The following is a 144,179-nucleotide window of genomic DNA, read 5'->3' as shown; positions in this document are numbered from 1 at the left end:
TTCAAATTAGTACTGTATGTTATTAACAAATTATATGCAAATCACATGGGCCAAAACTCAGGATGCATAGGCTTCATGAATTTGAAGTACATATTTATTTGTTGATGTCGATGTTAAAATATGTTTAAAAAAGGTATACCCCGGTAGTAATTTCTTGTGCAATGGCATACACCAGATCACATTTAAACATAAATTTTATACCACACAAACGTCAGGCTGAAACCGCAGGGTTCTATCATTTTTAGCTCCGCTGTCGACTTTGTCGAGCGGAGCTTATCATGAGTGATTGTCGTTCGTGTCAATGTTTTACTTTTTTGACTTCGTCTTGAAAACTACAAGCCTGAATGCTTTGATACTTGGTGTATATGTACCTTGGGTAGCCCTCTCTCAGATTTGTTCATTTTGTAATGATATCTTTAATTCTCTAATTTTGGTGAATATTTTTGTAATTTTTGGTAAAAAGTGATATTTTCGACTTCTTGTTAAAAACCGCAAGTCCAATTGCTTTGATACTATACATTTTGTTCATTTTCTAATGATATCTTCTGTTCTTTAATTGAAATGTGCATTGCTAACAGCGGAGCTATCTCAAAAAAATTAAAATTGTTTACAGCCGTTGTAAATAAAATGAAATCACTGTCTAATATTTTCTATATATATTTTTTCCATCCCTATGTACATACAAATACCTTTAATTTTCTTTACATCTATATGTTCCCTCAAACAATGATCACCAGTCAATGTACAGTAAGTCACTCTATATTCAGCATTTGCATCATCAACTGTGTATTCCAGCTGATCAACAGTGTTTGGTTCACAGTCTTTTATTACACTCCAACTGTTATCTTGATTCATTTTCTCTATCTTCACACATTTATAACTAGTATTTTCATGCTGTGTCCATGTAATTTTACCAGTCTCTAGATTGTATTCAACTGTTGGTTTACCTATGATGGTTTTAGAAAAAGTAAAATATGCACAGTTGTAATTAAATAACTTGATAACCCTTATATAACCAGACCCCAGTACGATTTACCGTACTTCCCCGAGTATAAGCCCAGGGGCCTGAATATGTAAAATCGAAAAAAATAAGGGGTGGGCTTATACTCGAGGACCCCCCTCAGAAAAAATAATTTTTTGGTGTGTTTAAAACTGTAACCATCTTCCCAGTCTCAAAACATTATCCAAAATATAGCTGCATATAACAGCGATGACGGGATTCGAGCCTGCATGGCTCATGGCAAATTGCACTTGCTTGATGTGATTGTTTGACCAACGTTTCAAGTCTAGAATGCAAGTTGGCAGACAAACTACACAATATATGGATTTGATTTCACAGGAATATGATAAACTTAATGCAAGGATTCCACATACCGAATTTTGTATCAGTCAGGCAAATAGTTCATGAGTTATATAACTTTTTCTCTTTTACTAAATCTAACATGGCTGCCAATGGAAGCCATTTTTCAATAATCTGCTTCAGTAACTTTGTAGAGCTATCAACATAGGTGCCATATTCTAAACTGCTAGTCAAACAAGCGGGACAGTTTTTAAGAAGATAGTTTTTTTGATAAATTCAATATGGCCGCCAAAACCACTTGAATCATGGGAAATATTTTCACATAATCATTTTATTGAAGGGATGTTGTATGCCAAATATGGTTTAAATCTGGCAAATTGTTCATGAGTTATAGCGTAATTTAACTTTTTAGCTCCGCTGTCGACTTTGTCGAGCGGAGCTTATCATATGAGTGATTGTCCGTCGTCGTCCGTGTCAATGTTTTACTTTTTCGACTTCTTCTTAAAAACTAAAAGCCTGAATGCTTTGATACTTGGTGTATATGTACCTTGGGTAGACCTCTCTTAGGTTTGTTCATTTCATGTTGATATCTTCAATTCTCTATTTTTGGTGAATATTTTTGTCATTTTTGGTAAAAAGTGATATTTTCGACTTCTTGTTAAAAACCGCAAGTCCGATTGCTTTGATATTACATATATAGGTACTACATGTGGACCTCTCTCAGATTTGTTCATTTTGTGATGATATCTTCAATTCTCTAATTTTGGTGAATATTTTTGTAATTTTTGGTAAAAAGTGATATTTTCGACTTTGTGTTAAAAACCGCAAGTCCAATTGCTTTGATACTACATATATAGGTACTACATGTGGACCTCTCTCAGATTTGTTCATTTTGTGATGATATCTTCAATTCTCTAATTTTGGTGAATATTTTTGTAATTTTTGGTAAAAAGTGATATTTTCGACTTCTTGTTAAAAACCACAAGTCCAATTGCTTTGATACTACATATATAGGTACTACATGTGGACCTCTCTCAGATTTGTTCATTTTGTGGTGATATCTTCAATTCTCTAATTTTGGTGAATATTTTTGTAATTTTTGGTAAAAAGTGATATTTTAGACTTCTTGTTGAAAACTGTAAGTCCGATTGCTTTGATATTACATATATAGGTACTACATGTGGATCTCTCTCAGATTTGTTCGTTTTGTGATGATATCTTCAATTCTCCAATTAATTTATTTTGGTGAATATTTTTGTAATTTTTGGTAAAAAGTGATATTTTCGACTTCTTGTTAAAAACTGTAAGTCCGATTGCTTTGATACTATTTATATTGTTCATTTTCTAATGATGTCTTCAGTTCTTTAATTGAAATGTGCATTGCTAACAGCGGAGCTATCTCAGCCGATAGGCTGCTTGTTACTAATCCAAGATGATTTTTCAAAAATCTGCTTCAGTAACTTTGTAGTACTATCAACAGAGATAATACCATATGCTAAATTGATTGTCAAACAAGCAAGCAGTTTTGTAGAAGATAATTTTTTTAGATTTTTTGCATTTTTTTGATAAATTCAAGATGGCCGCCAAAACCACTTGAATCATGGGAAATATTTTCATGAACTCATAATCATCTTATTGAACGGATGTTGTATGCCAAGTTTGGTTTAAATCTGGCAAATTGTTCATGTGTTATAGCGCAATTTCACTTTTTACTAAATCCAAGATGGTTGCCAAATGAAGCCATTTTTCAAAAATCTGCTTCAGTTACTTTGTAGAGCTATCAGCAAGGATACTATATGCTAAATTGCTTTTCAAACAAGCAAGCAGTTTTTAAGAAGATAATTTTTTGAGGTTTTTTGCATTTTTGTGATAAATTCAACATGGCCGCCAAAACCACTTGAATCATGGGAAATATTTTCATGAACACATAATCATCTTATTGAACGGATGTTGTATGCCAACTTTGGTTTCAATCTGGCAAACTGTTCATTAGTTATAACATACTTTCACTTTTTACTAAATCCAAGATGGCTGCCAAAGGAGACCATTTTTTTTCAAAAATCTGCTTCAGTAACTTTGTAGAGCTATGGACATAGGTGCTGCAAAGCAAATTTCTAATCACATGAATGAGCCATATTTAAGAAGAAGATTTTTAAAGTTTTTTGTCATTTTCAAAAAATCCTATATGGCGGACAAGGTCATATGACCTCTAAAAATTTTATTGCTGATATTTGCTAGACATGAGCCAATGATGCCACACAAAAAAACCTAAAGTTTCTAGACCCTCAGAAAGTGGTGCAATTGACCACTTCCGGTTTGTGTTCTACCTAAGATGGCGGCCAGGTCATGTGACCTACCTAAGATGGCGGCCAGGTCATGTGACCTACATAGCTGGTTTTGGGGTATGCATCACAACTCATGGCCTTTTATCAGCATGCAAAATAATAAATCAATCGCAATATTTTTCAAGTTACAGCGCTTACAAAAAACGGCGGAATAATAATAAGAATAAACATAGCAATTACAATAGGGTTTCGCCCTTTAGGGCTCGAAACCCTAATAATAATAAGAATACCGTAAAATCTGTATTAGAAGCCGCATCTCTAATGAAAGTCGTACCCATTCTATATGAATAATTGAGAATCAAAAATTCATCATTTCTCATAAGTGTAGATGCTCTAATAGAAGCCGCCTCCCTTCTGTTGCATTGTACTATTTTAATAGAAGCCGCAGCTTCTAATACAGATTTTACAGTAATAAGCAAAGCAATTACAAAAGGGTTTCACCTAAATATAAAGGTGCATGCATTATTCCAGAGCATTAATGTAAAAAATTTCATTGAACTCTGTTAAATGGTACTCGAAAAACAAGTGAAAATGCTTAAAATTGGCTAACTGATATGCAAATTAAGTGATTAATATGCATAAATATCAACCAAAATTAATAAGGTCTGCACATTAACCCAGACAAACTTTGTATTAAGTTTCATTGATACCTGTTGAATAGTGCTTGCGAAACAAGCAGCCTGTCAGCTGAAATAGCTCTGCTGTTAGAAATGCACATTTCAATTAAGGAATTGAAAATATCATCACGAAATGAACAAATTTGGGATCAGTCCACCTGAGGTACCTATACATGTATCTATAATAACAAGCCATGTATGGCACAGTCCCCGTTAGTTATAATTTAAGATATATAGTTTTGTTTATAGTAATATAGTTGGAATATGATTATGATTGTTTAACATAAAAATGATTGACATTTGTATCTGATCATGAAACAAGTACTATATAATGTCCAATGTATATACCAAGTTTGAACAAAATCCATCTGTAAACAGCCAAGAAATGCTTGATTTTGATGAGTTTTTAGCACAAAAATGGCCACCATTCGACCATCTTGAATCAGATCGTGAAACAAATTGATGTTCATATGTATAATATCATGTATGATGTGTGTGCGAAGTTTGATTGTGATTGGTCCAGGCATAAGATACAGGTCCGAACGGACGCACACACACAGACACACAGAGGTCAAAACATAAGTCCCCGACTATCAAAGTAATCAAACTTGCAGTTTTCACTTTTCACTTTTTACTAAAAATTACAAAAATATTCATGAAAATTAGAGAATTGAAAATTTCATCACAAAATGAACAAAACTGAGGAAGATTTTTTTACCCAAAATATTTTCTAAAAACAGAAAATTAAAGATATCGACTTGACATAACAAATCTGACAGAGGTGCAACCAAGCCATTGAGATGGTAGTTTTCAAGAAGAAGCCAAATATAGTAGCATTTTTGACCAAAAAATGTAAAAATATTCATATTAAAGATGTCACAAAATGTAAACATTTTACAGAGGTCCACCCAAGGTATCTATATACTAGTTTCAAATCAATAAACTACTCTACTACAATCGAGTGCCTACTACATATTAGTGTTACACAGAAAAAAGGTATTCAAACAACAAGATAACTTACCATATGTCTTAAAACTGTAAGTGTTTGATGGATCTCCATTGCCAAAGCTGTTTGAAGCATGTGCTCTGAATTCATATGTAGTTCTAACATTTAAACCTGTTATTGTCAATATTTCATTCACACTACCACCACCATCTTCTGGCCATGGTTTAAAAGTCATATTATTCTCAAGACTATATTGCAGATAATAAACAATGTTGTCTGGTTCACCACCATCAAATCCTGGTATTATTTCTACAGTAAGTTGTTCATAACCAGTCTCCACAATAACAATGTTCTTTGGTGGTTCAGGAGGTCCTGTCAACAATGATAATTAATATAAGCAAGTTTCATGAATTTATACAAAAAAAATCGTAGAAAGAACTGAGGGTATAGTTATATTTACAAATACAGATAAAATATATTTTTTTTTTGTATGACAGTGGAAGAGCTGAAAATAAGTTAAATATTATCCACGTAAGGCAATATAAACCAACTCCAAATGTATCTATGGCTTTAATTTTCTCTGTTGTTAAATTTGGCCAAGAATTCTTATGCAAATTAGGTAAATACCAGTAAACATGATTTTAAATGGGTATCACTCAATTCCTGGGACTGCATCAAGTTCTCATGTTTAAATTTTGATCCCATAACTCTGTAAACTAATGCTTAGATTTCTTTATATCATCCATTCAAAGACACAACCAAGTGCTGGAGATTTTCTATAGTTATCTAAGATTTTTTTTGTATGGTTGAAAACCAAGTTTGGTTCTTGACAAAAGTTTCTACAACTCCTTGTAAAAGATCAAACTATTCAAGACAATAAAAACATTAATTTGTTTTCAGAATGCACAAAGCATATCCACAGATAGCTGTGTACTGGTGACATTCACCAAACTTTTACCAACCAATCTATATTAGCTTGTACTTATAACTTTTGCATGACAATTTAAGTTGTGGAGAATTATAATTTCTCAATTTTTTTAAAACAATTTCAAGTGAATAATTAACAATATTGTAATATCAATAAAATCCAGCTTTTTACTAATTCAAGCAGAATTATAAGATGCTCATTCATGCAAGACACTAGTTTGTGTTTGTTGGACATCTTACATGTACTGTTGGTACCAGTGTCGGAGATATATGTTCTGAATATTGGACTAAATTTGTACATATTTTCCTGTTGATATTGCATCAATCAAACATAGTTGAACCTTGCCCTTTGTTATATTATATTATTTTCCTTATAGTTTGTTTCAATAAGAATATGCATTGTCATAATTAATTTTGATTGATTGATTGATTGAAACAGCAGGGAGAAAGCAATCTACCAAATGTTTTTGATTTATGTAAATATCTCACAAAATTGGTGCCTAATTTGTTTAATTATGTTAAGGGACATAATTTCTGGCTTTATTCAAAGTAATTCAGATATTTTATTACAAAAACCAATGTCTCATCTCAGAAAAAAGTGCTGCATTTAGACATGCAAGATAACAGAAAATCTTAGCTGGTCTTTGCCCAAGTAATTTGTACAGGTATCTGTTAATGATTTACTGAGACAAATATGAACTGTCTTGTTATATTTATTGTGAGACTCGTGTATTATTAAAAAAGTAAAAAAAACGCCCTCTAGGAATAAAAATCATGTTGCAAGCTGCTTTGTATGCAAATCAACTCAAATCAATAGTAGATAACAATTACAGTACTGTTGCCTCCTGAGAATCTACATCTTCAACCACTGCAATCTTCGTTTTTAAAGTGAGTCTTTAAATTAGTATTATAGAAGCTCTATCATTCTGTTCTAATAGCTAAAACAAATTCCTGTGGATTTTGATTTTCATTTGTTAAGTGAACGGTTTGTCAAATACAGAATACATATTTTTTAGTACAATTTTCTTTTTAAAATGTGGATGCAACGTTTTGCTTTTTATGTATTTTTTATGTATTGTTTTTGGTTTGATAACTTTGGACTAAACAGATTTTCTATTGGCTTCAAATCTTGATCAAAAGTTGGCACCCAATTTTTCTGTAATGATTTTATTGGTAGGTTTGCAAATGTGTATCAGACTGTGCAACAACTCTCTCCATGAGTTGGCATTGAAACCCAGTCTAGTATTTTAAAGGATTTGGGAGATACATTACCAATAATATTATTACAAGTTAAATGATTTCTTTTATTGAACACACCAAGTTTGAAAAAATTTGGAACATAATTACCGTAAAAACTCAAATATTCGCTGTAGTAAAATTAATTATTTTCTCAAGTGCGCGAATTAATAGCGTAAAAACGGAAATTATTGGATTTTGGTGCGCGAATTAAAAGAGTACTTTTAGATCGATTAAAAAAGGAGCTGTTTTCATAAATGTATTAGTGATTTGTTTTGTTTTCCAATGAACACAATTACAGGACGTTGTTTTAGTGCCTCTGAAACTCGTGGCTAGTGGCATTCATGGCGTATAGTCGGGCAGAGAACACACACTGCGTCAAGGACCACGCACCATGTTACACTTGAAATGGAACATTGAAATGGCAAAGGTCACTCTGTACACAAACAAACAATGAACACATGGCTACAAAGTATTATTAGTTGTTCGACAGGTAGCGGCAGTGAAGTCTGATGTACCGGATTCTGTCGTAAATTCGCCCAGGGTTGTTAAACGACAGTTCGGGTTTAAAAAAAAATAATATGGGACTTAGAAATCTGTCCACAAATTTTGTCGTAGTTATTGACGCCTATTCAAGAGTATTTATGTTTATAGCAACTAGCATGAATGGGTAAGCTTTGTTTCGACAATGAGCTGTTATCGCTGTAAACAATGTTAAATTATTCTTCAAATGCTCAGTTTCTCTATTGAAAACAAGTAATTTTTTCTTTTAAAAAAAATATCATGCCGTTTTCAGATCTAAATCCAAGCCCAAAAGAACGTACTACAATCTCGGCAAATCTCTTCCGTGTTGCGTTCAATAACATTAACATATTTAAATGAGGTATGGTAATTTGAACACGTTGGCATCATCCATCGTTTTCATTGGTTAATTATCGATTTGACCTGTCAGGTCAAAGAACACAGTCTCAGGTCAAACATGGCGGATAATTATTTCTACAGCATCAAGTGTTGCAAATGTGATTGGAGTCATTCGCTTACGATGAAACTAAGTTGACAATTTCATAACAATTCAATGAATTTTTTTTTTGCACGTTATTATAATAATTACTAGGTAATAATCAACAATTGTGAAACGCAGCATGACCAGAACTTTTGCTACTAAGCGACTTGAATGCAGTTGGGTTCGTTTTTATTTGAAACTTCTTTTAGAATATATATATACTTTCGTCACTAATAAAATGAAACCAAATAATTGTATTTGGCGCACAAGATTCGTTTATGTGATTTTTTTTGGGAGAAAGATGTGTGGTCTACTTTTCAATAAAGCAAGAAAAAAATGTATAAAATTTTAGATTAGCTTCTGCAATAGTTTCTTTCGTTTTGGGTGGTCCAACTGCCGTAGTTGAAAATAGGCGTAGGTGATTTTTTCAATGAAAATATAAGCCCCCTAAAAATATTTGATCATTTTTTGAAAATTTGAACCCCAAATACAGGCCCATCAGCCATGAAACCACCCAGGGCGATTTTTCGGATGGGCAAATTTACGACAGAATCCGGTACTGCCTAAGAAATAAAAACAGCCCAAGATAACGGGCTACTTTGTAGCCATTGTTTATATGATTGTTTTTTTTTCGTCAAGCACTTTCATCTATAATAAAAATGTGACAGATCAATCGCCCTACCAATCAAAAACGTCAATTTACGTATAGGGCGGTTCATTAAAATTATGTCATAGAGTAAAATCACTTTCCAAAATGGCGGACACATGGTCGATGCAACCCTGTGGACCAAGGACGAATAGCCCTGTACTAAGCTTTCCATCACGGAAATTCGTAATCTATGTGCTAACCGATGAATATTTATAAATTGCCAAACATCTGTAGTGTCGTGGGGGAACGATTGTTTTCAGGTAAAATCTTGACCGAACCTAAACTGTTTGCTAACTGAAAGGCTGTGTTTACGGAGATCGTCTGCGATTGTGGCTACACCAAGTACTGATAATATAAAAACAATATGTATATTTTTAATGTCTTCATGCAATATATTCTGAGTTATCCACTTTATTCTGGCCCGCGAATTAATAGGATACAATTTTAAATACGATTTTGAACGCCGCGAATTAAAAGAATACATTTAAAAATTAGTGTTCGAAAATAAAATGGGTGCGTGAATTAATAGAGACCGCAAATTAATTGAGTTATTGCACACAATAACAATTATTAACAATGACACAACAACAACGACAACAGACATTTTTCCCTTAATATACCTTTTCCTTTCATCTTTGATGATACGGGCAAGGTAAAAATACTTGCTCAACACTACTCTCAATAGAAATTGTAAATCCGAAAAACATTACCTGTTGGCACCAACTGAATCTGAATGATGACTTCTCCAACACTATTTGACGCTGTAATATTGTAGAATCCAAAATAATCTTCAGTTACCTCATCAATATAGACCACACTGCTTGATGATGAATCAGTTTTATTGCCTAATGTTACATTTCCATTCTTCCATTCACTGAAGGTGGTGAGAGAAGGATTTGCATCTACAGTTAAGTTCATTACAACTGGTTCACCAATTTCACCAGCAAAAGCGTTTTCACTAATAACAGTAGGCAAATCTATGAATGAAATGAAAAAAAATAAAAAATGAGACAAACAAACAATGCTTAGAAAATACTTCTGCATGCTCATAGCTATACTACCTTAAAGAACATGAGCCACCGTAATATACAGATAGAATATTTAGTTTATCATAATTTATTTTTGCATCTAATTATTTGATGCATATTGAAATATCAGAAAACAATGTCATTTTTACACCATTTTTTTACCAAAAATTACCCTGCAATAACCATACCATGGCCAAAAAAACTGAAAGTGCATATATCACCATAAGATGCCAGTAGAACATGTATACTAGTATTAATTTCTACAAATTTTGAACAAAATTACTCAATGAATACCTAAATACCAGAGAAAACTACATTTTTTAATTCTCATTTTTGACCAAAACACTGTCTAAAAATACATGGATTACCATAAAATTTCACCTCATTGTGTAATCAATTATAATTTGTTGTATACTTGCACCCATTTTAACCTATATGTAAAACCCATACCCAACATGTCCAAAAACAAAATTCATGTGTATCTGTGCAATTTAGTTATATACCGATCTGTAGTGAATTTCATGAAAATCCATCAATTTGAAAGTGTTTTAAGAGTTAGTAGTGAGACACACATTTTTAGTTTTTTTTTACCAAAATGACTTAACATGCTGAAATCCAAAAACAAAATTGAATGTTTATGCAAGGGTATATTTATTTGCAGTATACTCACATTGTACATCAATGATTGTGAATGACTTCACTTCAGTTACACCAGTATACAAAGTGTTGGTAGCTATACATGTATATTTATCAGCTTCAGCTCTGTGGATTTTAGTATATTCCAATAAATTATCATATTTAATCTTCACACCATTAGAATCCTCCCATGTTACTGTAGCCTCAGGATTTGAGCTGACATGACAGGTTACTGTCAAACTCTCACCTTCAATTATTGTTATTTTATCAGTTAATGTAATAGTTGGTGCATCTACAATACAAATGAGATAAATTATATGTATGAATATAGACAATGCTGTTTTAACCTTAATGTTATCTTTGGGGTGGTTAAGATGGTATGTACATTTGGTTGCTTGCACTTCAAGCAGGAGATACTTGTAAACAGTCAATAAAATATTGTAGAACTGTAAATGCTCAACATGTGAGAAGAGATATTCTCCTTTGAATTACTTAATATACTTGACAGTTTCTGTGTTCATAGTGGAAGTGGTAATGATAATAAAACAAATCCTTTTTTATCTTTGAATATTTAAATGCTTGTGAGAATGATGATACATATGTACATAATATTAATACTAATTATTAAATAAAATTTGATCAAAAGTACATGACAATGTTTAATGAAAAAATCACATAAGAAAGAGTAGTGATGAATACATGTTCATAACAAAGAAGAAAATGCATAATTCATACTTTGATAATTTTCTTTAAAAAACATGTTTTAATATGAGTTTAAAATTCATTAATATTAGTACACTGTTTAATTTCAATGGTAGAGCATTTCATAACAATGGTACAACCACAGCATAAGCTCTTTCACCGCAGGTCATCAACCTTGACTGTGGTACCACCAGAAATGAGACAGAGGCCGATCTCAAGACAAAATATAATTGCACATATGGAGTCACCATATTCCACAGATGTATGTTGGTGTTTTATATTCATGTGCCTTAAATACAAGCAACAAAACTGACATTGTTATCCATTTTTAAATTTATCAAAAATTACGTCTGAACACTGACTGACACAAAAGTACAATCAACCTCAACCGAGCTCAGATTGACTTTGTAAAGTGACATGGCTTACCAACTAACACACTATCTGTTTATACAGAATGCACTTAATAAATTCAACCACCTAAACAAGACAACATTTCAACACCTTAGGATGAAGAGGATCCAACTCGCATGGTAAGGTGATGAAATAATCAATTTTTCAACATGACTGTAGCGTAAATGTGGCATACAAAATGTCAATAGAAAAATCAAGAGCTTGTGTAGCATGACAATGAAGGCGCCTATGATGATGAACGTCCACAAAGGATGCAAGACATGGCTTGTAGTGTTAACGCAGGTGTGTCAATATAGACCTGATATGCTCCGACATCTTCCTTTAGCCTTAATCAACCAGTCTGGCAGGTTTGTTTCTACTGTGATTGCCGCTGCCCCTCTTCTGAAGCTGTGGGTTGTGTATACGTGGATGTTGATTCCGGCTCTGGTCAACAGCTCATGCAGGTGAGTAGTTAAGTTTTTACATGTGAGCCAGTTTTCTTCATTTAACTGGAAAGTTTGTGTTTGGGTTGATGAAACTTGTAGCTCGATTACACATGTTATGCCGGGGTGACATTGTGTTGAATTTGCCAACCATAGCATAAGTTTGTAGAATGTTAATAGTGATAGGTGGTCAGGGTTTCCTTAGCAACCTTTTGCTGCCAAGTAGTATAGGTTACAACTGCCTGTGGTCGGCGATGTTTGGTTAGCCAGAGTCGGTGTGTACCGGTATACAACTTTAACGGTTTGTATGTTAGGCCACTCTGAGCCAGGTACGTGACAAATAGAATGGTCAATTTTGAAAGAGTTCCCTTTTACAGCGACAATGGATATTGTCTGGACAAGGTGTGTGATATTTGGACTTCATGTTGTACCTTTCTTCCAGATGTAGACAACACCTTTATTATCACAGTGAAACAATATATGATGACTATGCTAGGAATTTCTCCTAAATGAACAAGCGATGAAAATAGGATAAATTTGTTTCCACTTGATGGTGGTTTGGAAAAGTTGCTGGCCATGATATGGTGAACCAATGGTCAATGTAGAATCCTGCACAACCCATGGAGGCTGATGCATCTGTTAAAAGTTCAAGCTTCAGAGCAGATGACCAGTGTGATTCTAAGAATGATGCAGAATCATTCTAAGATGGTGGAAAATTGCACCACCACTGAACATCTAGTTGAAACTTTCAGTCAATGCTGCCATACCATTAATGTTGGCAATGTATGTGATGAGGTTAATCAAGCAGCAAAAGAAAATGCATCCAAGCAAAGCTCAAGGTGTCAATCAGCGACAGGAGCTCTCGTTTCATGCTGGAGGTTTTATGGAGTCAAGTGGGAAGTACTTTTAGTAGGTCATGTAACTTGTCGTCTGGTAGCCTGATGACCATTTTTACTATATCAAGTTCAATCTTGAGGAATATGAACATAGATAAGAGGCCTTTGACCCTGCTCCCTCTGAGATGTTGCAGTAAACTCTTTGTCTGGGTGGTCATGTAAGGATAATGCTAAGGTGTGTAGTTTGAGTGGTGGTTGATATTGGGTTAGCTCCACCACTGCGAATTAATTAACTATGGTCGGTGGCAGAGGCATTTGTTAATGCTTCCAGTTTGATAGGGACTGCTGCATGTACCATTGTTGAATCTTCAACAGATCTGAACTGATATTGCTGACGATGTACGGTGTTACACGGTAGTATGGGTTTGTGCTGATTTGCTGGTTAATGATGCACTCCATGTCCTTTCCTGCATCATAAAGACATGTCGGAATGATGAGTTGTGGGTATTGTTGAAAATAAACAAAGTCTATTTAAGGATTGGGGATCTTCCAGTTGATTGATGGATATCATGCTGCTTTCATGTGAGCGATTTATCATAGGCAAGCCAATCTTCAGGTTGATTAATTTCGGCCTTTGATGCGATAAAACGAGAGTAATTAGTAAGTGGATGGATTCTGACGGAAAGTAGAATGGTCTTTAGGCATGGAAAACAAAGAAGCGCTGAGACCAAGATGCATAGCTGGATCATAAATGATGCAATTCCATGTATGTCTGGTTAATGTTTCTTTTCAAAGTCTGAGTGTGTCGAGATATAGATCACTAGGTACAATGAAATTGTTTGTGTTTCTACACATCTGTATTGCAATTTATGCGAAATCCTAATAGGGATTCAAACGCAATAAAGATTAGTATTGTTATGAAGATTTGTAGGGAGAATGGCAGCTGATGGTCCTGCTGGCATAGAAAGCCGAATGGCCCTGTGGTAAGGGCCCTGTTTGTTTACATATCTGTGGTTAAATGTTGCATTACAGCTCATGTGCAGCAAAGTACAAATGTAGGTAAATTGCCAAATCAATTATCAGTAGAAGACAAACACTTGAATGACGAGTTGGAGATTGCATGGTAGCAAGTTGTGCTGTGACACTGATTTTCCAAACTGATTAAAGTTTGAAATTAAGTGATGTCGTTCACAGGCTGGAATAAAGCAAGTGCTGTAGTGATTCAGGCTTTAATGAGATCATTGATATTACTGGCGTGTTCTAAAATTTTCTTATTGGATGGACGATTTAGCATTGACCCTAGTTGCATTGTGCATCATAGTAGAATCAATGAGGTGGACTGGTCTCCATGTAGCACAAGTTAACTTAGCTTTTGCTATGTTGAATGTCAGTGTTTTGGGGTATAATTATCAGTAAATGATCAGACTCACTGACGGCAGATGAATACTGTGGAAAATGTGTTCAGGTCGGTTGCTGAAATAGGAATGACTATACTAAGTTAAAGCAAGATACCAATTTTCCAGTCCCACAAATCAAGTGAAGATCATAATAAAATGAGGTGACGTCAGGGCGATATTCATGATGAATGCCATAGTGACCTTTAACATTTTGTCCCTAAAAATTGTTATGCCATGTGAATTACCAATATGCCAAATTTTAAGATTCTATAGCTATTCCTCCTTGTAGCTCAATACTGAACATGCATCAATACATAATGTGTCCTGAAAATGCACTCATATTGTGCGTGTCACAAATGGAATGCAGCTGCCAAATCTGAAGATCCTTGCTACCGCACGAACACATGCATGCATGTACGCGTACACAAACACATTCACGTCTGTCTCCATCCTGTAATGCACTCTTAGCAATACATGTATATACTCCAGATTCATCTCCCTGAATATTATAAGGTTATTACGAAGATACCTCAAAGTATGCACGAAGACAGTACAGGGGGAGGATCGACTGACGCACAGCAGAGGTTGATGAGGCGGCATACTGACTGAGTGTATACTTTGAGATATCTTCGTATTATTATACATATTTTCCTTCCAAGGATACATCATAGGAATGTCGAAATCCGAAAAGTTTAGAATAGAATCAGCAAACTTCTTTCTGTGGAGTCCGTTCAAACTCTGGTGGCAGCCATGTTTGTTTTTATTATTAGAGTAAGCTTATGCGCGTAATCATTTCATATTTGGAATTCACATTTCCAAATATCGTAGGATGAAAATACTGCAAAATAACAGCACGCTGTAACATATGGCTTTACGGTGACAGATGTGTAATTATTAATTGTGATATACTTACATTGTACATCTATACTAATTGTAGTTGATGCACTTCTATCTCCATCATGTAATGCACTCTTAGCAATACATGTACATGTATATACTCCATATTTATCTCTCTGAATATTATTAATTGTGATATACTTACATTGTACATCTTTACTAATTGTAGTTGATCCACTTCTATCTCCATCATGTAATGCACTCTTAGCAATACATGTATATACTCCATATTTATCTCTCTGAATATTATTAATTGTGATATACTTACATTGTACATCTTTACTAATTGTAGTTGATCCACTTCTATCTCCATCATGTAATGCACTCTTAGCAATACATGTATATACTCCAGATTTATATCTCTGAATATTATTAATTGTGATATACTTACATTGTACATCTATACTAATTGTAGTTGATACACTTTTGTCTCCATCGTGTAATGCACTCTTAGCAATACATGTATATACTCCAGATTTATCTCTCTGAATATTATTAATTGTGATATATTTACATTGTACATCTATACTAATTGTAGTTGATGCACTTCTGTCTCCATCATGTAATGCACTCTTAGCAGTACATGTATATACTCCAGATTTATCTCTCTGAATATTATTAATTGTGATATACTTACATTGTACATCTATACTAATTGTAGTTGATGCACTTCTGTCTCCATTATGTAATGCACTCTTAGTAATACATGTATATACTCCAGATTTATCTCTCTGAATATTATTAATTGTGATATACTTACATTGTACATCTATACTAATTGTAGTTGATACACTTCTGTCTCCATCATGTAATGCACTCTTAGCAATACATGTATATACTCCAGATTTATCTCTCTGAATATTATTAATTGTGATATACTTACATTGTACATCTATACTAATTGTAGTTGATGCACTTCTGTCTCCATCATGTAATGCACTCTTAGCAATACATGTATATACTCCAGATTTATCTCTCTGAATATTATTAACTGTTAATTGTGATGATGTAGTTATCTGATCATTTGTTGGTGATTTCCATGTATATGTAGATGCTGGATTACTATCAGCTGTACAGGTTGCTGTCAATGTATTGCCTTCAATCACTGTACCATTGTTGCTTTGGCTTATTGATAATGACTCAGGAGGATCTGTGCATCAAAACAACAAATTTTAAAATATGTTAAAATTGTGATCAACATGCAGTAGATTTATAAATACAATTACTTTTGAATGTGCGCTAATGATGACTCAATGTACTAATAATTCTGCTAGTCCAATATTTCAGTGTCAACAATTACAACACATTTACAGTAGTCAAAGTTACACATGTAGTGAAATATATCTCAGTAAACTTAATTTTGAGAAAGGGAATACAATTTAAATAACTCTACTTTGCAATTAAACAATTATATGACAAGATAATATTTTAGCTTGATATAAGAACATGTATACAGTACTAGAGGAAATTAAAATGAATAGCAATAGGCAGATTAATGCAAAACAAAACAAGCTTTAGATCTTTATACTAAAATATTTTAATCCTGGTGGAAAGTTTAAGCAGAGATAGCAAGATAGTATGGAGAGTAAATGATAATGCCGTAAATCAAAAGATATAAAATATAAGTTTTGAAAAGAGTATAATGCCATTCTGCTACACAAGAGGTACACAGGTACAGTAATCTGTCATTGTCAAGAAATATCAAAATGTCAGAGTCATTGAAAACTAGGTTATAATAATCGCATATTCCCAATATGGATAAGATTCCATATTTTTTGTGGTCAGATAGAGTACAACCCAGAGACTGTAGAAAATGCTATTCACTTACACTGTACATCCACTGTAGTTGTTCCTGTCTCAGTTTGTGTACCAGTAAATAATTGGTTAGTAGCCTTGCAGATATAACTACCACGCTCATCTTTACCTATGTTGGATATTCTCAGTTGATAACTAGAAGATATCTCTGTATTACCTTTCCACCATGTTATACTAGAAGTGGATGGATTGGAATCTACTGCACAGTCTATGGATAGTGTTTCACCTTCTGTCACATGCTTTAATGAAGGAACAGTTACTTCAGGTGCATCTGTAAATAGGACAAACAGAAATAATAAATGATAGGTTTCTTATAGAAAATTAATTAAATACAAGTCATTGTCGATGACATAGCCCAAGATGGATTTAGGGAAAATTTTATTCATGCCAAAAATAAAGCATTATGGACCAAAAGCATAGTTAGTAATTGAGAGTGAACAATACATGAATGTCACAGTCCCCGTTATTTAATTATAAAATACTCATGTTAAAATAATACATGGAACAGATGAATTAATATGTACTCTATGTGGGTACAACTCATCATAAAGTGATTTTCCTTAATCTAGTATTGTACTGATAATTGAAAACTTCCATTGACCCATGACCAAAATCTCATACATGTATACATGCTCAAGAAACTGAATAAATAAATCTGAGTAAACCTTGATGTACCTTTAATAACAACTTGACTTCTTTGTTAATTTAGGTTATTGGATATTACCAGGACCTGGGTTTGTTTTAGTATCACCACTATAATGCCCATCAAAATGTAGCCCTGACCCCCTTCCAGTTTCCACTGATATTCGTAATGGTACGACCCATTTATCCAGAAGCCTGACAACTGAGCTATATTTAGACAACATTTGTCAATGTGCCTGGCCAAGATTTATAAACAGTAACTGTAAAGTGTTTTCACTGATCTTCAACTTTGTGACCCGGTATTTCAGTGATGGCTCTTTATAATGGAATGCAATTTTTACAGTTTACATTTCTGACCACTTTTTTTTCAAAATTTCAATTTAAGTATTCATAAAAGCAAACAAAAATAAAAAAAAGCTTAGAAAAAACTCCTGTGTGCTGAGAGTATTGGAGACACATAAATTAATTAATTACTTGTACTCTACTTGAAATATTGATGGAAAAGCTGAAAACTAATCATGCAAATCAGGAATTTATTCTGAACATATTTAAGTGTAAAACTAATAAGGTCTGTGCAATGTAACAGACCATCTATGTACCAAGTTTCATTGAAAATTATGAATTATTATGCTAATTAAGAAATTAATATGAACAGATTTTAACCTAAAACTAATCAGGTCTTTGTATTGTCCTAGAGCATGTACCAAGTTTCATTGAAATGTGATGATTAGTAGTTGAGATATCAGTGTGAAAGTTTAAAATTGGTCAATTAAGCAAATAAGGTAATTAATATGCACAATTATTCACCCCAAAACTAATCATGTCTCGGCATAGTCCTAGAGGATATATGTCCTTTCATTGAAATGTGATGACTACCCCGGTAGTACTTTAGATATCAGTGGAAAAGCTGAAAATTAACTAATTATGCAATTTAGATGATTAATATGCACAAATATTTATCTCAAAACTAATCAGGTATCTGCATGTCCTAGAGGATCTATGTACCAAGTTTCATAGAACTGTGATAGTTAGTACTTGAGATATCAAAAGCTGAAAATTAGGTAATTAATATGTACTGATATTACTATAAATACTGTCAGGTCAGTTTCATTGAAATGTGATGATTAGTACTTGAGATGTCAGTAGAAAAGCTGAAAATTGACTAATCATTATGCAAATTAGGTAATTAATAATCACGAATTTTCACCCAAAATATCTGTGCATCTATGTGCCAAGTTTCATCAAAATCCAATGAATGGTTCTTTAGAAATCGGTGGAACATTCATGACTAAAAATTAGCTCATTATCATGCAAATTAGGTAACTAACAAGACATGACATGTCATGTCATGTCATAGCCTCCGCTCAGAAAAAAATTTAAAAACTTATATTGAACTTAGTTTGTGTCAGAGTGAATTAATTCATTATGAGCTGTATTCAAATTCTGTTATTAAATGTTCAGAATTGATGTGTTACAATTTTAGGGGGTGGGGTAAAAATATATTCATTTGGCTTTTCTGAGACAATTTATAACTTGTTAAACATATAATGCGATGTGCACTTGTAAACAATTATTACCTGTCCCTGTACCAACTTTGAACAAAACTGGATGACACATATCTGAGAAAAAGCTGTTAACAGCTAGAAAAAGCTTGTTTTTTTTAGATTTTTGAGGGAAAAATGGCCTCCAAGTCGTAAAACTTTATCCAATCAAACAGGTCATGAATGACAATCCTTGGTGTACATTACCTGTGTCAACAACTTTACTTCCCATGTACTTCATGTACAGATCTACATGTAGTTTGTGGCCCTGAATTAGTTTCAATATCTCTAAATAAGGACAAGAGTACTTCTCATATGACAATGATACAAATAAAGTGCAAGAATCCAGAAGAATATTATCAAGTTTTTATTATCATACATTAATATTAACCAATCGTGTGAAATTGAACTTTTATGTACAGAGAAAGACATATTTATGCTTTGGTTGACAGCACTTCTTAAAAAAAAAAGAGGACCTGCAAAACTTTATACAATTGTCAGACATGCAACGAATAGAATGCTTTTGTAATATATGCAGTTTCAGTGGCTTTGCTTTTCGAGAAAAAAATTCTGGCTCTGCACCTGAAAAAAACAAAAAAACATTTAGTCAAAAGTAAGCAGAGGTTGTAGCATATATGCTCCCATTAGCTGTTAAATTTAATTAAAAAAGATATTTGTGTACTGTCTTTTCAGTACGAAAACATTTTACTTAATATATTTATACCAGCCAGAAAGAAATTGCAAGTTTTCACTGAGCAATTAAGAATTTACATGGACAACAATTGATGCATGCATGTGTAGCAATATACTGTTTGAAAGGCTGCAAGATGTAATGAAGTAGCAAACCAATCACTACTCGAGTCTGACTGGCTGGGAAACTGCACAATACATACAAAAATGTATGCAGATGATATATGAGCAGCTCCACCAAATATAAAAATATTCTTTCCATAGTTACGACTCTAATGTGATCGTACAAGTTTATTGTGATTCTATATGTGTTTGTAATATTATTTAGTTTTATTTAGCATTCTGTTTAGTTGGTTAACTTTACTGTATCTTAATGTAGTTTATTTTATTTTTATACGACCATAGAACAACTCACTGTAGTTTGTTTTAATGTTGAATACAAATTAAATCAGTCACTGTATAGTGGTGATGTATTGCGCGAAATTGTTGCAAGGACAATACTTTTCTCGATTTGCGTGTCGTCGTGCGTCGATAAAAAATGCATGGAATGGTCGGCAGTATCGATCAAGTTTGTCTAGTGTGACATTCGTGGCTGGCGACAAGATGCTGTATAATCGTTTAAATAGACGTCAAGGAGGAGTGAAAGGCCATAATTTGGTGCTACAATAGACGTCATGAAATGTTGGAAAATTACAGTCAATCAAAAAAACTGTTCACATGACAACAAAAAATATTCACTATATTTATTATGCATTATTTTTTTGTTGGTAGCAAATGATCACGGTACGGTAGCTTACTCGTTTTCGAAGTGTTGTAATTGTTGATTAGTACTCAGTAGTGATTATATTAACGTACAAAAAATAAATTCGTTGAATTGTTATGAAATGCAAGTAAAATTCAACTTAGTTTTATCGTAAGCAAATGTTTTCGGTTACATGTTAACGCTCCATGAGACAATATCCGCCATGTTATCCATGCCCACGACGCGTGTTTATTGACCAGATAGGTCAAGTCGCTAATCAACCAATCAAAATGCTGGATGGTGTCCATGTGCTCAAATTACCATAAAGCATTTAAATATGACAGTTCAGCGACTTCATGGTGAAAGCAACACGAAAGACCAGATTTACCGATGTTTTAGTGCGATCTTTTGGCTTCGTTTCTCATGGGGAAAAAGGCATGATTTTTTTAATCGGATTTAGAAAAATAAATAAATGTACCGTCCCAAATAAAAATGTGCCGGGTGGAATTTTTCTGTGGAAAAAATAAACGTACCGGTACGTTTATATTGGGACATTTAGCGTTGTGGGCAAGCTCTCCTGAGTAGCGACATATTTTTAACTTCGCCTATTGCGTGATCAGTGGATTACGTAAATAAACCAACACTTTCAATGAGTACATGCCGACCCAACTAAACTTGTTTATGGCTGTTTATGAACAGCGAGGACGCATCTCATAGAACAATAGCTGTGGAAATCATAAACAAATGTAAATGTTGCGGAAATCAAGCATGGTGATAATGATTTTGAGCGAGGCAGAGTCTGGCAAGCGTCTCAGAGCAGCATTGCGCCGACACCACCACGACGTTTGAATCCCGGTGAGAGCACTGCAAACTTCTTAAGTCACGAGGTAAACTTTCAATTTACACAATACATAATCAGTTCCTACAACCATAATAAAAAGGCAGTTTTTCTGGCGAAACTCTCGCCAGGTTAGCAATAGTTTCTCACGATCACCAAACCCGAGACACAAACGATAATACAAAGTGTATAAATACCATAACAAGCACAGTTTCCTACCTTTGAAATTGACGAGACACAATTTTGTCCATAGAAGCGTTGCGCAAATAAAGATACAATTCCGGGATACAATATCCTCACAAAATTGACTGATTTCCACCGAGATGAGAACTGCGTAAGCGTCATCAAAACTCTGATTAAACTCGGGTAATTTCGGGAAAAGTCGGATTTTGAAGGAAAAATGTTAAAAATCAAGGAAAACACAGTGAAACTTTGAAGAATCGAAAAAATAACTTGATGTGCACAATAGCACCATCAATTTCTGTCTCTGTACCAACTCTGAACTGAATTGGATCACACATGTGTGAGAAAAAGCTGGTAACATGAAAATGTGCACACACATTGCACAGACACGACCCAAATTAATACCCCCCGCCCGGATCGCAGATCCGGCGGGGGCTAATAAGCATGGATGTTTACCAAAACCTAATCAAATCTGCACATTGGCCCATGCACTAAGTTTCATCAAAAATCAATATATGGTTCTTGAGATACAGTGGAACAGACATACATACATACACACACACGCACACATACATACACACAGACAAATTAACTGCAAAGACCCCCTTTGTGTGCTTCCCACACGAGAGTCAACCAGACTGTGGTCCATTACTGTCACCAATGCAGATCAAGGTCATTTCATCACTGAAAACCCTAGCATTACCATCTAACCTAATTATTTATTCTGAGCATGCTCAGTTGTTCTCTCAGTGTTGTTGGGAGAGGTAATTTTGGATATTTCTATTATCGATTAATTTAGGATCAAATACATTAGGTAAAACTTGTGAATCTGGAATCAATAAATTTATGAATCTGAATCTAACCAAATCAATTTATTCTGAGCATGCTCAGTTGTAAAACTTGTAAATCTGGAATCAATAAATTTATGAATCTGAATCTAACCGAATCAATTTATTCTGAGCATGCTCAATTGTTCTGTCAATGTTGCTGGGAGAGGTAATTTTTGATGAAAATCTAGACTTGCTTACAGTCTGTTGCAATTCCGATGAAAAATTCTTGAAAATTAAACATAAATTGCGTAGATGAGGGGGTGAACATGAAAGTCATGTAACCGCGAAATCCCAACAGACTTGCCATCAGTGTAAGCACCCTCACATTACCTGCCAGATTCGGGCTTGTAATGATTGACATGTCTAATATGAATAAACAAGCGATGAAAATAGAATAAATTTCTTTCCACTTGATGGTGGTTTGGAAAAGTTGCTGGCCATGATATGGTGAACCAATGGTCAATGTAGAATCCTGCACAACCCATGGAGGCTGATGCATCTGTTAAAAGTTCAAGCTTCAGAGCAGATGACCAGTGTGATTCTAAGAATGATGCAGAATCATTCCAAGATGGTGGGAAATTGCACCACCACTGAACATCTAGTTGAAACTTTCAGTCCATGCTGCCATACCATTATTGTTGGCAATGTATGTGATGAGGTTAATCAAGCAGCAAAAGAAAATGCATCCAAGCAAAGCTCAAGGTGTCAATCATCGACAAGAGCTCTCGTTTCATGCTGGAGGTTTTATGGAGCCAAGTGGAAAGTACTTTTAGTAGGTCATGTAACTTGTCGTTTGGTACCCTAATGACCATTTTTACTATATCAAGTTCAATCTTGAGGAATGTGAACATAGATAAGAGGCCTTTGACCTTGCTCCCTCTGAGATGTTGCAGTAAACTCTTTGTCTGGGTGGTCATGTAAGGATAATGCTAAGGTGTGTAGTTTGAGTGGTGGTTGCTGTTGGGTTAGCTCCACCACTGCGAATTAATTAACTGTGGTCGGTGGCAGAGGCATTTGTTAATGCTTCCAGCTTGATAGGGACTGCTGCATGTACCATTGTTGAATCTTCAACAGATCTGAACTGATATTGCAGACGATATGTACAGTGTTACACGGTAGTATGGGTTTGTGATGACTGCTGGTTAATGATGCACTCCATGTCCTTTCCTGCCTCATAAAGACATGTCGGAATGATGAGTTGTGGGTATTGTTGAAAATAAACAAAGTCTATTTAAGGATTGGGGATCTTCCAATTGATTGATGGATATCATGCTGCTTTCATGTGAGCGATTTATCATAGGCAAGCCAAGCTTCAGGTTGATTAATTTCGGCCTTTGATGCGATAAAACGAGAGTAATTAGTAAGTGGATGGATTCTGACGGAAAGTAGAATGGTCTTTAGGCATGGAAAACAGAGAAGCGCTGAGACCAAGATGCATAGCTGGATCATAAATGATGCAATTTAATGTATGTCTGATTAATGTTTCTTTTCAAAGTCTGAGTGTGTCGAGATATAGATCACTAGGTACAATGAAATTGTTTGTGTTTCTACACATCTGTATTGCAATTTATTCAAAATCCTAATAGGGATTCAAACGCAATAAAGATTAGTATTGTTATGAAGATTTGTAGGGAGAATGGCAGCTGATGGTCCTGCTGGCATAGAAAGCCGAATGGCCCTGTTTGTTTACATATCTGTGGTTAAATGTTGGATTACAGCTCATGTGCAACAAAGTACAAATGTAGTTCAATTGCTAAATCAATTATCAGTAGAAGACAACACTTGAATGGCGAGTTGGAGATTGCATGTTAGCGAGTGGTGCTGTGACACTGATTTTCCAAACTGATTGAAGTTTGAGATTAAGTGATGTCGTTTACAGGCTGAAATGAAGCAAGTGCTGTAGTGATTCAGGCTTTAATGAGATCATTGATATTACTGGCGTGTTCTAAAATTTTCTTATTGGATGGACGATTTAGCATTGACCCTAGTTGCATAGTGCATCATAGTAGAATCAATGAGGTGGACTGGTCTCCATGTAGCACAAGTTAACTTAGCTTTTGCTATGTTGAATGTCAGTGTTTTGGGGTAAAATTATCAGTAAATGATCAGATTCACTGACGGCAGATGAATACTGTGGAAAATGTGTTCAGGTCGGTTGCTGAAATAGGAATGACTATACTAAGTTAAAGCAAGATACCAATTTTCCAGTCCCACAAATCAAGTGAAGATCATAATAAAATGAGGTGACGTCAGGACGATATTCATGATGAATGCCATAGTGACCTTTAACATTTTGTCCCTAAAAATTGTTATGCCATGTGAATTACCAATATGCCAAATTTTAAGATTCTATAGCTATTCCTCCTTGTAGCTCAATACTGAACATGCATCAATACATAATGTGTCGTGAAAATGCACTCATATTGTGCGTGTCACAAATGGAATGCAGCTGCCAAATCTAAAGACCTTTGCTACCGCACGCACACATGCATGCATGCACGCGTACACAAACACATTCACGTCTGTCTCCATCCTGTAATGCACTCTTAGCAATACATGTATATACTCCAGATTCATTTCCCTGAATATTATAAGGTTATTACGAAGATACCTCAAAGCATGCACGAAGACAGTACAGGAGTATCGACTGACATACAGCAGAGGTTGATGCGCGGCATACTTTGAGGTATCTTTGTAATTATTATACAATAATATAATTGTGATATACATACATTGTACATCTATACTAATTGTAGTTGATGCACTTCTGTCTCCATCATGTAATGCACTCTTAGCAATACATGTATATACTCCAGATCTATCTCTCTAAATATTTTTAATTGTGATATACTTACATTGTACATCTATACTAATCGCAGTTGCTCACTTCTGTCTCCATCATGTAATGTACTCTTAGCAATACATGAATATACTCCAGATTTATCTCTCTGAATATTATTAATTGTGATATACTTACATTGTACATCTATACTAATTGTAGTTGATGCACTTCTGTCTCCATCGTGTAATACACTCTTAGCAATACATGTCTATACTCCAGATTTATCTATCTGAATATTATTAATTGTGATATACTTACATTGTACATCTATACTAATTGTAGTTGATGCACTTCTGTCTCCATCATGTAATGCACTCTTAGCAATACATGTATATACTCCAGATTTATCTCTCTGACTATTATTAATTGTGATATACTTACATTGTACATCTATACTAATTGTAGTTGATGCACTTCTGTCTCCATCGTGTAATACACTCTTAGCAATACATGTATATACTCCAAATTTATCTCTCTGAATATTATTAATTGTGATATACTTACATTGTACATCTATACTAATTGTAGTTGATGCACTTCTGTCTCCATCGTGTAATACACTCTTAGCAATACATGTATATACTCCAAATTTATCTCTCTGAATATTATTAATTGTGATATACTTACATTGTACATCTATACTAATTGTAGTTGATGCACTTCTGTCTCCATCGTGTAATACACTCTTAGCAATACATGTATATACTCCAAATTTATCTCTCTGAATATTATTAATTGTGATATACTTACATTGTACATCTATACTAATTGTAGTTGATGCACTTCTGTCTCCATCGTGTAATACACTCTTAGCAATACATGTATATACTCCAAATTTATCTCTCTGAATATTATTAATTGTGATATACTTACATTGTACATCTATACTAATTGTAGTTGATGCACTTCTGTCTCCATCGTGTAATACACTCTTAGCAATACATGTATATACTCCAAATTCATCTCTCTGATTATTATTAATTGTGATATACTTACATTGTACATCTATACTAATTGTAGTTGATGCACTTCTGTCTCCATCGTGTAATACACTCTTAGCAATACATGTATATACTCCAGATTTATCTCTCTGAATATTATTAATTGTGATATACTTACATTGTACATCTATACTAATTGTAGTTGATGCACTTCTGTCTCCATCGTGTAATACACTCTTAGCAATACATGTATATACTCCAGATTTATCTCTCTGAATATTATTAATTGTGATATACTTACATTGTACATCTATACTAATTGTAGTTGATGCACTTCTGTCTCCATCGTGTAATACACTCTTAGCAATACATGTATATACTCCAGATTTATCTCTCTGAATATTATTAATTGTGATATACTTACATTGTACATCTATACTAATTGTAGTTGATGCACTTCTGTCTCCATCGTGTAATACACTCTTAGCAATACATGTATATACTCCAGATTTATCTCTCTGAATATTATTAATTGTGATATACTTACATTGTACATCTATACTAATTGTAGATGATGCACTTCTGTCTCCATCATGTAATGCACTCTTAACAATACATGTACATACTCCAGATTTATCTCTCTGATTATTATTAATTGTGATATACTTACATTGTACATCTATACTAATTGTAGTTGATGCACTTCTGTCTCCATCGTGTAATACACTCTTAGCAATACATGTATATACTCCAGATTTATCTCTCTGAATATTATTAATTGTGATATACTTACATTGTACATCTATACTAATTGTAGTTGATGCACTTCTGTTTCCATCGTGTAATACACTCTTAGCAATACATGTATATACTCCAGATTTATCTCTCTGAATATTATTAATTGTGATATACTTACATTGTACATCTATACTAATTGTAGTTGATGCACTTCTGTCTCCATCATGTAATGCACTCTTAGTAATACATGTATATACTCCAGATTTATCTCTCTGAATATTATTAATTGTGGTATACTTACATTGTACATCTATACTAATTGTAGTTGATGCACTTCTGTCTCCATCATGTAATGCACTCTTAGCAATACATGTATGTACTCCAGATTCATCTCTCTGAATATTATTAATTGTGATATACTTACATTGTACATCTATACTAATTGTAGTTGATGCACTTCTATCTCCATCATATAATGCACTCTTAGCAATACATGTACATACTCCAGATTTATCTCTCTGAATATTATTAATTGTGATATACTTACATTGTACATCTATACTAATTGTAGTTGATACACTTCTGTCTCCATTATGTAATGCACTCTTAGCAATACATGTATATACTCCAGATTTATCTCTCTGAATATTATTAATTGTGATATACTTACATTGTACATCTATACTAATTGTAGTTGATGCACTTCTGTCTCCATCATGTAATGCACTCTTAGCAATACATGTATATACTCCAGATTTATCTCTCTGAATATTATTAATTGTGATATACTTACATTGTACATCTATACTAATTGTAGTTGATGCACTTCTGTCTCCATCCTGTAATGCACTCTTAGCAATACATGTATATACTCCAGATTTATCTCTCTGAATATTATTAACTGTTAATTGTGATGATGTAGTTATCTGATCATTTGTTGGTGATTTCCATGTATATGTAGATGCTGGATTACTATCAGCTGTACAGGTTGCTGTCAATGTATTGCCTTCAATCACTTTACCATTGTTGTTTTGGCTTATTGATAATGACTCAGGAGGATCTGTGCATCAAAACAACAAATTTTAAAATATGTTAAAATTGTGATCAACATGCAGTAGATTTATAAATACAATTACTTTTGAATGTGCACTAATGATGACTCAATGTACTAATAATTCTGCTAGTCCAATATTTCAATGTCAACAATTACAACACATTTACAGTAGTCAAAGTTACACATGTAATGAGATATATCTCAGCACACTTAATTGTGAGAAAGGGAATACAATTTAAATAACTCTACTTTGCATTTAAACGATTATATGACAAGATAATATTTTAGCTAGATATAAGAACATGTATACAGTACTAGAGGGAATTAAAATGAATAGCAATAGGCAGATTAATGCAAAGAAAAACAAGCTCTAGATCTTTATACTAAAATATTTTAATCCTGGTGGAAAGTTGAAGCTGCGATAGCAAGAGTATGGAGAGTAAATGATAATGTTGTAAATCAAGAGATATAAAATATAAGTTTTGAAAAGAGTAGAATGCCATTCTGCTACACAAGAGGTACACAGGTAGGTACTGTAATCTGTCATTGTCAAGAAATATCAAAATGTTATAGTCATTGAAAACTAGGTTATAATAATCCCATATTCCCAATATGGATAAGATTCCATATTTTTTGTGGTCAGATAGAGTACAACCCAGAGACTGTAGAAAATGCTATTCACTTACACTGTACTTCCACTGTAGTTGTTCTTGTCTCAGTTTGTGTACCAGTAAATAATTGGTTAGTAGCCTTGCAGATATAACTACCACTCTCATCTTTACCTATGTTGTATATTCTCAGTTGATAACTAGAATATATCTCTGTATTACCTTTCCACCATGTTATACTAGAAGTGACTGGATTGGAATCTACTGCACAGTCTATGGATAGTGTTTCACCTTCTGTCACATGCTTTAATGAAGGAATAGTTATTTCAGGAGCATCTGTAAATAGGACAAACAGAAATAATAAATGATAGGTTTCTTATTGAAAATTAATTAAATACAAGTCATTGTCAATGACATAGCCCAAGTTGGACTTAGGGGAAATTTTATTCATGCCAAAAATAAAGCATTATGGACCAAAAGCATAGTTAGTAATTGAGAGTGAACAAGACATGAATGTCACAGTCCCCGTCATTTAATTATAAAATACTCATGTTAAAATAATACATGGAACAGATGAATTAATATGTACTCTATGTGGGTACAACTCATCATAAAGTGATTTCCCTTAATCTAGTATTGTACTGATAATTAAAAACTTGTATTGACCAATGTCCAAAATCTCAGAGTACACAAGTGCAACCAAACTATGTCTCATACATGTATACATGCTCAAGAAATTGGATAAATAAATCTGAGTAAACCTTGATGTACCTTTAATAACAACTTGACTTCTTTGTTAATTTAGGTTATTGGATATTACCAGGACCTGGCGTTGTTTCAGTATCACCACTATAATTCCCATCAAAATGTAGTCCTGACCCCCCTCTAGTTTCCACTGAGATTTGTAATGGTACGACCTATTGATCCACTAGCCTGACAACTGAGCTATCTTTAGACCACATGCGGCAATGTGCCTGGCCAAGATTTATAAACAGTAACTGCAAAGTGTTTTCACTGATCTTCAACTTTGTGACCCGGTATTTCAGTGATGGCTCTTTATAATGGAATGCAATTTTTACAGTTTGAAGATATAATATACAATAACATTTTTGACCACTTTTTTCAAAATTTCAATTTAAGTATTAATAAATAAAGCAAACAAAAATCAAAGAAAGCTTAGAAAAAACTCCTGTGCGCTGAGAGTATTGGAGACACATTAAAACATAATTCTTAATTACTTGTACTCTACTTGAAATATTGATTGAAAAGCTGAAAACTAATTATGCAAATCAGGAATTCTGTCAATGATGGAGAGATATAATCTAGGTCAGGAGAAGCCCCATGTCCCCAAGGTTCTTTTCCCTTCCGTCACGAACCACGTGACCGAGCCCATATGGCGGTGCCATTAGGGCTGGATATCCACTCTGGTTCTTTTCTCTCCGCATCGAGGACTTAGACCAACGCTACGGAAAGAGTGGGGTGGTTGGAGGGGGGGGAGTCTATGGTGGGTATGAACTATGTGAATAGGCGGGTTCGGAGAACCCTCTGCCTAAATTCACTACGTTCAATTAGTCTTTTCCCAATCCGGGATGAAACACTCTACAATAATCACTCAACACCTTAGTTAAAGGGTGGTGTCTTACCTTGCCAGTGCTGTCCCCGGAGCAAGAAGCTAAATGGCTGCTGCGGTGACAGGGTTCGGTGTGCCTGAGAAAGCTAGACCCCAACCCAATACCTGGGGTAGTAAGCTTTCGAAGTAAAGACCGAAACAGTTCTGCATGAGGGCATAGGCTGCAAAGCGGGACCTGGGAGCTTCCAGGGGGCGCTGATGGTAAAGAAATCTGTCCACAAAAATGCCGTGACTGACTTATCACCTATGTGCAGGGACCGCCCAAGGTACCGGCTGTATCCAACGCGAGCGAACTGTCCCCTTTCCACTTAAATATGGGAGAGAGAGAGCGTGTTCGACTGTGCGTCTCATGACAGGGTCGGTTCCGTCTTGGGGCGCCCATGGGTAGGTAAGAAGGGAGTCAAAACCCACGGCGGAGTCCGGACACAAGGGTAAATTCATTACTGTTGTACCATTTTCGCGTGTTGAACCCTGGTAGGCTGAAAGTAGGGGGGAGGTGCAACTTGTGTCCTGACCGAAAGCCCTGCCCCGAAATCGGAGGCTTGGCTGCCAGCATCCCATTTGGCATTCAGTGCCTGAGGCCCCAGACGAGACCCGGTGCAACTAGCCTGAGCCTAGGCCTCACCCAAATCAGCGGGAGAGCCGAGGCTGGGAACGGGGGGGTTCCCCGGAGGAGACGTGTTTGAATGCAAACGATGCTTTTATGTCTCTTCCTGCTTGCTCACCGGGGGGCTGCAGTGGAGACAGCTCGCTCCGACTGCGTCTGATCTACCCGGCCTGCCAGGGACGCAATTGCCCCGACAGTCCTTTGACTAAAGCCCTAAATTCGGAGGTGAACCCTACGCCGTGCGAGGAAGGGTCCACAAAGGGACCTGCAACATGCCCCATAGGAGGAAAGCCTCCAGGGGCACAGCCTCGCTGTAGCCAGTAAAATCGAGTAAACCACCGCCTGAAAAAACAGACTGTGAGGATGCCCTCCGATCGGCGGGGGGAGGCCGGGAAAAAATATAGGTTCCTCCACCATCGGGCCTCCTACTCGACGTCTTGGTACACAAAGCACCGGTAGCCGAACGTGAGGACTTTCCACTCATGCCAAACACGCAACTCACTTTAACCGATTTTTTTACTGGACGCGCGACCTTGCTGTGAAAATACGAGCGACGCGGTCAGTCTCAGTGATTTTGATGGCTCTGAAAAAAAATCTCAGGCCTCAGAACTTCAGTGAAAGACACACGCCTTCAAGGCAAAAACCCCGAACCCCGCACGCAGCTAGGGCAAAAGTATTTCGGATGCGGGTTCTATTCTGGTAAATTCTGAATATAACCAAAAAAACAGCAGCGAGCCCTGCTGCTGCCATTACATCTATTCATTTCTAAATACATAGATCAAGCATAAGATGAAGACGACATGCATAAGGGAAGCAAATTACAGTAGGAAAAAGAGACGTAACGAAACCAACAAGTGATTAAGCTACGACGCCCGGGTTTTATTTCTTTGTTGTGAAAAATCCTACACACAAAGGGGAAAACGACACGAGGGTGAAAATGACAAGGAAAACTTATCCTACCAGCTACAATGTTGGATGCCGCATAGCGGCAACAACCCAAGCAGAAACCCGGACAGGAAAAAAGCAGGCGATCCAGGCAGAGATGCTAGACTTGATCTCCACTGAATGCGGAGAAAAAGCAGAGTGGATATCCAGCCCTGATGGCGCCGCCATATGGGCTCGGTCACGTGGTTCATAACAGAAGGGAAAAGAATCTTGGGGTCATGGGGCTTCCCCTGACCTAGATTCTATCTCTCCGTCATTGGCAGAACGCTGATTAATGCCTACAGTTCAAAATAGTCATTTTGACTGACCGGAGTCTATGGTGGGTATTTGAACGTAGTAAATTGTAGTTAATGCACTTCTGTCTCCATCATGTAATGCACTATTAGCAATACATATTGTATATACTCCAGATTTATCTTTCTGTATATTAATTAATAGTCATATACTTACATTGTACATCTATACTAATTGTAGTTGATGTACTTCTATCTCCATCATGTAATGCACTCTTGGCAATACATGTATATACTCCAGATTTATCTCTGAATATTATTAATTGTGATATACATACATTGTACATCTATACTAATTGTAGTTGATGTACTTCTATCTCCATCATGTAATGCACTCTTGGCAATACATGTATATACTCCAGATTTATCTCTGAATATTATTAATTGTGATATACTTACATTGTACATCTATACTAATTGTAGTTGATGCACTTCTGTCTCCATCATGTGATGCACTCTTAGCAATACATGTATATACTCCAGATTTATCTCTCTGAATATTATTAATTGTGATATACTTACATTGTACATCTATACTAATTGTAGTTGATGCACTTCTGTCTCCATCATGTGATGCACTCTTAGCAATACATGTATATACTCCAGATTCATCTCTCTGAATATAATTAATTGTGATATACTTACATTGTACATCTATACTAATTGTAGTTGATGCACTTCTGTCTCCATCATGTAATGCACTCTTAGCAATACATGTATATACTCCAGATTTATCTCTCTGTATATTATTAATTGTGATATACTTACATTGTACATCTATACTAATTGTAGTTGATGCACTTCTGTCTCCATCATGTAATGCACTCTTAGCAATACATGTATATACTCCAGATTTATCTCTCTGAATATTATTAATTGTGATATACTTACATTGTACATCTATACTAATTGTAGTTGATTCACTTCTATCTCCATCATATAATGCACTCTTAGCAATACATGTATATACTCCAGATTTATCTCTCTGGATATTATTAATTGTGATATACTTACATTGTACATCTATACTAATTGTAGTTGATGCACTTCTGTCTCCATCATGTAATGCACTCTTAGCAATACATGTATATACTCCAGATTTATCTCTCTGAATATTATTAATTGTGATATACTTACATTGTACATCTATACTAATTGTAGTTGATACACTTCTGTCTCCATCATGTAATGTACTCTTAGCAATACATGTATATACTCCAGATTTATCTCTCTGAAAATTATTAATTGTGATATACTTACATTGTACATCTATACTAATTGTAGTTGATGCACTTCTGTCTCCATCATGTAATGCACTCGTAGCAATACATGTATATACTCCAGATTTATCTCTCTGAATATTATTAATTGTGATATACTTACATTGTACATCTATACTAATTGTAGTTGATGCACTTCTATCTCCATCATGTAATGCACTCTTAGCAATACATGTATATACTCCAGATTTATCTCTCTGAATATTATTAACTGTTAATTGTGATGATGTCGTTATCTCATCATCTGTTGGTGATTTCCATGTATATGTAGATGCAGGATTACTATCAGCTGTACAGGTTGCTGTCAATGTATTGCCTTCAATAACTTTACCATTGTTGCTTTGGGTTATTGATAATGACTCAGGAGGATCTGTGTAACAAAGAACAATACATAATTCTGTAAATGCACACCAGATGTAGAAGTGGAAATAACAATTTACAGCAACACAAAATTGAATAAGAAGCAGTAAAGACTATCTATGAAATAAACAGACTGCCGAAAGATACTAAAGTCACACAGTACCACAAACGTACAAGGTCAGATATTTACTACAAGAGCCCAAATTGAAGGAGTGAACATGAAAATGGCCACCACACTCTGAAATAGGGGGAGGGGCTAGATGAAGTCCTTAGTTGTACAACACAGGTTAAGGTGGGTAAAGGTATCTGCCACTGGTGAAATATTACACATCGTATTAACAGCCTGAGGAATGTCTCGACTGCATGGTCCAGGTGAAACACTCACATGATAAAGGATGTAGGGGTCTATAAACAGTATTCCCTACATACATGCGCAATGTATATGGTAATGAATTAGACTCAGAAATATGATCGTAGAAAAAATGCACCACCAAATATGGTACCATTCTCGTCCAATTTAATTACCCACCCCTACTTTTGGGACATTTTTATTTTCATGTTCACATTAGGCTAAGCACCCATCTCTTCAAAAATATTCCAATTTTACTGTCTAATCATAAAACACATGGAAATCGACCACTGTAATTATGTTGTGAATGTGAAGACCATGGTAACCGTTCATAAAGCACACTTCAACAGTGAAAAGGCGATGAATATTTCTATATTTAATTTACCTTTCAAAAATTGCTAATTACTGAAATCAATTCCAACAGAATGTAAATTGACATGCTGTATGCTGGTTCTTAGTTTTAAAAAGAGTAACCAGGTATATCAATCAATAATTGCTGCTTAATTATTCTTCATAGTATATGCTACTAATACTAGACATATTTAGAAAGATTATGCAGCTTACTTTAGGAATATGATGGTTTTGAAAGCAAGCTAAACTAGCTTAAATATAGCTAAACTTCATGCTCAGACTTCACTGAAATAACATTCACATGTATGATAGCAATTAATGAATGTTGCCGTAATCTGGCGAGTGCATAAAACATAGCACTGAAAACATCACTGTTGACTAGTATTCTCTCTGGCACTAGAAACATCAGATATGGCTTCATTGTTTTGCAGATGGGGAGGAATTGGTAAAGTGTAGATTCTGGATGTGACTAGATGTGTTTAGGAAACATTAAAAACGTATGATACCTTATGTTACTATTTTGATATGGATTGACACACAATGTCTCCTGCCACCACAATGAAATTTACATCACAGACACAGGCATTGTAAACATGTAAATTCACTTCTTCAATGACAGCAGAGCTAATTAACCATCACATTGGCTATTCTCTATAAGATCATATCAAAATAAAAGAATACTACAGTGCATTGTGAAGAAAAGATAATATGAGAGACTATGCAAAGTTACGGACTTATCACACATACAAAGAAAATCTCAACATGGTACACTACATTTACACTTATAAATAGTCGAAATCATATAAGAGAATTAGCCAAATTTAGAATAAGTAATCACAAATTAGAAATAGAAACAGGTCGCTATACAAGACCCAAGACACCAATGGACGAGAGACTATGCACACATTGTAACCAAATAGAAGATGAAATATACCACATAATTGATTGTAATTTATACACAAAATAGAAACACTTTGTACTATGCCATAGAGTTAATCAACAAAGACTTCAGAAACAAAAACAAAAGAGAAAAACTTGACTATATAATGCAATCAAGAGATAAGACAATTATATGCTCTGACTATTTGTTTCAATGTAAAAAAACTAACACTGACTAACAATGATAATAATTATTATGAAAGTATGTGTGAAAGGACTAATTTCACAATTAAAATACTAGTAGCATAGTCTAATATTGCAATTTTTTTAGTCCCTGTTCAGACGCAGTCCGAAAACAAGGACTTATGTTTTGACCTCTGTGCGTCCGTGCGTCCAGACATGCATCTTAGAAATTCCCGGACCAATCACATTTGAACTTCACACATACATCATACATGGTATTATACATATGCACATCAATTTGTTTCACGATCTGATTCAAGATGGCCGAATGGCGGCCATTTTTGTACTGAAAAATCATCAAAATCAAAGAAAGCTTAGAAAGAACTCCCTTGTGCTGAGAGTATTGGAGACACATTAAATATAATTCGAAATTACTTGTACTTGAGATATTGATGGAAAAGCTGAAAACTAATTATGCAAATCAGAAAATTAATATGAACAGATTTGAGTGTAAAACTAATGAGGTCTGCGCAATGTAATATAAAATCTATGTACTAAGTTTTATTGAAATGTGATTAGAACCAAAAAATTATGAATTACTATGCTAATTAGGGAATTAATATGAACAGATTTTCACCCCAAACTAATTAGGTTTGTACATTGTCCTAGAGCATCTTTGTAATGGAATAATTAGTACTTTAGATATCAGTGTGAAAGCTTAAAAATGGTTAATTATGCAAATTAGGAAATTAGTATGCACGGATTTTCACCAAAAACTTATCAATACCTAGCATTAGTTCAGAGCATCTATGTACCAAGTTTCATCAAAATCCAATGAGTGGTTCTTTAGATATCAGTGGAACAGTCAGCTAAAAATTAGCTAATTATCATGCAAATTAAGTAATTAATGAGCATGGATTTTTACCAAAACCTAATCAAATCTGCGCATTGGCCCAGAGCATCTATGCGCCAAGTTTTATCAAAAACCGATGTATGGTTCTTGAGATAGCAGTGGAAAAGTCAGACACACATACACACATACACACACACACATACATACAGACACACTAACTGCATAGACTCCCATTATGTGCTTCGCACACAGGAGTCAATTAAGCATTTCTCGGCTGTTTGCAGATGGATTTTGTTCAAACTAGGTATATACATTGGACATTATAGGACCTTGATGCACATCATTTTATTTTTCAGATAAGATTCAAAATGGCCGACTTGCGGCCATTTTGTTTTAATGAATGTGGTTCTATAGTACCATATCTCTGACTTGCTTTGACTGATTATGTTCACATTTTAAATATTCATTATACAGAATGTCATAGATATATTGGTTTGACGACCCTATTAAAAATGGCCGAATGGTGGCCATTTTTGTGCTAAAAAATCATCAAATATCAAGCATTTCTGGCATTTATGGCATCTATTAGTCATTACGGGTTCCTGATGAAGGTCATTTCATTTTTTCAGATTGGATTCAAAATGGCTGACTGGCGGCCATTTTGTTTTAATGAATGAGCTTCTAGAGCCATATCACTGACATGCGTTGACTGAATTTGTTCAAATTTTATATTTTCATTGTACATCATGTTATAGACATGTACTCAAAATGGCTGATTTTGTTTTAATTAATGCTTTTTCAGAGCAATATCTCTCAATATGGACAAGTACTCGTTTGCCGATCAGATACAATGTCAATCATTTTAATGTTAAACAATCATCATAATCAAATTCCTACATGGTTATATTCCAGCTATATAAACAAAACTATATATCTTAAATTCTATAACTAACAGGGACTGTGTCATGCATGGCTTGTTATTATATAATTTTTACTTAATACACTATGTTTTCAATTTTTCAACTTCATTGATGTAATATTTTCTTTATGGTGTCAATAAAGCACTATTCTATTCTATTGCATTGTATACTTACATTGCACATCAAATACAATATCATTGCCACATGTTGGTGACTGCGTCAGTGTATCATGGCTGTATCTACAATTATATCTGTTATTTGCATTAGATCTGGTTACCAGTTTATTCCATTGCAGTGGTCTATTACCCTTCATATTGGTGTCAACACCATTTATCATCCATACTAGTTCACCAGGGGGCGCTGCTTTGTTTAAATTGCAGGTCAGTGTAACTGTAGTCCCATCAATTACTTTATTGTTGCCATCATTGGTAGAACATACTGGGTCCTGATCTGATAAATTGAGAAATAAACATTATTTGTTATTCAAACAAACGACCTGACAGTCAAAATAGCTCTGCTGTCTTCATTATCATGGAACAAGAATCAGTAAAGTGGCATTGTGGTTGTAATATTCATAGTCAGTCATTTAGAGAACATTGCACTTCTATAGTGTTTATAAGGATAGTGCATTTCATTGGACAAATATCATTGAGGCTAAACTTAAGAAATCGTGGGTGTGCAAGAAATAGTTGAGAAAAAAAAATATGTTTTTGTTTGAAAATTGTGGTCATGTTTTTAAAATGTTATCCTTCCTAATAACATTATACATATACGTAATACATAAAAATATTCACTAAAAATCCAAATTTGCATATACCCCAAGTACCACTGCTGCAAATATGAAAGCAATTGGACTTACAGTTTAGGACAAATTATCGAAAATAACATTTTTACCAAAAATGACAAAAATATTTATTAAAAATCTAAATTTGCATATTTTGACACAAATTTAACAAATCTGACAGAGGACCACCCCAAGTACCTTTGGTACAAATATGAAAGTAATTGGTCAAGTACTTTTGAAGAAGAAGTCGTTAAAAGGAAAACTTCACAAGGTCGCGACACATTTTTTTTTACCAAAAATGACAAAAATAGTCACTAAAACTCCAAATTTGCAAATTTTGACACAAATTTAACAAATTTGCCAGAGGACCACTCCACGTATTATTACTGCAAATATGAAATCAATTGGACTTGCGGTTTAGGACTAGTTGTCGAAAATAACATTTTTTTACCAAAAATGACAAAAAATATTCATTAAAGATCTAAATTTGCATATTTTGACACAAATTTAACAAATCTGACAGAGGACCACCCCAAGTACCACTGGTACAAATATGATAGTAATTGGTCAAGTATTTTTGAAGAAGAAGTCGTTTAAAGGAAAACTTCATGCGGGCACGTCACATTTTTGTTACCAAAAATGACAAAAATATTCACTAAAAATCCAAATTTGCATATTTTGACACAAATTTAACAAATCTGCCAGAGGACCACCCCACGTATCATTGCTGCAAATATGAAAGCAATTGGACTTACAGTTTAGGACTAGTTGTCGAAAATAACATTTTTACCAAAAATGACAAAAATATTCACTAATCAAAGAAAGCTTAGAAAGAACTCCCGTGTGCTGAGAGTATTGAAGACACATTAAAAATTAATTCAAAATTACTTGTACATGAGATATTGATGGAAAAGCTGAAAACTAATTATGTAAATCAGATAACTAATATGAACAGAACAGAACAAAAAATTATGAATTATTATGCTAATTAGAGAATTAATATGAACAAATTTTAACCCAAAATTAATCAGGCCTGTCTATTGTCCTAGAGCATTTATGTACCAAATTTTATTCAAATGTGATGATCAGTAATTGAAATATCAGTGTTAATTAATTATATTAGATCTGGATATTCCCATCTAAGAAATATTAATCGTATTCGTAAATCATTATCCCAATCTGATACTGAAAAGTTGGTACATGCTTTCATATCTTCTCGCTTAGACAGCTGTAATTCATTATTGTCTGGTCTCCCTGTAACTAAGATAAAACCTCTTATTCGTGTACAAAATGCAGCAGCCCGCCTTGTCACTCGTGCTCGAAAATATGACATTACAGACATTTTTATTAAACTTCATTGGTTACCAGTTGTACAAAGAATCAATTTCAAATTACTTTTACTAGTGTATAAATCTTTGTATGGTTTTGCCCCAAATTATCTATGTGAATTAATCGAATTTTATGTACCGAGTCGTAGTTTAAGATCTGAATCGAAGTTTCTTATTAAAACTCGTCAGATGTGTAGTAAAAAGTCCAAGGTGTTATACAAAGACCGTGCTTTTGAAAATTTAGGTCCTAAACTTTTTAATGAATTACCTCTGTCTGTTCGTTCTAGTCCTTCAGTAGACATTTTTAAATCCAGACTGAAAACGCACTTATTTAAATGTGCTTTTAATATTTGACTGATTGTTTATTGTATCAGCGCCTTTGATCTTCATATGTTGGAATTGTTGCGCTTAATTAAATAGAGTTATTATTATTATTATTATTATTATTATATTAATTAGGTGATTAATAAGCATAAATATTTACCAAAAACTAATTGGGTTTCTTCATAGTTCTCTTTAAAAGTTTCATTAAAATCCAATTTGTGGTTCTTTACATATCAGTGGAACATTATGCAAATTAGGTAATTAATATCCAATTAAAACTAATCAGGTCTCTGCATAATCCTAGAAGATCTATGTAGCAAGTCTCATTGAAATATGATGATTACTACTTGATATATCAAAAGTTGAAAATTAATTAATTATGCAAATTAGGTAATTAATATGTACTCATATTACCCTAAAAACTATCAGGTCTGTGCAGTGTCCTATGACACCTATGTACCAAGTGTCATTGAAATGTGATGATTACTACTTGAAATATCAAAAGCTGAAAATTAATTAATTATGCAAATTAGCTAATTAATATATACTGATATTACCATAAAAACTATCAGGTCTGTGCAGTGTCCTATGACATCTATGTACCAAATTTCATTGAAATGTGATGATTACTACTTGAAATATCAAAAGCTGAAAATTAATTAATTATGCAAATTAGGTAATTAATATGTACTCATATTACCCTAAAAACTATCAGGTCTGTGCAGTGTCCTATGACATCTATGCACCAAGTGTCATTGAAATGTGATGATTACTACTTGAAATATCAAAAGCTGAAAATTAATTAATTATGCAAATTAGCTAATTAATATATACTGATATTACCCTAAAAACTATAAGGTCTGTGCAGTGTCCTATGACATCTATGTACCAAATTTCATTGAAATGTGATGATTACTACTTGAAATATCAAAAGCTGAAAATTAATTAATTATGCAAATTAGGTAATTAATATGTACTCATATTACCCTAAAAACTATCAGGTCTGTGCAGTGTCCTATGACATCTATGTACCAAGTTTCATTGAAATGTGACAATTACTACTTGAAATATCAAAAGCTGAAAATTAATTAATTATGCTAATTAGGTAATTAATATCTACTGATATTACCCTAAAAACTATAAGGTTTGTGCAGTGTCCTATGACATATATGTACCAAGTTTTATTGAAATGTGATGATTAGTACTTGAGATATCAGTGGAAAAGCCGAAAATTGATTAATCATTATGCAAATTAGGCAATTAATATTGGACAGATTTTTACCCAAAACTAATCAAATCTGCGCATTAGTTTGGAGCATCTGTGTGCCAAGTTTCATCAAAATCCAATGAGTGGTTCTTTAGATATCAGTGGAACAGTCATGGAACAGCTAAAAATCAGCTAATGATCATGCAAATTAGGTAATTAATATGCATGGATTTTTACCAAAACCTAATCAAATCTGCGCATTGGCCCAGAGCATCTATACACCAAGTTTCATCACAAACTGATGTATGGTTCTTGAGATATCAGTGGAACAGGCAGACACACACACACACACACACGCATACACACATACACACACACATACATACAGACACACTAACTGCAAAGACTCCCTTTTTGTGCTTCGCACACGAGAGTCAAAAATTCAAATTTGCATATTTTGATACAAATTTAACAAATCTGACAGAGGACCACCCCACGTATCATTGCTGCAAATATGAAAGCAATTGGACTTACGGTTTAGAACAAGTTGTCGAAAATAACATTTTTACCAAAAATTACAAAAATATTCACTAAAAATCCAAATTTGCATAATTTTGACATAAATTTAACAAATCTGACAGAGGACCACCCCAAGTACCTTTGGTACAAATATGAATGTAATTGGTCAAGTACTTTTGAAGAAGAAGTTGTTTAAAGGAAAACTTCACACTCGACGCCAAGAAGTAAAAAATATCACTTTTTACCAAAAATGACAAAAATATTCATCAAAATTAGTCAATTAAAGATATCATCATGAAATGAACAAATCTAGGTGAGGTCTACCTCTAATACAAGGTAGTTCTCAAGAAGAAGTCAAAACAGTACAAAGTTGATGTCGACGGCGACGTCGGACAATTACATCACTCATAAGCTTCTCTTGACAAAGTTAACAGCAGAGCTAACAAAAAGTTTTACCAACTGTATGATATTGCTCAAAATATTAATACTCTTGTATGGTTTTACAGGCATTAAACTTAATGCATGAATGAATAGTTGGCACGATAAATAAAACCCCAATAGTTCCTGTTTTTGAACTTTACAAAATGGAGATCAGATACAATTACTACAAAAGGTAAAGATTTCTTTTTTACTTAATTTGTAAATTAAATTAAACAAGCCATGCATGGCACAGTCCCCATTAGTTATCAAATTTGAGATATATAGTTTTGTTTATAGTAATATAGTTGGAACATAAACATGTCAGAAGTATGGATCCAGAAGATGATGCTTGATTATGATGATTTTTTAACATTAAAATGATTGACATCTTGTATTTGATTGTCAAACGAGTACTTGTCCATACTGAGAAATTTTGCTCTGGAACATCATTAATTAAAACAAAATGGCCATGGGTCAGCCATTTTGAAGACATCTATAACATGATGTATAACGAATATATAAAATTTGAACATAATCAGTAAAAGCATGTCAGAGATATGGCCTGAAAAGCACATTCATTAAAACAAAATAGTAACTAGTCAGCCATTTTGAATCCGATCTGCAAAATAACATAGTTGAACTCTGGTGACCTTGCCCTTTGTTATATAATATAATTCCCTTTATCATAGTTTGTTTCAATATAAATATACATTGTCATAATTAATTTTGAATACAAACAAGTTTTGGGGTTGAACCAACAGTGGGGAATCAGTCTACCGAATGACCTTAAAAGATGTAAATATCTTACAAAAACATTGGTGCCTTATTTGTTTAATTATTTTAAGGAACATAATTTCCAGCTTTATTGAAAGTAATTTGAGATATATTAGAATAAAAACAAATGTCTCATTGCAAAAAAAGTGCTGCATTTAGATGTGAATAGATTCATAAAGCATGCAAGATAACAGAAAAATTTAGCTGGCTTTAGTTCAAGTATTTTGTACAGGTGTCTGTCAAAAATGAATGATTCACTGAGACAAATATGAACTGCCTCATTGTGTGACTACTGTATTATATGAAAAGTAAAAAAAAAAAACACCCTTTATGAATAGCTATCATGTTGCAAGCTCTGCTTTTTATGCAAATCAACTTAAATAGTTGGTGTCCAGTGGAGGGAGAAGTCAACAGTACTGTTGCCTCCTGAGAAACTACATCTTCAAACACTGCAATCTCTGAAGTGCGTTTTTAAACTAGTATTATAAAAACTCTATCATTCTGTTCTAATAGCTGAAACATATTCCTGTGAGTTTTCATTTGTCGAATGAACTGTTTGTCAAATACAGAATACATATATTTTAGAATAATTTTCTTTTTAAAATGTGGATGAAATGTTTTGCTTTTAATGTATTATTTATGTATTGTTTTTGATTTGATAACTTTGAACTAAACAGATTTTCTATTAGCTTCAGATCTTGATCAAAGTTAGGCACCCAGTTCATAGGAGTGCTTATATTGATTTTCTGACATCTTGTTTTCTGTAAAGATTTTATTGGTAGGTTTGCAAATGTGTATCAGACTGTGCAATCTCTCCACGAGTTGGTTTTGAAACCTAGTATGGGATTCTGAGATACATTACCAAGGATATTATTACAAGATAAAGAATTTGCTTCATTGAACACATACAACAATGCATATTTCCACTGAGATCATTGACCTTTGATGTGTATCACCAGTGATCAGTCAAGTAGAAACAGTCAAAATATTTTATCAGATTTTCTCAATTTTTGCATGATATTTTCATACAGGACAGCTGTTGTTCAAACTCAGGGAAGACTTTATACTGATGAATAAGGTGACCAAGTTTGATAAAGTTTGGAATAGAATTAGTAAAGTTATTATGCACACATAACAATAACAATTATTAACGACGACGACAACAACAACGACGATGACAACGTCGGACAAAATTTGTCCCTTAATATACCTTTCCCTTCCATCTTTGATGGTACGGGCAAGGTAAAAATGACGTTCATCAGGAACCCATAATGTCTAACGTATGTACCAAGTTTGAACAAAATCCATCCATAAATGCTTGATTTTGCTGTTTTTTGTGACAAAAATAGCCATCATTCGGTCATCTTGAATCAGGTTGTGAAAGAAATTGATGTGCATATGTATAATATTATGTATGATGTATGTGTGAAGTTTGAATGTGATTGGTACAGGCATGTCTAAGATACGGGGACTAATAAGACAATAGGAGAAAGGCTCACACTCAAGCCCACAGGAATAACACACAGGATGTAGGTCATCATTACACAGATCGACATGAAATCCTCAGTTATTTCACTGGAGCTTTTCAACTTTTCTCCAGCCAACACAGGTTTGTCAACCATCTTGAAATTGACAACTGATAGATGTAAGCAGGTAAGACACTTTGGCACAACTCCCTAACAGCTAAATTAATGGCACAGGTTAATTAAACTGTCTAGCAGCTACCAAATTTCCAACTTGCATCTTCTGGTGGAAAAGTGGAGGTAATACCCATACTTTGTGAGTGACACCAATATTTTTCATTTCTGGGTGTCATCTGCCTAGCAGTAAGACGCACTTTGTCTAACTTAAACAAATAGTGGTAGTAATTGGTGTAACGCCATAAACTATGTTTGGAAACAAAAAACAACATGAACAGTAAGTCAGAAAACTGAGTATGGAACAACATTGACCACTGAACCATTTTGAGTACATTCAGTAAAATAAAATAAATACATACAAGTTTTAAAAAGTTTAAAAGTGTCACATGAAGTGCAATGTTGTTGTAAAATGTGATTGTAATCAGTCAAAAAATGTCAGAGACATGTCGAAAGAACAGTTTTCATTGTGAAATGGAATAGAAGAAATTTGGCGATTTTGAATCTGATCGTCAAACTAATACCTGTGCATATGTGCGACATGATCAGTCAAAGTCAGATATTGGTCTGAATTCAAAAAAAAAACAAAATGATCGCAAGTTGCCCATTTTCGATGTGATCTGAAAAACAAATTGATCCAGGCACGTCTAAGATACAAGTCAGAATGCACGCACGAACACACAGATGCATGGACACACGGAGGACAATCCATCAGCCCCTGTTTTCGGACCACCAGTAGGCCATTTTGAATACATCTATATATCCATCACATGATGTAAAACAAATATATAAAATTTGAACATAATCAGTAAAAGCATATCAGAGATATGGCTCTAGAAACACATTCATTTAAACAAAATAGCCGTCAGTCAGCCATTTTTAATCCGATCTGAAAAATAAAATGATGTGCATCAGAAACCCAAATTCTCTAATGTATGTACCAAGTTTGAACAAAATCCATCCATTAATGCCAAGATCCAGTTCTGGAATGCCAGAAATGCTTAATTTTTTTAGCACAAAAATGGCTGCCATTCGGCCATTTTGAATCAGACAGCTAACCCAATATATTTATTTCATGATGTATAATGAATATATAAAATTTGAACATAATCAGTCACAGCATGGCCGAGATATGGCACTAGAACTGCATTCATTAAAACAAAATGGCTGCCAGTCGGCCATTTTTAATCTTATCTGAAAAACAAAATGATGTGTATCAAGGTCCTATAATGTCTACTGTATATTCCAATTTTGAACAAAATCCATCTGTAAACAGCTGAAAAATGCTTGATTTTAAAGGTTTTTAGCACAAAAATGACCACCATTCGTGTACGTGTGAAGTTTGATTGTAATTGGTCCAGATACAGGTCCGGACGCATGCACACACCTACACATGGAGGTCAAAACAAATAAAATATCATACCTAATACAGTCAATGTAGCTGACTTGGTACTAGGAGTCGGACCGAATGCTACACATTCCCACAACCCTTTATCTGTGTTCACATTCACAGGGTTTATTGTCAGATAGAATTCACCATTACCATGATTACCACTTAGACTACACTTAGAAATACTACATTCATCAGTGTTAATATTAGCACCACGCGATACGATCCTCGGTTGTAATAGTGGATCACGTATTTGGTGCCACTGTGGATATGAACTAGGCTGTGGACCATCAAATGCACATCTCAGTGTAACAGCTGTATTGTCTACTGCTACTGTATTTACAGGGTCTTCAGTCCATGACAACGCTGAGGCACCTAACAAAAGACAAATTAAGGTTAGTTATTTTTACTTAAAATAACAAAAATATTCAGTAATCAAAGAAAGCTTATAAAAAAACTCGATGAGAACTGGAGCACATGCAGTAAAAATATGGCATATTCAAAATTAATTCAAAATTTAAGAAGCCTGAAAACTAATTCAAGTCTGCTACTTGAGATGCACAATGTGATCCACAGTATTTTAGTTTATACAATGTATTATAAACAGAAAATTGAAATTAAAACAAAAACAAAAAGAATACATTTGATTGTACATCTCAAACTGGTTTGCAGTCTGATTTATTCCAGTGCACCTGTGCAACAAGTTTAATTTAAAATTTGATTTTTTGATTCTATCAGCGGAAAAGAAACAGCTTGCTGCATCTCCTGTCTGAAGCAAAGACAATCAAAAGTAATGTCTTTCTTGATCAATCAGCAATGGTGCAGCATGTTGCAGCTCGTATGAGTGATATACACATAATGTAGGTCATCATTACACAGATCTTTGACATTCCTAACATTGTTTGATGTATTTGATGATCTTGCTGATTTCTCTGATTTTTCTGTGTAATGTAAAGTTTGATTACGATCAGTCAATGTATGTCAGAGACACAGCTCTAGAAGAGAAGTTGCATTCAACCATTTTGAAATTGATCTGCAACATAATCATGGACCTTTTATATATATGTTCATTGTATGTATTAAGATGTATAACTGAGTAAACCATTTTGATGTATGAACCAAGCTTAAACAAAATCCATTCGTCAAACAAATGTGAACTTGATTGGTCAAGCATTTCAGAAATTTTCAAAAATGGCTGCCACTCGGTTATTTTCAACTCGACTGAGATAGCTCCGCTGTTAGCAATGTACAAATCTGAGAGAGGTCTACATGTACAAGAACCTATATGTATAATATTAAAGCAATAGGACTTGTGGTTTTTAACAAGAAGTCGAAAATATCACTTTTTACCAAATATATTCATCAAAATTAGAGAATTATTTATCTAGGTAAGAGGCCAGGGTCCTGAGCATGGAAAATTGCCTAAAAATAGGAGTGGGCTTATGTCTGGACATCCCCTGCGAAAAAAACGAAAATTCATGAAAATTGACAACACGCAGATCGAACTGCGATGGGGGATGGAATGCTGAATAAAAACGCACAACACAAATACATATGAACAATATGCAGCATTAGAAGTAAAAAAAATAATGTATTGCTTATAATGTAACAACTAAACCAGAATAAATAAAAAATCGCCACCGACAAACACGTCTAATATGCGTGAACTCAAAATGAAATAAAATGTCAGGGGTTAAACTACGTAAACTTTTTTCCGGTTTTGACAAATACCGGATCAACAGTCATACTACATGTAGAACAATAATAATTTAAGAATTTACACAGTAAAAATTACAAAAGTTCATGGGAAAATGTCATCACCATCTTCGTCACTGTCGCCGTCGAACAAAGCCCTCCAGCTTTGTCCTAAAGTTCGCTGATGACAAATTGGACTTATACTCCATGAATTTCGTCTGTCAGCTTGACACTTTTAATTCATGTCTAATCACAATAAAGAGACAAGAAAAATCGGGTTGCAGCAAACGACTCTGCTACAATGGCACACGATGCCTTTGTTTACAGTCTGTCAATAATCTTTGACCTTTAAGCATCTGCTTTACTGATTGGCTAAGAATGACATCACTACTAGTAAACTAGTACAATGAGATATAAGCTATTTTCCATAGTAGTTTTTGCCATGGCAATTAAAAAATAGAATCATCGTCTGTCTACAACACTGACAGAGGTCCATATATGGCTCAGAATTATGGGCCCTACACATGCAGGACGTTCAGGACAATGCTAAATAGGACAAAACATCAATTGCAAAAATCAATACTAAATTACATATATACGGTAATCAATATATAATTTTTGCAAATGTTCTAAGTTTACTATTATCTTTTGAGATTTGTGACTTTCACTGGTTTACATATTTTTGTTTTATATTTGCTTTAATGTTGTTTTCAATCTTATAAATGTTTCTTTTTGGATTACCTGTTGTAAAATTTAGTAATGATGTGTAATAATTATCTTTTAATATTTTATTTACTGATGATAACCATGTATGTTGCTGTGATTTTTGTTGTTCATAGTATGCTTGTTTTGTAAGGTTATCCTCTGGCAAATCTTTTAGTTTTAACCAGTATTTTATTAGCATTAATTTAATTGCTATTAATAGTGCTAATTTGCCTATTTCGCTCCTACATGCTACTTTTATAGAAAGTCAATGCTGAGGAAATATCTTCTTGTAATTAGGTGTAATATGCCTAAGATTATATGCCTAAGATGAATTAATGTGGCCAAAAAGTAAGATGGCTGCAGGTCTGTCATCTTTTATCTGATCACAAATTAATATGTTATGAATATGTATCGCATATGTAATATGATATGCAAATCACTGGTCATGTGACCAGAACTTGCAGTGTATGGTCAGTAATTATTATTTTGATTTTTTGACTGATTTGTAATACATTTGAAAGATATTCCTATTAATAAACATAAGTGAGTATTATAAAGTATGTGACAAAAATATGACTATAAATAATACATTTTCAGAAATAAGATGGCTGCAAGTTGGTCATCTTTGATCCAATCGGGAAACATCCTGTGTACTGTTCACTATATATGTACAATGCTACTCGACACCACATTATATCAGTCAAAATACTAATATTACCTTTATTAATCACTGCATAAATAAATGTATATATAACAGGTAGTAACAACCTCATCTTCTAATGCATAACATGTATAACACTTATGGCATGCACCTACAAAAATAAAAATAATCATAGTAAATGAAATGGTCCCTGTCAATAATTTAATTTAAAAGTTCCATAATGGGGTAGTGACTATAAACAAACAATTATTGAAATATTGGGAATTAACATGATTATTTGAAAGGATTACAGAGGTACTAATGGCTATACACAAGCTATATTTTGAATATTTCCAACTTATCTTATCCTATAGTGAAGTGTTCAGTTCTTGCTAGCAATGTACCATAATGGACAAAGAATATGTGTTCCAGTCAGCCAATTTTGTATGAATCTTGAATAAAATAAGCATGCACCTCTAACTCAATATGCATAATATGATACAAAGTTTGAGTGAAGAGAGAAAGAATGTTTCAGATACCACATGACCTACCAAATTGACATTCCAATGAAAAATATGTCATCTCAAAAGCATATTACACATGCACAATTTTGGATCAATGCACAATTTTAGTTTACTAACTAACCGACAAAATGCGACACAAATGTCACAGTCGCCGTTATTAATCATAAAATACGGTACCGGTACTCATGTTAAAATAATACATGGAACATCTGCAAACAATTTAATTAATATGTACTCTATGTGGGTACAACTCATCATAAAGTGATTTCCCTTAATCTGATGACTGAAAACTTTCATTGACCCTGGTTCAAAATATCAGAGTACACAGAGTACGCAACCAAACATACTCAAGAAACTGCATGCATAAATCTGATGCACCTTGACTTCTTTTTTAATTCAGGTCTTTGTATATTACCCGGACTATAATTCCCATCAAAATGTAGGCCTGACACCCCTCTATGGTTTCCACTTAGCATTACAAGCTAAGCTAATTATTTATTCTGAGCATGCTCAGTTGTTCTCTCAACGGTGTTGGGAGAGGTAGTTTTGGATGAAAATCATGAAAAAGACCCACTTAGGATTTTCAGATCTGGAAAAAAATTACAGCCATATTCAGTTGAAGCACTCTTGAGAAACAAATGCCGTAAATTGATCACAATTTTTGGTGAAATGGTATTTGTAAGAAGCTGTGGCTATACATATTATATTTGAAAAATATGAAGTTGATTTGTTGGGGCATTCGAGAGAAACAAATGCCGAAACATTTGGTTATCTTTGTCAACAATCAAAGGTGGCAGCCAAATCATGTGACTGATCAAAATTATAATTTTCTTGTAAAAAGCTTTGGCCATACATGTTATATACAAAATATACAATGATTGGTTGAAGCACCAATGAGAAACAAATGCCCAAACGTTTGGTCATTTTCACCTACAATCCAATTTGTAAAAACACTGCAAACAGGTTAAATATTGCAATGACATTTATTAAACAAGCAGCCTATCGGCTGAGATAGCTCAGCTATTAGCAATGCACATTTCAATTAAAGAACTGAAGACATCATTACAAAATGAACAATATGTATAGTAATATCAAAGCAATCGGACTTACAGTTTTTTACAAGAAGTCGAAAATATCACTTTCTACCAAAAATGACAAAAATATTCACCAAAATTAGAGAATTGAAGATATCATCACAAAATGAACAAATCTGAGAGATGTCAACATGTAGTATTATTATATATGTAATATCAAAGCAATCGGACTTACGCACTGACGCACGGATGCACAGGCGCACGGACACACACAGGGCAAAACATAAGTCCTCGTTTTCGGACTACGTCCGAACGGGGACTAATTACAAAGCTATAAACTAATACTCACAAAAATCAGAGATAAATAAATTGGGCGAGGGGGCATGACACAAGCGAGTCAGATCATCCTAGGCAAAGGGTGACCTAAGCCGAAAAGGGGATCTCAGGTAGCCATCAAGAAACCAAGAGATCAGAGGAATCGAGAGGCCAAAAAATGGCTATCAGACCCTGAAATGGGTGAAACAAGTGACGCTATGTGTCGTGTTTACATGAACTTGGCCCTGATTGGCTAAAGAGGGAAATCTTAATTGTAAAATGCTGTGAAATTTCTTTTGTAAATAAAAATATACTAGCAATTTTCTATTAATGGTTTATTCAAGTGGGCAAAATATAATGTACAGAAAGATTGCCCGTATACACTGAAAAGTAAGCAACCGACAGCATGTATAAAAGGGGGAGGGCTGTGATTGGTTGTTACTTTAATAGGCGAGATTTGAACGGGACTTACATAGGCGTCAGATCAGATGTAGGTAGGAAGGAATTAATAAAAATAAAAATCAAAGTAAAATAATAAAATAAAAAGGCATTAATAACAAATATAATAAAAATTAAAATAAGTTTATAGCCAAAATAGTTAAAGGCCGTACACTACATCAGATTTTAATCAGATTGTAAAATAATGTGCATCAAGGTCCTATAATGTCTAATGTATATACCAATTTTGAACAAAATCCAGCCGAAAAATTTCCAGCTGGGAAAAAACTGGCTGATTAAATAAACAAAAAACAATGAATGGATGCCTGAAGTGATTGTCACAAGCAATGCGTTAAGCAATGGGATAGTCAAAACAAGTTTTCTCATCATTATGGATGTCACAGTCAGGGGTTCTCCCCAGAAAAAATGCATAGCGCCGGGGCTAATTTGCATAATAATTTGCATATCATTTACATATCTTTCCTTCATTGATTAACAGAACTTATTTACAATTATGAATATTAGTGAGCTCAGTCACAGGGCAAATATTTTTTTTAATGGAATCAACACATTATGTTTCACAATTTAGAAGAGTTTTAAACATTCTCGAAATACAAATGCTGCAGACTAAAAACACAAATAAATTATTATTGCAATTTAATTGTTTTGTAAAACGTTGAAGGAAACGCATTCAAAACGTTAAGCCAGATTTATGTTCACGAATCTCATAATTTTATTCACTCCAAAAACATTCTCCTTCAAAAAATCGATCACGTAATTAATTGACGTATTGTTGTAATTTATTATTCGTACCATCAACTTCTAAAACGTTTACAATTACAGTAATGAGCGAACAAATAAAGCTTCAAAACGATCATCAAAGTTACGACGTGACATAACTTACTTGGCCATGTTATACACCAGTTATAGCAATAATTCCTCAACAAATTTAACTTTTTTTTTTTTTGATATGAAATGTAAGTAAAATCCGACTTATTTTTATCGGGAGCGATTATTTTTGATCACTTGATCGCTTCGGTAAAAAAAAAAACAGACCCGCCATGATGTTTGTGAAACATTAGCATGTGTCCTTTGTCCCGATGGGTCAAGAATGCCATTAACCAATCAAAATGCCGCATGGTAATGCCGGTAGAACCCGAAGTTTTCCGAATGGTAGTGATCATAAAGATTACATTGCGGAAGTAAAGCGATGACGGAGCACGATGTGTTGGCATCGATTTCAATTGACAACTGCATGATAGCTTTCGAAATAGGTGATTTGCAATTTTTAAAAGGTAAATTAGGTCTTGAAAGAAGAGTTTTTACATGATTCGCAATGATAACAGTTCAAATGTATTATACCAAATCACGCAATAAACACGCTGTTTTTTTCTTGAGTAGCGTGAACTGATCGTGAACTCCGATTTGACCATGTTATATCGAGGTGGAATTGATTTTGAAATAATTTTAGCTTTCAATCTAAAGACTGTGTCTATCGCAGAAAGTATTTACTTACAAACAAAGAGGTGCTAATTCCACAAATTTGACTAGCCGCTACGTATCGTGCGACTAGGTCGATTGTTTATAAATTATAATCCACGACTGACAGGATGCGACAATAGTCCTCGTCGGAAGCATTTCCGTGGTGGTCACTAATTTTGAGTGACGGTCAGGGCCGACCGACGTGGCGAACAAAGATTTTTCACATCTGATATTGGCATGTCAAATATGAAATCAAGCGCCGAGGTGGGAACACATAGCGCCGAGGTCCCAAGTGAAGCGCCGAGATTCACAGGTATAGCGCCGCGGACCTCGGCGCTAAAAAGCCCTGGGGAGAACTTAGTAAAATATCTGATTTGACCTTTGTCCTCAGTACCCATAATGCAATCAGCATAATGATTAATTTATTTACAGTCAATTGATTCGATTTTTTCTTTTTCTATTAAATGGTAAATTTGTTATGTGAAAATATTCTTCTTATTATTACTTGGAGTTTTTAACTATTACAATATCTCAGTGCATTTATAAAACCTATGAAAATGGAAATACTTGAAAGAAATTTAAAAGAGCTGAATAAAAGGCTAGAATTTCACAACTTGTTCCATTACACTTTTACAAAGAACAAAATTGATATTCTTCATTTGTCAAAGTTGATATTTTTTTTACACATCAAGTGGTTTAACTTATTCATTAAAATAATTCAAGAACATTAATATAGTACTTGTACATAGTATTTGAGGTTGATGTAAATATAAAAGTGTTAATAATTTTCTTTGAAAGGTTTGATTGGTATGCTAATTATATGCAAATTAGCACCCCTCTTTAAATTTTATTTGTGGAGAACACTGTATAAATAAGGTGACCAAGTTTGATAAAGTTTGGAATAGAATTAGTAAAGTTATTGTGCACACAATAACTATTATTAACGACGACGACGACGACGACAACAACGACAGACAGATATTTTTCCCTTAATATACCTTTCCCTTCCATCTTTAATGTTACGGGCAAGGTAAAAATGCATCAGTAACCCATAATGTCTAATGAGTGTTATAGGTTTGAACGAAATCCATCCATAAATGCCAGAAATGCTTGATATTTGATGATTTTTTTTAGCACAATAATGACCACCATTCGGCCCTTTGAATAGAATCGTCAAACCAATTTATCTGTATAACTATGACATGATGTATAATGAATATTTAAAATTTGAACATAATCAGTCAAAGCAAGTCAGAGATATGGCAGTAGAACCACATTCATTAAAACAAAATGGCCGCCAGTCAGCCATTTTGAATCCGATTTAAAAAATAAAATGACGTGTATCAGGAACCTATAATGTATAATGCATGTACAAAGTTTGTACGAAATCCATCCATAAATGCCAGAAATGCTTGATATTTGATGATTTTTTTAGCACAAAAATGGCCACCATTTGTCAAACCAATATATCTGTATATCTACGACATGATGTATAATGAATATTTAAAATTTGAACTTAATCAGTCAAAGCAAGTCAGAGATATGGCAGAGATATTAACCTTCTCTGATTGACATAAGTCGAAATAAGCCGTACATCAAGATAATGGAAGGGAGGACAATGATAAATAATCAGAAGGAAGAATTACCATTGCAAGTTTAATTGTGTGTAGGATTTGTTGAGTTGATCAATAACTTGTTCACTTCACCGGCAGCGATGCGTCAAGCTGTCATTTGTTTAATCTGTACTTGCACTCGAGTGTAGTAACCTTCATTGATGTTTTTGGTTTCATGACTCGCTCATAAAATTAAATTCATAAAGCTATATTCAGTCAGCGATACAAGGAATACTTATTTTTTATTATTAATGTGATTTACCAGCATTCCATTGGAAAAAAAACCAATTAAATTCTTGTTTCCACTTTGGCCGTAACAAACAGACTACCTGCTTTAAAAAAAAATGGCTGCCAGGTCAGAGGTCAATGTCTCAAAATACGTATTTTAGAGGTGATTACGAAAATATTTTTTTTTCACTTTTATCAAATCAGATTAATTTTATATTGAAATATTTAAAATAATTAAAGTAGTTAAATCGCAGCTAGTAGAATGGAAAAATGAATATCAATTAGCTCATGAACATTAATGACCTCATGAATATTAATTAGCAACCAACACTCAAATCAGGCTGGGCAGAACCCTGCATATGTATAATATCATGTATGATGTATGTGTGAAGTTTGAATGTAATTGGTCCAGGCATTTCTAAGATACAGGTCCGGATGCACGCACGAATGCACGGACGCATAAGTCCATAAGTCCCCGTTTTTGGAATGTGCTGAATGGGGACTAAATAGATTATGAAACAACCACACTGAAAAAATAAGGTTGGCAACAAAGCAGAACAAGATGTCTACACCGTTCTAACTAGAACCATATGTAGTTACGCATCAGAAAAGAACTATAATAACTGCATAAAGAGGCAAACATCTATCAAGTCACACGCAAAACTGTATTCTTTAAAACGTTATGCCACAGGGAGAAAAAGATTTCTAAGTAGGAAAAAAAAAACAGAAGAAAGGAAGCACAGACTGAAACATTAATTTTGTCTCAATTTGCACAACTGTGTAGTTACATGTAAACCACAATAAGTAAATGATTTTGTTACATAAGAAATGGCCGTGTTGACCTCATCTTTATTACCTTAATTTCAGTTACCTTTGAATTACCAATTGCAAGTAGTTATCCCAAAAAAATTGCTATACTTGTTGAAAAACTTCATTCCTACTTTTTTTCGTACTTTCATTTGTTGATATTGACCACAATGTCCTCTGATTATTACTTTTCCATTGTTTTGGTACTAACATCTGCAGAAATGTTAGAATATGTGTGAATTGTTTCGAACAAAATAATTTAACTATTAGAAAGAAGAATTATTCATTTATCCCCAGACAAGAAGAAATGGATCGTTGAAATGGATGATGCATCAATTTTATGGCGACTGAGTTTCATAATCGAGAGTCAGCAAGGGGTATTTTCGTAAGTGTAATCAATCGTTTTTATTTTCGTAATAATGTAATTCAAATAAATAAACAAGCAGCCTCTCGGCTGAGATAGCTCCGCTGTTAGCAATGCACATTTCAATTAAAGAACAGAAGATATCATTAGAAAATGAACAATATGCATAGTATCAATGCAATGGGATTTACTGTTTTCAACAAGAATTCAAAAATATCATTTGTGACCATAAATGATTGTGGTTTTTAACAAGAAGAAAATATCACTTTTAACCAAAAATGACATTCATCAAATATTCATCAAAATTAGAGAATTGAAGATATCATCACGAAATGAACAAATTTGAGAGTGGTCCATATGTAGTATCTATATATGTAATATCAAAGCAATTGGACTTGTCGTTTTTAACAAGAAGTCGAAAATATCACTTTTTACCAAAAATGACAAAAATATTCACCAAAATTAGAGAATTAAAGATATCATTACAAATTGAACAAATCTGAGAGAGGTCCACATGTAGAACCTATATATGTAATATCAAAGCAATTGCATTTGCGGTTTTTAACAAGAAGTCGAAAATATCACTTTTTACCAAAAATGACAAAAATATTCACCAAAATTAGAGAATTGAAGATATCATCATGAAATGAACAAATTTGAGAGTGGTCCACATGTAGTACCTATATATGTAATATCAAAGCAATTGGACTTGCGGTTTTAACAAGAAGTCGAAAATATCACTTTTTACCAAAAATGACAAAAATATTCACCAAAATTAGAGAATTGAAGATATGATAATGAAATGCACAAATCTGAGAGAGGTCTACCCAAGGTACATATACACCAAGTATCAAAGCATTCAGGCTTGTAGTTTTCAAGAAGAAGTTGAAAAAGTAAAACATTGACACGGACGACGACGGACAATCACTCATATGATAAGCTCCGCTCGACAAAGTCGACAGCGGAGCTAAAAAAAAAAGTCAATGACTAAGTAGGTGCTGCTGTCTAATAACAAAGCTGTATTTCAGATATTGTGCCAAAGGAATTGTTAAGTTATTATTTGACATTATTTTTATGAATTTTTTTTCAGGTGTAAGATTTGTAAAGTCAGGAATAATCTTTTCAGCTTCATTGTATAAAACGACCCTCTCTTTACTATATACTGGGCATATTATGTAGAAGTGATGTTCATCTTCAATATCATTTTTATTACACAATTTGCAGATTCTGTCGCTACTTTTGATTCTGTTGTGTCTTCTTTTTTCAATTTCTAAACTGTGATTGCTCAGTCTGAATTTAGTATTTGTGTTATGTTTGTTATCATCATTGAGTTAATCCAATGCTTTATAAATACATTTTTTATTTTGTCATATATCTGCGACATTTGTGATGATTTTAGTTTATTATTGTCAATATCTGATAGTTTTGTATTGTTGTATTTGTTTGTAGATTTCAGTTAAGTTCATTGTACCACTTACTTTTTACAGTCTTGTTAAGTAGGAAGGCTTCCTTAATACATGTAATAGGGTTTTGAGTTTTGTTTAGGTGGTTTGTATATTTTATTAACTGCTTTTTAATAAATGAATCGATAGGATATCTACCCAACTCACCATAAATTCACAATTTTGGAGTGTTTTTTGAAACGCCTAGGATGAAGCGACAGAAGCTGAGGTGTACATCTTCTATAGTAGAGTTGAATGAACTTTCTTCAGCCTAGACTTCATATCCATATATAAGAATTGGTCTTATTAGTTTATCAAACAATGATAACAATAATGAGGGACTGAGACTTTCATTATGACCTAATTTGGCTTTCAAAGAGAATAATGCTTTCATTCCTTTGTATTTCAGATGTTTCATAGCAGCTTTAAATTTTCCATTAGGGCTGAGAACAATACCTAAATAATTATAATTTGTCACGATGTTAATCTCATTCCCTTCAAAAAGGAATAAATCACTGTCATAGGGTTTATTATTTTTATTAAATATTATTATTTTGTTTTTTTCTGTGTTCACAGCGAGTTTCCATTTCTGTGTGTATTTTGAGACATTATCAAGGGCATTCTGGAGGCCACTTTTGGATTTAGAAAGAATAACTATATTATCTGCATACATTAGACAGCTGGTTGTCATTTAAATTTGGTGGATCACATGATTCATGGTCCAGGGTATTAGTTATGTCATTAATAAAAATGTTAAAGGCCCAATTCACTTGCCCCGGGCAAGTGTGAATTGGAGGTGTGACTATGGTAATGAGTGGTGTTAATCACTTGCATAGCCTATGATGCATCCTGTTTCAGCGGTCCAACATCACGTGACTTTGATTGACAGTAGTAATTATTCAAGATTAGTCGCGCGTTCCTTTCCCGGTTCATGTTTTTCTACTTTAACTGCCAGAATCTCAGCTCGTACACTATTTATTGTCATAAATACTACACACAGTCACTGCTGTGATATTCATAGTCACATGCATCCACTTTGGCACGACATATTAGACCTGTAAGTTCGAGAAAACGCGTTTTTACCGGAGCTTGGTTGGAGCTGTTTACTACAGCATGACAAGCAATCTTCATTTTTATTTTATAATTATATTACTGTACATACTTTTAATAATTTGATACATTTTACCTGTCACCCCATTGTTTAATAGTTTCCAGAATAGAACATCATGCCAAACACTATCAAAAGCCTTTTTCAGGTCTACAAAACAGGCATAAATTTTGCTTCTTTTTTTTTTCATTCACTGTCTTTTTATGCTGATTGTGGTTGAGGTGTTTTTCAATAATTGTTTTCAATATCAATAGGTTGTCAGTTGTATGACAACCTTTTCTGAAAGCAAACTGTTGGTGTGACAAAATGTTATTTTTCTCAATGAAAGTGGTTAGCCTTATATTAAAGTTACTTGTAAATAGTTTGCCAAGGCAACTAGAGATTGCTATTCCCCTGTAGTTTGAGTGGATTTAATTTAGATCCTGCTTTATGTATGGATATTATTAAGCTTGTACTCCATGCAGTTTGGAAGATATTTGCATTGTAAATAAATATTTTTTTAATAGGTTTGATGAGGTAATGTTCACCGCATTTTAGCATCTCATTTCAGATTTGGTCTTCTGCAGCTGATTTATTGTTTTTCAATAATCTAATTGCTTGTTTAATTTCTTTTTCCTGTATTGGTCAATCCAAATCAGCTTACTAGCATCAAGTTCTCTAATTTCCCTATTTCTAAGATCTGATATAATATCGTCTTGTTCTTCAGTGTTTTTAAAAGGTTTAGAATTTAATAGATCTTTGAAGTGTGTCAACCATTTATCTGGTGCTATGCAATCAGTCTCTGACTTTTGTGTATGCGCGTCATTGTTGAGTTCACTCATTTTTTTTCCAGAATGATGAATTGTTTGAGTTACTTTGAAGACTCAATTTCATTAATAAGCTGGTGTACTTTAAATTGTTTTTGTTTGTTTTTTGTATTTGAAGATTTTTTTAAATTGTTCACATGTTTTGAAGAAATAGTTGACAATTTAGCTACATTAAAGTGCCTGTGAAATGGCTGCTATTTTCACGTCTAAAATTATCAATTGATACATAAATATTATTAATTTTTATGTTTCCAAGCACAAATTATTTTTTTAAGTGAAAAAATGTGTTTTAAACTCAGTCTACAGCAACTTTACTTTTTGTATTTTAAAACGAGGCTCCTCATTAGCTATCATTGCCATACAGAAATTCCCCTTGTGACGTCAGAAAGGGAAGTTGCTGGGCAGCTCGCGTAAATAAGGCAAATTTCTTGTGCAGTTTTCTCGTCTTTGACTAAATTGTCACTTATGTACTTTTTCGTCGAGGAAGAACGGGCCATAATGAACACTTGGATATCAAATTTGTTGCATGGGGTTGAGTTAGATGCGAGATATGTCCGTTCTGGTGTGGCTGGTCGCAGTGATGTCACCGTCCCCGGCGCACGTTTGTAAACTATCGCTGAACCTCGGCACTGGACAACTTTCGTGTCGGTAAGAAGTTCTAGTTTTTTTTGTTCTAGTTGAGCTTACTACTCTTTATAAAATATCTTATCGATAATTTCAAAGAGATATGTGTGAACTCTTTATTATGCTCGATAAACTTAGATCGCGAATTTCCTCAGAAATATTGCCTGCTTCGTTCAAACGTGCATTGGCATCCATATATTGGATTTTCGTTCATGGTCGAAGGCGTGAGTGTCATCGGCGTTTTACTTTATCACGTTTGATTTTTTTTGTTGCACAAATGAAACTCTTATTTTTTTCCACCATCAACAATTTCTGATATGGTTGTTGGGATCGGCCGACGTCTCTGTGGGCTGCTCTACACACGTAAAATGCCCAATGTTTTGACCTGGCTTCCCTTCACACGAAGCGCGGGTGTGCATTACATCCGCAAGTTTCAAAATTTTAAACGTAAATTTGAAAAATGTTTGGTGAAATAAAATTGACATATTATTATGAAAAGAAAATGAAGAAAAAAAATTTAATTATTTTTTGAATAATTGTTTGAGAGGATTGGGTGGCAATTGCTTATACTTATGTACTAATTGTAAATGTGTTCAATATTTTTTTCATCCATAATTCAAACACATATATAACATAATAATAGTTGCCTTTATTATAGTAAAAAAAGATGCATCATAAAACGAATGAATTACGTTTAAACAAATGCCAAATAAAGATTGTGACCTTATTTATTTTCTAAACCTCCACAGGTTAACGAGGGGATACTTGAAGTTCCTTGAAAAAGACTACAGTATTACCAGAGTGAGCAGTAACAGATTTATCAATATTTATGTCAGAGAATTATTTATGACTTAAATTACCAAATCTTGGTTTTTCATAGATTCCAAAATCTGAAGATGTGTTTCCTTTTTTTCATTGTCACACAGTGTCACTCAATTAAAACCATATACTATAGTAATAGTAATCCATGTACAAATTATATTATATTCACATTATTTTCCTCACATACATGTACAGACAATCCAATGTTTACATTGTCATATTTCTTTGTTCATCACAAGTCTAAATAAAATATGTGAACTGTGTAACGTAGCCTGTTTTTTATTAGCATAATTGTTGCAGCATCTGGAAATGTATTTACACTGTTATGTGAATCTTGTAGTGTGGCAATGAACTGCCGAGACTTTGTCAGGGTGGGCATACTGGCTGTTGAGTGGCAGGGGTGCATCATCAAGTGTATGTAATACACAATCTCCTCCAACATACAAGTCTAGTGTATTGAAGAGCTCTTCTACGTAATCTGTAAATTATAATGAGAGCATTTTGATTCAACAATAGTAGATAGAAAACCATAAAGAATCATATCATACATGCTCTATTGAAGTACATTTCCAGTAGAAGCATCAAAATTAAAATAAAAGAAAACATATTTTGACATTCTAGACGTTAAACTATAGTGATCAATAAAATAGGGAAATAACTAAAAAAAAAACGACAAATCACAGTTACTAAATAAATGACCGCCGCGTGGAAATAGATTCAGTTGAAATGGGTGAACGCGTCGGGTCACGACGAGGACAAGTGCGTGACTGGTGGCGTTTAATTGGATAACAAAAATAATTGAGAGCAACACACATACAGACAAATTCAGAGTGGACTCGAGTTAGCGTGATTGTCATACTTATTTACTTGGTGATAACGCATTGACAGCCAAAGCCCGGATTCTTATTCCATAAATGATTTCTAGACATCTCGACCCAAGACATTTCGACCCAAATTGAACATCTCGACCCACCGCATCGACGCGACCCTGTCTCAATGTGGCGACGCGAACCTCTATCTAGTTCAACGTTGATCGACATCTTTTGATTCGAACCATCGTATTTCGTATCTACTAGTATTTCCAACGCGTGTGGTCGGCGCCTTTGATTGCGTTAATTTTGTTTTTTATTCGCGAAATCTATCACTGGCAGCGTTTGTTTTGTCATGTCTCATAACTGAAAGTCCAAGCTGACTTTGTTTTGGCTGTAGGTATGAAAAACGGGTCGGGATTTTTTGGGGTCGAGATGTCCAGTACCCCCATAAATTATTTCGCAGATCAAGCTAGAAGGAAAGTAACAGAGGTGTGAATTCGACATTCAGCACCAATCACCGAACAATTCAGAAACTTTTAGCCTGCGAAAATGAAAACAATTAGCAGTGTGTAAGGACTGCGTAATTTCCTGTTTGTCCGACGCGTCGTTTTCGTGTTACTATCAAAAATTATTGATACCTTTACATAACGCAAACTTAATTGTCTCTATAAAGCGATAATCAGGATGGCAAAACAAGTCAAATGATTTGAAACACTTACCCGACGTCTCTCTCTCTTCTGAAATCCGCCTCGGTGATCATGGGCTGGTTCGGAATCTATTTCTTTCAAAATTGTTGGTATTGCGCCAGGTTTAAGTTGTCGGCGCTTCTCTTTAAAACCTATATGTTTTTTCACGGCCGAAGACAGTTTTTCGTAAAAAAGAATCTGAGGTGAAGTGGACACTACATATGACGCTGTAAGGAGAAGGTCCACCCCAACCTTTTCTCGTTGTTTTCACGGCTTTCGTTTACTGTCGTCGCACCTTCGGATCGTTTGGAAAAGTGTGAATACTTACACTATGACTATACGTATTACTGCAACCGCCCACAACACAACGTTTACCCATCACAAACGTTTGTTCTGAAAACAACTTCTAAAAACTCTCTATCTCAAAAAAAAAAAAAAAATGACAAAAAAAAAAAAATGACGACCGAAAAATGTATATCGTTTAAAAGTATGTTGAATCACGCAGTGTTATATAAGTACAGCTCAGGAGTATGGCTTCCTCTCATATTTTGGCATTTGGTGGCGCACTTTCGGCGAGAGTCGGAAATCCGGAAACAGTCGACCGTTTCAGGATAGGTGGGCGTGGCTACAGCACGAGATCTATCTTAAATTTACTTGGATAGGAGTAACCATTTTGACAAAAAAAGTCAATAACTGCCCACTTCAGTAGGACACGGATCTAAAATAGTTAACGTGAGAGTGGGCATTGCACAGGCACTTTAAGATTGCGTTCATGCAGGAAATCAAATTCGCTAAAATTGTATGCAGCTATTTTGATGTGTTTTACAATATATATCACCTTCCTTGTCGGAGTAAAGCAGTATCAATACAACACCCAAGGAGGGAGATCTAAATTAACTATTCTCGACTGTGGCACATTCGGGGGATGTACAACGAACAACAACGAAACGATATTTTCAGACCACAACATAAACAAACGTCTGTGTTCATATTCTAACATTTGAATGCTCAATCTTACTACAGAGTAAAGTAAGTATCCATTCGTGTTTCACCCATGGGTACCGGATTCCGACGCGCTATTAATATGAGTGAAATAGTTGTCCTTACCTTTTAAGAAAACTTGAGATTTGATGAATACGAGTGAAATAGCTCAGTCACTGAATGTGGAACAACAAGTACGATATTCCCCGAAAGTGTTCCTCGACGTTTGAGCATGCGCCAATATGGGTCGGAGGTCAACCGCTAACCATTGTCAACCGGGGTAAGTTTCGTTGCACTACCCGAATGTGCTGGGGTGGGGGGGGTGGGGGGGGGTGGTTAATTTGGTGTAAAGCAGAGTAGGCATATGCTACTGGGGTTTCAAGAAAAGGGCTAAACACATGGTACTGAGGGCCCATGAAAAAAAAGGTGGTATGTCATAATGAACATGAATGACCATGTAAATTTAAAGGGCGGTAGTCGTCGCGCCACGCATGCGTGGGATATAGTAATAATAATAACTAAATTGTTATCGAATCTCTGTTGAGATATAGATAAAATTGCAATAAAAAATAAAATCATGATAATAAAAAAGTAAAAACAGAAAATTCAGTTGAGACAAAAGTAAAATAAGTTTATTGCATAGATGGTAATATTACAATAAAATGTTATTTTTTTTTTGATGGTTCTGATATAAGACAGCAAATAAATTTATTTATTCAAACTTTGTTCTCTCATTTCAAAACAACTGTAGATATCATTATGTTGACCAAGTTGAATAATGGTTTCCTGATGTGTACTTTTTAATAATTTGATAAAATGCTGTTCTGCTGAACAGATATCATGAACAATGTTGAATTTGTTAAAATGTTAAAAAATGTGTTCCTTAATTCTGTGTAATGACTACATTGAAGGAGAAAGTGTTTCTCATCTTCAATTACACCGTTTTGACAGATTTGGCATTTTCTGTCAGTCACATCTTTATTAGTATATCTGCCAGTTTCAATGTGAAGATTATGGGCACTTAACCTAAGTTTAGTTAATTTTATAATTTCCAAATAGTTTTCAAATGAGACATTTTTTTTCAGTTGCCTGTATGTTCTTAATTTGTTTTTCTGGTTTCCCCCTTGTTATCATCAAATAATACATTATTGCTGTGTTCTGCAAATGACCGTTTTAATTTTTCCAAAAAAGTTGCAACAAAGGTATTTTCAATCTTTTTAGCATTCGAAGTGTATTTGATGCCCAAGAATTTTAAAATATGTACAAGCCCTGAAACCCAGTTGTTGCGTATCGAGTTGGATACCAAGGTTGTAGGCTTCCTTGACCAGTGTGTTTTCATGGTTTTTAGAGATGTTTTGCCAGTATTTCACCATCTGTGTCAGGCTTGGAATGATGAGGGGATATCTACCCGATTCCAACATACCGGTACATGCAATATTAGTTGCTCTCAGCTGGTTGCTCTACTGTTAACATTCAGTAGATATTTACAGTATCTACTGTAGAGTTTCTCTATTGGGCGCGCACGATTGAATAAATGTAATGAGTCTGTTATTCCTTCATTTGACCAAATCTCACTGCAGTATAATATAATTGGTTTGATCATTGAGTCAAACATTTTAAGTATATTTGTATTGGGATATTGGTCTCCGAGAATAACAGCTGTTTTAGCTTAAAGCATGCTTTTGTTGCTCTGTTTTTAAGATCTTCCTGGGCTTTATTTAATTTACCTGTTGAGTTTAGTTTAATGCCCAGGTATGTGTAAGAAGAGACTTTTTCTATCTCTTTCCCATCTGTAAAAAAATTTTTTTTTTTTAGAGTTTTACCCGATTTATTGAAAACAATGGTTATTGATTTTGATATATTAATTTTCAGGTGCCACTTTGTACAGTATTTCTCTTAAGCATTCAATGCATTTTGTAGACCTGAATTTGAAGTTGATAATAGGACTAAGTCATCCGCATATAAATGTAGCGGTAACTGACTGTTTAGGAGGGTTGGTGGATCACTTTTAACGGAGTCTATGATGTCATTTATGAAAATGTTGAACAACATGGGGCTTAATCCGTCACCTTGTCCAATGCCTCTCTGTTTGACCTTGACACAGCCTAGAGAGTTCATGTACATTGACTTTATGATTCTATAGAATTTACCAGAAATACCGTTTTTTAATAGCTTATTAAGCAGACCATGGTGCCAGATAGAATCAAAGTCTTTCTGGAAGTCAATGACACATGCAAAGATATATTTACCCTTGGATAGATATTTTGTGAGTAATTGTTTCAAGACAAATATATGGTCAGATCTCCTGAACTTTGGCATGAAACCTATTAGTTCCTTTATAATTACTTTTCCATCATTAAGATGCTTAATGAGCCTTGATTTTAAAATTGCTGTGAATAATTTACTGAGGGAATTTAATAAAGTAATGCCCCTATAGTTACCTGGACCCACTTTATCTCCTTTTTTAAAAATAGGAGTTATGATACCCAGGTTCCAGCTGTTTAATTTATCTATTAAAATAGAAATACTGTTATATTGAAAAGCATTGTAATAATGTAATGAGGAATCACTGTTCCATTTATATGAGATGTTCTCTTTGTGAATCTTGACTGGCTTTATTTCTTGTGGTTTGGCTTCTGCATATTTAGAAAATGGGTTAGTTTCTATATAAAAGGACATTTGGCAATGGTCCGAGAAAGATAAATTTAGAGGATGCACATAAAATAGTTTTAGTTTTTTTAAATAAATTGTAGCCGGTAATATTGTAGTCAACTGAGCTACTCCCATTTTTCTGGTGACATGTGAATTTGCCAGTATAATCCCCTATGCATCTGCCATTTAGAATTGCCAGGTCAGATTCTGTAAAAAGATCTAAGAGAAGATCACCCTAATGATTTTTTGTTAAGTCCTGAGAATTTCTTTGCTTTAAAGATATATTGGTTTCTGATGACTGGCAATCAGGACAACTGTAAATGACAAAATTTTGTTCGCTCTTAGTGCGAGCATTAAAGTCACCAGTTAGAATTATTGCACCTAATTTTGAATAGTTTGTGATGTCTTTATCTAATAAGTCAAATAAGTTGGATTCTTTTCAACCAAAAATACTTGAAGATTGTGAACTAAAGTAGAGAGCGCATACAAAGATGTCCTCATCCAAGTGAAAAATAGATTTATCTAACCTTGTCCAGAGAAAATCTTCAGAACTACTTTCCATCTGTTTAATACCATTACAGTAAATATTTTTATAATACAACACCACCCCACCTCAGTGTGAACATGCTTTTTTGTGTTTTCTTTTACTCTAAAGGAGTGGAAGTAGTTGTATTTTTTTTATTTGAATGATGGATTCAGAGTTTGTTTTCGATTCAACTAAACTAATAAAATCAAAAGAATTAATGCAATCTAAAAAAACTACTATCACAAATTTTCTTTTCTAAATTTCCATACATGTTCCATGTCGTAAAACTAGGCGAGGTTCTATTTACGGATTTGTTACACATATTGGCTAATAATTATAAAAGTTTTAAAAATAGAAAAAAAAAGAAAAATCACTCACACAAAAAAATATACAAGAAATACTATAGTATAATGATTTTGGATTTACGGATAAATAAAACGAAATTACTAGTACATTAACGGATGTGACTGATAACTTTTTCTATGAAAACCTCAGCATCCTGTTGGCAGGCCAGTCGCAGGGTAATTAACTTGCACACAGCTATTATTTAGTAGCTGACTGTGGTTTACGAATCAATATATCATTTTAATTATTTCTCTATTTCATTGATCGATATAGTTCAATGTTTAGAATGTCTTACATAGACAATCGATGGAATACATTGGTGTATGAACATATTCAGTAACCTGACAAATAACTAGATGACAAGCCAGACGCCAAACTCGAATTTAAAGGGCGGTGGTCGTCGCGCCACGCATGCGCAAGATATATGGGTCTCATATAAACATGATGGCAACTTTGACTGATGCGCAGATCAACGAGTACACACTGAGATGTTACCAAGCTTTAATTTGTAGGTGATTAGAAGGTATTGAAGGAGTCACAGACGGTAATCAGGGCAAGTCGCACCCAGGTCAAACTTCATACTTGTGACTTCCATTTGAAGAGCACTTTGGATTGTGGGAAAATGAATTATAACAACACAGATGTCGCACATGCATAGCGCAACGATCAATGCGATTTAACAAACTGTCCACCGTTACTCTATCCCCGGTATGGAAACGCTTCACTGTCTATTGTCCCAGGGGTGGTTGCGGGTAAATAAACCGTTCACACCTTGGACAATTAGCCATGAAGCTGAGCGTACACTAACTTTAGCACTGTGATCATAAACTGCAAACAAAACAGAACATATTACCATGATTTATCAAAATACGAACATCCGAAAGAAAAACTAACTACATCACCAAAAGTTAAATGTACATATATATTCACATTGAAAAAAATATTATTGTTGAACACAGTTTTCTTACTATAAAAGGGGCCAACCCACTCACAACGCGTCGAGTAAGTTCAGTAAATCAACAACAAAATGGCGCCTCTGTGCACCCAATTTCTGGCAATGCTAAGGAGTTGATACTACAGGATGTTATTCTTAGAGACATGATGTCACCAGCATTGTAAATATATGCTGGGAAACAAAAATAATGACTCGAAAATCCGAATGGCAATGAGTCGGCGAGAGGCCATATTTATTCTGAGTTGAAAAAGTGATGTCTAAATATTACTGTATATAATATAATAAAACAATCACTAGTAGCTTCGCGGTAAGTGGCTTTCGCGGTAAGTGGCTTTCGTATTGGGTGGGTCTTGCGGGGAGTAGGGCTTTGTCGCAGTAACTGGTCCTTTCATCGTTGTTGAGAATTATTTATGTTTCTTTAACAACTGGCGCTATTCTGGAAATACCATCCTTAGAAGCTATTAATTTTCCCTTATGATTTGTGCAGTTGTCTGGCAGGAGTTCCAAAATAAGACCCATGCTTACATTACATTATTATCATTATGATTTTATTGGTGTTGCAAAGGATAGTTGAATATTGTTTATTAAAATTAATAATCCCCATCACCGTTTTCCAATATAGATAAATCATAGTACGTAACAAATATATAACTCAGTCTCAACAATGAAATAAAGAAATATATATATATATATATATATATATATATATATATATATATATATATATATATATATATATATATATATATATATATATTTACATTATTACTAATGCATTGCAATACAACTAATTAAAATTGAAAGAAATGGCAATATAAAATATTCGGTCAGTAACACTTCTCAAGGCCGTATTTCACGGTCAGTATTATTTATGAAAATATTTGTTTATAATTTTATAAATTGGCTTGGCAATTCCCACCCCAATTAGTTATAATGTGTACATGTTTTAATAAATAAAATGAGATTTTTTTGGTTTGGCTGATTTTGTTCATACTTGACAGGTAGGTCGTACCGTCACTGATTGGAAAACAATCCTGGCCCACCACTGCCATTGCAAAAGCTTAAAACTGATTTTTGAATACTTTCGCCCCAAATTTATTACCTCATACCAGTTTTGTAATATCAGTGTTCAAATGATCATGCTTTTTATTTTGGCTACTTTGCACACTGGTAAGATAACACTGGCGCCGACATTGTTACACTGTATCAACGTGATCCCAATGCAACTTCGAATTTTGAACGAATTGTAAATGCTGCCTTCATTCTAGAAAATACTAAACGGTTGGAAATAATAAATGTAACAGCAAAATACGTTCTAGTAATAAACTAAGTGACTTCTAAAGACTGAATGGTTTTTGCGAACTTCGTATACGGGGCCCATTTTCATTACCGAGAAAATTTACCCCAAAGTTGGGGTAACTTTTCACCAGCAACGGCTTTTAACTCCCGTGATTTTTTTGATTTGGCTGATTTTGTTCATACTTGACAGGTAGGTCGTACCGTCACTGATTGGAAAAAAATCCTGTCCCACCACTGCCATTGCAACAGCCACAAACTGATTTTTGAATACTTTCGCCCCAAACGTATTACCTCATACCAGTTTTGTAATATCAGTGTTCAAATGATCATGCTTTTTATTTTGTCTACTTTGCCCACTGGTAGGCTATCATTGGCGCCGACATTGTTACACTGTGTCAACGTAATCCCAACGCAACTTTGAATGAACTGTAAAACCAAAACAATATGTTACCCTTCGCCGCCTGCAGTATCGATATGATTTGATATTGCATAGAAAAGAACACAAAATGCAGATATCCCGGTCAGCAATCGAATGATCATTCTTCATGATTTATGCAACTTGTATTTCCATCTATTTGCTTAATGGTCTGAACTTTAAAATTGTCAAGTTCGAGAGTGTGTTTTACGTACAGTGACGCGAACATTCAACAACGTGTTATATGTGATTTGAACTTATTATATTTTATTTACTTTTCAAAATTCTTACTAACTTGTTATATTTTATTTTATTTTTCTGTATTGATTAATATTCCTATGACTATATACTGAAAGAAATGTATATTTCTAAAGATGCAATAAACAATTATTATAATATTATTCAACAACGTGTTGAACAGGAAGTCCATCTTGGGCTAGTGGCATTGTTAAATTTCAGAGTGTACAGGAAATGTTTCAGTAAGAAATTGTTATGCATATGAAAATCCTTTATTGGAACAGAACATGTTATGTTATTCACCAAAAACAACGTTGCTATGTTTCTAGGCGTACAACGAATTCGAAACAAAAGAAATCGTCGGATCCAAACGACCTGCGTCCTTGAGAATCTAGTTTTATCGCTTTTGCCGTTCGAGCGAAAAATGGTCGAGGCCAAAAACAGGATAGGCTATTTATTAGAGGCGCCCGCGAAACCAAAGGGTGACAGACTATTTACCAAATCCAAAATTTAGCGTGAATACCTGCTACCTCAATTAGTTTTTGATTTTAGTAATCAAAGGTAAAAATCGTGTTTATGCTATGAGAAAGTGCAGATCTTGAACGTACTTTAGTGTAAATGCATTTTTGCCTATCACGGCGAACGCAATTTAATGCGAGTGAATTTCCCTAGCTGTAAGCGGTGTCCAATATGGCGACCAAGGGGAAAAACATTGTTATGCAAATTAGCTTTAGTTGAAAATTTGTTGGAGTTTTCTCGTCGACAGCTACGTGAATTTGAACCAAAATGTTATCGGCAAGACTCAGAGTACGACAGCCACAGCCACAGCCACTGAAACGTTATTGAAGACAAATGAACACGCCAGGCAAAAAAGACTGTTTCGAGTCGTGGCGTACAATGTGGCGACCAAGGGGGAAAACATTGTTATGCAAATTAGCTTTAGTTGAAAATTTGTTGGAGTTTTCTCGCCGACAGCTACGTGAATTTGAACCAAAATGTTATCGGCAAGACTCGGAGTACGACAGCAATAGCCACTGAAACGTTATTGAAGGAAAATGAACACGCCAGGCAAAAAAGACTGTTTCGAGTCATGGCTACAATGGAGGCATATACAATTTTGACTCTTGAGGGGAATGGAAATCAGTTGATTTGAGGGTGTCACAATAAGTGAGGTAGTACAATGTAAATCGTTTTTATGGTACGAAAAAATGCAGACCCTGAACGTACTTTTTGGATTTTAGTACAACGTCATTTTTGTTTCATTACCTAACGTTTTTAGGTCCATGTGCTGCAAGTTACAGAGCACATACCTGAGCGGCCGTCCCTCAGCAAATAATAATAATAATAACTTTATTACACTACTAAAAACCTTCAGAGGGTTTTTGTATGGTAAGGAACATAAATACAAAGAAATAAAAAACATACAATACATAAGAGATAAAAATAAAATGTTAGTAAAATAAAAGAAAAAATAAATTAATTACTTTCTGTGGTTTTAAAAAATTGTGCTCTTTAAGTATTTTGCTAAGGCTATATTATTCTCCATAATCTTTTTAAATATGGAATTCACATCCATTGTGTAAATATTTATTGCTCACTCATCAAACAGTTTTTTTCTTTGTTCTATATAGCCAGTACAAAATAGCAGGAAATGTTTTTCATCTCCTAATGCTTTAGTGTTACATTTATTACAGTGTCTATTTTCTAATTCTATTTTGGGCTTTGTTCTTCTACCTAATTCTATTTCTAAGTTGTGGTCACTCAGACGGAATTTTGAAAGCATTTTCCTGAGGCTGAAATTTGAAATGTTTTGCAAATAATTTTCCATATTATAACTTACTTTGAATAGTTTGTATGTTCTCAGTTTTGTTCCCCTATTTTCATTGGTTTCACTGAAATTTAGTTCTGAAGCAATATAACGAAGCAAAGGCATTTTCGATGCGGAAATCGCGAAACTCGCCCTTTTTACGCAAAATGGAAAGTTCGAATTACTGAACGAAGTACAGGACGACGAAGATAAAATATCCAAGAATCAACACATACCAAAAATTATATCTCAAAGGTGAATATTCGTGGTGTATTTTAAGTCTAACCGGACCATACGTGCTAATGTGCTAGTAATCTAATTATCCAAACATATTTTAGTATTAGGTAGTAATAATGACCCGATCCACCAAATACAACTAGGTTTAAGCTATCCAATAAACGAAAAAAACATTGCTCTTTCTAAAACACATGACGAATAGAAGGGGCCAACCGGTCAAGGTTGTGTTCCAAGTTGCAATCCCTGACAGAGTACCTCAAATTTAAGTGCGATATTCACGAATAATAATGTCAATAGAGCGATAGCGGCTGCTGTTCTAGTAGAGGCTCGGCAACCAATAATTCCAGGCTCTGGTACATGTTTAGCAACAGGCGATTTATGAGTGTCTTCAGTAAACATATTGTCGGGCTTTGCACACACTTTCAGTGGGTACAGGTTCGTCAGCGGGTGGTTTGTACGTCCAGTACGTTCTGATATCAATGGATCGCACAATTCCATCATTTCCATATTTCAGTCGTTCAATTTTGGCTAATCGCCAAATAATTCATCAACCCATGTCGCTGTGCACCAGAACTATATCACCAACTTTAACTGAATTGTCCATTTTGCCAGTGTTATTATATCTTTCATGTAGCGTGGTAAGGTATTCGGATACCCATCGTTTCCCGAATTGGACGTTTAATTTAGACATGTGAGCATAGCGGTGCACGATATCAGGTCGACTTCATTGAGTTTGTCGTCTTCTATCGTAGCATATGGCAATGTAGTCAACGGACGAACAGATGTGATGGGGTAAGCGGGACATCATTTTTATAGTCAGTTGAGAAATACGTAATCGGGCAGTCATACAAAATTGATTCTACCTACGACCGAGTACTTCCTTGATTGAATTTTTGGTGATGCTGATAAGAGTTCCCAAAAACCATCGAACCACGGTGCACATTTCTGGATGAATGACCATTGTGCCCATTTGTTAGCGAGATATGTTTGAACGTCGGGAGAATCGAACATTTTTTACGTAGTTCGTCAGCCACAGATAAGATTTCCTTACAGCATGTGTGTGTCCGGATGTAGATTGTGCCGGTAAAGTCGACACCAGTGACAGTGAATGGCAGTGTCATGTTAACTCTATGTGATTGTAGAGGAACAGTGACAGGGGCTCGGAAAGGGTATCCATTAACTTTGCGAAAAGTTACACACTTTCAAAGAAAACTGTTAACTATTTGTTGAATTCTTGGGATCCAGAATTTCTGATTGACATGCGTGACGGTTGATTGAACTCCACTGCGGAGTACGTGAGAATGTGAGTTCATGATAATGAGATCCGTTAATCGATGATGAGGTGGTAGTCGGGCTGGAAATTTGGTTGCCATATCGAGAGACGCATTGTATCATACCTTGATCATCCATGAATAGTTTCAATGGCTTCACTAGTGGTTCTATTGTACATTTCTCCTTTCGTAGTGATTCAATAATTTGGACATCTTTGATCCTTGTGTTCCACGTAATTAATTTCTTTGCTGGTGAGGTTTTGTTGAGATTTGTCACATCTTAGACGCGATATGAACCGTAATACCAGTGCGGATACGCAAAGTATATATTGAGTGAGCTGAATCGGTCTGCGTCAATAACTTGAGAAATACCAAGTGGGGTCGATTTGGCGCTTATTGGCAATGTGAGAGCTGATGCTTGACACATCACGTGAATTGGTGTCTCCAAACGTACTTAAGTTGGTTGCTTCTTGTTTCAAGTTCAACTTTAGGGTAAAACTTCGAGTCACAAACGAGTGTGTGGCACCTTCATCCACAGTCCCTCTATGATAGAGCATGGAACTATAAACTATAGTTTCATGGATAGAGGGACTGTGCTTCATCAAAGAGAATTACTGCTGTAGTGATTTCTGATCCGGCAGAAACTTTGGCGACGGCAGTCTTCAGTTGTACTGGTCCTTTACATGGATTAGCGGTTGCTGTAAAATTAACGCGTGTCTGAGAAGTTGGTTGCGAAACAACGCGAGAAGTAGGCGGAGATTCAGAGGTAGATGTTGTAATCTCTTTACAGAGTGATGTGATATGTTTCTTCTTACAAATGCTGAATTTAGATTTGCAAATTCACTAGCCACAGCCCCTCTATCAATGTGGCTATCAGTGATAGAGGGAATGTGCTAGCCCTAAGTTTACCTAGGCAATTGCAGAAGTGTTTGTTGCGTTTTGCTATTTCGAATCGTTTGCCAGTATTTAGCACAGCACGGCAATCATTAGGCGAGTGTGAATATGAGTAAACGCATAGTTTCGGTTTTCGGTATTCAGTAGCGCGACTTACTGAATAGAATGCGGCTGTCATGGGAGGTGCTGAGAGGAGTTCGTGTTTGTTGAAATCAACAGGGAGTATTAACCAGCTTAATTATTCGTCGATGATTGCTTTCCGTAAATCAGGCAGACTTAATTCCCGTCTTCTGTTTTTCCAAGGGATTTCAGTCCACGCACCCAACTTGCGAGTGTATTGTGAAAGTAGCGGGGACTTTCTATGTTTGAAGATGGCTTAGGTAGATTCCAAAGCGATCGCATATATGCAGCAACTATTTTATGCTTTTTACCATATCGTTGTTCAAGTAATTCGATAGGGTGTTCGTAATTGTCAATTATCGTTTGTCAAAGTTAAACCGTCGATTGTGCTAGCTGCTTCGCCAGTTAGTTGGGCACGTAGATATGGAAATTTCTGGGTAATATCGCGGTTTGGGTTGTCATGAATTGCTAAGTTATAAGCATCTCTAAAACTCACACATTGGAGAATATCGCCGCTGAACAACGGTACAGAGAGCTTAGGTAAATTGATAGCACTAGAAGATCTTGACGGTGTAGTTAGTGCAGCGGTGACGTTTCCGGTACTGGGAATTCTGGGGTTGCTTGGTTGAGTCTGTTTTCGTAGTTTTCTTTCGATGAATTGGCTTATTTTGAATTTCCTGTCATGTCGTTATGGTAATCATCTGATTCGAATATCGTTGTAGCTAGGTTGTCATCATCTGTTGCGTCGACTATCTGCTTGTCTAGATTATAGACCCTGTTGCGAGTCTATGTCTAGATTAACTAGGAGTTCGTATTTGGCGTGTAATAATTCACGGGTAGCGGTGATTTCATCTAAAAGATCGTCGTTACAATCTTGAGGAAGCGTCTTGATGATATCTTTGAATATTTGAGAAGTTTTGTCATTTGACCGCGGTGTGCTGCACGGATACCTTTGGGCTTCAGTATTCGTGTCGCTTGAGCAGATTCTGCCAACATTAGGCCAGAGGGACTGTCGCTAAATTTATTGTCCACATAGGAGAAAGAAATTCGCCATGTCCATCTTTCATGGTAGCCAAGACCAACATGATGACGTCTGGCAATTACTGCAAACCAGGTGTATATTGTGTATATTAGAATTAAAAAAAAAACAACAACAAAAGAAACAAAACATAACATGACTTTTGGCACTTTTCCCCTGGTCGTAACTAATTTATATTCAAATTAGTACTAATCGTTTATAATGTTACAAATTGCTTGATATTTCGATATGAAAAATATGTATTTTAGGTTTGTTATAGGTCAATTAGAGAATTGTATTTGAAACAATGAAGTCCATTGAATTAAAGTTGCTACTGTATATCTGTTTGAACAACCAAATAAAATGGCAATATTATGATTATGGTGGAATGTTTTAATTTTACACTTGTCACCGTGCTCTTAACAACAAATAATTTGAGAATTGATTTTCATTGCACGGCAGTCACTTTTCCGTCATTTGCACATACCAGTCTTTACTTGCCACTGCCTCTTTTGTTGTTTCTTTACCTCTACGGGAGCTTTTTTAGCACTTATTTTAATAACATGTTGATAAAAACACGCTGTCTGGCCTTTATATGTCTTGCTTATTTATAATTCATTCATTTGTGAACTTTGTCCAGCATAAAACTAGTTTGCGAAAAGACCGAAAAGTTCAATATATTCAATATATAATATATATATTATATAGTAAGTATCTAACTGTAAGGTATCATATAGGAAGGGGTAGTTAGGGTGCTCTTAATTAGTCGACAACATTGCATGCTTGTCGAGTATTTTATACTCAGACTGAATTCCCGATTCCGTCGAATTGGATTTGCCAATATATCGCACATACATGATTTCTAAAATATAAAAGAAACCGAAAACCCGCAAGTACAATCTCGCCTTTAAAGCCCATGCATATATACCGGACAACTCGTAGCAGTGTGTATTTCCGATGGCGCGAAGCCCTGTTGGTTGTTAAAAATATAGGGGGCCGCGGCCCCCTCGCCCTCGGCCCCCTCTAATTCCGCCCATGCGATTTACCGATAAACAACCTTGAAGTTCGTTGTGTCCAGTCTTCCACGGTCAACGATGTAGGTCTGTCACGGATGTACAACCAACCGCATAATTGCGTGAAATTAGTTTGGAACGATCGGTCTGTTTGATTAATTGTGCGTTTGTCCTGCCAGACTCCTGATGCCGTCGATTGTTTGTTGGCCGGTATAACTGTAACAACAAACTGGCTACATTTTAAAAACAATCAGCGACGAAAAGGCGGAGGTTAATGAGACAAACCATTTTACTCAAAGGAGTGGTAACTGTGATCTCATTTGTGCCGAACAAACCCGGAATGTGACACGTTCGTATAAAAACAAGATTTGGATGGTAACGGTTCGACAATTTTCGAAATATACCGATAACTAAATCCTGTAATAAGCTGGAGCTGCCTGGCACCCCAGTCTGGCAACTCAGTCTGGTACCCATTTGAGTTCAGGAAGTGTAAGTTTCTCTGAACACGCGTTGAGCGTGTACAGTCATCATTGTTGTGAAAAGCATTTGTGTGTGTGAAATAGTCCGGGGAATTTTGTTTTAACAAAGTAAAAAGGGTGTTTAGAGCGACCACCATTGTCTTTAATCAGCTTCGAACATTTTTCGTATTCTATATACTCTGCCGTTAAGCAAATTACACCAGCTGGCAGTAGATCATTCTTCAGTGCAACAGGATATCTGTTCGTTTACCTCAGAAACTGTACAAAACGGTACTTGTTAGGGCCACCATATCCTCCAGAAAGAGATATACCATGTTTTAGCGAGTGTAACAGTTTGACTTAGCTGTGGGTCTGTTGCTCTTTTTTTGTCGGCTATTAGTCTTTGTGGTGGTTTTTTTAGTTGGTGACATCAAATTTGTTATTTTCAGACATTGGGATTTTTATCGACACAGAAGAGCTATGTCCCCTATAAACTAGCCTAACACAAATTGTGCGTCGTTAACACAACATCTATCGTCACCTATTTATATTACCTGCAGTGGACGGTTGGGCGTTATGTTTGCTACAATGTATTTGTTTATCATAGTTGTCTACTCAACTAACCAAAACATAACGGTTTACAAAGCCTGTCTCCGACATTGGGACTCGTTTCGATCTGACTAATTTCACGCAATTGTGATGTTTGTTGTAGCATGGAATGGTTGTAGTCATTTCTCTGGCACTCTCGGGTATCACTTTTACTTCAAAGCTAATTTAAAAGTGATGATAGATCCATTGATAGTAAATCACGGTACTTCTCAATTTCCACATTGCTTTCTAGCAGTCTCGGTTGGCCGAACTTGACTTTTTTTGATAATTACCAAACGCTTCAGCGTGGATTTTGTTTTCAGGGGTGGGTGATACCATAGTGGTAAATGGTTGTACATATGGGGGTAATTCCTGGAATTGCAATAGAGAGGGTTGAAGCCGAAATACAATATGTAGTGTTTTCATGTTTCGTCTGATATTGCTGCTGTAATTAATGCGAAATTTGTTCCGAATTATGTGCACTGCAGGGTTATTTGTTTTTTGCTGAAAAACACCCCTATTTTCTAATGGCAGATTCGAACAGTTTCACTCCCACCGGGAAAGCTGCGTTGTCGCTTGAATGTTAGCATTTTCCAGACCGACAGAAGAGTGTGTAAATTTTAACAGCCCATTAAATGATTTTATTCAGAATATTTACGTGGATTGAGGCTATTTTATTTTACACAGGAATAATTGCGAGTGGAATATGTGAGGGGTTATGTCAAAAGAGATATGTACACTGAAAAGTAATATTTATCCTTCTTTTGCATCGTTGAGCATTTCCGTTTTTCAGTACTAGTATACTTGTTTGCAAATGTTGAATGTGTATGCTGTGCATTTTTTTTTCATTGAGATGCTCTTAATGGTTGAATCGCGGGTTTGACTCAAGGAAGTGTATTTTCCGTGGGTGTTGAAGAAGAATGTAACAGCGCACCACGTTTGAATACAATGGTGAACTGTGTCATCCAGAGGGTTTGTACTAAACATGCAATATGTAGTTTCTATTGAAAGGCCCATTGCTGCAGTATTATATTGTTAATAATGAAATGCTCTCCTAATTTAATGAATTATAAACTGTCCAATGTTTATTTTATAGTTAAAATGATGCTTCTATCAGGGGTAAATTCTCTTTCTCTCGGGGTCTCCACACTTGTCAGGGGGGAAACTCGTCTCGTCTCTCTATCTCGTCCCCTTGAGGTACGGGATCGGGAAAGTCACTTTAACTTTACAGTCAAATAAGACACACACAACGAAATACGTTTCAGCTCTCGTCTTAGTCGATCTTTTGGAGCACCCTATAAGACAGAGCGCCCTGGGGAAAAGTCCCCAAGACTCTCGCAAGGCTGAACCAAGACTCGCCCAAGACTGGACTGCGTCAAGGCTCGCCCCAAGACTCTCTCGGACTGCCTCTCTCGTAGAGTATTTGCCAAGACCAACTCAAACTCTCTTTATTCATTTTCAAAACTCTAACCAATTACAAAACAGTAAAAAGACTCTAGGGCGTAACCTTCAATCATAAAGCCAATCAAACTAAGTACTGAATACGTCATATCTTTTGATTAATCGTTCACTACATTAATAACTAAGAATATAAACTGTCAGAATGAGTAGTCTAAAAAGCGGCGGCTATCTGGTAATTAGTTCCAAATCACTGAGCCAAGTTCCGTCCAAAATTTCACAAATAGGCCTACACGATGACAGACATAACACAGCAATTCGCTAATAATCAGTTAATTAAGTCGGTCAACAGATACGCGAAAACAAATTCATGACACATCCCTTCACCCAAACTGAGATATGCCTCTCGGCATTGCACGTTCACAAATCAAAGATACCGTCCTCTACTCATCGTCATACAGGTTAAATACAATACTAAGAAAAGGAATAAATCAAAAGAGTAAAACACACTAATTAAGTACAATGATTATAAAGTCTAAATACAATGGTTATAAAGTCTCAAATATCAACGGTTATAAATCAAAAACAAGGGAAAGGCTACCAAACGACTCACTTTTCTCAAAACGGTTCGCTGAGATAACCCGTCGCTTCACTTTCTCCGTTACTAAGGTTACAAACTCTATATCAAAAGGTCAAAAAACTAAGGCGTGGCGGTGTAACCAAGCGATCAGCCAATCGCTGCAGTCGACAGCATGATCACGTGATTACCAGGGATGCGTCTCTCGGTTAAAGCATTGCAAAGCGGTAACTAATAAACAATGAATAAAAAGCTATTAATCAAACTCCTGTCATATACGCTTATAAACTTCAACTGAACTCAAAAGTCGTTAATCTAAACAAAAGTCATACGGCGTGGAAACAGAATGCAAAGACAAATCTATCATAATACATTACTCCTCTGGCAAAAAGACGGGGAAAAAGACTAAACGATAGAAACTACTAAGTCACATATAATCCTGTCAATCATGAACAAAAGCTTGCGTTATCAAACAATACGTATATAAGCGCACCAAACTCTCATCCCAAAAAGACATTAAAAACGTTACAAAGGTGCTATCAACTCAAAAAGCGTCAGAAGTATTCCGGAAACAACACATAAACAAAAACAACTCTTAAAACGTCGATATCTCTGTACTCGACAAATCTCAAAACTCTTAAAAAACACGTGGGGGCATTACTCTCCCCGTCATAATCCGTACCCATAAACTCATTAAAACTCCATAAAACTTAACAAAACTCAAAACACTGTGTTGCAAATACTTGTCCACTGAGGCGCGCTTAAATCGTTATAAAGGACCTCGCACGTCACCAAATATCAGTTCAAAACAAAGATCTGGGCGCTTACATACATAAAATTCGACATCACAAAAAAACGGTAAAACAATAGGAAAAGCAAGCAATACATTACATTACTGAGCAATAGGGTTAGGGTTGTGAAAAAGAGTTCAACGTCCTTGAGTTACACAGTGTCAGTTACAGTGTCCAACCTGCGGTTCTCTAAGCAATACACAGATAACTAAAGTTCTAATCAAAGTCTATAAGCGTCTCTTCTCTTGTCGCGTTATTCCGGGTCGTTCTTTGTCAACTTCTTGTCTTTAATGTCGCTCAATTCTTAATTATACAGTCCTATCTGGTACTGGTCCTTCCGAAGGGGTTCTGAAATCTTCATCTCTTCAGCGTTGTACATCGGTGCCATACTGGTAACGGTGTTAGTCGTCAAGCGCGGTTTCGTCTCTGCCATCGAGCCAGTTAGTTCGGTTCGCAAGAAAGACACACCTTCGTCATTCACTTCTCTTCACAGGATGTCAATGTGCGTAAGACGCAATGCCCGGGTTCTCCACCACGTATCAGGGGTAAATTCTCTTTCTCTCGGGGTCTCAACACTTGTCAGGGGGGAAACTCGTCTCGTCTCTCTATCTCGTCCCCTTGAGGTACGGGATCGGGAAAGTCACTTTAACTTTACAGTCAAATAAGACACACACAACGAAATACGTTTCAGCTCTCGTCTTAGTCGATCTTTTGGAGCACCCTATAAGACAGAGCGCCCTGGGGAAAAGTCCCCAAGACTCTCGCAAGGCTGAACCAAGACTCGCCCAAGACTGGACTGCGTCAAGGCTCGCCCCAAGACTCTCTCGGACTGCCTCTCTCGTAGAGTATTTGCCAAGACCAACTCAAACTCTCTTTATTCATTTTCAAAACTCTAACCAATTACAAAGCAGTAAAAAGACTCTAGGGCGTAACCTTCAATCATAAAGCCAATCAAACTAAGTACTGAATACGTCATATCTTTTGATTAATCGTTCACTACATTAATAACTATGAATATAAACTGTCAGAATGAGTAGTCTAAAAAGCGGCGGCTATCTGGTAATTAGTTCCAAATCACTGAGCCAAGTTCCGTCCAAAATTTCACAAATAGGCCTACACGATGACAGACATAACACAGCAATTCGCTAATAATCAGTTAATTAAGTCGGTCAACAGATACGCGAAAACAAATTCATGACACTTCTGTCGGGAAATTGAAAATGTTATTTCCAGGTTGCTAAAAGAATTATTCACATATCTAGGGAAGAGAATATAACAGCTGTACCGGGATATCGCACGATGGGAAGATTTGTACAATAGTTATATTTAATACAGTGATGCAACAAATGGTATATTCGTTTAACTTGTAAACACAAGGTCATTTCATTTCAAGATTCTATGAACATAGACCATAAAACTCGAAGTATCGGTTAAATTGTAAACACACGTTCGTTCATTCCGTCGCAAGATTCTGTCAAAGTAGGCAGATCGTCCGCCAAGCTGGTATAGTTCCATTTCATTTTCATCATCACAAGCGTCTATATTTTAATGTTGTAGTAATGTGCTATTTGCGAGTGTTCTACCCGGGGGGTGTCTGAATAAAATATGGTACGTAAGCTGAAGTAAAAAACGCGTAAAAGGCGTGTTATTTAGGGTCGAATATTATAAAATATATAAATAAAGTGTGAAAAAAAGAACTCTCATGAATTCATATTACCCTAACTTGGAAACAGTATGATTTTAGTATGTATATAGGGTATAATTTTAAGTTTCTGTACTTGGAAAGAGGTATAATTTCACAAAAATAAGTACGTGTTTAGAGGCTTTTTTTGAAAAGCATGGCATGGGTACCAGGTCTGACTTGAAGTACCATCCCTGGGGTGTTCTAACGAACAATTGACATTTAATCATTGTGTTAGTATCGTAGCCCCGGATCGTAACTCTCACATCTTTACAATTTACAATTTGCTATGAATCAGTTTTGTATTTTATAATTCCGGCCACAGACTTGTACCTTCAATAGATTCCCATGTAAACCTAAAAATTATATATATCTGTTGTGAGAACAAGGTAATATTGTATTTTATACAAACAATTTTGTCAAATTACGTAAGCACATGCTCTGATAATAGAGGAAATACAGTATTAAAATATTATCATTTCTCTATCACTTTCATTGAAAACATTTTTCCGCTAAAATAAATTCCAGTTGAAATTACCTTTCCCCTATACTCTATTTTGATTCTTGGCACAGCACAGTAAAAATTAGATCCACACTTTATGCCTGAAAACTTTTCAGCGAAAATAAATTAAGTAAAATTCTATGCGACTTCATGAGAAATTGAAATAAACAAATTATATGACACCCACCTCTACCCACTTTATACACTATACCCCCGACATTCTATGTAACAGCGCCCCCACCACCCACTCCAAAATCACAGATAGGTAATTAGAATTTCACTCTCTAGTTCAGCACTGATTAAATTAACTACCTTGTCTTCATGCCAAGTTATCCATTGCCCACATCAGTGACTTTAAAATCGAAATGTTTCAATCCCAGGAATGCACTTGCTCTTTATTAACATGGGAGTGTCTTTTGTTTTCTATTGTAATGGTAATTTCTGTCGATTACCAAAAATTGTCATTCCAGCTTAGCAGCCAATCATCGACGGCCTTACAGTCAGATGACAATTTTGGTTTCAAATACCCCAGGAAAGTGTTCTATGTTCTTCGAGTAATTAGGTGTTCGTATGCAAGGGCCGAATTCGGCCGAATTTTGTTATCGGTTGGCTTAATATAACCCCAACGGATCGCATTTTTGTGAAAGATTGGTATTTTTGTCCAGATTTGTAGAAATCTGAAAAACGCGTTTCACAACTTGTCTCTTATTTAGTTTAATGCTGCATTCGAGATGGCGGCCCCCATATAGTAAATATCGTATTTTATTATCATGTGTGCGCGAGCTGACGTTCGCCCGCCCGGGTTTTCAGATAGCATTCTAGAAATTACTCCGGGACATGATTATGATGTAACTTAAATGTACATGTACTATCGAACAGCCGATAGAAGTATTTTAGTTTTCTGAGCTGGAAAGGGAACTTGAACGAAAATAACATTGCAAGCTAGAATTTACAACAGTCGATCATTTGGAGACAGGGGTTTAAATAAAAAAATATATCAAAAAAATAGTAGTTTAGTAGAATGAGATATATTCCAGGATTTTACACCAAAATTTGTAGGAGGAGATACATTTGGCGCGAAGGTATTGAACATTTTTTTTATGGCCGTTACGGCAACGTTGGGCCAGGATTTTTGTTTAGATTTTAACCCATAACTAGAGTGAAGATGTGACCAACCTGCCAGGTTTGAGCAAATGCCGGCAGAGTCAAAAAAAAAAAAAAAAAAAAAAAAATCACAGAAGAATTAATACGTAAAGACACTGAAAATCGCACAAACAGACACGCACAAAAAGTGATTTTAAGGGCAATCCTATCGGAGTGGATCACCAATTAATGTTTTACAATATCGCATTGTAGAAACAAACAATTGTACGTGTAGCAAGCTACATACGAGTTTTACACCATGCCGTTATATAGTTCTAAATGTGCATCATAAAAAATAGCCGACACAAATGCAACATCAGCTTACTAGGGTACATATCAGTGGTGGATCTAGGGGGGGTGTTCTTGGGGTCCGGACCCCCCGTTGAAAAATGTATTCAATTTGTTTTTGTATAATATAAAAAAAAACATTAACTTAGTCTGGTGATTTTAAAGTTTGGACCCCCAAAAAAAAATCCCGTATCAGCCCCCGTTTCCTGTTTGTTTTCTTTACAAATTATAGAATTGGTCTTACCGCGATTTTCATGTAGCCAAATCAATTTTCATGTAGCCGAGCGATTTTTTCAAGTAGCGGAGCAATTTTCTATTAGCGGAACGATTTTCAAGTAGTGAACATATTTTCATTTAGCGGTCCAATTTTATATAAGGACGCATGAGAGCAACAAGCGAGCCGAAAATAACATCGAATGGTAACAAGGCGAGCTGAAGTCAAATGAAGCGAGTTTTCGAATTTCATGTAAACGTACAATATTTTACTTGCGTAATATTCGTCGCTCTGATTCCTATTACAGTCTGCAACGGATATACCGGTATTTACTACACCACTCATTCTGAAATAGTTCATGAAACACTGAAAAACACCTGTCATCATTGTCCAATGGTAATTTATCTGTCAATTTGATAATGGATTAGCAAGAGCATCCGTCTTGAATGTTTCCGAGCATACATATCAATGACTTTTCCGTAGTCAAGTTGAATGTCCTTATGTACGAAAAGAAGAACCAGAGCATTGGACCTGTCTTCACACATGCTTGACCTATATGTATTCTTCATGAATCTCAGCGCTGAATTGGTTCGCTCAACAGTGGCACTGGTTGCAGCAGTACTCGATGAGGAAGGAACAGCATCTTCATTTTGGTCAAAATCTGATTCTCTGTCAGAAAGGTCTGATGAAGAGGGTTGGTCGTTATCTTCATCAGGGTGAAATCACACCTTTTATTCGGATCGTTTGGTAAACTTTTTCTACGTAATATAATTGCCTGAGACATGACAAGGGGAAATTACGAATACATCAAAACTTTATAAATCGATTGGAATAATCGTAAAGTGAAAGGCATGCCACTGTCATTTCAAAATTTAAATGAAGTTCCATTGGTTCCTTTTGTTTTAGCTTCCTAGCAGCACTTTCATCTGATTTCAAAATCTTGTTTTGAATAGTCTTGAAATATTGTGTACTCATCATGAAAACATCAAGAAATATTTCAGAGGACGAGGCACTTGCAGAAGAAATACGAAAGTAGCCGTACGTTTACAAAAAAACCTGAAGAAGGTTACCAAGAAAATATCTTTAATAAATAATAATTAAAGCTATCGTTACGGTATGGCTAAAGTTTCTGGACATACAAAGAGAACAACCCCCGTTTTACTCTAACTCAGAATTATAAATTCGAACATGAAAAATGGAAACAAACCTTTCTTTCGTTGAAAAATATCAAAGAGCGTGAGCTGCTGTGGTTTGCGTTTGTTGGTGAGTCACGTGTTGTTGGCATGGCAGCCACGCACGGTCGGGCGTGATGATCGGATTGCGACGCTGCGAATTTCTGGACTTTTTTTCTCCCAAGCAAGTTAGTCACGAGCACTTTCGCATACAAAACGTTAGACATTGTAGTGTAATTGTAACAGTACCGCCTTGGAGTTAATTTTGGCGTTTCACTAAATTGAAATTTGCTGATTTTTTTGTTGGTTGTTAAAAATAGGGGGGGGGGCTCTTTAAATCCGCCACTGAAGGTATAAACATGACTAGATTTACTGACAGTTGTTTGTATTATTTCAAATTACTTGAATACTTGTTGACTGTGTTTACAACACTGTCAACAAAATTAAACACTTCATTTGTATATAAAGTGTTATCTAGCAAGCAAATGTTGGTTCTACAAGATAATACGAACAATAACACTATGACAGAGGGACAGTTTCAGATACGAATTATTGTTTGTCGTCCAAATATCTGTTGAATGCATGACATATATATTTAATAAAAATGTAACTCTATGTGCTCAAATGTACAATTCATAATTGTACATTTGTAATTAAAGTAAGATTAAATCGCATTTATCACTCTATCCATTATCAATCTATGTGTTTCAAATATGTGTTAATTTAAGTTCGATTTTATTTATTAATTTGATATATATCTTTTTTTGTCACTGTGTACTATTATATCTGAATCTTCCACACAGATACCAACACGCGCTATTGTGAGTAGTCCACTAAAAATAAGCATACTATGTAGTTGTAGCATGTTTGCGCCCTCACAGCATTTCAGACGAGAGTATGATAGGGTGTGAGATTTGCTATCATGAACTGCTTCTTCTTTAAACCTCTGTTCGATAATATAGCCCAACCGCCACATGGTATTGGTTTAATTTTGATAGAGTGATATGTATTCAACTATTCTAATACTGTCCATACAGCAATCCGGACAATTCTACATTGAAAATTAACCTGTTATTTCTTTGAAAAAGCATGAATTACCTAATTTACGTCGTTGCACTTTTGGCGAATCTACACCTGATTCTAGGTAAGCATGAGTTTAATACTATTTTATTTGCTTAATATATTATATTATATTATATTATATTATATTATATTATATTATATTATATTATATTATATTATATTATATTATCCATGGTGCCTTTCCAACGGGGAGATTTCTGTTCAAAGCTCGTTTGAACAATTCAGATAAATGTCCCTTTTGTGATGAAGTTGACACACTTCAACACATTTTTTATGATTGTCCATCAAATAGCGCCTTACTCCATTATTTTAATAACATCGCGTCGCGACTGCTTCAACCAGATTTTCGCATTCCGATTTGGTGGTTCACTATTTTACCACCCCATCGCTCAAAACACTTTATGTCGAGCAAGGCACAAGGCTTATTTTGTTTCTTAGCGTGCATGGCTAAGGTTGCAATTCATGTCAGCCGTCGTAATAAAAGGCAAAACAAAGGATCGAGTGAGCCTCTGGACATTTTTATTCAAAGTATTAAGTCGAGGCTTGAAACAGAATATGAATGTTTCCGGATCATGAACCAACTGTCTGAATTTGAGATTATGTGGACGGTAGAGAATGCACTATGTAAAATCGAGGATAACACACTTCGCATTCTACTGTAAACATGGCAGGTACGATCTATTTAAAGCAGGAAGTTGCTTTGTCTTGTTGTTAAACATCGATACAAACGAACATCATTGTATTTACAAACTTAGCACACGCACAGGAGCCAAGAGTTTTGTCCTCTTGGTGGGCTATCATTGCACACACTTACAGCAGCGCATATATGTTTTATGTTACTTGTTCTGTGTTTTAAATGTTTTGATTTTCCCTTGGAATTTGGCAGGGGGGTTGGTACCCCATTAAGTGCGAACCGGTGTCACCTGCCTGCCTACGGGGTTCCAAGGTGTTTTTGTACTGTTACGTGATCGTCTTTTATTTTATTTTACCCGTGAACCAAAAAGCATAATATAATCGCCATAGTAATTCAAATGTTGTTTCAACGAATAATTCACACAGAACACTAGAGGGCGATATATCACATTAAGCAATTATTAACTCAGGGGAGATTTTGTCTTCCTGGTGTGACAATTGTTGACACATCTCCATATACCCTGATGTTTAGAGTTATTTACAGCGAATTCCGGGAGTTTACCGTCAAATTATGTCAATCGGTCTCCACGAAAACAGCTACAGCGCCTATGAGACTGTATGCCCAGTACAACAGCACTATACAAAGCGATATTTATCATCATAATTTCAATGTCGTTATTGGCAAGAATTAATTGGATGTTATTGAGTCATACGTTTTTAAATTTCCGTGTTTTGTCGTACTGACGTAATTGAAGCGGAACATGAAGATATCGGTGTGATCTGTAATTTAAAGTGCCTGTGAAATAGCTGCTATTTTCAAGCCTAAAATTATCCATTGATACATAAATATTATTAATTTTTATGTTTCTAAGCATGAATTATTTTTTTAAGTGAAAAATGTGTTTTAAACTAATTCTACAGCAACTTTATTTTTGTGTATTTTAAAACGAGGCTCCCATTAGCTTCTCATTTGCATACAGAAATTCCCCTTGCGACGTCAGAAGGGGAAGTCGCTTGGCAGCTTGCATTGCCGATAAGTGTAAATAAGGTAAATTTCTTGTGCAGTTTTCTCGTCTTCGACTAAATTGTCACTTATGTACTTGTTCGTCAAGGAAGAATGGACCATAATGAACACATAGTATCAATTTTTGTTGCATGGGGTTGAGTAAGATGCGAAATATGTCCGTTCTGGTGTAGCTGGTCACCGTGATCGTCACCGACACCGGCGCACGTTTGTACACTGTCATGTCTCTGACGTCGGAATTATCTCGTAATTTAGCAGGTTACAAGGCACGTCACTGCACTGTTTTATTTCATCGATCGTCTGAGTAAAACTTTCAAAATTAAAATAAAAGAGAACATATTTTGACATTCTAACATTAGACTATATTGCAAAATGACAAATCACAGTTAGTAAATAAATGACAGCCGCGTGGAAATAAATTTACATTTTGTTGAAATAGGTGAACGCGTCGGGTCACGGCGAGGGCAAGTGCGTTAAAAGCGGCGTTTAATTGGATAATCGAGATCGACACACATACAGATAAAATCAGAGTGGATTCGAGTTAGCGTGATCCATGGCGTGATTGTCATAATTATAACATCATATTAAAACTTTACTTGGTGGAAACACATTGACCAAGCCCGGATTCTTATTTCATGAATTATTACGCAGATTAAGCTGCAAACATGGAGGTAAAAACAGAACAGAGGTGTGAATTCGACATTCAACACCAATCACCAAACAATTCAGAAACTTTTAGCCTTCGGAAATGAAAACAATTAGCCGTGTGTAAGGCTGTGTAATTTCCTGTTTGTCCGACGCTTCGTTTTCGTGTCACTGTCAAAATTATTGCTACCTTTTACTTAACAGGGACTAAATGCAGGCCCGTAGCCAGCACTTTTGAATAGGGGGGTTCGAAAACAAAAAAATATATTTGACGTGAAACGTGTGAATTTTATATTAAAAAAGTGTCTATGAGCTCTGTTACAGACATTTTTAAATTATCGTTATTAAATAAAATTGGTTTACTTTGTGTTACGTTGGTAAGTTATTTCACATAACGTCTTTGAACAATTTTACCATATGATTTTAGAGAAGGGGTTCTGAGCCATTCCCCACCCACAGACAAACGCACCGACACCCTAGATCCACTACGGCAAAATGTTGAACACAAAAACGAAAAGACTGTACGTAGCTTAGCATTATTGTCTAAGCATTTTAAGGTAGAATGCTACTCACAAGTTTTTTCGCTCTTCGCAGATGTTAGCGCACATAAAAGTGACACGATTTCATGTCGAAATCTGTCTACAATTATTCATTTTAGTATTTAGTCAATTTTGTATTATGTAATTTTATTTTTGTACAGGGCCTCAGCCCATCGTAGAAAATGTAATGAGTAGAAAAGTGCATAGCACGTTTTATAAAAATACAATACAACATCCATGTAAACATATGGTACTAAGTTAAGCTGGATTATTATTCATCTCGTCGCTTGAAAACTGTTAAAAGATACAGAACTAGTTGATATATAGTGTGGCTGTTTGTGTAACGACGAAATAAGCCCAAACTATCAGTATTTGCAAAATTGCATATTGCATTATTTGACAAAAGATCAACCCTTAGATCATTTAAAATGGACATATGAAAACAAAGTGAATTCCATTTTCTCCCATGCTAAATTCAAGCATATCACTGCAAAAACTAAAAATGTATTGATCTAACTATATTTTTGTGTGTATACCTAATTCAACATTATGTTAATGGCCAAAAACAGCGAAAAATCGTCAGTATATATTTTAGTCTATAATTGCTTGCCAATAAATCTCCTAGGTTATAATACTACTTTGATATTTCCTAAAGTACACAGCCTGGATTATTGTGAAATTGAGGCATGGCATTCTTGCTGATAAATTGTTTTTATTGTTTGAGTAAATATCTCAATGAAATTTGCAGTATCTCCAACTTGTTTTACAAACCAGACAATGCCGAAACCATATTTGAACAGGCGATTTTTATGTGGTGTATCCCAAGTAAGTCTGCCGGTTTTGTCTAATCGTTTAAGCATGATATAACATGTTTTGGGGTTCCAGCTATTTTTACTTCAACTAATTTTAACCAATATGAGATACAACGCTTAAAATAACGACAGCATAATGGCAGCCTTCCACATTCATCCAACATCGCTACATCGTTAGTACCACTATTAACGCTAAGTAGATATCTGCAAAATGTTGTCTGTACCCACTCGATTTCCGAATTTTCGTACCCCCATATCGCTGCCATAAGAAATAGCTGGCACAATGATTGCATCAAACAAATGAAATGCACTAACCAACGGCATACCATATATGTTTCTTACAGCATGTAAATGTTTTGGTTCATTGTAAATCTGTTTTTAGAGAGCGGTAAAATAATATACATATAGTGGCAGTTTAGCAGCGGTCTCAATAGACTTCAATGACTACATCTTCTTTTTATGAACTCACCAAAAATTTTAGTAAATGTTCTAAGACATCAAAACAAAAAACGTGATTAAAAATATGTTTGAAAAATATGATTTGTCGCATAGTTTCAGTGCTGAAAAAACACCGTGGGGGTAAATTGTTGGCTGCAAGGAGCTCTTCGACCTATACAACTCGTGATGATAAATCTTCGGCAATTTTTTAATGATCTGTTGAATCCGTAGCTATACACTATTGTCCAATAACACAGACTACATGTACTAATACAATAAGTTGACTACATTTGGCTGATACACTTGCAACAAAACAGTATATATGCCATCATTTAAGAATACAAAACTGATGAAACAAGCTAGGAAAGTACAGTGTCGTGTTGTGTCAATCCCGTTTGATTCCCACCGTGACACTTTACTAACTGAGCGAACACTCGCACAAGACAAACGGCCGTATTCAGGACCATCACATCATTCAGAGAGTGACTACCATTACATTATTGTTTCAATGTTGTTTTAATATTTAACATCAGCTGCTGAATCTGATAGTTACCTCACTGAATCAAGTGATTTAAACGATGATAATTATTTTAACTAATACTGTTTGTTTTATTATGTTCTAATCTACGATAATAAATCTATTCACTTCCAAAATTTAGGGGGTTCGACCGAACCCCCCGAACCCCCCCCCCCCCAAACTACGGGCCTGAAATGGTCTCTATAAAACGATAATCAGGATCGTAAAAAAGTCAACTCATTTGAAACACTTGCCGGACGTCTCTCTCTCTCTCTTCTGAAATCCGCGTCGGTGATCATGGGCTGGTCCGGAATCTATTTCTTTCAAAAGTGTTGTGCCAGATTTACGTTGTCGGCGTTTCTCTTGAAACCTAGTTGTTTTTTCATGGACGAGGACAGTTTTTCCCAAAAAAAGAAGAATCTGAAGTTAAGTGGCTTTCGTCCACTGATGTTGCACCGTCGGATCGATAAGAAACGTGTGAATACTTACACTATGAATATACGTTTCACTGCAACTGCCCAGAACGAAACATCTAAAAACTCCCTCTCAAAAAAAAAAAAAAAAAAATTAAAAAAAAAAAAAAAAAAAAAAAAACGCCGACCGAAAAATGTATATCGTTTAAAAGTATACTGAATGACCAGTGTTATTACGTTATCAGGGGTGTGACTTCCTCTCACATTTTGTCATTTGGTGGCGCACTTTCGGCGAGAGTCGGAAACAGTCGACCGTTTCAGGATATGTGGGCGTGGCTACAACACGAGAGATATCCCAAATTTACTTGGATACGAGTAATCATTTTCAGCAAAAAAATCTATAACTGCCCAGTTCAGTGGGACACAGATTTAAAATGGGAAACGTGAGGGTTGCAGTTTTTGCGATGCCGAAATGTCGCTATGGGATTTATTCCATTCTACGTGACCCCCTCTCATCTATTTAACTTTTGAGAAAAAAAAGACAATTATCGTTTAGGCACATACGTTTTGCGGAATTGGAATCAGGGAGCTTTGCGTTACTTGTTGGAATCAGAACTTGTTTATGAATACAGAGGTTTGGTACATTTATTTCATTTCTTTTCAATGAACGATAGAAGAATTTTCAATACTGAGGAGAACACACCTTTTAAAAAAACAGGGTTGATTGCAGCATTTATAACTTGGATTGTTTGGTTTCTGTTTGAAAGTAACAATTTCAAAATCTAAGGAACCGAGAAACTATGGTCAAACTATTGCCCCCCCCCCCAGTTTCTTACTTCGACTAAGGAACATTTGAAGCTTTTCGCCATGCATTCTTGTTATACTACTTAGTGACATACTATAAGTAATGATCTCAATGGTGTTGCAAAAGGATAATTGAACATTGTTTATTAAAATTAATAATCCCAGAACAATTTTCCGATATAGATAAGAAATTATACCATGAAACAAATGTATAAATCATTGTGAGCAATGAAATAAAGAAATGTATATATTAATTATCACTATTGTATTGCAATACAACACATTAAAATTGAAAGAATTGCAATATAAACTATTCTATCAGTGACACTTCAGTGCTTTCGATGACAATTTGTTGAAACTGTAAACAATGAAATATGTATATTAAATAAATTCAGAAATATGGTAAGGTGTTCCGGTTTTATTCGAACGTTCACAACTGTGATTGCTGCGTCCGCTAGCGACAATTTAATAAAAATAAATAAGTTCTGTCATGAGCAGAATTCTTTGCCATATGCCAAATAAATCACTTAAAGGGGAAGTCAAGCCAAACAACACAAGGACCCCTAAGAAAAAGCTCCACAAATGTAGGAGAATGCAATTTACAGTTTTTTTTATATCACTTTTCATTCTCTAGATATTCAACATTTCATCAGTATTATGTAGTCAGCCATCTTGATTCTCAAGCAAAGGATCATGGGTAAAGTGTGACATCACAGAGTCTGTTGTCAGAAATTGAGAAAATTATTTCATCTATAACAAGGGAAATACTGATGCGAATAAGTTCAAATTTTCGTTATGCATATACCTCTTGTATATGATTATAGTAATGTAAATTAGAATGTTACAAATACACATAAAGTGAAGATATTACCAAAAACGTTAAAAAAATAAAAATCGTTATTTTCGTTGTGAAATATAGAATGACACTTTTTTGTCCACTTTTTATGGTCAACAAGTAATATATCACCTATATAACCTACTCACAACGGTAAATTGTATACAATATAAGGAAATTTGAGCATTTGGTAGAAAAACATAAAAATAAATATTTTCAGTTCTGTTTCCATGACAACTATTTTATAAGCATGTTTGGCACCAGTACATGTATGCTACCCTGTTCTAAACTTTCAGCCAATTTAAAGTTCAACTTTTGAAGTTATAGATGAAATCATTTTCTCAATTTCTGACAACAGACTCTATGATGTCATACTTTACCCATAATCCTTTGCTGAAGAATCAAGATGGCGGTCTACACAAATTGATGAAAAATTTAATATCTAGAGAATGAGAAGTGATATAAAAAAACTGTAAATTGCATGTTCTTACATTTCCCGAGCTCTTCCATCGAGGAGTGTTATGTTGTTAGCCTTGACTTTCACTTTAAATTACGATATTGCATGATCATATTTATGCCATGTAAAGTTATTGCAAAAAAATTTTAATTGAAAATCTGCCCCAACTCTTCACTTGGCTAAACTGGGTTGGATAGTTTTGAAAGTATCAACATAAACACATTTAGTTTTATATCAAGTTCGTTATTCCTCAGCTCCTGAGAGCGAGGTTATTTGTAGATATGTTGGCGATCGCCGCTGTGTCTGCGGAAGTACTATGGGAGATTGCATGGTGGGAGTGAAAAGTCTTTTGATCAGGCGTACCAGATCATTTTTTAAGTCGGACCCCCGGGGCTGTACTCTCTTTGTGCATACTTTGAGGTATCCTCGTAATAACCTCATATTATTGGCTTGAAAAGTCGAAATGTGTTCAATTGAACTTAAAACTAAAAATATGATCTAGTATTGATTTTTGGACTATTGGACAACCATTAGCCAAAATGTCAACAACAAGGTTGCAGAAATTTTTTGAAATATTATAAAATATGTTAACATTTTTGAGCTTGATTGAATGAATGTCAAAAGATAAGATTTTCTTATTCATTTAATACACCCTGGTGTACTATGGCCTATTTTATAAATTCCATTAGGCCACTGTAATGGACCAGTGCAGTATATTGTACGTCGTTTGATACTTTGTATATTGATGTTTGTATAGAAAAAACTCTAGCAGCTTTTAATTAATCTGTGCATATTAATTATCAAATTTGTATAATTAATTTGTGTCAGCAAATATATTTGTATATCGTTGCAAACAATTTATTCCAAAAAGATTTTTAATTTTTACTTACTTACTTACTTACTGTCTGTATTTGGCAGTATTCTAACAATTTGCTCAAATAAATCAAAACTAGGTTATTACATATTGTTTGTGTAGACGTCTCAATGAATTATAATAGTTTATATTAGTCAGCTTATTAGCATATTTGCATACTAATTAATTGTAACTAATTTCTTTTTTTTTTTTTTTTTTTTTTTTAATTTTTTTTTTAATTTTTTTTTTTTTTTAATATTTTTGTGCCAGGCGACAGTTCTGGACATTGAATGTCACCGTTGTCTCTCCTGACTTTTTTTTTATTTTTTTTGTATGTGCAAATTGCAAGTGCTAGTGCTGACACATAGTGCATTTTGCCACAGAAGTCATATTCATGTTTGGCACTACATGACAGGGCTGTGTGGCCATCTCTCTGTCAAATGGCAATTTTAATGCGCTATCCTGGCGTCAACCAGGCTCGGTCGAACACAAGCACCTGCGGACCTTAACAAAGGTTCCCCCAAAGTCGCATTCGTTAGTTAATGAATCTCGGCCAGTGGAATTGGCCTTCCCATTGAGTCTGTGGCACACTCACCCAGGGTAGGGGTTGACCCTTTGATGTTCAGCCTAAGGTAGGATTTGAACATGGGTCTACCGATCATGAGTCTGGAGCGACAACCACTATGCTACCAGTGACCGGTCTAACTAATTTCTTACTATATCGTACCAATACAAGGAAAAAGTGAATCACAATATCAATATACACAGGACGAGAATAATCCCTCATGGGGGGGGGGTGTCCTTATATAATATACTCTATGTAGTAGCTAGGAATTCATGACTGTTGTGCCAGCTCAACTAATTTGCATAATATAATAACTTAACACACAGGGCACATTCAGTTTTCTGGTTGTGTGGCTGGTTGAATAACATTCAGCGGATTTTCGCAAAATACAACAGTGTATCAAACATTACAAGTCTGATTTATGTTACCATACAACTATAATACAATAATATTTTCTAGTGGGGCTGCTCCTTCCTTCTTTTTGGGGCCTTAAAAGCTTTGGTCAGTGACACCCAATCAACTGTGAAAGTACATATTTCGATGTAGTGGTAGGATGTCTTATAGCTGTTTAAATTAATATGATTTTGTGTTTTTACCTTGCCCGTACCATCAAAGATGGGAGGAAAAGGTATATTAAGGCAACACTTTTGTCCGGCGTTGTTGTCGTCGTCGTTAATAATTGTTATTGTGTGCATAACAACTTTACTAATTCTATTCCAAACTTCATCAAACTTGGTCACCTTATTCATCATTATAAAGTCTTCCCTGATTTTGAACAACAGATGTCTTGTATGAAAATATCATGCAAAAATTGAGAAAATCTGATAAGATATTTTGACTGTTTCTACTTGACTGGTGATACACATCAAAGGTCACTGATCTCAGTGGAAATATGCATTGTTGTATGTGTTCAATGAAGCAAGTCATTTATCTTGTAATAATATCCTTGGTAATGTATCCCCCAAATCCCATGGGAATACTATACTGGGTTTCAAAATCACCGCTGTGTCTGCGGAAGTACTATGGGAGATTGCATGATGGGAGTGAAAAGTCTTTTGATCAGTAAGATAATTTTAGAAAAGTGAAAACTTGAGTGACTGTGAAATAAAGGTTGGTTTTAAATATAAAATATCATGGATGAAATAATGAAAGGAAATTGAACGGGTATGACAGTAAATGTGGCAAGAATGCAAGGTCAGGTTCCGGGGGTCAAAATATGTCACAATACATCCATCATCATCCATCGGCTGTCAACAACTATGGATGCGGTAAAAGTCTTGATTTGCAGTTAGCGTGAATGGCCGGGGAAAATCATGCCAATTCTGTGCTTCAGTAACAGTATTTGCTGCTTTTTTGTGCAATGGAAATTAATTCAAGAAATGCTGTCAAAGGATATTTCCTTCTAGTAAACAAAACAACCCTGGGACGTTTATCTTGAGAAATTGAGAAGACGAAAATCTCTTGGGACAGTCGTTGTTGTGAAACAATGGACATACTTCTCCAGGGTATCAAGGGTAGTTTTGATTATTAAAAAAGAGAAACTGCTGCTTTATGGAAAAGCAAACAAATGTCAATGTCATTGACCACAGTAATTCTAAATCGATGTTGGTTTTAATTTGTGTTGCCTGGTGTAGAAGTAATAACATTACGATGTTTTTGAGTTTAATAGTAAATTAATAATATTAAGAAAGTAATAGTAAATGGTAGACTCCCTTTTAAATAACATCAACCAGTATAACCTGGTTAACAACAATGAAATTCTAACAACAAGGCAATTAGGACAAATTAATGAAAATATACAAACATCATTTATATCAACTTGGAAAAGTGAATTACAAAACGACAATCAATCAAACCAAAATGAAATATAAATAAATTAAGAACATACAGAGAATTAAAAAACAATTTTGCTTTTGAAACCTACCTTGTTACCCTGCAAAATATTGAGACTGACAGACACAACGGAATACCCTTTGCTAATAGATTATGTAACATTTGTGATCAGAATCAAGTAGAAGATGAATATCATGCAAAAGTTGTACCCCGATAGAAATGTCTTATTTGAAATGGCGAAAACCAAAATTTGTCACCAAAGACACAATTCATAGCTATGCTAATCAACAGTGGTCTAACACTCCCTGTAGCAAGGTGTCTAAAGAAGTGTTTTGAAATAAGACAGCAACCCCAGTGACAATTTTCGTTCACAGTTAAGTTTTGCATTTTTTCTATCTTTTTATTGTATTATAATTTAGTCTTAATATTTTCTTTCTCTGTTACAGTAATGTATTAGCTTAGTTTTTTGTATCATGTTTTTATTTTATATTATTTATTTAATTTTTTAACCTGTTATCCTTCTTAAACATTTGCAGGCATTGCCAATCCCTTCGGGGAATGTGTAAGTGTTAATAAAATTAATATTATTTAATTAATGACCCCGCACATTATTGATTGGCCTTGGCTAGTTGAAGCGGTTTTTAAATGGGCGACTCGATAGAAGTATTCGCCGTGACTCAAGACTTTTCATTCGGATTAATACAACGCTTACATGTTACTGTCAGGAAGGTTTAATGTCTTGTTTGTATTTGCACAATGTGAAAGAGGGGTTTATTGTCAAGATGTACTTGTACATGGATGGTTGTATGCATATTGAACTATACAAAATTTGAATTATGTCACCAAACTGTACGTTTTGACGACGCATATTCAATTGTAAGATTATATTTCTGATATACTCGAAGTGAATCTCAGCACTGTGCTTTTTTTATAAATGTTGTGGTTCGGTTAATAATTTCCTGGAAACTGTGCAGAAAATCACAGACTTTCATTATTTTTTTGTTCATAGTCTTTCTAAATTTCAGTTTTTATTGTTCATAATTATTGACAGCAATAACACTTGTTTTCTGTTGTGAAACCATTTCCAGTTATTATGATTGTGTACATGACAGCTTTCCCCCACACAATAAGACATGTATGGATATGTGCGAGTATGTTTGTTTGGTTAATATGCCACTTCTTTATGTATCCCACAATGTCCGGTAATTCTAACTAACTACTATTTCGCAAATTTGCGTAGCCTTACTTCTACTCCCATATTGTCCTTAATAGTGAAGGTTAATGCGGATATATTGTAAATTACACAGAGGTAACACTACAATACATTTCCCTTTACATTCCCTTGTATTACATAACAGTCTTTGAGCTGAGGCAGTTATGGTTCTACAACCATCACCAGTTCTCTTGTGAAGATAATGAATTGATTTCTACCCCTTGGTGAATGAGTGATCTGATACACAAAGCCCTGTGTTCAGTTTACAAAGCTGTAATGTAATTTGATATGCTTGAAATTGGGTCTGTGTGTCTGTCAAACCTTCACTCTAGAAAGATGGACGAATTTGAAATTAATAGTTCTGCTCACTCTTCCCATGACAACAGCCAAAAACTTGAATTGTATTCGTAGCTTCGAAAAATGCATCTTGGTACAGATCTTTGAGCCTAATTATGGAACATATCTTATTCTAATTTGCTTGAGTACTTGCGTGAATTTATCATTTTGTTTTTGAATTGACTGTACTGCTTTTACTGGATTGCATGTATATAAAGGTGACTCTACGTGATAGTTGCGTTTGGGAAATATGAAGAACATTTTCGCTATATGACACGCGTACGGGAAAAGCAGGCTTACTTGTGGCATTCTATTCCGTATGGCAATAAAATACAATTAAATGCCAGGAATCTGAATTCATGTATGGAATAGGCTGCAACATTCAATAAATATAATAATTAATTTTCATGACGTAAACCTCTATTTCTAAACCCATGTTTCTAAATGATCGACTGTTGTAAATTCTGGCTTGCAATGTTTTTTTTTAAACTAAAATAATTCTATCGGTTGTTTGATATTATATTCAGGTTACATTATAATCATGTCCCGGGATTATTTATATAATTCTATTTGAAGATCCGGTGGACGAACGAATGTCATCTTATTGAAATCTAGGTCAAAGGGTCAACTCAATATTACAACCCGTATATACATGTTTGTTCATTTTCAACATATTTGATACCTCCATATTTATTGGCATATATGTCTGTCTGATTTGCACATATATTTCATTTGTTCTCAACTTTTTGCCGTACAGTTTGGTTTGCGTGTAGGTAATGATTCGAATGCCATGCGTAAGTTTGATTTTCGCATACGCGTAAATTGCATATAGATAAAAAAGCTCCTTGTCTTTTCCACGTTCAATTTTCCACTAGATTCATACCTCTGGATTAACATGAGCAAGACGCGCCTTCAGTCCTAGCCTATGTTAGTTAAATTCGACTTCATTGGTTAGAACAGCGGTGTTAGTAAAAAAATGATTTTGATCGCCAATTCGCCTACCGACTTGTTACATGTTTTCTAAAACGAAACAATTTAACAGTGAATTGAACAAATCGCAATACTGTTTACTAGTGCTAATACACAATATATTGACTGCCTTAATTTTTATATAATAAGTAAGTTAATTTATAAAAATGTAATAAGATTGTAGTGATTCTGGCCAAATTTAAATCTGTTATAGATAATATTGGAATGGTTATAGTGACCTTATTGGTTATATTTTATTCTTTAATATATAATTTATTGAACACATTTATTTGTAGGTGAACCGGAGTGGAAGGTTATTCCTCAAGATCAGTGCAAGCAAGTTGGTGATGCTGTGAGTCTAATCTGCACTGTAGCAAATATTGACGTTAACGACATGGAGTGGACCGCAATTTTTCCCACGAGACGCCCAGTATCAGTTGGACAATTTATAAATCCAGCTGAATGTCCAAGTGCATGTACCATTAGTGGAGATGAAAACATTGGCGAATATATACTAACAATAGATCCACTTGAGAGCAAAGACTTTGGAATATGGCAATGCTCCGCCCCGACAGCAGATCCACAAGCATACACGATGTACCTTTCAGCTCCAGGTATTATTTTTTTGGATTATAAAATGTAATATTAAAATGTATTATTATACATCTGTCACCGTAACGCCACAGGTTACAGCGTGCCGTAATTTTGCGGTATTTTACGGGGTATTTTCATCCTACCATATAAGGAAATGCGAATTCCAAATATGGAATGATTATGCGCGTAAGCGTCCTCTAAAAATAAAAACAAACATGGCTCCCACCAGAGTTTGACCGGGCTCCACACAAAGAGTTTCGCTGATTCTGCTCTAAACTTTTTGGATTTTTGGATTTCGGCATTCCCATGATGTATCCTTGGAAGGAAAGAAAGTATAGTAATCGACCTCCGCTGCGCGTCGGTCGATACTCCTGCTGTACTCCCGGGGTCCGACTTGTGGAAATACCTGGAACCCATGTCTGTGAACGGGGTTTTCAAAATGACCCTAAACGCGTTTTAAAAGGTCAAAATTTCGTACCCCTTTTACTGTTAGAAAGCTAAAAGATCACGCACCATGAACTCGCGCCTGATCGCGCGACATTAGAGCTTTCTAACCCCTCAAGTGTAAGCACGAGTTGGTCATATGCCGTGATCGCCCGTGATCGAGGGTCGTTAACCAGGGGGCCAGACGTTTTCCTCAATTTTGCGATCATTGAATTCCTTAAAGTAATAAAAAAACGATAATCTTATTTAAAAAACAACCACCCTTATCACGTTCGCAGTACCGGAAAATACACCCTTTTTGTCTATTTTGACTGAAATGGTAACCCTAAACGCGTAACGCGCGTTAAAGTGCTTTTCTTTAAAAAAAACGCACCCTTTTAACACGTTTTCTTTCACAGACATGCGTACCAGATCATTTTTTAAGTCGGACCCCCGGGGCTGTACTCTCTTTGTGCATACTTTGAGGTATCCTCGTAATAACCTCATATTATTGGTTTGAAAAGTCGAAATGTGTTCAATTGAACTTAAAACTAAAAATATGATCTAGTATTGATTTTTGGACTATTGGACAACCATTAGCCAAAATGTCGACAACAAGGTTGCAGAAATTTTTTGAAATATTATAAAATATGTTAAAATTGTTGAGCTTGATTGAATGTCAAAAGATAAGATTTTCTTATTCATTTAATACACCCTGGTGTACTATGGCCTATTTTATAAATTCCATTAGGCCACTGTAATGGACCAGTGCAGTATACTGTACGTCGTTTGATACTTTGTATATTGATGTTTGTATAGAAAAAACTCTAGCAGCTTTTAATTAATCTGTGCATATTAATTATCAAATTTGTATAATTAATTTGTGTCAGCAAATATATTTGTATATCGTTGCAAACAATTTATTCCAAAAAGATTTTTAATTTTTACTTAATTACTTACTTACTGTCTGTATTTGGCAGTATTCTAACAATTTGCTCAAATAAATCAAAACTAGGTTATTACATATTGTTTGTGTAGACGTCTCAATGAATTATAATAGTTTATATTAGTCAGCTTATTAGCATATTTGCATACTAATTAATTGTAACTAATTTCTTACTATATCGTACCAATACAAGGAAAAAGTGAATCACAATATCAATATACACAGGACGAGAATAATCCCTCATGGGGGGGGGTGTCCTTATATAATATACTCTATGTAGTAGCTGGGAATTCATGACTGTTGTGCCAGCTCAACTAATTTGCATAATATAATAACTTAACACACAGGGCACATTCAGTTTTCTGGTTGTGTGGCTGGTTGAATAATATTCAGCGGATTTTCGCAAAATACAACAGTGTATCAAACATTACAAGTCTCATTTATGTTACCATACAACTATAATACAATAATATTTTCTAATGGGGCTGCTCCTTCCTTCTTTTTGGGGTCTTAAAAGCTTTGGTCAGTGACACCCAATCAACTGTGAAAGTACATATTTCGATGTAGTGGTAGGATGTCTTATAGCTGTTTAAATTAAGATGATTTTGTGTTTTTACCTTGCCCGTACCATCAAAGTTGGGAGGGAAAGGTATATTAAGGCAACACTTTTGACCGGCGTTGTCGTCGTCGTCGTTAATAATTGTTATTGTGTGCATAATAACTTTACTAATTCTATTCCAAACTTCATCAAACTTGGTCACCTTATTCATCATTATAAAGTCTTCCCTGATTTTGAACAACAGATGTCCTGTATGAAAATATCATGCAAAAATTGAGAAAATCTGATAAGATATTTTGACTGTTTCTACTTGACTGGTGATACACATCAAAGGTCACTGATCTTAGTGGAAATATGCATTGTTGTATGTGTTCAATGAAGCAAATCATTTATCTTGTAATAATATCCTTGGTAATGTATCCCCCAAATCCCATGGGAATACTATACTGGGTTTCAAAATCAACTCATGGAGAGATTGCACAGTCTAATTCCTCAGCCCCTGAGAGCCAGGTTATTTGTAGATATGTTGGCAATCGCCGCTGTGTCTGCGGAAGTACTATGGGAGATTGCATGATGGGGGTGAAAAGTCTTTTGATCAGTAAGATAATTTTAGAAAAGTGAAAACTTGAGTGACTGTGAAATAAAGGTTGGTTTTAAATATAAAATATCATGGATGAAATAATGAAAGGAAATTGAACGGGTATGACAGTAAATGTGGCAAGAATGCAAGGTCAGGTTCCGGGGGTCAAAATATGTCACAATACATCCATCATCATCCATCGGCTGTCAACAACTATGGATGCGGTAAAACTCTTGATTTGCAGTTAGCGTGAATGGCCGGGGAAAATCATGCCAATTCTGTGCTTCAGTAACAGTATTTGCTGCTTTTTTGTGCAATGGAAATTAATTCAAGAAATGCTGTCAAAGGATATTTCCTTCTAGTAAACAAAACAACCCTGGGACGTTTATCTTGAGAAATTGAGAAGACAAAAATCTCTTGGGACAGTCGTTGTTGTGAAACAATGGACATACTTCTCCAGGGTATCAAGGGTAGTTTTGATTTTAAAAAAAGAGAAACTGCTGCTTTATGGAAAAGCAAACAAATGTCAATGTCATTGGCCACAGTAATTCTAAATCGATGTTGGTTTTAATTTGTGTTGCCTGGTGTAGAAGTAATAACATTACGATGTTTTTGAGTTTAATAGTAAATTAATAATATTAAGAAATTAATAGTAAATGGTAGACTCCCTTTTAAATAACATCAACCAGTATAACCTGGTTAACAACAATGAAATTCTAACAACAAGGCAATTAGGACAAATTAATGAAAATATACAAACATCATTTATATCAACTTGGAAAAGTGAATTACAAAACGACAATCAATCAAACCAAAATGAAATATAAATAAATTAAGAACATACAGAGAATTAAAAAACAATTTTGCTTTTGAAACCTACCTTGTTACCCTGCAAAATATTGAGACTGACAGACACAACGGAATACCCTTTGCTAATAGATTATGTAACATTTGTGATCAGAATCAAGTAGAAGATGAATATCATGCAAAAGTTGTACCCCGATAGAAATGTCTTATTTGAAATGGCAAAAACCAAAATTTGCCACCAAAGACACAATTCATAGCCTTGCTAAACAACAGTGTCCTAACACTCCCCGTAGCAAGGTGTCTAAAGAAGTGTTTTGAAATAAGACAGCAACCCCAGTGACAATTTTCGTTCATAGTTAAGTTTTGCATTTTTTCTATCTTTTTTATTGTATGATAATTTAGTCTTAATATTTTCTTTCTCTGTTACAGTAATGTATTAGCTTAGTTTTTTGTATGTTTTTATTTTATATTATTTATTTAATTTTTTTAACTTGTTATGCTTCTTAAACATTTGTAGCCTTGCTTCTACTCCCATATTGTCCTTAATAGTGAAGGTTAATGCGGATATATTGTAAATTACACAGAGGTAACACTACAATACATTTCCCTTTACATTCCCTTGTATTACATAACAGTCTTTAAGCTGAGGCAGTTATGGTTCTACAACCATCACCAGTTCTCTTGTACACATTTGCAAACATACCAATAAAATCTTTACAGAAAACATGATGTCAGAAAATCAATATAAGCACTCCTATGAACTGGGTGCCAAATTTTGATCAAGATCTGAAGCTAATAGAAAATCGGTTTAGTTCAAAGTTATCAAATCAAAAACAATACATAAAAAATACATAAATAGCAAAACGTTGCATCCACATTTTGAAAAGAAAATTGTACTAAAATATATGTATTCTGTAATTGACAAACAGTTCATTCGACAAATGAAAACTCACAGGAATTTGTTTCGGCTATTAGAACAAAATGATAGAGTTTTTATAATACTAATTTAAAAACGCACTTCAAAAAACAAAGATTGCAGTGTTTGAAGATGTAGATTCTCAAGAGGCAACAGTACTGTTGACTTCTCCCTCCACTGGACACGAACTAACTATTTAAGTTGATTTGCATACAAGGCAGAGCTTGCAACATGATAGCTATTCATAGAGGGTGTTTTTTTTTACTTTTCATATAATACAGTAGTCACACAATGAGGCAGTTCATATTTGTCTCAGTGAATCATTAATTTTTGACAGACACCTGTACAAAATACTTGGACAAAAGCCAGCTAAGATTTTCTGTTATCTTGCATGTTTTATGAATCTATTCACGTCTAAATGCAGCACTTTTTTCCTGCGATGAGGCATTTGTTTTTATACTAAAGTATCTGAATACTTTGAATAAAGCTGGAAATTATGTCCCTTAAAATAATTAAACAAATAAGACACCAATGTTTTTGTACGATATTTACATCGGTTAAGGACATTCGGTAGACTGATTCCTCACTGTTGGTTCAACCCCGAAACTTGTTTGTATTCAAAATTAATTATGACAATGCATATTTATATTGAAACAAACTATGATAAGGGGAATTATATTATATAACAAAGGGCAAGGTCACCAAAGTTCAACTATGTTTTGTTTTTGTTTTCTTCTTACTTTGAAGGGCGGCAGTCGTCACGCCGCGTCCTGTTCGATATGGGACTCATAACAACGTATACAACGCGTGTAAAATACATTGTTTATTTACATGAAATTTGAACACGCGCTGCGTGACCACCACTGCGCTTTAACCTACAATTCAGGAAGACTGTTAGTTATGAATAATGTACTTAGATACAGAGTTTTCTTTGAATTAGACTCTTCCCAACTTTTTTTCATAAATAAGTTTATAAAATGTTATAGTTAATGGTTGCGCTTTATAATATGACCCGAATACGTACAACCCAACATCCAACATTTGGTATTATTCATAAATAATTCTTGATTGTAAATATATCGTTCATAGTATTAATAAGGTAGCGAGAAGGGTTTTGTGACGTTTTCGAATAAATCATTCTCTGTCTGTTGTCTTGTTCAGAAGAGTAATTTATAGCTTATATATTTCAAAAGACGAAGTATAGAGGTACAAGTTCGCACAAACTGGACAGTCATTGTTTACATAATTATCACGTGACATCAAAAATGGCGAATCTTGTAAAAATGACTAAGTCCTCGATTGCGAGAGCACACTGCGGAATTTCCTGGTGAAATTTACGTCATGCATTGTCCGTAATCAAGTCCATTGAAATGCGTCTCCGATAATCAAAAGACCTATTATTCCGATTTCTATGCAGGTTTGTTTTTTTGTCCTCAAATTATTTCATACTTGGCACCTTTAACAGACTATTATTCTGTGACAAAGCATTTTCTTTAAAAACCCAGCATATTTCGCACCATCATTATCATTTGAACGATAACTGCGAGTTTGAATGTCCTAGTCCGAACGCATTTGATTTGGCGGCGGTCCCAATGAGTCGTACTCAATCGAAACTTCAATTCGAGAAAAACGCGAAAAACGCGAAAAACAGTCTTGGTTAATAAAACACTGTAGATTTGCTGCATTATTATAAATATACACTAAAAATGGCCAAACAAATTAACCACTGATATCATAGAGCTCATAAAGAGTGTCAGATAATGAATAATTTCAAGCTCGAGCGTGAAAAATGAAGAAAACTGCTGGCATTTGAGTCCCCACTCCAGGAACGTTCGGGTTTCCATTGTTATGCAAACGAACAACGAGGGATAATCCTCTGACAAACATTACTGTCCCACTGTACACGCTGACAGTTTACAAACAAGCTAATCCTTCAAGTGTCTCTGATAAGTGATCTAATAAAACGGTTTTCATGGTGAAACAAAATGGCCGATGTTTGAAAAAAAAAATTGCTGTGTCAGAGTGCGACACTGAGTGGCAGATTTTTCTTTGCCTCATCTGTCAACGCTTTCTTTCTTTTCTTCGCCAATGCGTTAGAAAACATGGTATTAGTAAAATAGAATATTGACTTGGAAAATAAAAGGATTTAAAAGAAAGTTGCGCAAATTTACAGTACTCATTTCGCACTACCTCCCACCCGCTCCCGCTTTCCAATCACCTTTTTTCTCGCTTTTTGACCGCTTGTTGAATTTGACAATTTCCGCTTTATTTTCGACCGCGCAAACCCCGAAATATCACCGCTCGCTCGCACGCATTTAAAATTCGGACTAACAGAAAAATTTCCGAGGTTCACATTGTCTTATAATTGTCTTTATGGTTTTTATAGATGTTGAACTTTTTGTTTTAACTATCTATAATTATATGCACGCAACCCTTTGGCCTCGATTTGGCTTGAACTGAATATTATATTTTAAACAATATTCTGACGTGAAATACAAAATGTATTTCAACACAAGTACGACATGGTTGCCTGGGTTTTCTTTCCTGATTATTGAGTCTTCGCGATGTGTTCCGAGGCGAAGACAAGCTGAAGGACCATGAAGCTAAATGGCAGTTCCATGCATGGGCTGACGGAAAGAAAATATTTCTAAGCCTAAAATAAAACCTCGTCTTTCGTTGATAATTTCGATTGTTTGGAATGTCTGTACACCGTGTCCCAATAATTTGTTTGGAATGTCGATCCCCGTTGGTTTCTCCCACAGTCAGCTGGCATCGGTGTCGCTGGGTGTATATGATAGAGCACAGTCCCTCCACTGTGAATAGAGGAAAGTTGTGCAACCAAATTTGCCGAGTTCGCAGTTTTTCGCCGATAAAAAAAAACTAAGGCAAAAACTCACGGCATTTTTGTAATAAAGACATTATTTTCTATCAATAATCCGCCAAAATAGGAACATTTCTACTAATTCTTGTGTTTTTTCGACGTTTTTCGAAAAACCTGCGATTAGGCTGCGAAAGTAGAACATTCCGGAGGGAGTGAAGAGCATCGCCAGGCGATGGACGCGGGGTTCTTTGGCAACGACCGCAAACGTTTTCGTATCCAGCCATTGGTTGGCCACACAGAGGTCAAAATACGCGTTCTATTTTTATGCGTTAAGTTTGGCTCTTCCGTTTCACCGCCTCCGGAATGTTCTACTTTCGCAGCCGTGTGAATCTTGAGTTTCGAAATTGTTCATCGACAGGCCTCCAAATATTTATGGCTATAACTAAATTTTTAAGCCCAATAAATTATTCATACATGTCAAGCTCTGTTCGAATTTTTCGGGGCATGTGGCCGTTTTTAATCGAAAATATTTTTATGGAAACAATTTTACGTATACGTATACGGTTGAGACCGAAGTCATTCAATGATCGTGACTTAATTTTAAAAATTGAATGTCAAATTTTACCAGACATGGACCGACGTGGATTCGGTATCGTTATTTTTGGAATTAATCATTAACATTTCCTCGTTTCTCTGCTCTGTCAAAATGAGTTACCTATGTTTTTTCACGTAACTGTCTCATTCACGATACAAGTGTCATACAACTATTAGATTTGAAGTGCCGTTCAAAATTTAATAATAGTTAATACTAGTTACTAGTTGTATGTTCACACTTTACTATCAAAACCACCATTTCGACCACTCCTGCGCCAGTGATCAGTGTTTGGACGAGCGGTCAGTGTTTTCAATGAGCGAGCGAGCCCCCCCCCCCCCCCAAAAAAAACGCGATTAAAATGCGGTCGGTTTCCGGTCGGACAAGACCGCATGGTCGGAAATTAAGCGTTAAGCGGTCGATGTAAAAGCGGAAGGTTGGGCGAAATGGGTACTGTATGACCATGTTTCTCCGACGAAGTCTCGACTGACAATAATGCTGACAATGAACGTTAGATAAACACGCATTGTTTGCGACTGGAAGCTTATCACCCGTTATATCAGAATCGTCAACAACAGAGTATACAGATAAGATGTTATCATTTAAACCCTTCCAAAGATAAACAATATGCAAATATCCACGAAACGGCTGTTGTAGTCTTTTCTGCTAGTGTTTTAAAACACTGATTTGAGCGACGGTATTTCGCAATTTCGATCTTTTGTAAACCTGGGATGATGTATCAAGGTCTAAAGTGAACGTTTTATCAATTTTTGAAAAAATCAAGAAAAAAGTGAAAATTTCCCTTCTCGCTACCTTAAGTATAAAAAACTAATTTAATATTTTCATGAAACAAACGTGTTGTATTTCTAGGGTAATATTCAATTTAAAAATCAGTGCAAAGAGGACCATTTGGATTAAAAAACACTCATATGTCCTACCTATACATATCTATCGCCATCTGCAGTATCACAATTCGTTTGATTTTTTTGAGTGAATTAGAAACCAATAATTCTAGGTAGTTTCAAGGACCATTACTTACAGCTAAGTTGATTAGTGCTTACACGAATCCTGACTCAAAAAGTTTTCTCAGCAACTATACGCATGGTCACTTAGCGGGACTGGACACTCAGCACATCTTGTACATGTTATGTCATGAAAATTTTTTTAAAACTGCGTCTTTCGTGGTCCGATAAATGTACAAATTGTTTAAAAATATGACTAATTCAGCAAGAAAATGGGATGACTTGCTCTCACGATACAGCACTAATGTTTCTTGTTGCACAGCAAAATGGGTGTGTTATTATTATTTTTAAAATGTTGTTTTGTAAAGTTCTGTTTTTTGTTTAACATTCAAACAATCGTTATACAAGGTTGTAATCACATAGTGATACATTAATGACTGTTTGCTTTCACCTTCAGCTCCGCCGTTATATACTCATATAATAAATACCAACATATTTCCTCAAGGATGTACACTCTAAGAAACACTATTATTTTTTTCAGATACATGTAATAATGTAACCATATCCGTGAATGACTACAATTTAACGGAAAGCAACATATACACGGTTCATAGTGGCAGCAATTTGACCTTTATATGTGACCCTCATGGATGCCAATACCCTTGTGTTACGACAAAGTGGTTTAACGGAACAGAAGAAATACAAACTTCAACTGAAAACAATGAGTTAAGTCTGACTGTGTCGGAATATGATGACGGGATATCTATAAAATGCAGCGCCAATGTAGCAACGGACCCTCCAGTAGAAGATATTAGAGTTCTTGATGTCCTTCGTGAGTGTTTTTTGTCATAAATATGTTTTACTATTCTTGGGTCTTTCGCTGATTGAAATGTTTTAATATCATTACATTTAATCGAAAAGTGTAAACTATTTCATGTGGTATATGTAGGTAAAACCGCCAGAGAGTGTGAAGTGTTTTGGACCATGCCTTCACAACTCCCGTTTGTCCTGTGTTGTTTTACACTGCCTTCGTGATGTTTTTAACATTGTTGAAATAATCAACATAACTCAGCAAATAATATCCTAAGGTACAACTCCTGTCACTACTTGGAAACGTACATCAAACCTGTTTTACTGAAGTTTATTTCATTGTCAGTCATATCCGGTTAGGGTGCGTTCATCAAGTCGCTGGGATTTCATGACTATTATGTTTTATGTATGGCCCTCACTCCAGACTTTAGGATTGCGGATTGAGAACATAGTCAAATTTAGCTTATTGCTTCATCTGTAATGGCAAAAGTAATATATCAATGAAAGTTCTCGTTGTGTGATATTCTGACCATTAACATCCTTGAGCCAAAAAAATATAATGTTTGAATTTAACAAGCTTTAGTAACGAATAATTGAGCATGAAACGAGTACAATAGCGAATATGAAGACAACTATTTAATGATGGCATGCTAAACAAAGCTTGTCACTACAGCCACTAATACCTCGGCGTGTCGGGTCGCTTCGCCACTCCATTCCACTAATTTTACCTTACTGTATGATCATACTTGCAAGTATGATTGTAGTTATTTCAAATTCCACAGTATACTATTGATCTGAATTAAAAAAAAATATATTACTGTATTTATATTCACTATTGATGGATGGTGTGTATCGTGTCAGAACATGCTAATTATCTGTATTGTCCAAAACAATTAATTTATTTCTATAATCCAATAATAATGCTGACAGGTCAAGGTGTCTACTTTTATCAACAGACAAACCGATAGTGTTTGAAATACTAATTCTTGTTGGAAGCCAGCCCTTCACTAAAGGTAATAAAGTGGAGTTGGAATGTTCATCAAACGGGAACCCGGATCCAAATTATGAATGGAAAGTGGGTGATGAAGTACTCCAGAACACTGATCGTATAATTAATATTGAATTTATCAACGAAGTTACGGTTGTGTGTACAGCAACTAATGAGTATGGTACTGATTCCTCTCGCATTATTTTGAAAGAAAACGAAGGTAATCACTTATAATTAGCTCATCGAATGTATAATAGTAATTGTTACTGTAATTAAGGTGAAGATGCAGGTTCGTAGGCACTTGGATTTGTTTTGCCTTTTCTCATCCAGACAGTATTGGCTACAGAGATTTTACAGCTCTGTGAATAGTAGAACATACTCAAAAAACAATTTTAAAATATAGGAAACATGCACAAAGATTTTCATTTCCAATGCTCAACAATATTTAACAACGCTGTAATAAATAATAAAAGAGGAACATGGTGGAAATAAGTGATGACGGAATCTTCTTATTATGTGCTATATATAACTTTTATACAAATGCCAAAATCCTTCACACTCCGACGCTTGCTGATGTTCAATCGTCAGGTAAAAAAATATAATAAAAGTATCGTCCGCGGAGTCACAACCTTGCTTAAAAACTGTCATGGCGTCGTGTTATCAATGCCACTGAGGGAGGGCATAATGGATTCGACAGTCATAAATTATACGATCATGCTACGTTCAATTTAATTCACGAATCCTTTGTGATTATATCAGTTGCGTTCACGTTAGTCGGGACCGACTTGAGACCGACTCGATCATTCTTCTTCTTTGACCCAATAATAGAAAACGATACACATATGATGATAATAATTGCTATATTGAAATTATATCCATCTGTTATGGTATTTATTACATCATACACATGAACGATGTCGATGTAGCATTGCAAAAAAATGTTGCAGCAGCATATAAATATGCGTCACCGACAACGGTTTGCATTTATTTCATTCATTACTCCAGTATCCGACCATACCAGTATGAATCAGTATATGCTTTCTTAAATTCACCACCGAGGGCGTGATTTCGGCTCGTGCCGAGCGTTCAGGCAGCAAATCTCGTGAAGTGAAGTTTTACATTATTTTTAGAACTTATACCTTACGGTATATAAGTCACAAATGTGAGGATTAGTAGAAGTTATACATTAATTTGAGGATCTGTACCTCACTGCAGAGAAGCTATTCATGATTAAGATTTTATACATTACTGTATAGGGATATATTATTGTAAGATCTCGCACAATGTACCCCATTGTAGAGAAGTTATACATTACCTAGATGATTTACACCATATTGCAAATTCTATGTTAGAACTTATACCTTACGGTATATAAGTCACAAATGTGAGGATTAGTAGAAGTTATACATTAATTTGAGGATCTGTACCTCACTGCAGAGAAGCTATTCATGATTAAGATTTTATACATTACTGTATAGGGATATATTATTGTAAGATCTCGCACAATGTACCCCATTGTAGAGAAGTTATACATTACCTAGATGATTTACACCATATTGCAAATTCTATGTTACAATTTTAAGGAAATTTCCCCATTTTTTGATTTGGAAATTGAGCTTATTTTTTCTAATGGCAATATGGAATTCAATATTCTGGATAACGGCCATGCAACTTACTTTATGAAATTGCAACTGATGCATGCTAAGTGGGAAGTGGGTTTCCAATCAAAGTGATCAACGTAACCAAGATGGCAACGGAGAGTGCATGATTTTCCCGCGATGTTTCAAAACAGCATCTCGTTGCCGATTTTATATAATTTCAAGGGTATTTTTTTTATTTAATTAAACGAAGATTTTACATTTGTGTATTTTGACACTGAAAATAGCAACAACAATGGTGGTTGTCCATTGCCCCACAATGCTGATAAGTTCGCAATGCTACGGTGATCGTTACACCGAAACGATTTATTTTACTTCAGTGTTGAATGCCTTAGGAGAAAAAATGCAAAAAAAAAACTTAATTTCTATGCAAAAAGAACAAGAGAACAAGAGAACAAAAGAAATTGTGACCTTGTTTTGCGCGAAAATTAAATCGCGCTATTGGGCCTTTTATTCCACCTAGTAGATACATTAAGTAAACAATCTGTTTATCAAATTCCTGTAATATATGTTTATAATGTGTACCCTAAAAATGTAAATTGTTGATTTGGAACTATACTGCCAAGGCATGTGAATCAAATGTGCATATGTGATGTCGCTATGGTAACTTAAGTTTGAACAAGTTTATTTATCATTTACAACTGTCTTTTCCTTTGACTTTTTTTTATTCATTCCGCTTGGCATGCTCGAATAGTGTACGTCTTGTCTGTTATTTGTTGTTTGCGAGGCTAGTTGAACGCGCTTGGGGTAAATACACAGAGAGCCATTGCAAGAAGTCACACACCGCCGCAACGTACTTGTGCATATATCATCAACTGTGACAGTCAAATAAAAGAGCTACGTGAACAATCTTTGGGAATTTTTTATCACATACATGTGACTCGGTTTCCTATATCTTAAACTCATTTTTTTGAGTATGTTCCAACATTGTTAGAGCTCTGAAATTTTAACACTATCTAGCCAAGACTGTTCGAGTAAACAAAAGCAAAACAAAATAACCACACTCCAAGTGCCCACGGAACGGCATCTATACCTTAAGAATGGCTTCAGTTCAAGTTTTGACTTGACATTCTTTGTAGAATGTTAGACGAAAATGCATTTGAAGTACTGTGGGACACATTAATTTGTGGCCGTGGCAATAGTTTATTTCAATATAGTAAACTATTAATAGAACTTTGAACAACCTCTTAAGAGGGCGAAAAATATATCTTGAATTGATTTGACTTGTGTGTGCATTTAATTGCGTTAACTGGTCATACAAATAGTAGTCTGCTAACATCGTCACGTACTATTATTTTCTAGTATATATATAGATATATTTTGTAGCCCAAATGCATGTACCTTTTAACTTTCCCATTAAAATGACTCGATATTTACAGATACAACCGCAATTGTGGCTGGTAGCGTTGTCGGTGGAATTGCTTGTATTTGTGTTGTTACTGTTCTCTGTATATGGTGCCTTCCATGTTGTATTGGCCTACGGACGAAGCTTGTAACGTTTTGTTTATGTTGCACCTGCTGTCAAAGGAATTGTAGAGGTAAGATGTTAGAAACGCATTAGGACAAATAAAAAAGTTTCGAGTTCCTACGTTAACTTATACACTTTCCTATTTTGTTGGAACATACGAGCAAATTTTATTACATGTTCTTGATCTTATTTTTTAAATCAACAAACAATTTGATGATTGGACTCGAATATTATAAATGTAAACCAAGTTCATTTGTGGCAGGGATAGTATGTATAATTGTCAAGACATGGGTGAGATGTAGCTAAATAACACATTTTGTAAACATAAAAATAAGTGCATAAATGAAGCCATGATATATAGAGAAAGCAACATCCAGCTTTTTCGACCTAAAATACTCTTAAAACTCGATTTTAATATATTCAAAATAAGTGATGTGCATGATTACAAATTCTAATTGCTCGATGTGAACACAGTTTCTTTGGCCATTTATGGTTCATTCAACTGTGGAATACGCTAATGTACCCGCCGTATTTCAACGATTTTTCCCAGTGTTTCTAACAAAATATGTTCATCAATCTTTTTTGTTTTGCCTACAGTAAAAGATAATCTAGAACCAGTCACAGCAGAACAGAGGTTTGTATAACACGTTGTTTTTATTAATTTATGCAAGACAGTAAGGTTTTGAAACTTTTCATGATTATATGCTCATATGAGTCCACCTGTGTCTCACATGTTTTGTAAAACTTGTCGGGGTATTTCTGAAAATATGCTAATCAAAAACGAGGTCTTGGTATAATTTCAACCACAAAAAGGTTATGTTTTTGACAGCTGAATCACTAAATACTTATTGACAAATATTCATGAACTTGCCAAGAGGCGTAGTCATTGACAATGTTGGAAGTTTTTTTGTTACAAAGGGATGACTAGTATTGTGCAAGTGAAAACATTTTGATTTCAAATTTAAATATCTAAGTGATATACAATAAGTGATATACAACCCTGTGTAATTAAATTCTTTGGATTACATTTAATTTTAGCATTTGGTCAATATTGACTGATTCTCCATATATATATTTTACAGTACTGGTAATTCCAATGAGATGAAAGAGAATAGTTCAACCCTTAAAGGTAATGATTACAATGTGGAAAACGGCCGATTTATACCTTATGTCAAGGGATCAGGTCGGCCATTACCCACTCCCATACAGGGAGGATCTTTACAACCACTAAAAGGACATCCAACAGAAAGTAAACAAAAGAAGAAAAAGAAAAAAGAAATAAGGAAAACAGGTTTGCATATCGGGATTTCTTCACTCACTTATACCATCTGACATAGCAGTATTCTGAGTGAATAGTTACTCAGACTACCATCATCATTATTAGGCTCATAGGTTTTCCCCTCGTAATCGCTATGCATTGATTAGCTGTATAGTGGTCGTTCATTAATCCTCCTGTGCACTAATTGTCCCATTCATGTACATTGTTTCATTACTCCTTCCAATGAAATTTGCTCCAGGTTATTAAAGTATAGATAGTTATCCTCGCTGATAGCACTACCCACCTGAAGCCTGAAGGTGTACTTATCTGAGCTTTTTAGGGCTTCGCTCTTTTTGTTGCCCAAAGTATGATATTAATAATTGTAGCAATTAACTTTCATGTCTTTGCAGTGGAGTCAATACCTTGTGTTGGGGTTTTTCTGAAGTTTCTGAAATATATTATGTCAGATAATAATCTGCTGCAGTGAATTTTGCTTTACTCATTAAATTATTGGTTTTATAGGTTGTGTTTCCTACCTTTCCATTGATTTAAGGATATCGCAGGGATGATGTAATATGCTTAAAAACACATTTCTATCGAAATTCTATAGCGTTTCCCGTGACCCATTGTCAACGATGCATGTATGGGTTACCCCTTCTTCACCTTTTCACTGTTTGACACATGGCAATTTCTTGTGTAGTCTGTGAATTCTGCATTCATGAGTGGGCAATGCATTCTTTCCTTGGTTCATTGTGTGACGAATATAATGCACCATATCATTTCTAAGTATGAATGCTCTTCATTTTAGATCGAAAATATCACTAAAATGGGCTTTATATACACACTTGGTTTTGTTTCAAACTTGGTATGAAGGTTGTGCAAGTTGTGTGTTTTGTTAGCCTTTATAATCAATATGGTCATTTTTAGTCCCCGTTTTGACCTTTGTGCGTCCATGCGTCCGTGTGTGCGTGCGTGCGGGCCTGTATCTTAGACTTGCCTGGACCAATCACAATCTAACTTCACATATACATCCTACATAATATTATACATATGAACATCAAATTGTTTCACGATCTGATTCAAAATGGTCGAATGGTGGCCATTGTTGTGCTAAAGAATCATCAAAATCAAGCATTGGTACATACGTTGGACATTCTGGGACCTTGATGCACATCATTTTATTTTCAGATCAAATTTAAAATGGTCGACTGGTAGCCATGTTCAAACTTTGTACATACATTAGAGATTATGGGTTCCTGATGCACATCATTTTATTTTTCAGATCCAAATGTTTGAATGATCTCTGATATGCTTTTACTTATTATGTTCAAATATATATTCAAAATGCTGGTCCAGAGCAATATTTTTCAATATGGACAAGTACTCGTTTGACGATCAGATACAAGATGTCAATCATTTTAAAAAATCATCATAATCAAGCATTATTTTCTGGATCCATACTTCTGACATGTTTATGTTCCACCTATAAACAAAACTTGATATCTTAAATTTGATAACTAACGGAGACTGTGCCATGCATGGCTTGTGTCTCATGATTTTGTGTACCCAGAATCATGTTTAAAAAATGCTTTGACGGATTTGGTTCAAACGTTGTATAAAGAAAGGTCATAATAGTTGACATCGTTCGCATTGGTTTAGAAAATAAAATGACGAATAATCATAAATTCAGTGCTTCATTAAACGTTTTTCAGGTATACCTTTTTTCCAGATTTTGCATCATGTTTGAACATGTAGGGAGAGTTACTGATGCCCAAAACGGTGGAGATTGTGTGTGCTTTTAAACAATCTACTGTGGCACATACTATTTTATCCATGACTAAAGACACACTTGTGGCAGTCATATGCACATGTATTTTTTGAAATGCCCTACAATCAGGCTTTATGAAATATCTCGAACCAGATCTAGCATTAGGGTAATCTCACTAGCGAACTACCAGGAATATAGTTGTCGCAGGAGAACATTAAGTATACCACAATTTTATCATTTGATTGCCTATATTATGTCTTCAGCTGTGCCCCACCAAGGTTAAACATATAATCACATACTTGTCATTACTTGAAATACCTGTGTTGAGATAAGTCACGAAGGAGTGATGATCTGAATATCTCAACTTTCTTTGAAAAGCAAAGTAGGTGTATAATATATTATAGTTGATACAGATGTATTTTTTTATTTAATACGGAACAACATCTCATAATATTGAAACCACCTATTCATTGAAGAACTTTAATTGACATTGGGAAGTTTCACAACATAGCACAGGATTTGATGTTCATGTATGTTTTTTTCAGATTATGACCCAGTTGATTTTTACTTTAGTAGTAGTAAAGTTGCTGTCGTGGTGGGGGAACAAAGTTTGCAAAAGTAGTACACACAATGTAGTACATCAACACCAAAGCGTAATTCACTAAATGTTAAAATTAAGGCACTTGTTAATGTGAGAGTATCATATCTTGTAAAAGAGGCATGGATGTGCAAATACGACACTGCAGCATATTCTGTATATGTCACAAAGAAACATGTTTCAATAAGATGACAAAAGCCAGAAGAGATGAATGATGAACCATAGTCAATATGTTATCATGTTCGGCAATATAATATAAGGTTATTACGAGGATACCGTAAAGTATGCACCAAGACAGTACAACTGGAGTATCGACCGACGCGCAGATCGATGCGCGGCGTACTGTCTGAGTGCATATCTTGTGGCGATACGGTGACAGATGTTTAATAATACAGTTTATTCTGGTTTATTGGAACCAGTATATTTCGCAGTGGTCACGTTGATAAAACAACAGTTGTTCATACATTTGTTTTACATGTATAATTGTACAGATTAAATGATATCTGATCATTATACAGTCTTGATATTTATTGCAGTATATGTAATTATTTATCTCTGGTATCACCTCAATTCTCCGTTTAATCACTTAAAAAATTACGCATCTTAATTTCCAGTTATGTCACAACATAATTCAAGTAGTATATCTAAATATATATTACTTAAGATATCGCTGATCTCATATTGTGTACAAGTGTGTGTTTATCTATTTCAAGTTACAAATTATTTGTTAACATCTCGATTGCTGAATGATTACGCATGACAAACAAGTTATTTTGTTGAACCAAATTATTCAAAGCCTATCATTGATTATATATGTAGATGTAGAAGCCAACATTTTACAATTAGTGCATCTTTAGCTATAATAAAATAACTTGTCCTCAAAATTCGTTGCATGTCGATGACCTTTGAATCTCCTGTAATTCACTCACTTTGTTTGTGTAATCTCGTTTCAGATACTAAAGATAAGCCCAGCAAGAATGTATAGAGTAAAATATACCTAAATAAACTACCGCGTGGAAACTAGCTGTGAAATATAAGTGACCTACGGATTAGTGATAATATTGAGCTGCTTTTCATATCAAGCAAGCGAAAGCAACGTAGAAACATTTTTCAAAGAATTGTTTATTGGTGTGTGACATGATACTAACTATTTACAATGAGCATGACTATATCAAACCCATTATCAAAAATGGTACAAATTAATATTAGTTACAATTAGGAATGGTAGATAATCTTGTGTTTATTGTTATTAATATTATTAACTCGTGGATTTGTCACCAATGTCTCCGTCGCTAGTCCAGCAATCTATAACCACGTTGTGTGTGTTACACAAAGATATATGGTTTGAGTCAGTTACAGTGTTACTTTGAATTAAACATGTTTTGTTATCATTTATACTAAGTAAATCGATGTGTATTTCTACTGACGTTATCCAAAATATTATACATTTATATAAAACATTGACACTATCGAATAAACGTGTGGAACTTTGATTCCCACGTGCTGTGTTCATGTAAAAAGGTTTCGATTTTAGCGTTATTGATACATACCATATTAAATAGAGTAACAATTCAAAACAGTTCTGTGAATTATCCGGACTGTCGATTAGTATTTTTTTTTCTTTCAAGACTTTTGATAAACAGGCGTTTTCATGAAACAGTTGCTCCAAGGTGTTTTGTACATGAATAATTTTGTTCCGTTTGAGTAAGTTTCCGTTGTAAGTGGTGTTCCAATTTTTGGTAGTGCTGCGCTGAGACTAATATCAATGGATTGTAAAAGGGTTGAACCCAGACCGGAAAACAGTTTATTCTATTATTTTGAAAACCATGTTTTTGTTCAGCTGATTTCCTTGTGTATAAATATTTGGCTTTTTTGTATTCATTTATTTAGTAATAATAAATTCATTACATCAGAATTGTGTGCGTGCGGTGTTTTGCCGTCCAGTTTTATATGAGGGTTTTCTATACACATTGCAGGGGAGTAACTTAACACATGTTAGTGGATGGGTATACAGGCTGCAGACAGTGGAGTATGTGGAAAAAATATTTATTTGTCACAAAATTGCTGGTTTCAGCGGGAATATTTTGTTTAGAGTTGGGTTTAAGCGTGGTGCGTGCATTTCTTCCACATACATACTGCACGGAATGGTCAATATTATTTGAAATAGCTTTTCTCAGAAATGAATTAACTTTCATTACTCATTTTGAAGAAAATGGTACCTTGGCATAATATTATAATGGAAATTGTGTTTTGTCAATCGAACCAAGCCATGAAGTTTGGGCACAAACCAAAGTAATTTGGAAAGTTGAATGTCATATACAAATTGATTGCCCAAACAATTCTCAGCATCTCTGTAATAGATTACATGAATAGTGTAGGACAAATTATGCATTTACTCTCCCATTAAAAAATGTGGCTGTCAGAGACGAAATGGGGGAGTTACTCATTGGTGTGAATAAGAATAAGTTTGTTAACACATAATTGTAATATAAAAGTTTTGATGGGAGTAGTATACAGAGTGTGCGTTTCAGACTATATTAGGAGATCATAGGCCCCACGCTTCAAAAGCACAGGTATGTTAAAAGTGTAAAATGTCCTGCCTAAACATTTTGAGAAAAAAAATTAACAAAACCTTGTTAATTATTAGTAGACGTGCTTTATAAGCACACTATGGTTAATTTTTATCAGTTTTCAATGGAACGGCGCCAACAGGCCTGTTGCGAATTCGCTAATGTACCCGCCGTATTTCAACGATTTTGCCTAGTGAGAAGGTGTGTTTCTAACATATGTTCATCAATCTTTTTTGAGTATCCATTGGGTTCATATACAGCCAAATATTCATATCTCGATGCTTTTTTGCTACTGCCACAGGCAGTTTGAATGGTTATTTTATGTGATTACATATGCAATAATCATTGCTGCTGTAACGATCGGTGACACAGTACACAACAGACACAACTGATGGTGACACAGCACGCGAGATGAAATGTGACACAATTCAATTTTTTATGTGTTTTGTTCAGTGAAAATGTTGCGAATTCCCCGAACCCTGGTAGCTCAGAATTGGTTTAATAACACGAGATATAAGCGCATCACACTTGATACATACATATGCCCTCAAATGATGAAACTAATCACGTACACTTCAATCATAATATAATAAATGTATATAATTCACTTGATACAGACCCATATTGTCAAAACATTTTGAGAAATGATCAAAATGTTGTATTGAATTCTGATAACGATAACATAGATGGAAACAATGATCTCAATCAATTGATATCATGGCTTGAAACCATGGAAATCTAAGGATTAATTAATTTGGAAACACATAAATTCACAAATGAACGATATGAACCTGAGACTATACAAAGTAGAATTGAATAATTTTTAATTAGCAACGACTAACAAACAAATACTCAGAATGCTTATACCCCGTGCAATATCAGATGATACTGCCATAATAAAATTATCATAGAAAGATATTGATATTGAACTGGGTTTGTGTAAGAGTGAGTTTATCCATTATGAGCTGTACCAAAGTTTCGTTACTAATTGTCCAGAATTGATGTGGAACAATGGGGCGATGGGGTAAAAAAATATAATTTGTCTCAGAAAAATCAAATAAAATAACTTGATCAACATATAACACAATGTTCACTTGTAAACAAGTTCTACCTGTCTCTGTACCAACTTTGAACACATGAATGACACATATCTGAGAAATAGCTGGTAACTGCTAGTAAAAGCTTTTGTTTTAATTTTTGAGGACAGAAATGACCGTCAAGCATTAACTATTATTCAATCAAACAAGTCATGAATGTCATTTGAAAGTTGCAACATGTAATTTAATCAGTTTTTGGCATGGAAATAAATTGGCAAACGTGATTTCTATAGCATTTTCAAGTTTATAGCACTCATCATCCTAGTCAGCATTATTCTCAGTAAGAAAACTAGATAGCGACAAACTAGTACAACAGGTAAAATGACAAGGAAGTATGCAAATCAGATCTGCAAATATGTAGAAGAGTCAGTGTTGTGTCTGTTTGGATAAACTTCCTTGTACAACTGTATTTATAATACAAGGACACTGTCAATCACCGAATTGTTCCAGTAAAAAACCTCTGATATTTTAGACAGTATCAGGGCAATGATATTTTATACAATTGTCAGACACGCAGCGAATAGTATGATTTTGTAATATATGCAGTTCCAGTGGCTTTGCTTTGCTCCCATTAGCTGTTAAATTTAATTAAAAAGATATTTATGTACATAGTATTTTTAGTACGAAAACATATTGCTTAATATATTTATAACAGCCAGAAACAAATTGCAGTCCACTCATTGCTATTTTAAACATGTTTTACCAAAGTCTAGAATGAACTAATTCACCAGTCTGTTTCCACTCCACAAAGTTGTCAAATCAATATGCACGGGATTCTGCACCTAAAAATATCAAGTACGTGCATAATGCCAGAGTACTTGTGTTTTCAATGTCATTAAAATCTGACGAGGAATATGCAGAAAATTCCACTTAACTGAACCAAATGGGTGCCAAGATATCTAAAGAAATAATAAATTATTTTTGAGAAAAATACAAAAATTTAATACATTTAATATAAATACAGATATAATTGCATAAAAAAATAATCAGCAGAGGTTGTGGTCATGTAGTAAGTGTATGTCAAATTTCTTTTGAACTGGATTGCAGTGTTCACTCCAGAAAATTGTCTCAGGTTGGCGCCTAATTTGCATATAAATTTGCATACAAATTAACATATTGTAGTGTTTTTTAAACAAAGATTTAATGTAAACAGTGAAACATATTTAGATAATTAAAATGGGATATATTGCCAAAAATATAATCCGGATATTTAAAAAAAAAATTATAACTATTAAGTCAACATCATTACAATTGAGAATTACGTGAATTTGACTGCTCCCTTAATATCTTCGTGCGTGTGCTGGTAATTAGCATACTGCATTGTCAACATTAGAAAAAAAAACATGATAGTCGTTAAAAATTATCCTTCTCAATCGGGGTCCATATTTTATTTCCCTGCTCATAATGGAGATTAATTATGGTAGCTAAACATTAAAATTACACCCCTGACTTAATCAATACAGAAATAAATAGCTGATTAGGAAAATGTGTCTCTGTTGACAGAGGTTCGAATTACCAATAAACTTCCTTTGTTGTGTCTAGTCATCCACGCTCAATTCTTTACACACTTTTGTCCTTTTGTACCGATTTTGATTTCAGGGACGAATCAAAATAAACTGCAGTACATATGTAATAATACTCAGTATCACAATAGACGAAAGCAACTGTCTGCTAATTAAAGTCTATGTACCAATGGAAGAAATCCCCCACATAGAAGTTATGCAGGAAATTTTGAAAAAAAATCCCAGAACTTGCAATAAACCCAGCACTGAAATCATCATTGGGGAGAATTTAATATCACAGATCGGTCAGGATCTGAAGGTCTAAGCGGAAAAATTGCTAAAGCAACCATTATGGAATTGATCGAACAACACAATTCAGTTTACATTTGGAGAGTAAGATATCCACAAAAATTACAGTACACTTGGCGAAGAGGAAACCCAAAGATTGTACAAAGTCATCTGACTATTATCTCATTACTAAGACCTTGCAGCAACAAAATGTTTTTCGCTTTGTGTCCGGCTTGCAAATAAATAAAAAGTATACTGAAGCATTGAAGTTCGGGAAATAAAATGGCCACAACAACCTATTGCAATTACAGGGTTTTTTATGTCATATAATACTGACCTAAATACAACATTAAACTTTACAAACCCTCTTAAGCAAATTCATAGAAAAGTAGAGCTTTAACACTGATTAGATTAAATTGTAATTTTGAAAATATTTAAATGCAATAAAGTACGTACTATGAATGGTTAATACCACTTACGATCCCTCACAAAGTTGAAAAAATACTTGTTGACTTTCTCTGGAAGGGGAGAGACAAAATTTCCTGGAAAGTGATGGTCAGAAATACCATACTGTTGATAAACTCCTAATGTTATTCCTATAAAGAAGCATTGGAAGCATGGTTTTATTCCAATCACCTTAACGAGGAAGACAACTCTTCCTTGAACACCAGTCAAATCATCAGGAATAACCAAAACATTCTTGTTGGTAGCAAATCAGTTTACTACCCAAAGTTGAGAAATAAAGGTTATGAATATGTTTCAGACTTGTACAACAATAACACAAAGTTTTCTTTGAATGAAAAACAACAACTAAATATTATTGAAATATCCACGTTTCATAAAATTTTGTCTCTTCCCGAAACACTTGATGACATTATTGATACTTCAGAAGTTCTTAGCCACATTTACTTTGATTATAACTTCATTAATATTGAACAACTTTCAAAAAAATATGTTAGTAGGACCATCAAAGGAAGGTGACAATCCCATAAAATCAGTTAGGGAACAATACTATGAGAGGGAATTGAATTTTACAGGATTTTGGAATTTAACTTACAAACTGCCCTTTCAATTGACACGCAAACTCGGGCTTTTTAATTTAAGTTATTACATATGATACGTTTTACAACCTGGCCAAGAGAAATATAGATGTGTCTCCATATTGTAATGAACAAAATGAAACTATTGTACATGTTTATTATTCCAGTAGATTCACTGAGACTTTCTGGAATAAATTTTATAATTGTTTCAAGCAAGCTTTAGTGTTATTTCCTATGACCATAGAGTGAAAATACATACTCCTCTAAAATGTACTACAACAAATGTGATGTTTTTTCCAAGTATGCTTTGTTCTTGAAGATGAAGATGATTCTTCACAGCTTTCTTCAATGGGTTGCCAATTCCCTTTCTGAAGATGGATGATGTGTATTCACATCCTTGTCAGAGCTTGGGAACCAGGCAATGATTTGCAAACTACTGGACCGATGTGGTTTGCAAGTGCTGTAATATTTACATATTTTCTAGTATTATTACTTGAATGTCCAAGATCCATCCACACATTGGCATTCACTTGCATGGCATGATACAACATGTTTACCATGATATCGGTATCTGTAGCATTCCGTCTTGGTAATGCTCTGGACAGCATGTTGAGATGGGTACACCAGGTGGGTATCAGCATCCACATGTAAACATATGTATTCAGGTAGTTCGATTTGATCAACACTTCCCATTGGAGTGACTGTATACTGAAGGCACTGCACCTCGTGTACAACAACAATCGTCTTTTCCTTTATGATAGGTACATATTTGTCGTCCTTCCATTTCTCTATGAAAAACTTGATGAGTGCCGTTTTACATTTGGTAATTTCAATGCATATCTGTCTTTGGGGCATAACTGATCTGCACCAGTGACAATAAATGATCCATCATTTGCACCTCTTGCCTGTTGCTCAGCATTCTTTCTACTTTTGACATAACACTACATAATATCTTCAGTACCAGCTCTGCTAGCTTTTCTGGTAGTGAATGGATTATAAACATAGCATCATAGAGAACACAATTTCAAGCTCAAACTTTCTGGTACAAGCAAGATAGACTAATCTGCCCAGCAAATCTCTTGTTGTTTTCAGCTCAATGACCTTTTCATCTTTACATAGTATGTTACTCATTGTGGCAGCACTGGCAAAGCTTCTCACTTTTCTTCTTTGTACTGGTGTTTTAAGCCGAGCAGGACCCGCCAGGGATTTCTGGAGAAACTCGTTTTTTACACTTCTTTCCCAAAACAAACATATCAGCTTTTACTACATCTGGCATTTCTTTACCATCTGCCAAACAATACAAATTGATGTTTTCGGTCAAAGAGCTGGCAAACAGATTCATATATTCAAAATCTTTGTGAAATTTGCTAACTTCAGATTTCCTTGTTTCATGACGGGGTTAACATGTTTTTTTATTGCTGTTTTTTCAAAGAGATGCCAAACTATAGTACTTCTTGCTGATCTAGTAATCATCCAGCGTCTAGATGTGAGGGCACCACTTTCCATTAATATGTGAGCTGCACCCGACCCATCAGTATCCCATTGCTGACATATACCAGAACATAATATGGAATGCACCAAAACAGACAAATACATTGTCTCATAGTGTCCTGCAATTGGCAGGCTGGCTTTACTATTGCCAGATCATAGGTTGCGAAGTAATCTTGCTCACACTCTTCAGCAAGGGTGACATTTATAGTCCTGATAGTTGTAGGAGGGGCTCCGATGTTTGCCAAATAACCTATTTTCTGAACAGGAAGATCATCATTAGTTATTGTGGAGTTCCAGCCAGACCACATTGGTACTTGTTTGTTTGTTTTACAAGATATTGTTCATGCAACATCTCTGGCAACACACGCATTGTAATTTACAGGCTTGTCCAATGTTTGTATATTTGTTCTAACTGGTTCAAGCTCAGTATTTGGTATTTCGTGACTTCTCTATTTTTGTTTTTGTTTTTGTTTTCTTCGTAGCAGTAAGAGGAGTGTTTGATGATGCTGCTAATAATGATGAGTTTATGATGGAGGCTGTTATGTTGTTATTGATGTAGTTGGTGCTGGTGACAATATAACAAAAACCTTGTTCTGAATACAGATACTCTGTATACATTGATTCATCAAAGTTGACCCATGCTAATATTGTACCTAGTTCTTTACATGTTTCAGACCATCAGGACAAATTTGTTTCAATAATTTGAGCTGCAATATCGGTCTGGTATTCTTGTGCATTATGATATTCTATACAGTGGTCAAAGTGATTAAAATACTTTTCAAACCCATGCCAAGTAGTATAATGAGGTAATTGTTCACCTTCAAAATTTATGGAATCACATATAACATATCTTCTTTGATATTGCTTTCTGGCTTGAGCCACCTCTCCTGCTGTTTCCCATATCTGCTTGGTGAATGGAGTCACTTCTTCACCATGGTCTTTCTCAAAACTCACATGCAGTACACATTGTAAAGCAATCTCCAAACGGTCATCCATCTTAAATAGAAAAATTGATTATACATTGCTGTAGATTAATTGTCGCTGTAGTAAATAAATATAATGAACACATCATAATTATGTTTAGACATTACCCTTTTAAAGTATGTAAATAAGAAATCTAAATGTGAATTTGCAATATTTGGTCCCAATTTATGTTCTGCCAAATGTTTTGCCAGAATATAGAATATAGTCAATATTTACCTCAAAATGGCAAAGTTTTGTTAAACAAACATGACGAGAACGTGAACAATTTTAGCTACAATCTGGCCAATGGTGCATTGCAATAAATTATAGATTCAATAAACAGTATAAATATAATGTGTATTGTGTGCTTCAGATTTCTATATAATATATTATACATTACAAAAATCTCCATATGCAATGAAATAGAATTTGGTCAATATTTGTCGAAAACTGGCTCTTCAGTTTGTATATTTTTGTAGGACAATCTCCAACTAATGGCCAACATCTTCATTTTTAATTATCAATGCAACTTCTACAATATGTTTCTTTACATTTTAAACATACATACACATCATCAGAACACCATATGTGATTTTTTTTAATTTGGACTAAAAATGACAATTCTTTGACCAAAATGTGGTCCGAATTGCAATTTGTTCTTAAGTGGGACTTTTTTTAAATCAGCACAATGTTTTACATAAAATAGGCTTTTCAAACCCTACTTACCTACTTGCCACCAATCTATTTAAGTATTGGCATACGTGTGCGTGTTTTGTCATAAACTTGGGTCATTGACCATTCATGTGTGACCTCCGTACTGTAAATACTTTCCCTATGTGCACAAGAAACGGTGTAGTAAATAGCGAATCTGAAGTGACGATGTTACGTAATCTTAGGCCAAATCTTTTAGTGATTCTAAGATGTGGTATGTATATGACTTGTTGAATACGTTTACCACAATACTACATATGTATTTATAGTAATATCATTTGTTTTATTCTTAGTTACAACAGTTGTTGCGTTGTCATGGACTGAAGACCCTATAAATACAGTAGCAGTAGACAATACAGCTGTTACACTGAGATGTGCATTTGATGGTCCTCAGCCTAGTTCATATCCACAGTGGCACCAAATACGTATCGAGGATCGTATCGCGTGGTGCTAATATTAACACTGATGAATGTAGTACTTGCAGTCTAAGTGGTAACCATGGTAATGGTGAATTCTATCTGACAATAAACCCTGTGAATGTGAACACAGATGAAGGGTCATGGGAATGTGTAGCATTCGGTGTGATTCCTGCTGCCAAGTCAGCTACAATGACTGTATTAGGTATGATATTTTAGTTAAATTTATATTCAAACACAAAATGTCTGATATGTTGTTAGTCAGTCTAGGAACAGGAAGTGAAACCGTAACCACAACAAGAGTTATTATGTTGTATTTATACCTTTTTTTATATTTTAATCGGTCAACAGAAATCCAAATCCGCAATCATGCTAAATATCTTCCGCACGCAAAACCCTGTAGGTGAGGTCGTTTCACATGCGCAGTGAAGTTCTTCAATTTTTGACGTGTTCTTTGGTCTCATACCACTAATTAGATCTCCATAGACAACAATATTAGCGTTTGGGTAAATTTCGCGAACAAAAGAGTTACAAAGATCAAAGAATTTTAATTTGTTAAACCCACATGTATTTAACTGGTTTATGGCCAGTAACACAGGTGTAACACATGTGTCAATAAAGAAAGCTACACACAAAAGTTCAACACTTGACGCCAATGGAGTACGCCCTCATACATCGCGTTTCAGATAAAACGTGGTGAAACCCATTGGCTAACAACGACCATTAGATTTGAACGAGCTACGAACGCTGATAGGCCATTTTTTGGCATGGAACCTTTGCGATATACTTCCGTCGGGTTTAGAATAGTTGATTCTCGTTTATATAATATGTCTATATAATTGGTGAAAGACTAAGTTAGTACCAGTGTTAAATAGGGCTCATACCACTAATTGAATCTCCATAGATGACAATGTTAACGAGAATGATATATAAAATGAAGAACAAAGTTGAAAACATGGCTCAAACATGGTAAATCAACATTCCTGTAATCAACCACATATACAAAACTAACATGTTAGGCAGCAAAATCTCAGGTAATCAAGATTTGGATTGCACCTGGATAAATCACTATAAAAAAACACCAAGATTAGAACATCCAAATACACACAGAATAAACCCTCAGATACACAGCCGCTATATAGTAAACAAAAGACAACATGTTGGTCTCACTTTTGACCCAGGTGATCACGCCCTCAAACAGGAAGCACCTGAGAGAAAAATATTTAAAAATGTCATTGGTTCTTGCAAGGCATTGGTTGATTAGTGGCATGAGAACTTAATTCCCCCCAGATAATTTAGTAGACACTAGGGCTATCAACTCTGAAAAAAAAGTGGCGCAGATAAAATGTTGAACCAACTTGACAGTGCTTTTAAAATCAATATATATACTTAAAAAGCATCACTGTCAGTAATTTCGTTGTTTCCCCGACATTAAAATATGTTATAGAAAACATATATAGTAATATAGTAATACCGTGGAACTACAAACCATGTTTGTTTTGCATAATACTGATACTTAATTGCCTTTACTTTCTCATTGATAGATTTAGATGTATCAAGGATGTAGTAGAGGTTTTCACAAAGTAAAATTCACACTAATAATATTTATAGAAGCACTATCAAACTTTGAATTTTATGAAAGCTGACATTTCACACTAATTAAACATTGACGTTACGTTAGATACAACCTGTGGTCATTTTATAAAAAAATGGAGATTAAAACACGGGAAACATAAAAGTCACAGTTATTTTGATTAATATTTGTTTTTAATTTTTTTTCCATTCACCAGAAACTTGTTTTTACATTCAGATTGTAACATTTCTAAAAATCCTTATGACTGTTATGTACAAATACACATCTAAAATCTCTGATTAAAGTGAAAAGATCTGATGAATGCCTGCTAAGTAGTATTCAATTAATTGATCATTTTGATCTAAATTAAAAGAAAGATAAACATGAATTTGCATATCAATAAATAAAAAAAAGAAGTTGTGTTATTTTCTTAAATGGACATGCAATCCTGACGCCCAGTAAATTATAGGTGACAGATAAACATCTCAGAGCATCTAAAACTATTTCATACTTGACTTGTGTAATTTATGAATTATTTAAAATACATGAGAATATGGCCAGTGTTTTATTTATGACATTTTCATAGAATAATTAGACAGTACCAACGCCAAAACCATTATCTAAGGTGTCAAAGCAACTTTATTATAAGCCTACCATTTTCAACGTCAAACCATTACTCAAAAAGTAAAAGCAACTTCTTACTACCAGTTTCAACGTCAAACCATTATTCAATACGTCAAAACATCGTTATTACAAGCCTACCAGTTTCAACGTAAAACCATTCAAGGCGTTTGGAAAATGTATTATCAAATTGCATGTAAAATAAATATTAGGAACAACAAATGCCTATTGTTTATGACAAACAGACACAAGATACATGGTTATGCAGAGAATACTTCTTTAAAGGACTTTTCAGAATTCTCAGTTCTCCTGCTGACAGTACCTACCACCACGTTCATTTCTGATTGTAAAATGTTGACCATAAAATCTTGTACATTGAATCCATCCAATCCGAAGCTCATAATCCATCTACACAGAGTCAGATGTATTTAAGGGTGACCTTCATGCGATATATAAGCAATACAAAACATAAATGAACAATAAATAAAATATGGAAATCAAACAAAACAGAAGAAACCAAAGATGTTTTCAGAATTGAAACATAGACTTGTAACATAACATCAGTAGACCCCCCAGGTGAATTTATATTTTGATAAATGCTGTAGACACGATGACCTATGTAGTGTATCATGTAGAGTAGAAGGCGAAAATGTTTACTTTGTTTCAATGGGTGTTTTATGGACCTAAATCAACGTGTAATAGCATTATTTAATAATATTTAATGAACACATATTTGTTGTTATTTTTAAATAATGGAAAGAACAAAGTAGAAAATCGAAGACATCTTGAAATTGATTATATTACTCATCCAACATATTCCTACATACATCTATACTACAGTTTCACTTTGTATCTTACTTATAATTAAATTCATGGTCAGAATAGTTGTAAGAAATAAGAAAATAACAATTCATGTATTGGAATTTAATTTTTAGACCAAGACCCAGTATGTTCTGCAACTGGCATTACTGCAAATAATGAAGTAATTGACGGAAACACGGTTACACTGACTTGTAATTTAAACAAATCGGCGACTATCGGTGAACTCATATGGATGGTGAACGGTGTAGACACAAGCAATGCGGGTAATAGTCAAGTACAATGGAGTAGACTGGTAACCAGATCTAATGCAAATAACAGATATAATTGTAGATACAGCCATGATACACTGACGCAGTCACCAACATGTGACAATGATATTGTATTTGATGTACAATGTAAGTATACAATGCAATAAATAAGACATGATCTTAGGGACAATAGCCAATGTGAATGGTGATAGACCACTTCAATTGAAGCGACTAGTAACCATATCAAGTGCAAATGACAGATATAATTATAGATACAGCCATGATACCATAACACAGTCACTACCATGTGACAATAACAATCTTTTTTATGTACAATGTAAGTATACAATGCAGTTATAATCATGTTATTGGGAAATCATTTTCTTTGTTTTCGAACTACATATTAGGATGTCATTGTTAAGTATCTTCTATATGTGTGCCTACTTTCTATGTCATATTGTACTATTTGAGTTTCACTGGGGATACAATGCATTGTACATATTCAAGGTTTTCGTTTTTCAATTATGCATATGATTGTGTGTAATTGATAATTTACGAGAATCGTTTTAACTCTGGCAAACTTGAGTCCATTATTTCCCAACATTTTCATAATGAAATAATGTTCATAACTTTTGTATATGTGTATTTTTATATATAATTTCTCGAGGGGCTGTATTTGCAACGGATGTTGATGATTGTAATAATACGTAGACACATTTAAAAGTACAACCAATTAATTTAGAACATAAATATTCAATCCCAACGTATCCATTCAAGTAATGGTAAAAAAGCATAAAGCCCCGATTGTGCACTTTGTTTAATTATTACTCAACCCGTAGTCTGGTTGCCAAATGGGTGTTCTTGTACTATATCTTGTAATATGGTATATAACAATTTTTTGGGGGTTGATATTCAGAACTCAGGGTCCTCTGGGTAAAGATCGGATTGGTATTTCTTTTTTCCCTCAGAGCCATAATTAGCATAAATTAGCATAAATCAAAAATAGCCAGCAAATAAATTATTTTAAATGCTACACCTAACCCGTCCACCACATATATCATTTTGCTATGTTTAGGTTGACTAAAATGCCCTGTGATGTGAAAAATGATACATAAAAAATTTCAAAAACATTGGAACGGTCGGTATCTCTAGTATTTTACAACACATCTAAACAAATTCCATGTGATATGCAGACAACAATTCTGAAATAAAATTATGGACCGGGATCAATTCTTTAGATATTATTTTCGATATAAATTTATATATTTTATAGAAAACAACTCTATCCATAATGTTATTCAAATTTCTTTTAAATTATATTGAAATATGCCTAATATGTATATATTTGTTATGTAATTCCCACTGTTTTCAGATAATCTGGAATTGATAGCTATCAACCACACTTCCAATGGCAAAATAATTGAAGGTAGTACATTTATTGCTACATGCTATGCCGACGGAAATCCAGTTCCCAGTTACTCATGGCAGAAACCACTAGGTTCTCGTATACAGATAGGCGGAGTTTTATCTATCAATTATATTAATAGAAGTGAAGATGGTGATTATTTTTGTATCGCAGAAAATACATTATTCGATGGTACAGTGGGTAACGCATTAGCAAAAGTTACTGTTGATGTACAATGTAAGTATTTATATGTTTATTTTCATAGTAAGTACTGTGGTTGTGCATATCCCCACTACTAAATACTATCGAGCGATCAAGTTATATATAATGTTTCGTTGTTTTACACGTGAGGACAATGTTACCGTGATACAAAACAAATTGAACATATTATTGATTTTCAAGCAATGTGATATAAAATCCATGATAATAAAGATTTTTATCTCTTTATAATTAATACCAGATGCACCACGAACGACTGTTCCTAGTAGCGTGACAGTAACGGAAGGCAATGGGTTAATATTGGACTGCATTGTAGATGGCAACCCAAAACCAATAGTAGCGTGGATTACTCCAAATAACAATGTGTACTTTGAAAGTATGTATGTGGATATCAACATTATGAAATCTGAAAGTGGAACATACACATGCACAGCTATAAATGCGTTGTATGATGGGCATCAACCACAGCACAAATCAGATACAGTGGTCACTGTGAATTGTAAGTTGATTAGTTTATTAGACGTTATAAATATACTGTAAATATGTGTACAGTGTTAGTCATTGCAGGTTTTCTTACCAAACTTAGCATCTCTAACAAGATTATATTAATGGCATTGCATGGAAACATATCATCAGAGGTAGTATGCACTGGTTGCATCGTCCTATTGTCTCAACAGTTAGATACAACTAGTATGCATAATAATAAAGATATATGCCAACATATGGTCATATCTCTTATTCAACAGCACTATCACTGCACTACTACATGTCTTGTTCAATGGCTTTGATACTGCATTAGTTGCAAGTCTGATATACACGTTACATGTTCAATTCCTTCAATATATCAGTATTTGCATGTCTTTATCAGTAACAGTTCTTGTGATATTGCAGTTATGCATATTAATGGAAAAATGGCAATGGTTTCAATATCTAATCTGCAACAGTGCTTGATACTGTTATGCATAATAATGAGGCCACCTGATCTTGTATTGGTATACGTTACGTTACGGTAATTTTAAATATTGTCCAATGTATTTATTATTGCACTGTTTCCATGATCGACTAATAGTCTTCTTCGTTTTTTAATAAAATGTGTTGCCCTTGACCCACTGATGCTACTAACACAAATTAGGAGTACTCAGACCCTAACAAAAGTGTGCAAATCGGGCTTTGAATATTTCGCTATCAATCCAGGATGACGGCCTGGTAATGTGACTTACATCGGATCGATACAACAAAGTTGATAAAAAGGTTGGTGAAAAAAGGGCGGAAGAATAACGAAATGGTTTCGCCCATGAGGCTCGAAACCCTAATAATAAACATTACAATAACAATAGGCTTTCAAGAGTGAATGGCCTTGGAAGCCTAATAGACACGGCAATGACAAAAGGGGTTCGTCTTTAATATAGATGCCTAGCAGCAATGACAAGGTTTCGAGCATCATGGCTAATGGTACATATGCCGTATATATTATACAGCTTTTAATAATATCAGAAAATAACAGAATTTAACATTTAAGCCTAATAAGGTAATCACGCGACAATATATCAGTCATATCACTTTCCCCTTCTCATCACTATGGCACTGGTTGCACATCCGTATTTTTAACAGTGCGTGACATTGCATGGTTATCGTATAGTTATCTTGGATGTTAGTCACACCCGAGAATGCCTTCAATATTGCACTGGTTGCACGTTCCTTTGTGACCGCATGTTCCTGAATTGAAATTTTAAACACAAATTTTGAGTGGTGATTCATTATAGTAAATGTATTGCCAACTAAATAAACAGTACATACTGGGCCCTTTTCCTATGACGCATTGCAGTATTAAAAAAATCTATAAAAATCTAAAAGCTTATTCTCAAAAACGGCTTATCACTTGGAGATGAAATTTTGGAAATATATATTGTGTCAATCAATCATCAGGGATAGTGGATTAGTTAATAAATATACAAATGAGATGCCATAGAAAATTTCAATCAAAGACAGCAGCTAGGTCATCATGTGACGTATATGTCTTAGCTCATGACATACACCGGATCTCATCAACATTTATCATCATGCCAAATGTGAAGCTGGTCGGACAAACGGCGAACGATTAATGACAATAAATGGAACAATTACAAGAATGGTTTTAAAATGCAATTATGTTTTTAACTGTCACTCTTTTTGTTTAAGGATGTTTTTAAAAACGCTAGAAATTAACTCATTATTTCTCCTTTTTTTCAAAGATTTACCCCAAAGCATAGGCAACACTGAGTATTACGGAATGATTGGTGATTCAATATCAATGGTGTTATCTGTGGATGCTAATCCTAAACACGTTACATTCAGTGTTTGGACAAACGACCACTTAACACTGGCAACTGGGATAGATACAAATTCAACTAGTGAGGTAGTGATCGACAGCATCACAGAAAACCATTTTGGTATCTACAATATAACAACAACCAATCTCATTGGTGCTGCAACACTGAACATAGTGTTAATTAAGTATGGTAAGAATCGTTTTTTTTTCAATCAAAAACGTAAACATGTATATGCATGGAATCCAAAGAATCTGAAGTCTATCGAAAATTATACGTTTTATACCCCATGACCATAACATTCAATCAGTTTCTTGAATTACTGGTAGACATATTCGTGTGTCGATCTGCTGCCATATTGTTATGGATACTTCCATCCGGGTACCTTTCTCCTGTATTTACTTGATCACCTATCAAAGGAACACGATACACGGCAAAATTCATGAACTGATTAGTTTGTCAGGTTTGAGATCACTATTTAACTATCTTATTACAGAGAAAACAAAGATTTTGTAGCGAGTTCGCGTGATTTTTAGTCGCGCTTCCCGTGCGTTTTGCCAATGTGCTCAGCTACGCGCTTTGAGACATTCGATCTGCGATTGCACAGTTCGTCTACCTAAACAATTGGAGAGTAGTGGACTTTGCCTTATGAGGACAACGTTTTGTCTGGTTTTGCTATGATTTTGTGTGTTTTGACAGTTATTATGTGCATATTATGTATGTACAATGTATTTGTTGAAAGACGGTGGGGTCGACATAAACCCATACTCAAGCAGTGTACAGCTCCATGTGCAATTCGTTTCAGTGTCTTAATGCAAACTGGAACGCACTGTAGCGTATACTGATGGCGTTGTATGTGTTTGTAAAATCAACTGACGCATCCACGATATGGCATCCACGATAAAACTTGAAGGAATTCTATCACTGCTCTTGAACTTTTTCAACTTGTATATTTGTGTTAATACATGCATTCGGCTCTACGAGCGTGACCTGAAAGATTGCCATGACCAGCGAGTGCCCCAACAGAGGTGAACATTTATATAATATTCTGCTTTTGTAAGTTTATAAATCTACTTCAGTTTATCACAAAGGCGTTATCGTTTCCAAGAAAAGTGTTTGTGGTATTCCGCACCTGTTAGTAGTATCTTACGAACTTTGCCTTCAATGATATATTTTCTAAGCTTAGAGAGGTACAAGAGATTCGTGTTACAACGGATATCATCACAAAATATGCAATTATTATATCATCGGTCTTGAATGTTTTAATTTAGTATCACCAAGAAATGTCAACAATGAATTTTAACTAGATCTGAGTGCAGCATGTAATTATCCCGGTAAAAGTTTCTGATGACACTGATACTGATTATATGAAGCAAGACAACAACAACGTAACGACAAGCCAAAGTTGAAGGTTAAGCTATCATATCACATTAAATAACAAAGGTTACATATTACAAGAATTAGGCAAAGTGAAAGCGTTTAGCGTTTTATTCTATGCCATGCTGCATAGAGTTGGTTATCATGGATCTCCCTCCATCTATCATGTTTCTAAGTGTACGGTATCTTTTGCGTTGGCTTTTTCGTCTGTGAACATAATGTCATAATGTCAAGTATCTTCACTCTCTGTCTACCCCTGCTTCGTTTCATTTTCTCTGTCGCTGCTAAATGTTTAATTTATTTTCTTCTTATCACGTATCCAAAGAACCCTACCTGTCTCTTCCTTATTTCATTGACGAGATACCTCGTTGTCTCTGCTCTTTCAAGGACGTCTTCATTTGTAAATCTGTTCTGAAAATACTGAAAAAACACATCTTGGCTGATTTTCTGTCTCGTTTTATTGAGACTCCATGCTTCGTAACCGTACATTAATATAGGTCATATGTAACAGCCAAGTACATATGTAACAACCTTTAGTGTATTGAATAAAAAAAAAAAAAAACGGTATCTGACATGTTCAACTAGACTGAGCTCATGTAACTAACCGTTAATACACCATACAAAAAATGAGACACATTTTTGATGATATGCGAACTTCACAAACATTTAAGGAAATAAGCTTAACATTTCTCTAAGCAAAACATGAAGAAAAACTAACAATCATTCTGGGTAATGAGACGAAAAAAGAAAAATAGTTATCAAAATATGTTCATAATTGCTTCATAAAAAAAGAGGAGAGTATAAAAAATCTAACAACTACCTCAGTTCAAACCACAAATTAATAATGCCACATACACATTATATATATATTTTGTAAATGTTGTCATTTCAATATTTCAACCACAATGATGATAGTATATACATTGTAATAGTTCATTGGAAATTCCCCACAATACGTAATCTATTCATTTGTATTCAGAGTTCTCAGGGAAAGTGAATAACATTAATATCATCAATCGAGGTTATGACACAATAACTATTGAACTGGTGTCTGCATTACATGGAGAGACCATTTACTATGTAGAATATCGTTCATTGGTTGAAACGACATTTCGACCATGGCCGTCTGATGGAATGGGGACACAGAACACCACAATAACCGTAATGCAACTGGCTGCATCAAATATGTACGAGTTTAGAGCTCAAGCTGCAAATAACAATGGTAAAGGTGACTACTCAAGCGTATATCTGTTCAGTACATATAGTAAGTACGATTATGAGAATACGACTACCTGCGATAAGACTAACTTTCAGTTCTGTGATTTGATCTTTCATATTTATTTTATCAATACTAGAATAACTAACATACATTTAACAAATCATTTCAATATTAATGAGATTGTTCAAGCGCCACTTGCTCCAATTATGCAAAACGCTTGTTGAAGTTTCTATTATTAATGATAATTCTATATATTTCGTTTAACAATTCATGTTTTAGATTCTCCATATGTTACGTTCAACCGTATTACCGGGGATATATCCTGGTCACGCCATGAAGAAATAGAATATCAGTGTGTGAGACTAGAGACGAAAGAAGAATCCAGTACCTGGCATGTAATAAAAGACTGCATTGATAGGAATATAGTACAATATTCAGTGAATGACTATAAAGCTGACTATCGAATTGCATATTGTACAGACAGTGGTAATTGTGAAAGACAAAGGTTTCAAGCTGGTGAAAACGTGAAATCACAAGGTACCCGAAACAAAAACATCAAGAAAAACTGTTTTGGAAAGCTTATATTTGTACATCGATTATAATTAGCGTCTTGTTGCTCTTTCAGGCTCTGAGAACAGCTTCTCCAATATGGCTATTGTGAGCATTATTTGTGGATCTCTGCTAGTTTGTTTAATAACGATTAATATTGTGGGAGTTGCCATTTACAGACGTAGAACTATGTCAAAACAGGTAGAAATCCAACAGTTTTTTATGTTCAATAATAATTGATAATACACATAGTGCACATTTAAAAGTTAATTTTAATGTAACATTATACAAAATATGCAACAGTTAATGTTGAAAATATGTATGTCTATTATTTTTAATCCATGTACCGGTCTGCCGGCTGGTATCAAATTTTGCACATTATACTGTAGTTGTTTCGAAGGAATTCGTTTCATGAAATACAGTGTGTGAATGTTTGTGGTAACTGTGACTCAAGTTTTGCCGACCATGTACACGGCTCGATGATCTATTTATACTTCATGTCTCGTGTACATTTTGCGAATGGCACTTTAAATAATTGAATGCAACACATACAATGAAAGTTGAAATATTCTGACTAATATGCACTACTTTTATTTGTATTGGATAAATGTACGGCGCAACAGCATGAACTATGAACGGGGACTTTTCTATGAAGTCATACATTCTTTCATGCTGCAATAATACATTGTAATTTTACAATGCTTAACAGTATAGGTAGTATATTATCATGTTCCGTCGATGTATAGACAACTAACTGTTTCATTATACATATGTTTCCGGGATACTGATACTGGTCAGAACGATGCAGCAACTTCTTCGCACATGGAGGTACACGACGAGGCACTCGAACTCAGCATGACATCACCTCCTAAGGTATTTCAAATAAATATATCTCCTTCAGTTAGCATACAAATACACATTTAAGTACTATCATTTATTCAACTTATGCTTATTTTTACAGCCAAATGAAGATGACAGTAACTATACATCACTGTTTCCAACAACGGAAGATGTAGAATCAGTGTATGAAACAGCAAACGTTGGGACAAAGTAGATGTATATCATGATATTTAAATATGATACTGGTAAATACTGACAATACTGTAAAACGTAAATGATGCTAATGACCCTAATTTCATTGCATGAAATGTTCATTTATCTATTGCCAACTTTGGCATTCGGGGAATTCATTGAATATTAATAGTCGTTACCAAAACCAACACATTAAAAATACTATTAATGGTATAACATATGTATGAAAAATATTCAAATGTATTAAATATAAAATTAACTCTGGCATGCATATACAGATATTATATATATTGCGTTCACACAGGTCTTGTTAAACCAGGTTGTTTCGATTCACAACTAGAACAGAAAGTCATATGCGGCGAATGCTTAGTAGTCAAAATAATGTTTCTACAGTCTGATTGTCGATACTACTATTTAATACGTCGCCTTCGACACAAACTAGGGATATTATTGACCTGAATCTAACTCACAATTATCGCACCAATGTTACATAAATTATGGCGACTGAATGTCACGAATGACACTGCAACCAATGAAATGTGAAATTGTTATGATTTTTTGTATTTACTACGTAGTGTAGGTCGGTATTTTGGTTGAATTATGTACGTGAATATCCTGTATCAAGCATGGGTATATAATTAGTTACCTGCATAGAGTGCTTTTATAGACGTATTAGTTCATAATTGGAAATCGATGTTGTGCTAGCGGCCATATTCTAAATTGTTACGCTTGGCCCCACGCAATTGACTTTGAATACATGTATTTATGCTATTTAGTTGTCTTTATTAGCATATAGTGCATGTAATTATTACTTTGGAACGTATACAATTATCTGTGTTAATTCGGATGTCAAGTTTTCGATGAGATTTCATTGTTGATCTGCATTTATCAAATTAGCACCCGTATTTTGACATTGCGATGTTCTTCCGTGTTTTGTTGTGTTAACATTGATATATTTAAATTTGCCTTAATCGACCGATTAATGCGGTATACTCGATTTCACATTTTGGGGATCGACTGAGCTCTCAGGTTCTTAGAGAACCGCCGCAGACAGCAATCGAATTTTTGACGTCTTTTCGTGTATTTCTGCCAAATAAATGTTCTCATTCATCTCAGTTGAGTGGAAAATACCCAAAAAATACTTTTGCCGATTTTAGTTGACAGTAAGCTTTACTCCCCACTGTATGTTATTCACGATTGGGACCAGTCTAGTTTACTCTAGTTGGCGTTTATTTTTGCGTTTTCTCCTTGTTGGATCGCTTTCCTGATGCCGCTAAGCCATAGACAAATAAATAAAAATACAACCGGGCATCTGACCTTAACCCGCAGCTAGTTTGGGGTCAAATAACATTTGTTTTATTCAGAAACACATACGCATTCCATGGTGGAACGGCAATGGCTACAAAATCAATGAAAGATAATAAACAAGCACACAAAATGAAAATAATATTCACTCATCGAACTTCATGGATGTGGCGCTCGAATGCATATACATATGTTCTATGAGTTCTATGAGTAATATTAATTGTTTGTCCATTTATTTGCTGTCAAAATGTTTTAGCCAATGTGAACACTTGTGATGGGGTTAATATTGATGACATTTTATTAGAAAATGAAATTTATTCACAATACAATTTTAGTTGCACATGTTACAATTTTTTTTTCAAATGTTGAGGTAATTGTTACGTTGATAGTAAATTACAGAGCTCATTGTTTTTTTAAATAGCAAAACGTGGTAGCTGGCGAATTTAATATTGCATTTAAATTTCTTATATGATCTGAGTTTGATTTTTGAGTAGAATAACTGCGATTATTACACATGTACTGCAGATTATTTTGATTCGTCCCTGAAATCAAAATCGGTATTTCCACAACCCATATGCAAATGAAGTCTGAGAGATTCACGCTTCGCTCGTGAAAGTACGGCCGCAGGATACACCGCATCACTCGTGAAAATAACTTCCATACGCAACGAAAGCCACGGGGAGGGTGTGGGGTTCTGTCATTTTATCGTTTATGCTTTGTCGCCACTGGTTTATAAACAGTATTTAATTTGATTGTTTTTAGAAGACCTTATCTTTTGTTTTTATTAGCTGTATTTGTTGATACTTTCAAACAGGAAAGACATTTTTAGGTATCAGGTACATATTCGTATTGCGCTGAATGTTTTATTTTAATAGACTGTTTAATGAGTTGTATTTTAATCGTTGTTTCTTGTTTTCCCGTTTATTAGTGAAAACCCCTCAAGATATATTTTCTAAACACGCTGCATAGAATCATTATAGGCACATTTCGTGACACGCGTAACAAAACCAACAATAACTTATGTTTACATCCTTAATTTGTTTTTGTTTTTTAAAAATGATATCTCCCCTAACATCACTACAGTACAAAAAATATGTCTAATAAGTTTGTCGAACAGTGACAGAGAGAATATGGCATTTGAGATTTTTGTTCAATGTTTTTAAAAAAAACATTTGCACTAATAATCAGACCTAGATAGTGGAACGCTTTAACCGTGTTAATACCTCAACTCACCCCGTATGTTTTTCACTTCGCTGCCGAAAATAGAGATGACCGAAGGATTTCACTGTTTTACGTAAATATAAATGATGCCTAAACACTAGACTGGCAAAGTCGGGACTTCTTTTTTGTTTTACAAAAAGAATATAATTAATTGTCAATTTAGCCTTTTTTTACGTGATCGCGAAAACTAGCATGACTGCTAAAGAAATCCCGACTGGACCTCCCTGCAGGCGACCCCCTGCGTTGGAGTGAAAACCGGAGCGGAATCACTCCGGTGATTCCGGGTAATAATAAAAGATGTTGACTAGTATTGACAACGAATCAGAGTGCAGCTGTATACGTCATCTCTTATCTCTGTTACTGTTCGTGCGTGACCTTTCACTTCTGAGGTCCCGGCGATTTTTAAAGACTACTAAAGCCCCTTTCACAATTGGTGCCAAACAGACTACAACGGCTTGCGACTCGAAATTTGTCCTGTTGCACGACTGGTTGTAGCCGTTGTACCACTTATTGTACGATCCAGATGCGACAAAATGGTCGCATCTCAGTCGGGAAAAAAAACCGTGCTGCTCCGATATTTTGAGCGACTGACGCGATGAAAAATAATTGCACGACAGGCAGTACGAGTGTTGTGCGACTTTGCACGCACTAGTAAGACCCCGAACGAGTGTTGCACGAGTATTTTCATGTCGTACGATGATGCGTTCTGTCGTACGAGTCCGTTGTACCACCCTAAAACTATTGGGAGACCTGTCTTGCCCCCTTTGCAACGTTGTACGATTTTTTTTCACCCCCAATATAAGCTCGAGAACTCCTGAGCTTTCATCCCAAATGTCTGGACCATCCATACTGTAAACATGGCTGCTGCTCGACCAATAGCTCCTGGGAGGCTCTTGCATTTGCTATGTCTGAGAAGGCACTGTATACTAAATAAATATAATATTTGTGTTTCAAAACATGCATGGTTACAACAAAAATTACGATTTTATATTATTATTATTAATAATCCTAATATTACACTGGACATATGGTATGCATCCATGCGATTTAATTGTGTCCGATGTTACAGCGGCCGTCACCGCAATAATTGGACTGGGTATCACCCAGGACAACCATATGTTAGCATTTGTTTCACTTAATGATCCGAAGTGATCTGAGCCATCGTATTTATAGGCCAACACCTCGCGCGACAGGTGGTGCGGTGTGTCGCACAATGGTTCGTAGCCTTGTACAATCGGTTGTAGTAGTCGTACAACGGGTCGCTAGGTCGCGCGACATATGGCGCTACAAAACGCATATGTCGTGCGACTTGGTCGCATCATCGTTCAACCGTTGCAGCCGTTGTACGACTGTTGCACCCGGAAACATGAAAATAATCGCACGATTACGTCTCACGACTGTTGTATCCTGGTGCAGTGGTCGTTCACCTCTCGTACGATTTTATATATTGCTTGCGACTCAAAGACAACATTTCTACAACAGGACGGAAACAATATTTTCGAAAAAAAAAATATCGCACGAGTGAGGCGCCAATTGTGAAAGGGGCTTTATATACATCGGACATTTAAATCGACTTGTTTTCAATAAACATGGATGAAAGTATCGCTGTTGAACGCAAAAAAGTTAAAGTATCCATCTCTACGATCGAATTAAATCAACCTTTAAAAGGACACGTTTACTTTCACACACCCACTCATGAATAATTAATAGCAATCAAATGCCTGCAGATGTGTCCAGTCGGGATTTCTTTAGCGATCAGATTAGTTTTCGCGATCACGCTAAAAAGAATAAAAGAACAATTAATTATTTTTTTTGTAAAACAAAAAAGAAGCCCCGACTTTGCCAGTCTACCCAAACACATATGCAACCCTTGTTTTCTTCGTGAAAGCAATGACTATATTTTCGACGTAGAATAAGCAGCTGACATTTGATTGGGGGGGGGGGTCACATGAGCTGAAGATATCGGGTATGAGGTTGAAAAGATTAGACCTCAGATTGCATCGTTGTTTCCTGATATTATACCAAACACTGTCGAAAACCTCCCTAAGAACAATCAAGCAAGTATACAGTTTGTTTGTCTCTTTAACTTTAATTGTTTTGTTTCATTTCATCAGTATTCTCATCATTCGTTTCACTGTGATAGAGGTATTTATTAATGACAGTTTTTAGAATAAACAAATTATCAGTGGTACGACAATCACGTCTAAAACAAAACTTGTTACTAAAAAGAATGTTATTATTTGTAGATATGATTTTAATCTGATATCCAGAATACTTGTAGTTTGCCAAGGCAACTAGAAATGATGACACCTCTGTAATTTAACGGGCTAGATATTGTCCGAGTTTTGTGTACAGGACTAACGAAACAGTGTTCCAGGATTGTGGAAAACAGCTTGAATTTAAAACAATGTTAAATCATTTATACAGAGCATCCAGTAAGTGACGCTAATTGAGTGGTTTATTGCAAGGTTGAGGGATGATCTGGCTTCTTCGATATGCAATTCATCACGTCCATCGAATAGTAGTTTTTATCAAGCAGGTTCTTAAAATAAGAATTCCATTCATTAGGTTTAATTTTATCTTTATAATTAAGTTTGAACAAAGAGGAAAACTAAAACCTAACACAGTACAGTCCATTGCCCAAATAAGTAAAATATGTGACGTTTTTTCCCTGATGGGAAATAATTTAGAAATAACAGTGGTCAATTAATAGTTCAGTCACAATATAGAGATTTATGTTTGTCACTCACTTAATGCATTGTCAAGATGCCTGCGGTACTGGTTTCTCGGGTGACTGTCAACTTCCACAACGAATGGCCAATCAAACGCCCAGTCTTATTTTTATTTGACCTGTTAACCAATCATACAAAATGTGCTTCTAGTAACATTTGTTGTGGCAAAACACCCTGAAGGCGCTACATTGTTATTAGTTCCATTATCGAATAATAGATTATCTAATATCTAAAAAAAAATAAAACCCTAAGAAGAAAATATATTAGATCTTATAACAACTTCTAGCAGCTCCCGTGCGATCAGAGCAAGTATTATAAAGGTATTGGCTTTGCATAATAAGTGAATTTAATTTATATTTTAAATAAAATTTATCAAGATATCCGAGAAACTATGACATATATGGTTACACTAGATTTTGATATGGGCATTTTGAGGACAGTAAAAAAAGAGAACTGTGAAAGTTAACTGTAATGGAGACAAAATCCGAAAGATCACTTAAAAAAGAACAAAAAAATATGTGAGGGTGCTATCACTGTAAAAACAGCTGCTTATAGAAATACCTATACTCTCGTCTTTTTTTACGGAAAAACGTAACATTTATTCATTTCAAGTTAACTGTAATGGAGACAAAATCCGAAAGATCACTTAAAAAGGAACAAAAAATATGTGAGGGTGCTATCACTGTAAAAACAGCTGCTTATAGAAATACCTATACTCTCGTCTTTTTTTACGGAAAAACCGGCGATCCCAGTTCTACCGAGCACCTGTGATTCCAGTGGCTTCGCTCAGATTTTAACAAACCTAACTACATTTGTGGCCGGTATTTTTATTAACTCAAATACATCAGTGTTCTCCCCAGACTCCATGCCAAGCATCACGGCTAATTTGCATAACACCACATCTAACTTGCATACAAATTTGTTTCTCCAACAAACATTGTGATACAGTAACTACATTAAAGAAGAGATATTTTTTATAGCTCATATATTTTATATCATTTTTATATCACTTCATTGTATTTTATGTTTGCATCAAGTCAAATCAAGTTTGAAATAGCAAAAAATGTATTGATATATTGTTATGAATATATGGAGGTAATTGGTTCATTATTATTTTGTGTACAACAAGTACAGTCAGTTTTAATGCCCATGTCACTGTCAGATCATATGACGTGGGGA

The 144,179-nt window shown here is 34.8% G+C and overlaps 4 protein-coding genes across 5 annotated transcripts in view; 2 read left to right on the top strand and 2 right to left on the bottom strand.

Annotated features, from left to right (window-relative positions):
- The window catches only part of LOC102809866 (contactin-5-like), a 71,478-nt gene extending 53,680 nt beyond the window's left edge, over nt 1-17,798 (bottom strand). Inside the window, exons 1-8 of the mRNA XM_085496306.1 lie at nt 17,789-17,798; nt 17,181-17,438; nt 16,243-16,502; nt 15,369-15,426; nt 10,722-10,979; nt 9,734-10,000; nt 5,284-5,580; nt 690-947 (exon numbers count right to left, since the gene is read on the bottom strand). Of these exons, the coding sequence (XP_085352432.1) occupies nt 690-947; nt 5,284-5,580; nt 9,734-10,000; nt 10,722-10,979; nt 15,369-15,426; nt 16,243-16,502; nt 17,181-17,438; nt 17,789-17,798 (1,666 nt within the window). The remainder of the gene's footprint in view (nt 1-689; nt 948-5,283; nt 5,581-9,733; nt 10,001-10,721; nt 10,980-15,368; nt 15,427-16,242; nt 16,503-17,180; nt 17,439-17,788) is intronic.
- A 1,905-nt stretch (nt 17,799-19,703) lies between these two features.
- LOC146726051 (B-cell receptor CD22-like) lies at nt 19,704-59,065 on the bottom strand. The gene is made up of 8 exons (XM_085496305.1): nt 58,888-59,065; nt 45,883-46,224; nt 37,641-37,916; nt 33,709-33,941; nt 30,552-30,657; nt 28,895-29,152; nt 27,948-28,214; nt 19,704-19,932 (listed from the first exon to the last, which is right to left on the bottom strand). Exons 1-8 carry the CDS (start codon nt 59,063-59,065, stop codon nt 19,763-19,765), a joined length of 1,830 nt encoding a protein of 609 aa, XP_085352431.1. The 3' UTR covers nt 19,704-19,762.
- Nucleotides 59,066-85,530: 26,465 nt separating this feature from the next.
- Nucleotides 85,531-118,208, top strand: LOC146726050 (contactin-1-like). 2 transcript variants are annotated; one of them, XM_085496304.1, is made up of 8 exons: nt 85,531-85,720; nt 98,842-99,159; nt 108,287-108,577; nt 109,512-109,763; nt 112,581-112,739; nt 113,267-113,303; nt 113,752-113,798; nt 117,247-118,208. In XM_085496304.1, the coding sequence occupies exons 1-8, from the start codon at nt 85,666-85,668 to the stop codon at nt 117,276-117,278; spliced, it is 1,191 nt and encodes a 396-aa protein (XP_085352430.1). In that variant the 5' UTR covers nt 85,531-85,665; the 3' UTR covers nt 117,279-118,208. The 2 variants fall into 2 exon arrangements, with proteins under 2 accessions (XP_085352430.1, XP_085352429.1); XM_085496303.1 differs by having other exon boundaries at nt 113,752-113,960.
- A 7,956-nt stretch (nt 118,209-126,164) lies between these two features.
- Nucleotides 126,165-136,763, top strand: LOC146726049 (neural cell adhesion molecule 2-like). The gene is made up of 8 exons (XM_085496307.1): nt 126,165-126,169; nt 126,350-126,576; nt 129,501-129,782; nt 131,008-131,277; nt 131,501-131,758; nt 133,491-133,757; nt 135,922-136,206; nt 136,441-136,763. Exons 1-8 carry the CDS (start codon nt 126,165-126,167, stop codon nt 136,761-136,763), a joined length of 1,917 nt encoding a protein of 638 aa, XP_085352433.1.
- Nucleotides 136,764-144,179: the final 7,416 nt, after the last annotated feature.

This window comes from Saccoglossus kowalevskii, unplaced genomic scaffold (assembly GCF_978046115.1).
Source record: "Saccoglossus kowalevskii unplaced genomic scaffold, keSacKowa6.1 SCAFFOLD_109, whole genome shotgun sequence".
NCBI classification, from domain to species: Eukaryota; Metazoa; Hemichordata; class Enteropneusta; family Harrimaniidae; genus Saccoglossus; species Saccoglossus kowalevskii.
The sequence above is the reverse complement of the archived record's forward strand: the minus strand, read 5'-3'. Positions and strand labels throughout refer to the sequence as shown.

Coding starts and splice junctions, on each gene's coding strand:
- LOC146726050 (XM_085496303.1), top strand. CDS start 85,666: ATGAATTACCTAATTTACGTCGTTGCACTTTTGGCGAATCTACACCTG. Junction 99,160..108,286: donor GATGTACCTTTCAGCTCCAG/GTATTATTTTTT, acceptor TATTTTTTTCAG/ATACATGTAATAATGTAACC. Junction 113,961..117,246: donor AAAAGAAATAAGGAAAACAG/GTTTGCATATCG, acceptor ATCTCGTTTCAG/ATACTAAAGATAAGCCCAGC.
- LOC146726051 (XM_085496305.1), bottom strand. CDS start 59,065: ATGAGTGAACTCAACAATGACGCGCATACACAAAAGTCAGAGACTGAT. Junction 46,225..58,887: donor AATTAGAGAACTTGATGCTA/GTAAGCTGATTT, acceptor GTCTTTTGTTAG/GTGCCTCAGCGTTGTCATGG. Junction 33,942..37,640: donor TATTGTATTTGATGTGCAAT/GTAAGTATACAA, acceptor TTTGTTACACAG/ATCCTCCTGAGTCATTATCA.
- LOC146726049 (XM_085496307.1), top strand. Junction 131,278..131,500: donor AGTTACTGTTGATGTACAAT/GTAAGTATTTAT, acceptor AATTAATACCAG/ATGCACCACGAACGACTGTT. Junction 136,207..136,440: donor ATATCTGTTCAGTACATATA/GTAAGTACGATT, acceptor TTCATGTTTTAG/ATTCTCCATATGTTACGTTC.